The 144,179-nt window shown below is 43.6% G+C and overlaps 2 protein-coding genes across 2 annotated transcripts; one reads left to right on the forward strand and one right to left on the reverse strand.

Annotated features, from left to right (window-relative positions):
• The first annotated feature begins 2,142 nt into the window (after nt 1-2,142).
• LOC139389391 (hemicentin-1-like) lies at nt 2,143-87,448 on the forward strand. The gene is made up of 81 exons (XM_071136112.1): nt 2,143-2,416; nt 9,224-9,294; nt 9,631-9,789; nt 12,590-12,712; nt 26,295-26,466; nt 26,727-26,833; nt 26,945-27,065; nt 27,148-27,411; nt 27,511-27,655; nt 28,206-28,327; nt 28,597-28,869; nt 29,362-29,503; nt 29,823-29,950; nt 32,256-32,369; nt 32,512-32,670; nt 32,877-33,071; nt 34,146-34,241; nt 34,418-34,545; nt 34,637-34,781; nt 35,126-35,238; nt 35,783-35,942; nt 36,141-36,300; nt 37,928-38,055; nt 38,186-38,437; nt 41,662-41,745; nt 49,619-49,810; nt 50,429-50,559; nt 51,513-51,660; nt 51,832-51,958; nt 52,065-52,222; nt 52,378-52,656; nt 52,777-52,919; nt 53,031-53,181; nt 53,308-53,541; nt 53,656-53,769; nt 53,906-54,093; nt 54,413-54,509; nt 54,665-54,829; nt 54,961-55,074; nt 55,187-55,383; nt 55,536-55,617; nt 55,737-55,868; nt 56,013-56,156; nt 56,314-56,473; nt 56,572-56,696; nt 56,817-57,000; nt 57,117-57,214; nt 59,206-59,475; nt 59,625-59,818; nt 59,921-60,002; nt 60,107-60,243; nt 60,355-60,496; nt 62,785-62,929; nt 63,030-63,157; nt 63,361-63,517; nt 63,630-63,751; nt 63,849-64,013; nt 64,123-64,230; nt 64,373-64,507; nt 64,619-64,753; nt 64,880-65,149; nt 65,269-65,459; nt 65,544-65,757; nt 65,871-66,005; nt 66,125-66,315; nt 67,135-67,216; nt 77,000-77,170; nt 77,323-77,475; nt 77,685-77,822; nt 78,167-78,288; nt 78,415-78,655; nt 78,846-78,905; nt 79,031-79,150; nt 79,477-79,611; nt 79,766-79,885; nt 80,010-80,135; nt 80,267-80,395; nt 80,504-80,797; nt 80,923-81,042; nt 81,155-81,281; nt 85,611-87,448. The coding sequence occupies exons 1-81, from the start codon at nt 2,143-2,145 to the stop codon at nt 85,999-86,001; spliced, it is 12,648 nt and encodes a 4,215-aa protein (XP_070992213.1). The 3' UTR covers nt 86,002-87,448.
• A 10,227-nt stretch (nt 87,449-97,675) lies between these two features.
• On the reverse strand, nt 97,676-99,034 carry LOC139389490 (uncharacterized). The gene is made up of 2 exons (XM_071136319.1): nt 99,018-99,034; nt 97,676-98,840 (listed from the first exon to the last, which is right to left on the reverse strand). Exons 1-2 carry the CDS (start codon nt 99,032-99,034, stop codon nt 97,676-97,678), a joined length of 1,182 nt encoding a protein of 393 aa, XP_070992420.1.
• Between the last annotated feature and the right edge of the window lie 45,145 nt (nt 99,035-144,179).

A 144,179-nucleotide genomic window follows, 5' to 3' on the forward strand; every position in this document is an offset into this window, starting at 1 on the left:
GCCATTAGAACTGGAGTTACTACATGCCAAAGGAGGACCCAAGTGGGCCAAGCTTATACAGTAAGTCTAAATAGTGACCTGGTAGGTTTAGAAGGAGAACATTTCTTTATCATTGCAGTAAACATCTTTAATTCATTGTGTTCTGGCATTGGTGTTGCAGCAGCATCCCATAAAATGTATTTAATTCTCTTTGATATGCTTTTCTTGGGTAAGCAGAATTGTGGAATATGAGACTGAAATCATGATTCCTTTAGGCACAAAAGTGTGACTCTAAAATCTCTGTCAATTTCTTGACGAAGGTTAAACACTCAACCTGTCTCTGACACCAATGGTTCTTTTTTGGGGTCATTAAAATGTTTTCATTCTTGCAAACCCTTTCCTTCCTCTTGTATGGTTGCCTTCTCTCCTCGCCAAACGTCCGATATGCTACATCAATCTCTTGGCTTGCATGGCTTGACACTTCTTTGCGCTCAAATAAAACTCAGTAAGAAATCTTAAAATAGATAAATCCCTGAGAGCGACTGCCTCACCATGTGATGTAATCGAAGTATCCGTTCTTATCAGGATCTGTAATCCGACGAGAAAGGGATGCTTGGCTTCCTCAGCCTTTCCTCTGAAGAAGCATCTGGCATTTCTGTCTCATGTCAAGCCACTGACTCCATTTATGCAACAGCGGGATATATTTATATATACATATATTTTGGTGTCTTTTTTTCCAGAGACAACTAATCTCATGCTATTCTACACATGTTGCAATGAGGCTGAGAGAATTTGTTGCAGTTTTACAAATGATTTCCTATAATTCTATTTTTTTTACATGGCTTATGATGTGTTCATATCTTACCTGGGAAGGGGGGAGCAACCATAGAGATCCTAAAATTACTAGGCGGGCTATGTTATAAACCTTCACATTTCCAAATGGGGTGAAAATGGCAGCCATATTGGTCAGGGAGAAATCCAAACCAGTCTTTTTGGAATTAATGGCATTAGAGGCATAATCCTGATTTTTCTTAAGCAGGAAAATCAAACAAAGGCATGTGATGTATCAGAAATGGTGTAATTTAATGAATGTTAACCTACAATATTGTCCTATAATCCTAAATACAGTTTATACAGGTTTTGTACACATTTTCTGTATATATACCCTCTAAAATATATGTAAACATACCATAAATGTCTAAAACCATAAATGTTTCTTGGAAAGCTGAGAGTGCTATTATATGATACAATACCAGTGCTTGTTGCATTTACAACATTTTAAATCCTATCATCTACTGATTTCAGTCAGTGTATGGCTGTAGATTGATTGCATTGTTTGAATGGAATATTGGCATATTAGCAGTTAACTTGTCAAATTAAACGAATTATTCCTCTGGCTGGCTAATAAATAATAAACATACAGTGCAGATAAATTCTTCAAATTAATTATTTTACACACCATGGTTGACCAACTCCCTGATTATGTTATAATATTTGTGTATATATTTGTTTGGGGGGGTGGGGGCCACAGAGCCTGTGCCACCCCCTTTTTAGGGGATGCAAGGTGCGTGATATGCCAGCTAAACATAAACACTGCTGTTATAATAAAGCTCAAGCCATTTCGACAATGCTGAGTCGTGAAAACAATTCTTCTCCACTGTAAAATTGCTTAAAAGTTGAGCACAATTGCAACTCTAGCTTGGCATAAGGTTGACCGGATCCAGCCATGAGTACCCGGCCAGGAGAATGTGGACGGGGTTGGGCTGGAAGTGATAGCCGGGTCAAGTTACACAAAAAAAAATATGCTTGTTCCTACTCAGGACCCTTTTAACACCCATCCCTGCCACCGTTCCGAGCGCTCAGCATACACTACCATTTCTCCAGAGGAGCTGCTTTCTTCAATCCGTCCAAACTTTTGTGCATGGATGTTACTCGGGACGAAATAACGTGCTACACCATCTAGTCTAGATCTACATGTAGGCTATTTCAGTTGAGGCACAACATTTTTCAAAGATTTTTTAGTTTGGTTGTCTTTGGCAATAAATCGATTTCTATAGATACATTTTTGGTGGGGGATGCGCAAAAACGTCTTTTTTTAATGTGTTAATGTTTTAACTGGTTTGTTACGTTTATGAAATCAAACACAGATGCAGTAAATTGAGAATGACCGCTATTATGTTGAAGTGCCTTGTCTTGGCGCTCTTTATTTGCGGGCACAAAGTCCTGACCGACCCGCGAGTTGAGGGTGGCCAGGAGCACTTTGATTCCATGGACAGTGACAGCGCTTCAACCCTGGCATTTGTGTTCGATGTTACTGGCTCAATGTATGACGACCTCAAACAGGTGATAGATGGTGCCTCTCGGATTCTGGAAAAGACCCTCAACCGGAGGACAAGACCCATCAAAAACTTTGTCCTCGTGCCATTTCATGACCCAGGTAAAAAAAATAATAATAATGAAATGTTTCATAACCCTAATTATTTCTTACAAGAGTAAGATATTTAGCATTTTTTTTAAAGACAAATGAGAATAGGCCTACATTATTTACATTAAACAATTTACATTAAACAATAAGGCCTCAATCAGATCGAACATTAAAGGAACTGTCCAGTGTTTCCAGATTTCTATGAAATATGACATAATTACAATAGGAGTGATGGGCCAGCTCAACTTCTTCAGGAGGATGACATATGAGGAAATAGCAAGCATTTTTAACACTTCTGTTTGAGATACAAATTTAAGGTGGGTTTTTTAAAACAGTTTATTTATTTATTTATGCTTTGGCCACAAATGCAAGTATAGGCACCCCTCTTCCACTCAAACTCTATGGGAAAGCTGGAGCTTGAAAAAAAGAGAGTGCCCTAATGGGGGAGGGTGTTTGAGCCCAGATGAGAAGCATATGCTGTCTTCTGGTGTGTAATTACCCCAATCACCCCCATCCACCCCTCTGGAAAGCCTACCGGCCCCAGTAACCAACCCTGGGTGGAAGGGCTGGATGCTGAGAAGGGGATGGTGTGCTCGGCTTGCTATACTAACGCCACACATTTGATCTGTGTCTAATTTAGTGTGCCCTTGGGGACTTTGTAAGCCTCCTAAGATTGCAAAGAAACAGGGTGACAGTGTCTATGTTGTATGGGCTCTTATGACTGAAGTGGGGACAAAGCCTTAAAAAGCCTGACAAAAAAATGATAGTGGGAGAGAGAGGGATCAATAAATACTCCCCAGGTAGTCTGGCAGTCTGACATGTCCACGTATTATCAATGTCTAAAAGTTATATTTGGTAAGCAATGTGATGGCAAAGCTTGAAGCACACACACACACACACACAAAAAAACACACACACACACACACACACACACACAAAAACACCCACACTGCCCCTAACCCAATCTACGGGCCTCTCCCTCACAGAGTGAACTGTTCTATATGGCAAGCTATTCTATATGACAGACAATATATTCTCAGTGTGTTGATTAATGTTTACTGCTCCATCGACCAGCCCCTGAAGGATTCCAAATAAGTGTCAGATCTTAGTAGGCTGTTATTAGTCACGTTGGGGTCCACTGCAGTATGAGAGGGGCTCAGGTCACCCAACAGAGAGTGCCGACTTCAGCACTAAACACAACTAATGATTACTCCGTTATCATGGGCATTTTGAAGATGGCACAATACCACCACAGACATGCTATATTTAAGCAATAAGGCACAAGAGGGTGTGGTATATGGCCAATATACCAAGGCTAAGGTCTGTTCTTAAGCACGACAACGCGGTGTGCCTGGATACAGCTGTTAGCCGTGGTATAGCCATATACCACAAACCCCTGGGGTACCTTATTGCTATTATAAACTTAAATTCAGTTTTGGTCATAGCTGCGGTATACCATGGCTTTCAGCCAATCAGCATTCAGGGCTCAAACCGCCTAGTTTATAATATAGCATCTAGCATGTACTGTATGTGATACTTAATTGTCCACCAGTAATGATTTAGGGGACTAGACATTATTTCTGGCATAGGCCCTGAGATCCTCAAAAAGTTCTATAGCTGTACCATCAAGAGCATCTTGACTGGTTGCATCCCCGTTTGGTATGGCAAATGCATCGCACTTGACCGCAAAGCGCTACAGAGGCTGGTGCGGACAGCCCAATACAATCCTGGGCTCCCTGCCATCCAGGACCTTAAGGCTCGAAACATTTCCTAAACATTTCCTAAAACTCCAGCCACCAAAGCCATAGACTGTTCACTCTGCTACCATCTGGCAAATGGTACCTGAGCATTGCCTCAGACCAACAGGCTTTGAGACAGCTTCTACCCCCAAGCCATAAAACTGTTAAATAGCCAGTGCCTATAGTAAATTAATGGTACCCAAACTATCTGCAATGGTTCTATCTTGCACTGACCCTACGCAAATGTCATGTCGTGTGTATAGGTGGCAGGCAAGTCAGGCGCAGGAGAATCGAACTTGGTATCAATGCAGTAGTTTAATAACATAACAAAAACACAGCTCCAAAACCAGAGTACATAAAAGCAAAGTGGGTGCGAGGACCCATCGCGCACCAATACAACCTTCACGAACATGAAAAAACAAACCATCTCTGACAAGGGGAAACAGAGGGTTAAATACACAACAGGTAATGAAAAGGATTGGAACCAGGTGCGTATGGAGACAGACAAAACCAATGGAAAATGAAAAATGGATCAATGATGGCTAGAAGACCGGTGACGTCAACCGCCGAGCACCGCCCGAACAAGGAGAGGCATCAACTTCGCAGAAGTCGTGACAGTACCCCGCCCACGACTCGCGGCTCCAGCAGCGTGTCGACACCGGCCTCGGGGACGACCCAGAGGACGAGGCGCAGGGTGATCCGGATGGAGACGGTGGAACTCTCGCAGCAGGGAAGGATCTAACACGTCCTCCACCGGAACCCAGCATCTCTCCTCCGGACCGTACCCCTCCCAGTCCACAAGGTACTGAAGGCCCCTCGCCCGACGTCTCGAATCCAGGATGGATCGAACGGAGTATACCGGGACCCCCTCAATGTCCAGAGGGGGCGGAGGAACCTCCTGTACCTCAGCCTCCTGGAGTGGGCCAGCCACCACCGGCCTGAGGAGAGACACATGGAACGGAGGTGTTAATGCGGTAATTAGGGGGAAGCTGTAACCTGTAACATACCTTGTTCACTCTCCTCGGGACTTTAAACGAACCCACAAACCGCAGACCCAGCTTCCGGCAGAGCAGGCGGAGGGGCAGGTTTCGGGTCGAGAGCCAAACCCTGTCCCTCGGTGTGAACAACGGGGCCTCACTGTGGTGACGGTCTGCACCAACTTTCTGGCTCAGTACGGCTCGCTGAAGGTGGACGGCGTCCCATGTTTCCTCCGCACGCCGGAACCAGTCGTCCACCGCAGGAGCCTCGGTCTGACTCTGATGCCAAGGAGCCAGAACCGGCTGATAACCTAATACACATTGAAAGGGAGAAAGGTTAGTGGAGGAGTGGCGGAGCAAGTTCTGGGCCATCTCTGCCCGATCCTGGCAATAGGACCTCAGAACTCTCCACCTGCCCATTACTCTCGGGGTGAAAACCTTAGGTAAGGCTGACCGAGACCGAGACCCCAGACGTTCCATGAACGCCTTCCAGACCCTTGACGTGAACTGAGGACCCCGATCAGACAAAATATCCTCAGGCACCCCATAGTGCCGGAAGACATGTGTAAACAGGGCCTCTGCAGTTTGTAGGGCCGTAGTGAGACCGGGCAAAGGGAGGAGACAACAGGACTTAGGGAAACGATCCACAACGACCAGGATCGTGGTGTTACCCAGTGAAGGTGGAATATCGGTTCAGAAATCCACCGACAGGTGCGACCAAGGCCGTTGTGGAACAGGTAAGAGTTGTAACTTACCTCTGGGCAGGTGTCTAGGAGCCTTGCGCTGGGCGCACACTGAGCAGGAGGAAACATAAACCCTCACGTCCTTAAAGTGGGCCACCAGTACCTCCCACTAAAACAGTGCACCGTCCGACCAATCCCAGGATGACCAGAGGAGGGTAACGTGTGGGCCCAATAGAACAGCCGGTCGCGGACAGCAGACGGAAAGTACAGACGCCCAGCTGGACACTGAGGTGGAGCGGGCTCTGCACGTGACGCCCGCTCAATGTCCGTGTCCAGCTCCCACACTACCGGAGTCACCAAACAAGAGGCTGGGAGTATGGGAATGAGATCCAAGGTCCGCTACTCTGGCATACAGCCGAGACAGCTCGTCTGCCTTAACGTTCTGGGAGCCTGGTCTGTAAGAGAGGGTAAACACAAAACGGGTGAAAAACATGGCCCACCTTGCCTGGAGAGGATTCAGTCTCCTCGCCTCCCGGATGTACTCCAGATTGTGGTGGTCAGTCCAGATGAGAAAAAGATGTTTAGCCCCCTCAAGCCAATGTCTCCACGCCTTCAAAGCCCTAATGACAGCTAACAACTCCCGGTCCCCCACATCATAGTTTCGTTCCGCCGAGCTGAGCTCCTTAGAGAAGAAGGCACAGGGGCGGAGCTTCGGTGGCGTACCTGAGCACTGAGAGAGTACAGCTCCTATCCCAGCCTCGGACGCGTCCACCTCCACTATGAATGGCAAAGAGGGATCCGGATGAGCCAACACAGGAGCCGAGGTAAACAGAGCCTTCAGATGCCTAAAAGCCCCGTTCGCCTCAGCTGACCACTGCAAGCGCACCGGCCCCGGATAAAACCTCCGGGAGTAGTTGATAAACCCTAAGAATCGCTGCACCTCCTTCACTGTGGGTCACTCTCCATCTCTACTCCTGACGTGGAAATATGATGCCCTAGGAAGGAGACGGACTGTTGGAAGAACAGGCATTTTTCAGCCTTGACGTACAGGTCATGCTCCAACAGGCGTCCAAGCACTCGGCGCGTGTATCGGAGTATCAGAATGTCATCGATATACACCACTACACCCTGCCCATGCAGGTCTCTGAAAATCTAATCTACAAAGGATTGGAAAACTGATGGAGCATTCATCAACCCATACAGCATGACAAAGTACTCATAATGCCCCGAGGTGGTACTAAATGTCGTCTTCCACTCGTCTCCCTCCCGGATACGCACCAGGTTGTACGCACTCCTGAGATCCAGTTTAGTGAAGAAGCGCGCCAGAGCGCCCTGCTTGCTGCCTTGATTCCCAGAGGAACCAACCCGGCACCGACCAGCAGTGTAACCCCTGCGACCACATATAGTGCATGAGCGGAAACCCCCTCCGGTCTCCCTGCACACCGTCCCTCCCAGCTCCATGGGTATCGGAGAGGGGGTGCGGGAGGATGGAACAACCAGACCCAGATCTGGACGTCCGCGAGTAGCAGGCAGGTTGTCCAGCCGGATGGACAGGTCCACCAGCTGGTTGAAGGGGAGGGTGGTGTCTCTGCAGGCCAGCTCCCGACGGACATCCTCGCATAGACTACAGCGGTAATTGTCGATCAGGGCCCTGTTGCTCCATCCAGCACCGGCAGCCAGGGTCCTAAACTCCGGGGAAAACTCCTGGGCGCTCCTCGTGTCCCGCCTCAGATGGTAGAGGTGCTCACCTGCCGATCTGCCCTCGGGTGGATGGAAACGGCGGGTGAACTCCTCAAAATGTTCCATCGCCGTTTCTCCCTCTCCACACACGGAGCTGGCCCACTCCAGGGTGGACCGTAAACCCTGGCAGTTGGCAGCAATTCCGTCGTACCCCTGTGGCACGGATAGACGGATCCCACTGGGTTCAGGCGGGAAAGGGGTGCTCAGGATAGACCCCTGTTGTGCTGGTGGAGGCGCTGGAAAAACTGTCTCTCCCAGCGGTCCATATTCTGGACAACACGATCCATGGCGGCACTTAGATGGTAAAGCTTCTCCGTATGCTCCTGGACGCGCTCCTCCATCTCCATGGCCGGGGTACCTTCTCCTGCTTCTCCTGCTGACTTCATATATTGGTCAGAGTTTCTGTCACGTCGTGTGTAAGGATGGCAGGGTAGTCAGGCGCAGGATAATCGAACTTGGAGTAGTTTAATAACTTAACAAAAACACAGCTCCAAAGCCGTAGTACATAATAAAAGCAAAGTGGGTACGAGGACCCATCGCGCACCAATACAACCTTCACGAACATGAAAAAACAAACCATCTCTGACAAGGACATGAGGGGAAACAGAGGGTGAAATACACAACAGGTAATGAATGGGATTGGAACCAGGTGTGTAGGGAGACAAGACAAAACCAATGGAAAATTAAAAATGGATCAATGGTGGCTGGAAGACCGGTGACCGCCGAGCACCGCCCGAACAAGGAGAGGCATCGACTTCGGCAGAAGTCATGACAGCAAACCATATACACAATCACTCACACACACTACATTGATACTCCAACACAAACACACATACATACACATTACACACACACTCACACTCACACACACACTTTTACACTCATCATTTGCTGCTGCTACTCTGTTCTTTATTTTAATCGTATTATTATCTATCCTGATGCCTAGTTACTTTACCCTGCCTTCATGTACATATCTACCTCAAATACCTTAATATTATTATTATCTATCCTGATGCCTAGACACTTTACCCTGCCTTCATGTACATATCTACCTCAAATACCTTAATATTATTATTATCTATCCTGATGCCTAGACACTTTACCCTGCCTTCATGTACATATCTACCTCAAATACCTTAATATTATTATTTTCTATCCTGATGCCTAGACACTTTACCCTGCCTTCATGTACATATCTTCATCAAATACCTCATACCCAAGCACATTGATCTGGTACTGGTACTCCCTGTATATAGCTTCATTCTTGTGTATTTTATGTTATTCCTCGTGTTAGTATTTTATTTTTGTGCATTGTTTGGAAGAGCTCGTAAGCAAGCATTTCAAGGTAAAGTCTACACCAGTTGTATTTAGCGCATGTGACAAATGCCATTTTTATTGGATTTGAGCAGAATGAACTGCTGTTGAAATTATAAGTGTAGTACCTCCATTTAGCTATTATCTCCAGAAATCATGGATGACTGAGGACTTTAATTACTCTATGTGGCAACTACAACATTCTTTCCCCATTTTGATTATGTTCCAACAGCTAAAAAAAAAAAAAAAATAGGAAAGACCTATAGTTTTCATAGTAGATCATCAAGCACCCTATCATTTTTTCTGTGCAACAGAGTTCGCTTTTTAATTATATGTTAATAACATCCACATTATGCTTTCTCCTAGACATTGGCCCTGTGTCCATCACCACTGACCCAAAGAAGTTCCAGCAGGATCTGCAGGAGCTGTTTGTCCAAGTGTGTACCAGAACCAAAGCCTGATACAAATTTATAGCTATACCATCTCTGCCAGAACATCCGCCAGACTCCATATGATAGGCTTAACATACTTTATATCAATCTGTAGACCAGGAAGGATATAGAATATACAGGATATGTAGATATGCAGACTGCTTAGAATATGAAGCCAATAGTCTCTACAGTCAATACATTATAAGTTTCTAAACTAAATAGGATTATGGTTAGGCTACACAGCACAGGTCTTTAGACTATGCATAGTGATGCATTTCCTGTTCTTATTGAGGTCCTCAGTGATGGTGTTGGATCAATTGTCTGTGTGTTGTCTTCTCTCAGGGAGGTGGAGACTGTCCAGAGATGAGTATAGGAGCCATAAAGAAGGCCCTGGAGGTGTCTCTACCAGGCTCCTTTATCTACGTGTTCACTGATGCCAGAGCCAAAGACTACCGCCTCAAACGGGACGTACTGCAGCTGGTGCAGCTCCGACAATCACAGGTAATGATTGCACTCTAGAAAATGCTGAGTTGTTTGGTTGACACAACTGCTAGGTTGCAGGTGTTGGGTCACTTAGTTGGGTTGTTTTCTTTAACCTTTAAAAGTCTAGCCCCATAGAAATGCATTAAATAACACATTAATAAATGGCTGATGTAACGGCTGTTTTTGGTGGCGCAGCGTGGTAAGCGCAGCGTGGTAAGTGTTCATATTTTTTATAAAACAACTGAACAAAACGACAAACGAACAGTCCTGTAAGGTGACGAAAAACACTAAACAGAAAATAATCCCCCACAACTAAAATGGGGAAAACAGGCTACCTAAATATGATTCTCAATCAGAGACAATGAACGACACCTGCCTCTGATTGAGAACCATACCAGGCCAAACACATAAACACAACATAGAAAAAAGAACATAGACTACCCACCCCAACTCACACCCTGACCAAACTAACACAAAGACATAATAAAGGAACTAAGGTCAGAACGTGACAGCTGAAAAGACAGTAAAAAAAATAATTTAAAGAAATAAGGTTTTGAAGTGTCTGTCCTATATCTAGGAGAGATATTTTTGACACATATTTAACCCCTTATTTTTGTTATTCTTATTAAACAACATGCTAACTCTAAATCAGTCAGGAGCAAGCCAGGTAGCCTAAGAAGGAACGGAAGTGAATTATTTAGGCTACATTATTATTATTTCGAGGCTATAGCCTGCCATTTAAGAAATCAATTGTGAAGCATTTGTGACACGCTACAGGCTGGAAGCAACACTCAGCATGTCAGCAACACATCAACAACAGCACTTCAAAAACATGGCTATAAATGTTGTAATAAGGCTGTATAAAATTAAATTAATTACTTAGTATTAAATAATAATGAATCAGAAAATGCCTTATTAGACTATACAGTCATTCTACAGTGCCTTTGAATTCACTTTCAGATACACGAGTTTGGCCAGTCTTTGGTTTGAGGATCATGCGGTGAGCTATGCATGCCTAGTTTGTTAATTTAGCCTAGCAGATGCTCTTATATTCCCATGCCCTAATCACTGTCAACACAAATGTATTTTATAACAGCAATATCATGGGAAAAAAAATTATACATTACAAAAAAGTTACAATGGCGTATAGGCCTACAGTACCTGATGATACGCGGCTGCTGTGTTAAACAACAAATTGCTTTTTCTTGAATGAATTGATGATCAGATACTTCAGTTGTAACTGGTTCGGTTGCGCTACAGTTTTACAGTTGATAGACAACTTTATGTTTCAAACTTAGACTATCCTCTTTTTTAACAATAGCCTGCATAGAAATCTAAGTATCTGTGGTGCTGCAGCATACACTCATTCATTGTCATGCTCTGTTGTGATATTAAAACATATTTTACTTGTCTCCGGTCATGCAAAATGACAGAATTGCATGAAATGCGTTTATAAAATAAACATTTCCCTTGGATCGCTAATAACATGATAGATTCATGCAGTGTTTTTATTGTAATGATATCTTTTCACCCATACCCTTGTCCACGATGGTCTGCATATCCACAACCTTCTGGCTACTCTGCCATGTAATGTTTACAAAACGAAGAACAGTTTCTAAAAGTGGATATCTAACTCTCTGGGCTGGGTTTCCCCCAAAAAACATTGTAGCACTAAGATAGTCTTCCGTCCATTTAGTGTCAATGGAATTAAGATGATCTTAATGCTACGATGCTTTTGTGAAACCCTGGTTTGTCCTAGGAGTGAGGGTAAACGATAGGCATGTTCTCTGCTATTGTCACGTTCTGACCTTTATTTCCTTTGTTTTGTCATTATTTAGTATGGTCAGGGCGTGAGTTGGGGTGGGCAGTCTATGTTTGTTTTTCTATGATTTGGGTATTTCTATGTTTCGGCCTAGTATGGTTCTCAATCAGAGGCAGGTGTCATTAGTTGTCTCTGATTGAGAATCATACTTAGGTAGCCTGGATTTCACTGTGTGTTTGTGGGTGATTGTTCCTGTCTCTGTGTTTTGCACCAGATAGGGCTGTTTTGGGTTTTCACATTTCATTGTTTTGTAGTTTATTCATGTATAGTTTTCCTTTATTAAACAAACATGAATCATCACCACGCTGCGTTTTGGTCCGCCTCTACTTCACCCGAAGAAAACCGTTACAGCTATCTTTGTAAGTTTTCAAGGAGGGTCGGGTAAAATATATTTTACTGAATGTAGGGCCATCCATTTTTATTTCAGAGAGGTCAAATTTTCTCCAGGCACCCCTCATTATAAATAACGTACAGTCTCTTACAGAAGTGTACGTGTTCAATAAAAGCCTATATAAATCCCTTTGCTGGGGTGCAGTAAGGTGGCAGATCCTTATTATAATATTCTAGAAGAATGTGGAAAATGCCCCCCAACAATTATACATTTGCAGTATATACAATTAACATAATGAACAGGAATTACTTTTCCGATCACAAGGTGGCCAATAAGATATGTCAGGGCCTACGCCGCCAAGAATTCCTACAGATTATGTTAAAAAATTCCAAGCTAGCAGGTCAATCCCGCATGAAGGTAATAAATACCCAAATGATGGTTAAATTAACCCATGTTTGGGTAATCACACAGCCCAACTAGCTCAGTCAAAATAACCCAGGATGTGTTCCGTCCAATATTTACCCAGCACTGGGTTACCAAAAAACCCAAATTAAGTTGTTTTTCACCCAGCATTTTTTAGAGTGTGATGGCAATGTATGATAACAGTATTCTCATGAAAGTTCAGTAGTAATAACCATCCACCGCTGTCTTCTGTGTGCACCCAGGTTGTGTTTGTGCTGACTGGGGACTGTGGAGACCGCTCTCAGCCTGGGTATAGAGCCTATGAGGAGATCGCTGCCACAAGTTCTGGACAGATCTTCCACCTGGACAAGCAGCAGGTCAATGAGGTGAGTTTCAGAAGAGGAGAGTCATCAAACTCATTTATATACAGTACCCGTCAAAAGTTTGGACACACTTACACATTCAACATTCTACATTTTACGTTGTAGAATAATAGTGAAGACATAAACTATGAAACATATGAAACATATGTAGTAACCAAAAAAGTGTTAAACAAATCAAAATATATTTAAGATTGATTACAGCTTTGCACTCTCAACCAGCTTCACCTGGAATGCTTTTCCAACAGTCTTAAAGGAGTTCCCACTTATGCTGAGCACTTGTTGGCTGCTTTTCCTTCACTCTGCAATCCAACTCATCTCAAACCATCTCAATTGAGGTCAGGTGATTGTGGAGGTCAGGTCATCTGATTCAGCACTCCATCGCTCTCCTTCTTGGTCAAATAGCCCTTACACAGCCTGGAGGTGTGTTGGGTCATCGTCCTGTTGAAAAACAGATGATAGTCCCACAAAGCGCAAACCAGATGGGATGGCGTATCGCTGCAGTATGCTGTGGTAGCCATGCTGGTTAAGTGTGCCCTGTATTCTAAATAAATCACAGACAGTGTCACCAGCAAAGCACCCCCACACCATCACGCCTCCATGCTTCACAGTGGGAACCACATATACAGAGATCATCTATTCACCTACTATGCGTCTCACAAAGTCAAGGTGGTTGGTACCAAAAATCTCAAATTTGGACTCATCAGACCAAAGAACAGATTTCCACCGGTCTAATATCCATTGCTCGTGTTTCTTGGCCCAATCTAGTCTCTTCTTCTTATTGATGTCCTTTAGTAGTGGTTTCTTTGTAGCAATTCCACCATGAAGGCCTGATTCACGCAGCCTCCTCTGAACAGTTGATGTTAAGATGTGTTACTTGAACTCTGTAAAGCATTTATGTGGGCCGCAATTTCTGAGGCTGGTATCTCTAATGAACTTGTGCTCTGCAGCAGAGGTAACCCTGAGTCTTCCTTTCCTGTGGCGGTCCTCATGAGAGCCAGTTTCATCATAGCACTTGATGGTTTTTGCAACTGCACATGAAGAATCTTTCAAAGTTCTTGACAATTTCCGAATTGACTGACCTCATGTCTTATAGTAATGATGGACTGTCGTCTCTTTACTTATTTGAGCTGCTCTTGCCATAATATGGACTTGGTCTTTTACCAAATAGGACTACTGTGTTCCTGCCTTGTCACAACACAACTGATTGGCTCAAACACATTAAGAAGGAAAGAAATTCCACAAATGAACTTTTAATTGAAATGCATTCCAGGTGACTACCTCATGAAGCTAGTTGTTGAGAGAATGCCAAGAGTGTGCAAAGCTGTCATCAAGGCAAAGGGAGACTACTTTGAAGAATCTCAAATATAAAATATATTTTGATTTGTATAACACATTTTGGTTACCACATGATTCCATATGTGTTACTTCATAGTTTTGATGTCTTCACTATTATTCTACAATGTAGAAAATAGTAAAACATTTAAAACAGGGGTGTCAAAGTCAAATGGACGGAGGGCCAAATAAAAAAATCAGCTACAAGACGAGGGCCGGACTGTTCGAATGTTCATTGAAAAATTTTTAAATGACGCATATAGTCTAGTGAACCTAATTGAACCTACTGAAAACCTAACAAATATATTACAATATGATCAGATAAATAAAGCAATATTTTCTTATGGCTCTGTCAGTAATCTTTAATTTTCAACAGACACAAAAGACAAATTTCCTTTATATAAATATCCCCATAACATGAACATTAAATGAAAGAAACCGGTATTCAAGGCACCATCAGTAGACTATATTTTCTATTTTAGCAAAAGTGGGCTAAATTTACTTCAAAGAAAAAACAATAATAGCAATTTTCTATCATCCACTCAACTGAAATATTTTTAAAATATAATTGGATTGAAATACAAAAAAATAAAGTGCAAAAATCTATTAATCAAAAACAACACTTTGTTTAAGGAGAAGTAACATGCAGTGAAAACAAATATTAAATTTTAACTTTTAAACTTGAACTGAGTAAAAACTCTAAATATGTGATTGCACAGTAATGTTCACTTGTTTGAGGTTGAGGGTGATACTTGGTGGTGTCCCATCTTTTCCACAAGTTCATCAATGTTCGGGGTAAGGCTCTGAGCTGAAGAAATCCTCAGAATTGAGTGGAGGTGTTCAGCAGTAAGTCGACTTCTGTGTGATGTTTTGTTCAGGTTCATCAAAGAAAACAGTTGTTCACACAGGTATGTGCTGCCAAACATAGACAACGTTTGAGCAGCCTGGATGCGCAGCTGGGGCATTGTGCCGGGGAGGAAACGGGCGAACTCCGCAGCACCCACTGCCGCATATTTTGCCCTCAGTGCATCATTGCATTGGAGGTCAATCAACTCCATTTGGAGGTTTGGTGGTGAGCTTTCCACGTCAACAGCAAATGGGTTACCGAGCAGTTCCAACCTGCTTTTTTGTGCTTCAAAGTCAGCAAATCGGCGTCGAAAGTCAGCGGCAAGCATACCTATTTTATCAGCCAACTGTGTGCTCGGGAACGCACTGGTAGAGAGCTTCTCTTTCATGGTCTGGCAGCTGGGAAAGTGGCTCAAATTTTCTTTCCGCATCTGCGTCTCCCACAGAGTCAGTTTGGTTTTAAATGCCTTCACTGTACTGTACATATCAGAGATGACACGATCCCGACCCTGCAGCTGCAAGTTTATTGCATTCAGATGACTCGTAATGTCACACAGAAAAGCCATTTCACACAGAAACATTTCGTCTCGGAGTTGTGTTGTGTCTTTCCCTTTGCTGTCCAAGAACAGACAAATCTCCTCACGAAGCTCGAAACATCTTTGAAGCACCTTTCCCTGGCTTAGCCATCGCACCTCTGTGTGATAAGGCAAATCACCATGCTCCGTTTCTAACTCCGTCAGAAATGCCTTGAACTGGCGGTGGTTCAAACCTTTGGCTCTGATAAAGTTAACTGTGCGCGTGATGATGCTCATTACATGCTCCATTTTCAAGGCTTTACCGCACAACGCTTCCTGGTGTATGATACAATGATAAGCTGTCAGCTCACCTGTCGCGTTTTCCTCTTGCATCTTTTCCCGTATCTTCGCCACCAGTCCGCTCCTGTGTCCACACATCGCAGGTGCTCCGTCGGTTGTCAAACCCACGAGTTTTTCCCAAGGCAGCTCCATCTCATTTACACATCTTGACACCTCTTCATACAAATCATGCCCCGTAGTTGTGCCATGCATAGGACGTAAAGCCAAAAACTCCTCTGTCACGCTTAGGTTGGAGTCCACTCCGCGGATGAAAATTGACAACTGGGCAATGTCAGAAATGTCGGTGCTCTCATCCACAGCCAAGGAATATGCAATAAAATCTTTTCCCTTTTTCACAAGCTGCTCTTTTAGATTGATGGACAACTGGTCTACTCTCTCGGCAATGGTGTTTCTGCTCAGACTCACATTTAAAAAGAGTTGCCTTTTTTCTGGGCAAACTTCGTCACAAACTTTAATCATGCAGTTTTTGATGAAATCCCCCTCCGTAAATGGCCGGGCTGATTTAGCGATCTCTTCTGCCAAAATAAAACTGGCCTTGACAGCAGCCTGGCCTTGTGATTTGGCTTTTTTGAACAGAGCCTGTCGAGATTTGAGGCCTCGTTTTAATTCCTCTGCCTTTTGTAGCCTTTGTTCCATGTCCATATTCTTGTTTTTGTCCGCGTGTTTCGTTTCATAATGTCGTCTCAGATTATACTCTTTCAGTACCGCCACACTTTCTCCACACAGAAGACACACAGGTTTTCCAGCTACCTTCGTGAACATATACTCCGACTCCCACCTTGTTTGAAACCCCCGGTTCTCAGTATCCACCTTCCGTTTTGCCATTTTTGATGGGTATCTGAAAGTTAATTTTACTGTGATGCTGACGACTGCTGTGCCAATAAATATTGAAATGAAGCAGCCTACTGCTCGGTGCGTCACCTTTGCATTGTGGGAAATGTAGTATTGGTGCGTGTAAAAGATCTGCGGGCTGCCGGCTTGCTGCGGGCCGGTTCTAATAATAAATCAAGATCATCCCAGGGGCCGTAAAAAACCTTCTTGCGGGCCGGATGTGGCCCGCGGGCCTTGACTCTGACATATGTGATTTAAAACATCTTGAATGATTAGGTGTGTCTAAAATTTGGACTGGTACTGTATATTTTTTCAATCACACTCATGAGGGTGTGCTGAGTCAATGGTCAACCATAAGTGTGATTTTTCTGTAAGAATTGTAGGTTTTTAGTCTCTTCAGGACATCTGTTTAAAAAATACAGGCAGGTTCAAATGAACACATGGTGTATGGAGAATATTTTATATGTAAAAGCAGTCGAAAGAATAGCAATATGAACCCGATATCACTCATACATGTAATCATAGTGTATTGTATTGACACACATCAAATATTTTTACAGTGCATATTAATCGTACCAGGAACTATATAATAGTGGTGAGTGATGACTTTATCTCAGCATGTAACTGAACCACAAATCTTGGAAACCTAAGTCAACGGAGCTCAATAACTCACAGTCAAACTTAAAACAAGACAGAGTTTCCTTTGGGAGAGACACTGGTATCCTGTCATCAGAGGAGACTGGAAGGTGGCCCACTGAACCCCTGAACCCAGCTCTCTATGTGTGTTTTTATGTGTTTCTGCCTTTCTTTCAAATAATTTCGGCCTTTATGTATTCATCTGGTTCTAATAACACTTCATAACCTCCACAGTTCATTGAGGAATGTTTGAATGTCAGAACCACATAGCAGGGCATAGCTGTGCAACAGTATAATGGTTAATAATGAAGAGCTGTGGGACTACATTCACACCATCAACAGAAAAAAGTCCTCTCATCGTGGGCCCCAGCTGGCCAGAGTGTGGATAGTGCTAGACCAGGTTGGATTGCCTTTACATGTTTTAAAGTGACCACTCTCACCTTTCAAATGTTATGCTAATTGACAAGCTCTCCACTCATTTAGCAAGGATCAACAGAACTACAATCCTATATCAGATGTACAGTACTCCTGGGTGGCATGGTATCACTGAATTCATTTAAATCCTTTAATCCTTGGAAACTGCATACCTCAAATCTAACTAAAATCTCCCCTCTTAATATCAGTTTAATAAAGTGTGGCCAAATCAAATATACACAATCTTTTGTGGTCTCGGGCAGAGATGTGGAGAGAAAACAGACTGCTTATTTTACTCTCTAACACCAGGATATGGTCTGTCATGGCGTCCCTCTTTCTTTCCAACACAGCTGCCCTCTTTAGCTGGCTCCAAATCCATACACAACAGCTCATTGTGAAACCTTGTGTGTTACACTCCTTAAACTCTTAATACTTAACTTGTTGTAATCACGGGAGCAATCTGTCAGTAAGCCCTCGGGCAGAAAAAGAACACTAATGCGCTGTTTAAAACCTCTTAAGGATCTGCCCCTTTTTTTTCCATTTTTTTTGCCTATAATGACATACCCAAATCTAACTGCCTGTAGCTAAGGCCCTGAAGCAAGGATATGCATATTCCTGGTACCATTTGAAAGGAAACACGTTGAAGTTTGTGGAAATGTGGAAGGAATGTAGGAGAATAACACACAATAGATCTGGTTTAAAATGTCTATATCTTTTAAATATTTCACCTTTATTTAACCAGGTTGGCTAGTTGAGAACAAGTTCTCATTTGCAACTGCGACCTGGAATAGATAAAGCAAAGCAGTTCGACACACAACAACACAGAGTTACACATGGAATAAACAAACATACAATCAATAATACAGTAGAATAATCTATATACAGCATGTGCAAATGAGGTAGGATAAGAGAGGCAAGGCAATAAATAGGCCATGGTGGCAAAGCAATTACAATATAGCAATTAAACACTAGAATGGTAGGATGTGCAGAAGATGAATGTGCAAGTTGAGACACTGGGGTGCAAAGGAGCAAGATACATAAATACAGTATGGGGATGAGGTAGAGTGGATGAGTTATTTACAGATGAGCAATGTACAGGTGCAGTAATCTGTGAGCTGCTCTGACAGCTGGTGCTTAAAGCTAGTGAGGGAGGTAAGAGTCTCCAGCTTCAGAGATTTTTGCAGTTCTTTCCAGTCATTGGCAGCAGAGAACTGTAAGGTGAGGCGGCCAAAGGAAGAATTGGCTTTGGGGGTGACCAGTGAGATATACTTGCTGGAGCGCGTGCTACGGGTGGGTGCTGCTATGGTGACCAGTGAGCTGAGATAAGGCGGGGCTTTACCTAGCAGAGACTTGTAGATGACCTGGAGCCAGTGGGTTTGGCGACGAGTATGAAGCGAGGGCTAGCCAACGAGATCATACAGGTCGCAGTGGTGGTAGTATATGGGGCTTTGTTGACAAAACGGATGGCACTGTGATAGACTGCATCCAATTTGTTGAGTAGAGTGTTGGAGGCTATTTTGTAAATGACATCGCCGAAGTCGAGGATCGGTAGGATGGTCAGTTTTACGAGGGTATATTTGACAGCATGAGTGAAGGATGCTTTGTTGCGAAATAGGAAGCCGATTCTAGATTTAATTTTGGATTGGAGATGTTTAATGTGAGTCTGGAAGGACAGTTTACAGTCTAACCAGACACCTAGGTATTTGTAGTTGTCCACATGTTCTAAGTCAGAACCGTCCAGAGTAGTGATGCTGGACGGGCGGGCAGGTGCGGGCAGCGATTGGTTGAAGAGCATGCATTTAGTTTTACTTGCATTTAAGAGCAGTTGGAGGCCACGTAAGGAGAGTTGTATGGCATTGAAGCTCATCTGGAGGTTAGTTAACACAGTGTCCAACGAAGGGCCAGAGGTATACAGAATGGTGTTGTCTGCGTAGAGTTGGATCAAAGAATCACTAGCAGCGAGAGCGACATCATTGATGTATACAGAGAAAAGAGTCAGCCCGAGAATTGAACCCTGTGGCACCCCCATTGAGCCTGCCAGAGGTCCGGACAACAGGCCCCCCAATTTGACATACTGAACTCTATCGGAGAAGTAGTTGGTTAACCAAGCGAGGCAATCATTTGAGAAACCAAGGCTGTTGAGTCTGCCAATAAGAATGTTGTGATTGACAGAGTCGAAAGCCTTAGCCAGGTCAATGAATACGGCTGCACAGTAATGTCTCTTATCGATGGGGATTATGATATCGTTTAGGACCTTGAGCGTGGTTGAGGTGCATCCATGACCAGCTCTGAAACCAGATTGCGTAGTGGAGAAGGTACGGTGAGATTCGAAATGGTCGGTAATCTGTTTGTTAACGTGGCTTTCAAAGACCTTAGAAAGTCAGGGTAGAATAGATATAGGTCTGTAGCAGTTTGGGTCTAGAGTGTCTCCCCTTTGAAGAGGGAGATGACCGCGGCAGCTTTCCAAACTATGGGAATCTCAGACGATACGAAAGAGAGGTTGAACAGGCTAGTAATATGGGTTGCAATAATTTCGGCAGATCATTTTAGAAAGAGAGGGTCCAGATTGTCGAGCCCGGCTGATTTGTAGGGGTCCAGATTTTGCAGCTCTTTCAGAACATCAGCTATCTGGATTTGGGTGAAGGAGAAGTGGGGGAGGTTTGGGCGAGTTGCTGTGGGGAGCGCAGGGCTGTTGACCGGGGTAGGGGTAGCCAGGTGGAAAGCATGGCCAGGCGTAGAAAAATGCTTATTGTGGACTTATCGATAGTGACAGTGTTTCTTAGCCTCATTGCAGTGGGCAGCTGGGAGGAGGTGCTCTATTATCCATGGACTTTAGAGTGTCGCAGAACTTTTTTGAGTTTGTACTACAGGATGCAAATTTCTGTTTGAAAAAGCTAGCCTTAACTTTCCTAACTGCCTGTCTATATTTGTTCCTAACTTCCCTTATAAGTTCCCTAAAAGTTCCCTTCCCTAACAGCATATCACGGGGGCTATTCGATGCGAATGCACTAATGGTAAAAGATAATACAAAGGAAAAAACAACCGTTCTTTTGATTTTTTTTTGTACCATCATCTTTGAAGTGCAAGAGAAAGGCCATATTGTATTTTTCCAGCCCAGGTGCAATATACATTTTGCCCACTAGATGTCAGCAGTGTATGTGCAAAGTTTTAGACTGATTCAATGAACCATTGCATTTCTGTTCAAAATGTTGTATCAAGACTGCCCAAATATGCCTAATTTGTACATCAATAACTTTTTATGTTAAAAATTGTGCACTCTCCTCAAACAATAGCATGGTATTATTTCACTGTAATAGCTACTGTAAATTGAACAGTGCAGTTAGAAGAACAAGAATTTAATTTAATTTAATGTGTCTATGTCCTGGGAAATGTTCTTGTTGCTTACAACCTCATGCTAATCGCATTAGCCTACGTTAGCTCAACCATCCCGTGGAAGGGATCCCTATCCCGAAGAATTCAACTTGAATTCTGGTCGTAATGGTCATGGAGGCCATCCTCAATTTTCAGTGTGAGAGGGATGTGAGAGGGCTGAGAACCTGGCCAAGAGAAATCTTTCTGGGCTCTGGGAGGTTTCATCTATGCTCTAATCCGTGCGCATGGATGATGTCTGTTCTGTTGCGTGAGTCGACCATGAGCTCATGGGTTATTGCTGTCCATCTATAAACTACTCTAGGCTGTTTATGATCACCTTGTCAGCAGCCTGGCTAATGCATGTTCGTGTCTCTGTGTTTCAACTCCACACGCACTCCTCACTGAAGTGGCTGGACTTCCTTCCATAAAATAAGTAACATTGGCCCAATGGTTTCCTCATCAGGTGGGCCCAGTAGTGAGTTAATGGGACAGGGGTTTTTGTTAAAAGATCAATTAAATCCACTTAATCCGTATCCTCTGTCGTGTTCCTGATGTTAGTGAAAAAAGCCAGTCTCTGTAGTCTAGACCTGCTTTCAGAAACAGGAAGACAGATGTGGTAGACTCTTGCTTGTTGTCTGGGGGAGAGGCAAGGCAGGTGTTTTGAGGTTCCCATCCAATAGGAGAACGGGGGTCCATCTGGGACTGATTTGGCCTAATAGCCTGGTTCCTGGCACCCCGTCTTCTCTCTCACAGTGATGGTGGTAGCGGCTTAACCCCAGAGCCGGAGTTGGGAGACCCCTGTGTGCAAGGAGGGCTGTGGTCTATAGGTTCCCCAACCACTATGGGAGAAACATTCAAGCGGTCTGCTGGGTGGTTTCAAAGGGGCATGAGGAGGAGGAGGAATCCCTGTAGAAAACAACCTAGCTGGAAGATGAAAAGAACCGTGTATCTCCTCAGCCTTAGCGGACCTTCCTCCTTGCTCTAGTCCTAAAATAGCAGAGGTACTTCTTCCTGACACAACACCACGTGCCTGTTCAGTCGAGACACGGCAGATGAGGTTTCAAAGACCCGTCGATCCTCTGGATTCCCCATGAATCAGGCAGGGAGCGGCTGGTGCAGCAGCAGAACGCAGCATGTTCCTCGAGTCACACCTTGGCCAGACCAAACAACATCAGCTCTATCTGTGTCTCCCCTGTCCCCCATGTCCCACACTAACAAATAATGGTTCTAAATTGTACCAGATAGGGGATCTTTGGCTTGTAACCACAGCAAAACCCTTTTTGGTGCTATATAGAATGCTTTTTTGAAGGTTCAATAAAAAACCATGCTCATAAGGTTCTAAATGGAACCTGTATGGTGCTACAAAGAACCCTTTCTAAGGTTCTATAAACAACCATTAAAAAATGTTCTATGTAACACCAAAAAAAACATATCCACTATGGTTACAACCCTTTTCTCAATCAGAAAGGTTCTTTGTAGATCCTTTTTTTATTCCGGTCTGACAAATTATATTGATAAAATTTCATAGGTGTTATTATTGCGTTAATTGACAAGTTGAAACAAGTGCGCTATATCTGGAACAGCTGGGGGTTCCCTGATGAGAGAATTGAAAACCACTGACTGATTTAGTCAACTGTTCTCAATTGACTTAAGGCCATGCATTCGTTTTTCACAAGACACCATCACTGGCCATAGTCATATGTAATGCATAATGGCATAACACAACATATTAAATAAACTGGAATGTTCTCATGGTTGCACAAAAAGCGCTGTGTGTAAACCACACCCCCAAATATTAAAATGAGCTGCCTCCCATACATTTTAATTAGCACTAAAAGAGCTGTAAAGAACCTTTGATGACCTCAAAGGGTTATTTGAGTCATTAGATTTCCACAGAACCATCACCCATCCCAAAGAACCATTGAGGAACCCTAATGTTTTAGTTTGTAAGTCTTTGGGGAGATCTCCCTAGGTGCTTGAGATGAAATATACACCGGTTTGAGGCAGATGTACAGTAGGTCACTCTATAGCAGTTTCCTGCTCTGCTGGGGATGGCAGCACATGTGGCAGAAATTACAGCTGTTTCCAGTTGTAAACTCAGAGAGGAACTAGCTGCTGTCAGCACCCAGTGGGCCAGCTTGGCTCACTCCAATCTTCTCCATTATTCCTAAATATATTAAGATGTGTTGAATAAGCCCCATTTCTCAGAGGGGCCACTGAAGTAATGTTTTCTGTTTGTTTTATTATAGATACAATGCAACCATAATGTCTGTACTCACGAGACCATAGTTGCTTGTTAAGCACTTGAAAGATGGAAAAATGATGATCCGGTCAGAAAAAATCGATTCAGTTATACAACGGGTTCTTCTCTTCTTTTCCTGTAAAGGGGAAAGGACACATTCTTTTTTCTTCTGAATCCTAACCACCAGTATGATTTCACCTAGAGGGTTGAGTATATAATCAAACATTGAAATTCTACCTGTCAAATATTCTACAGTAATAGTCAAGGGGAAAAGTATTCTCAGTGATGATTACTCCTGAAATGTATTGTAATAAAGCCCCCCAGGCTTATTTTAGACTCAGCGGAAGCCAGGCATTGGTTAATCTGTTCTCTGAGAATAAGTAATTACCCTCATATCAGAGTGAAGCCTCCATAATCCCATCAACCCAAGACCAGACCAGTCCTCTCAGGCCATGTCTGCTATTTAAAACCCAACCAATATGTAGGGTTCGGGAGTAACAGAATACATGTAGCCTAATGGATGACAAAAAAAATCAGATTACATATACTTTTGAAAAAGTAGATACGTACTTCCAGAATTACTTTAAAATTCAGAAAGGATGTCTGCGGGAATTTGGCGAAAAAAATATTGGCCTCTGTTTTCTCAATGATATTCAAATTAGCTTTGAAAAAATGCCTGCTTTAAATTTGTTCTGACTGAGCGAGAGTGACCAGAAATCAGAGACCACTATGATGACACATAATGCATTTGATGGATCGCAGGAAAAGAGCAGGAATAGGCTTTTGTCAACTACAGTACAAGCAATGTCATCCAATGGTGCGAATGCAAACAGAGCAAAACGAGAGATTATATTGGACAAATTCAGGTAGGTCCCTCCCCGTTTCTTTCCGTCTGCTTCCATTTAAGAAACGTTTTGCAACAGAATCGGCTGCAAATTATCAAATCAAACTATATTCGTCACAATACACACACAATGCAGATGTTATTGCGGAGTAGCTAAATGCGGGTTGTTCCTAGCTCCAACAGTGCAATAGTATCTAACAATTCACAACAATACACACACATCTAAAAGTAATAGAATGGAATTAAGAAATATATAAATATTAGGACGCGCAATGTCGGAATCGAGATATCAAAGCGTACCACAAAAACGTAAACAATACATTTTTCACATGCAAATACCACTTTTGGGAGTGCTCAAAGCATCATCGTGAAGCAATGAGCCCAATCAGTCTATCATAAACAACAGAGTAGGCTAATTATTCCATAGTTTTGGGGTTATACTCAGGTAAAACAATTTGACTAATCTATATTTCCATATTTCTAAGTTCTATTTTTGAAGACAAGGGGTGTTATATTAATTGGAATGACTGAAAATATGACTGTCTTGTTGTTTTTTATGTAAAGATATGGCCTAATCATATTATTATCTGTAGTAGAAAGCAGTGAAGCCTGCAAAATCAATCCATTAAGTAAAATGCATTGTCCATTTATGGACAGCTATGTAAACTGCAACACTAAGGTAACCTGCCTAAATGACTACTGACCCGTAGCGCTCACGTCTGTAGCCATGAAGTGCTTTGAAAGGCTGGTCATGGCTCACATCAACACCATTATCCCAGAAACCCTAGACCCACTTCAATTTGCATACCGCCCTAACAGATCCACAGATGATGCAATCTCTATTGCACTCCACACTGGCCTTTCCCACCTGGATAAAAGAAACCTATGTGAGAATGCTATTCATTGACTACAGCTCAGCGTTCAACACCAGAGTGCTCTCAAAGCTCATCAATAAGCTAAGGACCCTGGGACTAAACACCTCCCTCTGCAACTGGATCCTGGACTTCCTGACAGGCCTCCCCCAGGTGTTAAGGGTAACAACACATCTGCCACGCTGATCCTCAACACAGGGGCCCCTCAGGGCTGCATGCTTAGTCCCCTCCTGTACTCTCTGTTCACTCATGACTGCACGGACAGTCACAACTCCTACACCATCATTAGGTTTGCTGATGACACAACAACACTCACCGACAATGACGAGACAGCCTATAGGGAGGAGGTCAGAGACCTGTCCGTGTGGTGCTAGGACAACAACCTCTCCCTCAACGAGTTGAGTTTTTACCAAAAAGTTATATTTTGGTTTCATGTGACCATATGACATTCTCCCAATCTTCTTCTGGATCATCCAAATGCTCTCTAGCAAACTTCAGACGGGCCTGGACATGTACTGGCTTAAGCAGGGGGACACTTCTGGCACTGCAGGATTTGAGTCCCTGGCGGCGTAGTGTGTTACTGAGAGTAGGCTTTGTTACTTTGGTCCCAGCTCTCTGCAGATCATTCACTAGGTGGTTCTGGGATTTTTGCTCACCGTTCTTGTGATCATTTTGACCCCACGGGGTGAGATCTTGCGTGGAGCCCCAGATAGAGGGAAATTATCAGTGGTCTTGTATGTCTTCCATTTCCTAATAATTGCTCCCACAGTTGATTTCTTCATACCAAGCTGCTTACCTATTGCAGATTCAGTCTTCCCAGCCTGGTGCAGGTCTACAATTTTGTTTCTGGTGTCCTTGGACAGCTCTTTGGTCTTGGCCATAGTGGAGTTTGGAGTGTGACTGTTTGAGGTTGTTCAAACAGGTGCCATTAATACAGGTAACGAGTGGAGGACAGAGGAGCCTCTTAAAGAAGAAGTTACAGGTCTGTGAGAGCCAGACATCTTGCTTGTTTGTAGGTGACCAAATACCTATTTTCCACCATAATTTGCAAATAAATGAATTAAAAATCCTACAATGTGATCTTCTGGATTTTTTTTCTCTCATTTTGTCTGTCATAGTTGAAGTGTACCTATGCTGAAAATTACAGGCCTCTCTCATCTTTTTAAGTGGGAGAACTTGCACAATTGGTGGCTGACTAAATACTTTTTTGCCCCACTGTATATAGTCTAGTCTAAGTCACAGACCTCCCCTGTCTAGTCTGTCCTCTAGCTGTGTGGGGTGTGCTGCTATCTTGCTGAGATTAAGTCTTCTCTTCTGCCAGGTCTTGAAGTGGGTGGAGGAGACAGTGCAGGCCCTGAAGGTTCACCTGCTCTCTTCCAATCATGACAGCGCTCAGGAGAACCAGTGGGAGGTGCCCTTTGACCCCAGCCTGAAGGAGGTCACTGTGTCACTTAGTGGGCCAGCCCCTCAGATCGAGCTCAGGGATCCCCTTGGTACATCATGCTTTCATTATGTATTTTCTCTGTATAGATAGCAAATAACTTGAGAATACTTGAGAATAATACTATATGTCCATCAGTGGAGAATGCTGAGGGGAGGATAGCTCATAATAATGGCTGGAAAGGAGCTTGTGGTTTCCACTCCAGCCATTACCATGAGCCTGTTCTCCCCATTAAGGTGCCACCAATCTCCTGTGATATCCATTTTGCTGAATACAATTTTGAAATTATATTGTTATGTCTCAATTGCTTAGGTCGCACTGTTAGAGTGGAGGAGGGCCTCACAGAGCTGCTGAATATTCCAAACTCTGCCCGTGTTGTCAACCTGAAGTTCCCCCGACCTGGAGCCTGGACTCTGAACGTACTGTATAGTAGATCCTCCTGATGTGATCATCCTGTATTGAGAATGAGATAACTGCTTTAGTCACCTCTGAGACAAAATACAACAACTGAATGTCCTGTCTATGTCCAGGTGGGCTGCGGTGGCCGCCACACTCTGAGAGTTACAGGGGTCAGTAATCTGGACTTCCGGGCTGGGTTCTCCAGTATACCAGTGTCTGAGTTCAACCATACCAGGGAGAGACCCATCAAAGGTAATGTGTGCATGCAATTTTATTTCTTTGTATGTATACGTGATTGCATTGAATAACGTTGGGCTCCCCTCCCCTTCCAAAGGAGTTCCAGCCCATGTGCTGTTGAAGTGTACAGGACTGAAGCCCCCAGGTCAGCTGAGTCACATGGAGTTAGTTTCAGGTTCAGGACGCTCCCTACGCACCCTCCCCGTGCCTCTGCCCTCTGACAGTGGCAGCCGAGGACTCTGGAGTGTCCCAAAATTTCGCACTCCTTCCCAAAGCTTCTTCCTCAAGGTGACAGGGAAGGATGATGAAGGATACCCCTTCCAGAGGTTGTCCAGTGTCTCCTACACAAACATCATCCCAGGTAAGAGATCCCTCTCCTCAGTGTCCTCCCTAGTGTCTCCAAGACAGACCTAGTCCTTTGTGTGACCTTTTCCCTCCTCTCTTTTTTGTCATGACAAAGATCCCCCAGCAGTGAGCATGCCCAAGGTGGTGAACGGCTTTTATATGCAGCCCACTATGATTGGCTGTTCGGTAGAGAGCGACGTTCCCTATAGGCTGAAGTTCACCAGGAGTGGCGTTGCTATTGGGGAGGAGAAGTTGTACCAGTGAGTCTCCGTCTGTTCTGTTTGTTGAACACACTATAACACACTGTAACACACTGTAACACTCTATAACACACTATAACACACTATGAACACACTATAACACACTAGCACACTATAACACACTATAACACTTGACTTGCCCTCCTTTTGGATGGAACAGCCATATGCATTCAATACCCGCTGTAAAACAGCTAATTAGGTCATGGGGTATGACACAGTGTACTGTTTGCAGTTACCAGCTCTGCAAGACATTATTGCCGATAGACTCGGTTGACTTTTATTGCTGCATCAATCAGGAGACGGGTATACACAGTGGATTTTGTGTACATTACGCATTCGATTGTGTCATCTTGGAAACTTAACAAAGTATTATTTTTTTCTCCCTCTGTTCTGACACTCTGTTTTGAATTACATACATGAAATAATGCCGACCTCTGACGAATGGTATTCGCTGTGTCTCTGTGCCAGAGAGGCTAATTTGTCAATGGTGTAAGACAGTATCATGTTCCCATCATCACTCATCTGCCAGCTAACTGTTCATGTGACTCAGGTTCTCTGGCAAAGCATTTTGGGAAATTCCACATGCCTCAGGTGAGGATGAGGGTCCGTACGAGTGCATCGCTCAGAGCAGCGCAGGACTCAGACGAGCGCTCACACAGCTGACCGTGAGAGGTATGTCAGAACACACACACACACACACACACACACACACACACAGTCACACACACAGTCACAGTCACAGTCACAGATCACTTACAGTACCGTAGCTAGTCAAAGCTTTCCAAAATACTTATCTTATTTATATATTGCTGATTTAAATACCACTTTGAAACAAAACATGTAATTCCAAATGTTTACATTGACAGTAAAATGAACTGTTTTGTCCCTGCTCATAGTGTGTTGTTTGTCTCACTGTGTTGACTGTGCTTCCCATGAGACAGAGCCTCCTCCGGTGCTGAAGGCCCCACTGAACGTGAGCTCTACAGTGGGGGCTGTGGCTGTGATGGCCTGCCAGGTGGAGGGCTCCATGCGCCACAACCTGACTTGGCAGCGGGCAAGTCTCACTATCTTGGCCCACTCCGGGAGGGTCAGGGTCCTGCCCAACTCCTTCCTGGAGATCAATGAGGTGCAGCCCCAGGATGCCGGCCAGTACCAGTGTGTGGCCACCAATGCCAAAGGAGACAGCCGAGTCACAGTGTGGCTGCTCGTCTCAGGTACTGTAGCTCACCGCACTCCAACCACACTGTACTGATCATCTGCTTAAACACTAAACACATCCTCTATACCTCCTCCAGGCCTCTGGCATCTGCTTTCCATTACTGCCTTAGTAGCATGACTGGCCCCATCTTATTGTATTGATACATTTTTTATCTATTTCTCCAGAAACGCTCCCAGTCAGAACATGTTTCAAATCAGCCCAATTGATGCAAGTCGAAAATTGCAGCTTCTATGATGGGCATGAACTCAGATGCTTGTAATGCGTTTGCAAAGGACAAACAAATTTGAAACGTGTCTCTGACTGTGATCCGCTGTGATCATGATGTCAGGCCCCCCTGGTCAATCACGCTCTGCCCCCAGACTAGCAGAGGTTTTTACCACTGCCTAGCCATGATCAGCTCTGCCTGTAATAAATTATTACTCATACAAACATGACTGGGACATGAGTCATCAGCTCTTTCCTATGGATCCTCTCTGTCTCTCTGCAGAGGCCCCTTCTGTGGTAGTCAGACCCCAGAGACAAGCCTTCTCCAGGGGGTCTGAGGTCCGCCTCGTCTGCACAGCAGCCGGCTCCCCCCCTCCGCAGCTCTTCTGGAGTCATGGAAACATGTTCCTCCCTAATCGGCCAAGGTAAAGGAACTCTTAGCCCACTCAACACCTACACGACAGCAGCTGCAGAGAGTTGTTTGATTCTATTTTAACAGTTTCCCATGAATATACAAATGTCACATCTCGTGTGCTTAATTTTACAGTTTCAGCTAACCACAAACTACATTATTCCCGATTTTTGGTAAATGTACGTGATCTGGCTGCCAAAAAATACATTTTCAAAAGAGATTGGATATACTTGGACATCAAGTGATGAATTTCACCAAGACACATGTATTTGTAATCATCTAAATCAATTAAAATGAATTCCCATGACTGATGTCTGTCTTACACAATACAGGATGAGTATATCCAACCACGGAGGTCTAACAATCAGAGATGCCCTCCCCGAGGATGCTGGGAACTACACCTGCCTGGCAACCAACGAGGCTGGAACTGCCACTCAGACTGTGTCTCTCAATTATGCAGGTGGGTAGAGATGTCATATCAGTTCCAGTCCTATTATAGGTTGAGTGAGATACCACTATAAAGGCTATGATGTGGGCTTTCCATTTAAAGACTAGTTCTTTACCACTTTCAAACCACGCATATACACTGCTCCAAAAAATAAAGGGAACACTTAAACAACACAATGTAACTCCAAGTCAATCACACTTCTGTGAAATCAAACTGTCCACTTAGGAAGCAACACTGATTGACAATAAATTTCACATGCTGTTGTGCAAATGGAATAGACAACAGGTGGAAATTATAGGCAATTAGCAAGACACCCCCCCATAAAGGAGTGGTTCTGCAGATGGTGACCACAGACCACTTCTCAGTTCCTATGCTTCCTGGCTGATGTTTTGGTCACTTTTGAATGCTGGCGGTGCTTTTACTCTAGTGGTAGCATGAGACGGAGTCTACAACCCACACAAGTGGCTCAGGTAGTGCAGCTCATCCAGGATGGCACATCAATGCGAGCTGTGGCAAGAAGGTTTGCTGTGTCTGTCAGCGTAGTGTCCAGAGCATGGAGGCGCTACCAGGAGACAGGCCAGTACATCAGGAGATGTGGAGGAGGCCGTAGGAGGGCAACAACCCAGCAGCAGGACCGCTACCTCCGCCTTTGTGCAAGGAGGAGCAGGAGGAGCACTGCCAGAGCCCTGCAAAATTACCTCCAGCAGGCCACAAATGTGCATGTGTCTGCTCAAACAGTCAGAAACAGACTCCATGAGGGTGGTATGAGGGCCTGACGTCCACAGGTGGGGGTTGTGCTTTACAGCCCAACACCGTGCAGGACGTTTGGCATTTGCCAGAGAACACCAAGATTGGCAAATTCGCCACTGGCGCCCTGTGCTCTTCACAGATGAAAGCAGGTTCACACTGAGCACATGTGACAGATGTGACAGAGTCTGGAGACGCCGTGGAGAACGTTCTGCTGCCTGCAACATCCTCCAGCATGACCGGTTTGGCGGTGGGTCAGTCATGGTGTGGGGTAGCATTTCTTTGGGGGGCCGCACAGCCCTCCATGTGCTCGCCAGAGGTAGCCTGATTGCCATTAGGTACCGAGATGAGATCCTCAGACCCCTTGTGAGACCATATGCTGGTGCAGTTGGCCCTGGGTTCCTCCTAATGCAAGACAATGCTAGACCTCATGTGGCTGGAGTGTGTCAGCAGTTCCTGCAAGAGGAAGGCATTGATGCTATGGACTGGCCCGCCCGTTCCCCAGACCTGAATCCAATTGAGCACATCTGGGACATCATGTCTCGCTCCATCCACCACAGACTGTCCAGGAGTTGGCCACCTCATCAGGAGCATGCCCAGGCGTTGTAGGGAGGTCATATAGGCACGTGGAGGCCACACACACTACTGAGCCTCATTTTGACTTGTTTTAAGGACATTACATCAAAGTTGGATCAGCCTGTAGTGTGGTTTTCCACTTTCATTTTGAGTGTTAGTCCAAATCCAGATCTCCATGGGTTGATAAATCTGATTTCCATTGATAATTTTTCGTGTGATTTTGTTGTCAGCACATTCAACTATGTAAAGAAAAAAGTATTTAATAAGAATATTTCATTCATTCAGATCTAGGATGTGTTATTTTAGTGTTCCCTTTATTTTTTTGAGCAGTGTATTTTCAGTTCAGAGTAGGGTCACTTTTGAATGGTTTCTGTGAGAACTTTTGTTGAGTGCTGTTTGAATGAATGTCTACCTGATCCATCATGTTTGGGCTATGTTGTCTAGCTGTGAGGAGAGCTTAGATTGACAGTGGCATTTTCCCCCGTCTTTCACAGTAGGTTATAACTTCCCAATGTTGGCAGGGTTGACAGTCCCCAGGATGTATTTTTAGCCTTGCTGTAATTGAGTGCTTGACAGAGGACACAGCACTGATGGATCATGGCAGCTTCTCCCTGGTGTGTGCTTGTATTATACTCACTTTTGTCTGGGAGTGTCATTTTGAACAACACTGATCTGTAAGACACCATGAAGCTGGCTCTGGCAGGATGCATCATCACATCCTTTCAACTGTCTCTCTCTCTGGGCTCCTGTAGAGCTTGTCCCTGTCACGTCTCTGCAGACGTACAAAGCGTGTGAAATGTCAGACAGCGATACTTCTATTTTTACCTCCTGTCTGGGCCGCTGCCCAATTGACAAAATTCAATTCACAATAATTTGCTATTCTGATCACGTATAGCATTGTGAGCATGTCTGCCGATTTGGTCGATAATAATACAAACGTTTTGATCATGTTTATTATTTAAGCTTTATCTTGGTTCACCCTTCCTCCACACAGAGGAACCCAGTATCTGGGTGGTGAAACAGGTTGTGATGGTGGCAGTTGGAGGTGATGCGACTCTGGAGTGCCGAGCCACCGGAGTTCCTCTTCCTCTGGTCAAATGGTCCAAAGGTAAAACACTGATCACTTGTGTTTTTTTTTGCCAATAGTACACTAGATAGGATTATATCTAATCACTTGTTTAATCTGTTATGATAAATTACATTCATTAGGTCGATATTTGTCTGTGTGTAATTTTCCTGTCATTTCTCAGGTGATCTAGAGGTGGGCTCAGTTCCTTTTGCTGAGCAGGACGTGCATCACGGGACGCTGCAGATCCGAGGAGTGCAGGCGATGGATGCTGGGGAGTACAGCTGTGTGGCCAGTAACCCTGCGGGAACCTCGTCTGCTACTGTTATCCTGGAGGTCGGAGGTGAGGGCAGCCATTTTAAGCTTACGGAATTAATGCCACTTTCAGATAACCAGTAATAATGGTAAGACATTGCATCCTTTATCTAAACCAAGCAGGTGTAATACAGAATATTTATGTATTTTGAACAGAGTAGTTCTATGTCCTTTTTATACACTGTATTTGATTATAGAGAACTTCCCGTTGATCTCCCACTCTTTCTTCCACAGCGGCCCCTCTATTCTCAGAAACCCCAGTTGACATGACAGTGGATGTGGGGGAGAATGTCACGCTGCCCTGTGTTGCCCGGGGTTTCCCCTTGCCTACAGTTACCTGGCGTCTAAAGGATGGTAGAGCGATCATCTCTGAAGCATACAGCAGCGGTGGCACGGTGCAACTAGAAACAGGGCATCTCCTGATCCAGGGTGAGTCTTATGTCCCTTTCCCACTATTCTTCTTTACACTATTACACTATCCCGCTATCCCAATAATGAGTTCCTTACCAAAACAGCAGGCACCAAAGAGACCACAGCCCTCCATTGGCACCAAGTGCGTGACTGGCATGGCTGACATTCTTTAGGTTCATAAACATAGAAGAGGTGGAGCACTTCAGGGCAGGATAAAGCTGGACCTGCTGAATGAATAGAGCGTCTCCCCTTTCTCCCTCAGCGAGGGGAACTGAGGCTCTTTGAGGGCCTTAGAGAATTGACAGAGACTTTTATGTCAAGATAGGGGTGAGTGAAGTTCAACGGTATAATGTGGATATAATATATTTTAGACCATACGTTGGTCAGAGAGGGAGGAAGTGAGGGAGAAACAGAGAGAAGAGAGAGAGAGAGTGGTTGGTATATCTATCCATAGCTCAGATCCTAAATGTTTTTAGGCTAGGTTCTTTTTTGTTGGGGAGGGAGAAAGTAGTATTTGCATGGCGAAGTGGACTTTCATCACTGGCCCCATCTGTGTCTATGTACTGATCTGATTTCCTTAAATGGCAGCAGATGTTTCTGTCTTTACCCGGTATTGTTTAAACAAAGAGAGTCCAGTGGTCTCTTTATTAATGTCTCAGATATGTAGGCTACATATTGTACAACTTCGTTTTCACCGTTTACTCTTCACATGAGTTGACATCAGCCATTTAGACACTTGCAAAGTAATCATGTTTTCATCTGTCATCATGTGGTCTAAGTAAAATATACTGTTTAGGACATGTTGTATAGGCAGCTGTACTACATTGTGTCTTATTGTATTGATACATTTTTTTTATGAATCCTAATGACATTATAAATAAACCAAGAGAATGCCTGTAGATGATTGAGACAGAGTTGATGAACTCTTAGAATGATTCTAGCTAGTATGCACTCTATTCTAAATTTCCCTTACTTGCACACGTAACCTGTCTCATACTGAGGTTTGCATGGAGAAGCCATCCTATAAGTGGAATCTGTATTTATTTGATCATGATAATAGTATTCTCAGAGTAACTATGCATCTGTCCACAGATTTCTGGTTGGATGATGAAGGCCTGTATGTCTGTGAGGCTAAGAATCAGTTCGGAACCATCAGGACTGAGGCCAGAGTCAGTGTCAGTGGACTGGGTATGAACTAGTGTTTGTGTTCAGTCTTACCTTTCTCTGCTGATAGATAACACCAGTATCCATTGCTGCCTCTCCCCATAATTGTTTCAGTTTGAGCCTACTTTATTTGATCAGCTGCTGCTTTGTATTTCGGTCTGTCTGCTCATGTAATGATATCCTCCCGTTTTGTCCAACAGAGCCCCCTCTTTTGGCACATGGTGCCCCAGTCATCACCACTGGGATTAGTCGGTCCCTGAGCATACCCTGCATGCTATTGGATGGAATACCCCTGCCAGAGAGACACTGGACCCACAATGGAAACCAAGTGAGGATGACCTGTCCTGAATAATCCTACATTACTACCTCTCAGAATGTGTGTTTATCATTGCCTAAAATTATCCATTGCTGTTCCCTAGCTGCAGCTGAGTGGCAGGAAGTTCCTGAGGAGCGATGGCAGCCTGTACATAGAGAGGGCACTCCCAGAGGATGCTGGGATCTATGTTTGCACTGCGGTGAACGTAGCCGGGTCGGTCAACACATCAGTCAGCCTGGAAGTCCATGGTGAGAGGAGATACGGTTTACAGAATGGTCAAAGGGCTATGGCAGATCCTCTATAGTCATGGACCATCTAATTAGCGTAGGAATGTGCTGACTATTAGTATGGGAATACAACATATTGAGCAACTTGTAACTTGAGCACCCTGCAGTGTTATAGTTGAGAGAGTGTTTCATATACTGCATGCTTTGATGACGTAATTTGGTCCATAGACAATAATGACAGACATCCAGATTAGGGTTCATCAACAAGTTGTAATGAAGATGATTTGAGCTAAATCCAGTGATAATTCTGCTCCCCTTGTTGTCCATGCTCAGTAGACAGCTGTACTTGTGACCTACTTTCCCAGTGCCCCCAGAGATCAGCGCTGGTCCATACCACTACATAGCCAACGAGGGCGTGGCCATCACCATGTCATGTGAGTCCAGCGGAGTTCCCAAGCCAACTGTTGTCTGGTCCAAGGTAGGATGCTATGCTTTCTGCTCTGAAGCTGTTTTTTCTTTAATGATGCTTTTGGCTCCATCATACGTGTGACAAATGGCCTTTGACAAATTGCAGAATTTAGCACAAGGGAATCTAGTGGGGATTGCAATCACAGCCCATCCATCTTAAGATGAATGGCCACTAACATCATGTAAATAACCTTTAAACTAATATAGCACTTGTGTATATATTATAAGGCTGCCTGTGTCAAGGAATGTTTATTCATAGCCTTGTTCCATACATTCTCAGATTAATACACTAGAGTCAAGTAAATGTATATTCTTGTCAGGTGAAAGTGAGTCTGCAAAAGCCATTTTCTGTTCAAAAAAGAAGGGGAAGTAGTACCCTGTGTGTGTGTGTGTGCGTGCGTGTGTGCGTGTCTGAGAGAGAGTTTAGTTTGGGAAGGGGGCTCGGCTCTGTAATTATAGCAAGCAAGCATCAGAAGTGAATTTGGGCATTGAACCTATGGCCTAGTTATGTGTCCTAGTGCTGTTGAGTGTGTATCTGCCTGCTCTTCCCTCAGGGAAGGGAGACCCTGCCCAGAGACAGGTCCTCCCCCCAGTCAGACCCTGATGGCTTCCTCCATATCCTCAACCCCACTGCAGAAGATGCAGGCATATATATTTGCACAGCCACCAGTGCAGTGGGCTACACCAGCCGTGAGATCAAGCTTAGTGTCAACAGTAAGGGCTGCACATTAACTTACAGCAAAGGCTGTCCAGTGCGTGGTGTCAATGGCTTCTCTCCAAAGTGTTTCATTGATAGAGGAAGTACTGTGTAAAAGAAAATCACAAGGCATTTGACATGTTTAGATTACAAAAAGTTGTATGCTTTAGAGCAGACCTGCCTCTGTAAAAATATAATGTTTCCATTTCCCTCAGCCAAGCCTAAGCTCGTAGGTGTGAGTGGTGAGGAGAACACGGTGAAAATGGCTGCTGAGGTGGGCTCTGAGGTCATCCTCCCTTGTGAGGTCCAGGGCAGTCCCTCTCCTCTGGTCACATGGAGCAGGAACGGCCAGCCAATCCCTCCAGTCACTGCTTGGTAAGAGGAAGACCCATGGTTACATAAGAATGTAGCAACAATGCAGTGAAATTGTAAATAGGCAATAAAAGGCAAGTTTCTCACCATACCAAGGCGATTACCTTACCTCTGACTTAACTGACCAACCTTTTACAAGGGACACTGATTGAATCCGGCTGCTATCTAAAGCAGCCGTTAACTGTTGGAGCGCATTTAGTGGTGCCTTTTGAAGCGGCAGAGGCAGCAGCCTGGTGCTGGGCTGTGTGTTGCGCGTGTGTAGTCATATGGAACAACTTCTCTGAGGAAGAACATATGGTTACACATGACTCTCTCATCCCTGAATCTGTGGTCACTCAGCACAGGCTTCACTGTCGGGTAGAGTCTGTCTATAGGGCACAGACTAGAGATGACAGTGAAACCCACTGGCCATGACCAGTCCCTATGTCTCTGGAGGAACTGTGTGACAGTGTTGAAAGCTGTGGTAGTGGTGGAAGGAGGATGCTTATGTGGGGCCAGGAAGGAGTGGGGGACAGGGACGGAGGAGAGGGGGAGGAGTGTGCTGACGGGAAGTAGGGGAGAAGACTGACAGAAGAAGAGAAAAAAGTACAGCCTGTTTGACGTTTGGCTCCCCTGTGGATCTTCTGCCATAAAAGAGCATGTCTTCTCCTTACTCTTTACCAGCCCTGGCTGTCTGATGAGAATAACACACCTCCACCAACAACGCCTTCAGCCCTCAGCACTGGAACGGACAGACGCATTCTCTCCATCCAGGAGTCTATCTGCCCCCCATCCTTTGGCACAGCCGGTGTGAGCAGGGAGAAACGGATTGTTTTGAACAACTCAGTCAGTGGGTGTTCTGAGTGTCTGCTGCCATAGCCCTCTTCTTCTCCACCACCTCCACCGCATGTCCCAGCGCTGCAAACAGAGAACGAGAGAGAGTGAGAGAGAGAAAGAGAGAGAGAGCTAGCACAGCTGGAGAGTAGAAGAGCGCTAGCTCACACTGGGTCAGTCGGGGAGGCTAGGGAGCTGCACTCAGACCTCTCTGATAAGCCCAATTTGTCCCAGTCAGCCTGTGTCAGCATGTATACACAGATGAGGCTGTATGTTGGGTCCATGTCTCCAGTTTGTGCTCAGCTCCCTGCTCTCTACTAAGGTGACTTAGAACTGCTTTACTTCTCAGTAGAGACTGACCGCTGCTGAGCCAGTCATTCAGTTTCTATGATGTATGCTACTGGTTGGGTTTGAAGCAGTAAGGGGGCAGAGTGTTTTAGCCACATGTGCAGTGTTGAAATATAGGGCTGTTTGTGGTTCCAGATCATTTCCAAACATGTTATTGATATAATTTTAGTTGCTTAGCAGAGAAACATATAAATCTCAGAGCATTGTTTACATTTGTGCATATTATCCATTTCTGCAGCTGGGTGGAGTTCTGCTGGGGATTTCAGTTCAGTTGAGAAGTTCAGTTACTATTATGCAATGTGAATTGTATTATAAAAGCCAGAACTACACGGGCATGTACAGCACACACACATGCACACACTCACACATATTCACAAAAACGTGAACAGGGTTGAGGATTTCCAGTGTGACTCCACTGTGAGTAACAGTGTTATACTCAGCCTGACCTCTGACCTCTCTCCATGTCCAGGTTCACCGTGCTACCTTCTGGCTCTCTGAAGATCACCGATGTCCGACTGATTGATAGTAAACTTTACACCTGCTCAGCAGAAAACCCAGCCGGCAACGTTTCGCTCAACTACAATTTACACATACAAGGTATCTCGTTATGGATTCTCACTTTGTAGATGCTATGTGAACTTGAGATCTGACAGCCTGTTTCACTTCACTGTTCAAGATGATGTCATGCATCTAATAGATATCATGAGACACAAACCTTGTTTCCTAGTTAAGCCCAAAATCCAGGCAGCTCCGCGCCTGCTGAAGGCGCTGATAGGCCAGACGGTGGTTCTGCCGTGTGTGGTTCAGGGGGAGCCCAGACCTGAAATCAGCTGGTTCCACAACGGACGTCCTGTCGGGGCGAGGGACTCTGCAGCCCTCAGAATCCACAGGGCCAGCCTCACTGACCAGGGCACCTACAGCTGTGTGGCCAAGAACACTGCTGGACAGGATACCATGGAGGTCAAACTGGAGGTGCTAGGTGAGAAATCGGATTCATCAATGATGCAGCTTCTCTCTCCTAATATACCATACATCTATTTATTTATCCATTCATCAGATCAGCCCAAGCACTCCGCGAACAATTTCCACAGACTGATACACAATAGTGTCATTGTCAATAGTGTTGAAAAAGGTTCACACAGAACTGACTGTAACAGTATACCTAAAATAGATATTTTCCCGTTTTACATTGAGGAAACACTGTCCCAGCTTAACCCAATGAGTCCCATCGTAACGCCGGCATGTTTTGGACTTCTAACCCCTTTTTAACATTGTGAGTTTGAGCTTCTGGGTTGTCCCATTGGATTTGTGATTAACAGAGGCTGAGCTAGAGCGGTGTTTGTGTGACAAGGGCGGATTCCGAAGGGGCCCGGGGCCGGGTCTTTTTTGAAAAACGTCTGTAGAGTCCAAATGGTTTGAGCTACAAACTATCTATGAAAAGCTGAGATGAACATGCACATGTTTTGCTATATGATGTTCACAAGCTACACAAGAGCCATTAGAAGGTAAGGGGTTCTTCTACATGGGAAATCACAGGACATAGCAGAGGTGGGACCAAGTCATTGTTTTACAAGTCACAAGTAAGTCTCAAGTCTTAGCACTCAAGTCCCAAGTCAAGACCCAAGTCAAGACTGTCAAGTCGCGAGTCAAGTCTCAAGTCCTAAACTTTGAGTTTTGAGTCCTAAACAAGTCACATTTGGTGAAGAGAGCATTATAATACCATTTCATATTTTTAACAAGAGTAATAGTTAGTATATTACATTTATGCAAATCATGAATGCTTTTAAAAATATCTCTATATTTATTACTTTCCAAATAAATGTTATATTTCCATGGAAGTACATGGGTAGCCATGAGAAAGACACCCCCCCCCAGTAGTGATCGACTATCGAGGATCGCTATGGGGTGCAATCGGGCGATGTAGACTTGTACACATTCGCCCAAATTTTACACAATCTCTGTGTGTGGTTACAGTAGGCTAATGTATGTCAATGGTTTTAGGAACAGCAGTAACATCAGGCAGGATTTAAGCTACCAACTGCCTAGCCAGGCTCATTGATTTAACGTTACGTTAGCCTACATGATACACTAGTAAAGTAATAAAATATATAGCTGTCGGCTATATTAGCCATGACTTACTATTCTTTGTGCAGCTTCAAATGTCGAACAAAGTTGGAAATTGTTGCTCCTCCGTCTGGAATTTTCTTCCCGCATGTTTTGCAAATTGAAATCTGTTTTTTGTTGATACAGTGTGGTCTTTAAATCTGAAAATGAAAATGATAAACATCTTTCCAAGGGCTCCATCTGAATTCACCCGCCGACGTTCCTCTGTACTGCCACGCACAACTTTTTATCAGCTGGCACAATTTGATTGGCTGCTGTCTGTTTCAAACTGTAATCCGTTAAATGAAGAATTGATGCTCTGCACACTTTTAAAAAGCATAATTTTTTATATTTGGGCTTGGGGAGGGTATCAAGTCAGGTCGAGTCAAAAGGCTCAAGTCCAAGTCAAGTCACGAGTCATTGGTGTAAAAGTCAAAGTCGAGTTGCAAGTCATCATGTTTGTGACTCGAGTCCAAGTCATGTGACTCTTGTCCTCACCTCTGGGACATAGTGTCCATAATGCTGTAACAAGCTCACTTAGTTGCTGACACAACCTCCAGACAGTTGTCATATTCATTTCCCCGTGACCAAAACCAATTCTGTACATACATTCATATACATTCATTTTTATCAGGTTTTTGCTTTGGCGGACCTTCATTTTTTAAATGTACATTTGTCAAAAAAACTCATGACTTCAACTGTTTATGTCAAATGGTAAAATACTTCATTGTGAGGCTGAATATAAGGGCTGGACAAGCAGATAAATGAAAAGAGCTGGGCTCTCGGGACTGATATGGTTAAAGACAGAATAGACAAGGACAGTTGTCTTTGGAGGTGCTTTCTCTGGAAGCAGCATCATATGGTCACAATGTAAGTGCAGCTCATGGGGATGTGCAGGGGTGTCATGCACCCCCAAAATCTGAGGGGGCACAAAGAACTTTATAGCTGGGTGGTGGTCTGGAGGGGGGCTAGGCACCCCGTTTGTAAATGTGAGAATTTACCTTTTTTTTTTTTAACCTTTTTCCTGCCATCTAGGCTTATTTTTCTAAGCATTCCTCTTGAGCTGTCTTGAGCAGTCTTCCTGACTGGTGGTTATTTTTTTAAATAAATTAAATATGCTTCTCTGCATCTTTGCTCAAATCTGTGTAAAATATTGAAAGGAATGTAAGTCTTATTCAGTACATTTAGTTACTGCTCGCTTTTCTAAAGTCTAACAACCTTGACAGTAGGCATGCCAGCTAAGATAGTTAGACAAGCTAACTAATCTAACTTGATTGATAGGCTGAAATAGCTTATTGTCAGCTAGTTGTGAAGTTGTCAGATGGGAACATATCTGGAATAGCTAAAGCCAACTTCATAAAATTGCTAGGTGGCTATAAGTACAGTATTATAGAGAGAAAAAAATAATATATATATTTTTATACAAGACAAATCTGAAGGGGCACGTGACCCTGTACCCCTGATGGGCATGACGCCTCTGGGGATGTGTGCAACTTACTCCTCAGCCTGAAATGTCCCACTTGCTCCAGCGAATTGCTATCTTTTCACTTGGATCTGACTGGTAAGATGCTTTAGGAGGGTTGTCACGTGTGCTAACAAGGCACAGGGCCAGGGTTCGAGCTTTGTGTGATCTGAATCCGAAGGAAGTGGTACTCGCTAAGCAAGCAGCGTGAGGTCCTTTAAACAAGCAGCCCTATAGAATGGAGTTTATTTGACAAGAGCATGGGTCAGTAGGTTAGTAGGTGTTGATTGAGGGGATATTTGACCTTAGAGGTCAGCTTAAGCTGAGGGAAGGATTAGAGGAAGTCAAAACTGGAGGTTAACGAGTGAGTAGGGGTCAAAGGAGACATGACTCACATTGTCAGGGTCAGTAGCACAACATCTTCACCCCACCGCCTGGATTAACCCTAGCACTCATGTCTTACCTAATACTACTCTAGCTGAACATTAACACTAAAATCAAGCCTATATCTTATAGAAATCTCAACCTAACCTTGACACATATTATTTACAGTAGCCTTTATAACCCATGACGCTAAATAAACCCTTTGTCTTATTCCCTGTGCTGTCCTAATGCTATATCCTTTATCCTTTACACAGAGGCCCCATCCTTCGCTGAGCCTGGAGATGCCATTATGGAGAAAGTGTCTAACAGCAAGGTCACCATCCCCTGCCCCGCCGAAGGTAGGATAAGATTTATTTATGTATGTTATCCGGGGTGATTTTCTATAGAGGGAAACACATCTGGTGTCAGAAAAAATACACAATTTACACAGCCTGACCAAAGTGAACAGATGTGGTGAATCTTTTTCTGGTAATGTTTGGATGGAACTGTTTTCTTTCATCATTCCCAGAGCTAGCTCCATATTAAATGTAGGACAAGGTGTGGATTTATCTAGCTACCTTCAAGGCATTGCTCTGCTTTCTACATAGAGCTTAATTTGTCTGTGGAAACAAATGTGTGTTTCAATACCCCTGATATCCCAATGGTGTGCTTTCATTCTATTGAATACTGTTTCTGTCTCTATTTTAACATCTTGGTGAAGGGGGAGGTAGCACGCAGCATGGCTGAGAAAGTGTGTGTGTGTGTTTGTTTGAGCATTCTTTCTTATGCGTGGGCCCATTGAACTTCTTGTTGACAGGGTATTTAAATAGGTGTTCAACTCAAATCAAATCAAATGTGATTTGTCACATGCAGGTGTAGACTAACAGTGAAATGCTTACTTACGGGCCCTTCCTAATGCGTAGTGAAATAAAGAGAAATAATATAAATATAATAATACGAGGAATAAAATACGAGTAATGATAACTTGGCTATATACACATGGCACCAGTATCGAGTTGTTTGTATGGTAACGGGCATGTTTGAGAAGGTGAGGAGTGGGCTAATACGGACATAGCAGCAGCTGGAACATCATTCTGCCTGAAGATGTGGCTCAGCGGGCCACATCTGCTTTCCTCTCTGCTCTGCGAGGGGGCCTGCTGGGAGAGGATTCCTAATTACAGACTGCTGCTGGCAGATAATAGACAGAGATATCTGGGGTACTCCTCTACTGAGTAGGCTGGCTCCACTGGCCCTCCTTGTAGAACTTAGACAGGCAGCTACACTGTTACCATTACAGAGTAACACCCCAAAGAACTCAAAACAACCCCAAACAATCCCCCAAAAAACAAACAACACCAAACATGAACCTGAAAGAACCTTAAAGTACCCAAAAGAACCCCAAAGTACCCTAAACAACCCAAAAGTACCCTAAACAACCCCAAACAGGTAACCCAAAGACAACCCAAACGTACCCAATACAACCCAAAACAACTAAAAAGAACCCAAAACAACTTCAAACAACCATAAACAAGTACCCAAAACAATCCAAAAGTACCGCAAAGCACCCCAAAAGTACCCAAAAGATCCCAAGGGTACTCAAAACAATTCCAACATATGCAAAACAACCCCAAACAACCCCAAACAGGAACTCCAAACAGCCCAAAAGTACACAAAACAGCAAAAACAACCACAAACAGGTACCCAAATCAACCCAAAAGTACACAAAACAACTCAAAACAACCACAAACAAGTACCCCAAATCATCCAAAAGAACTACAAACGGGCAGCCAAAACAACACTAAACCACCCAAATTATAAATTCAGGTTTATGTTTCAGACAGGTCAATAATGGCTTGCTTGATTGGGCTGGTTCACCTCTACAGGCTACAGGGACCCATTTGATTACACATTAGAGATAATCCAGGTCCCTCAAACATCATCAGTGACATTTCCTGTAAACTGTGACACAATCCTGGTCTCCTTCCTGCCATGAACGGAGTGGTCTACAGAGAACAATAGTAATCCCGGGGGGGGGGGGGGGGGGTGGATAAATGCCTGAAAATAAGGCCTGTGGTAAACACAGACTTAGGAGAGTTTCTACATTTTATTCTATGAGATAATCTTCATCAGCTAACATCACTGTTTGTGCATTTTGAAGCATGTATGTGATCAAAACAAGCACATAAAGGCTTCATAATTAAGAAAGTTGACTGACTGATATTCAGGGCTGGTTCCAGGCATAAGTGACATAAGCGGTCCCCGACCGAAAATGGAACTCATTCGTGGTCTCAACTTACTATTGCGAGTAAGAATAGTAGAATACACCAGGTACAATTTAGAAATGTGGTTGTGTATCAGACGTTTTCCCTTGTTATGTCAGTCACTGACAGTCATTGAATTAGCCATGTCAGCTAACAATTTTTGATTGGTAGTTAGTTGATTGAAGTAATCATGACCGAATACTGACCGGGCACGCAGGGCACGTGCCCAGAGGCCCCGACCTTCAGGGGCCCCTATTGATTTTGTTAGTCATTCTCACTTAGATATCATATTAACATGGCATACATCATTACAAAAATGTGTTTGATTGCAGGAAATTAGCTTCAAAACTGCAAAAAATGTCTCTCTACCCTATTGCAAAATGTATAGAATTGCAAAAAATGTGATGTAAAACTTTACAAAAATGATCTATGACCAATGGCACAAAAAAAATGATTGGGCGGATGGTGGGGGGGCCGGAACATAATTACAAATCATTTGTACACTGCAAATTGACCGCAAGAAGCCCAAAAATATATAATGTTTACCCGATATATAATCATTTCAAACATTGATCACGCTGTGTCTCGCTATTATGTGTGGGAGTACTTGGGAACAGATTTCTTAAATTAAAATCACATTGAGTTGAGTTGATTTCCTGTTTTTTTTTTTTTGAGACTTTTATGTCGCAACAATAAAAATTCCGCATACACATTTTGATTTATTTTTACTCAGAAAATGTTTGAGGGGGGAAATAAAACCCTGGGGAACCCTGTCATAGAACAATACATATAAAATCTTCTAAGCCTGTGTTAATCTCAGACCTTATTTTCGCAGTTTATCCCAAAACTCCATTTTTCCCCATCATTTCCCCCATAGGAATGGCTGAACGAACCAGATGTAACTCGTTTCTGGTTTTTGGGACTACAAGCTGGCAAGCTCTTTTGGCTCAAGTAACAGCTCTATCGACTCAGAAGAAGCTAGGCTATCATCCTGTGATAACACACCTTATCTATTTCGTACCCAGAGTAATACACAGAGCATTCAAACTACTGGAGAAAACCCCTCACAATGATCTCAAATTGTGTTTTTACACAACAAAATTCAACACAGACTACCCCTTGCTAATCTGGAGACTATCGGGTATGTTGTGGTGGACTGTCATTAAAATTGCTTCACGGGAACCTGGTACAATTAAGTTTGTAGTGTGGCTAGCAACTAGATGGCTCTGAATGCAATGTCATGCAGTCAAATCTGCTACTAACTACTTATGGACCTAACTAGTTTGCTCTAGTTGTATCCTGATGACATACATTTTGAGAAAACAAGTTATATTAACCAGCTAGAGAGCTAGCTAGCATTAGCAATTTTTGGTGGTCAATTCCGGATTTGAAAAATACTCCAACAGCCTCTGCATTTCAGGAATCACAATAGCAAGTACGCCTGGTGCATTCACTGTTATTTAGACATTTAATCAATTGAGCTACGTTTTCTATGAAAACTCTGTTTTGTCATAGGTCTCATTGGCTTTCATGTGCTTGAAACGTGAGCTTGTCCGAGGTGTTGGACTCAACGACGGTTGCTATCCATTGGAGATCTGTGATTGGTTGCCCAAAATTCTGGGACTTGATTTAGCGAAGGGTCAATTGACTGAACTGAAACTGAATTGACCCCAACCCTGTCCCTGAACCACACACACAAATATCCCTATCTGCACTCACTCACATACACATTTACCAGAGTAGGCAAATAATTATATCCACACGTTCATACACTACATGACCAAAAGTGTGTGACACCTGCTCGTCGAACATCTCATTCCAAAATCATCATCTTAAGGATTAGCCCCCTTTTCTTCAATTTTTGCCTAAAATGACATACTCAAATCTAATTGCCTGTAGCTCAGGACCTGAAGCAAGGATTTGCATAGTCTTGATACCATTTGAAAGGAAACACTTTGACGTTTGTGGAAATGTGAAAATAATGTAGGAGAATATAACACATTAGATCTGGTAAAATATAATACATAGAAAAAAACATGCGTTTAATTTTTTTTTATTGTACCATCGTCTTTGAAATGCAAGAGAAAGGCCATAATGAATTATTCTAGCCCAGGAACAATTTAGACTTTGGCCACTAGATGGCAGCAGTGTATGGGCAAAGTTTTAGACTGATTCAATGAACCATTGCATTTCTATTCAAAATGTTGTTTCAAGACTGCCCAAATGTGCCTAATTGGTTTATTCATACATTTTCAAGTTCATAATTGTGCGCTCTCCCCAAACAATAGCATGGTATTATTTCACTGTAATAGCTACTGCAAATTGGGCAGTGCAGTTAGATTAACAAAAATGTAAGCTTTCTGCCATATCAGATATGTCTATGTCCTGGGAATTTTGGGGGTTTCTTACAACCTGATGTTAATCACATTAGCCTATGTTAGCTCAACCGTCCCAAGGTCGGGACACCGATCTTGGGACGGTTGAGCTAACATAGGCTAATGTGAATTACAGAATTATGGAACGGTAGAATTATGGAGGACAGACATTTGACGTACTGACTTGTTGGAAAGGTGGCATCCTTTGACGGTGCCATGTTGAAAGTCACTGAGCTCCTCAGTAAGGCCATTCTACTGTCAATGTTTGTCTATGGATTTATACACCTGTCAGCAACGGGTGTGGCTGAAGTAGCCGAATCCACTAATTTGAAGTGGAGTCCACATACTTTTGTGTATATATAGTGCAGCTTGTTTTTGCCAATACTATTTCAGTCATACTGTACTTTGCTTTTGTTATTTCTGCTATACTGACGATATAGAATCCTGACCTGAACCCAATATATCACATACCAAACTGAAACTGAAACGTGAACCTGAACGGATCATTTGGGTGGTTTTGTGTTGTTTTGGCTACCAGTTTGTGGTTCTTTTGGGTACTTTGGGGGGTTATTTCTGAGACTTTTGGGTTGTTAGGTTACCTGTTTTGGGGTGGTTTGGGGTTATTTTTTGTTGTTTGTGTTTGTTTTGGGTACTTTTGGGTTGTTTTTGTTACTTTTGGGGTCACACTTTATTTGGATAGTCCGGATAGTCCATTTATAGATGCACTACAGATGGTTATACTATCAACAAACTATCTGATGTTAAGCAACTGCTTACAAAGGTTACGGTTAGATTTAGAATAAGGGTTAGGGTAAGGGTTAAGAGGGTTAGGCCTATGGTTAGGGTAAGTGTTAAGTTTAGGGTTAGGATGAGAGTTAAGGTTAAGGTTAGGGCTATGGTTAGGGTTAGGGTTAGTAGATAATTATTTGAAATGTTACTGATAGTCTGTAGATAGGACTATACAGATGGACAAACCAAGTGAAGTGTTACCCCTGTTTCTGAGTGGATTTGGGTTGCTTTTGGATAACTGTTTGTGGATATTTTGTGTACTTTTGTGTTGTTTTGGGTACTTTGGGGGGGTTGTTTTGGGTACTTGTTGGATGTTTTGGGGAGCTGTTTGTGGTTGTTTGAAGTTGTTTAGGGTACTTTGGGGTTATTTTAGGTACTTTTGGGTACCTGTTTGGAATTGTTTGGGGTGACTAGTAGGATCTGTTAAGGGTCCCTCGCAGAGATGGTCACAGCTCTAGGCAGCAGCACTAGGAGCCTGGCAACGGAAACTAGGAAACAATAGCTTGTTCATCACCCATTGTTTCATATAAATGTGTCTGTCTGCATGGATGTTGAACGGGAAGATGAAAGGACATTCTAACATCAGGAAATTATTATTTTTTTACCAACAGGAACACTTAATGCCCAATAATAGTGGAAGACAAGTACTTGTTTAAAAAACACATGGAAGAGACAATTGAATGAAATGTAGTGGACCCTGCAGATAAGTACAAGAAACAGGTTTTAATGAGATGTTTTTACTTTTACACAGAACATCTGTATGCATTTTCTCACAGCAATGAGATAATATAATTGAGTCACTGTTCTAAAGTGTAAACATGTGCTCTGCGTGGGACTGGGTGATAACATTACCTTTGGTTCCTCTCTGTGGTTCCTCTTTGTCCCCTGAGTTTAGTGTTTTTGGACGGGGGATGAAATATGTGTTTAGTTTCCAGTACAGCCTCCTCTCACTCTGGTGTTTGGATATGTTCTGTAAATAGAGATTGTACAGGGGTTTACTTCATTCTCTGCTCTTAATGCAAAAAGCTGTACTGGATGTCCACACACCTACAGTTGAAGTCGGAAGTTTACATACACCTTAGCCAAACACATTTAAACTCAGTTTTTCACAATTCCTGACATTTAATCAGTTAGGATCACCACTTTATCAGAATAATAGTAGAGAGAATTATTTAGTTCAGCTTTTATTTCTTTCATCACATTCCCAGTGGGTTAGAAGTTTACAAACATTCAATTAGTATTTGGTAGCATTGTCTTTAAATTGTTTCACTTGGGTCAAACGTTTCGGGTAGCCTTCCACAAGCTTCCCAGAATAAGTTGGGTGAATTTTGGCCTATTCTTCCTGACAGAGCTCTGGTTTGTAGGCCTCCTTGCTCGCAAAAACGCTTTTTCGGTTTTGCCCACAAATTTTCCATAGAAATTGAGGTCAGGGCTTTGTGATGGCCACTCCAATACCTTGACTTTGTTGTACTTAAACCATTTTGCCACAACTTTGGAAGTATGCTTGGGGTCATCGTCCATTTGGAAGACCCATTTGCGAGCAAGCTTTAACTTCTTGACTGATGTCTTGAGATGTTTCTTCAATATATCCACATAATTTTCCTCCATGATGCCATCTATTTTGTGAAGTGCACCAGTCCCTCCTGCAGCAAAGCACCCCCACAACATGATGCTGCTACCCCCGTGCTTTATGGTTGGGATGGTGTTCTTCGGCTTGTAAGCATCCCCCTTTATCCTCCAAACATAACGATGGTCATTATGGCCAAACAGTTCTATTTTTGTTTCATCAGACCAGAGGACATTTCTTCAAAAATTACGATCTTTGTCCCCATGTGCAGTTGCAAACCGTAGTCTGGCTTTTTTTATGGCGGTTTTGGAGCAGTGGCTTCTTACTTGCTGAGCGGCCTTTCAGGTTATGTCGATATAGGACTCGTTTTACTGTGGATATAGATACTTTTGTACCTGTTTTCTCCAGCATCTTCACACGGTCCTTTGCTGTTGTTCTGGGATTTATTTGCACTTTTCGCACCACAGTATGTTCATCTCTAGGAGACAGAACATCTGTAAACAATTTTTGGAAAAATGATTTGTGTCATGCACAATGCAAATGTCCTAACCGATTTGCCAAAACTATTGTTTGTTAACAAGACATTTGTGGAGTAGTTGAAAAATTAGTTTTAATGACTCCAACCTAAGTGTATGTAAACTTCTGACTTCCAACTGTATGTATGTCCTGTCCTTCTTATGTAAAAGATACCTCAGACTGGCTTATATGGGGTAATGGTGTGCCCACCAAACACCATTCAGTCCCCTGCTCCACCACTAACTCCATCCCAGACCCCTTTCTCTGCTCCCGGCCCTTTTCCCCATTGTAAAGCTCCAAACACATCTGTTTCAGTCACCGATACATCACATCAAGGCTTTGAACTACTGGCCCAACCCAGGATCCTCACCTATGATTTTGGTAGTAAATCATGACACCAGTACTTTAAATCAGGCATCTACCAATATATTGTGTTTGGCTTTTGTGTACTGCTTTCTAGCCTTGAAGTATCCTAGCCCACGGACCAATAGGCCTCTCAGTCTCAGTTACAATTTGGCAATGTTTCCCCTGCTGTCCTGCTGTCCAACAGATAAATATAGGGCCTGCTTTTTCCAGTCTGGGACTCTTGCCCATTCAGCCCTCCTGTGGGGGAGTACAGGGACAGAAGTAACTTTTGTTTCTGTCAGTTATGATTGATAAATCCCTCCTCAGACCTCCTTACAACACTACACACACCACCTCTCTGTTCTCTCTACACCCGCAGGCTCACCCTTTCCAAAGGTGCGCTGGTTCAAGAACGGTCTTGGGATATTCCCTGACCAATCAGAGTTCTCTATGGCAGAAGATGGCTCTCTTGTGATTGGCTCTGCATCTGCCAGTCACAGCGGGGACTTCAAGTGTGTGGCCAGCAATGATGCAGGCTCTGTTGAGCGGAAGACACGGCTGAAAGTGAATGGTGAGACCTCATAAACTCGATCTTTATACAGACCTGATGTCTGTTCAGATCACAATAAAATGTGACCGACCGCCTTGATTCGGTCTTACGTAGCAAAATTTTAAATTATGTTTTTTTACATTGGATAAAAGCAGAGACACAGAGCTACAAAATGGTATATCACACACTGCATTTGAGGAACAAGGGGAAAGTAATTATGCTTTGAAAGTGAATTAATAAACTTGTAACCTAACTTTTGAGAAAATGGCCTTTGAATGTTTTGGTGTGCTATATGGCAGACTAATCCGAACTCATCTCTCGGCATTTGCAGCCCACTCATTATCTCTACCAATCATGGCTAGCGGGAAGGTTGCCTCATTTTTTCTGTGGCTAAACCAACTAGGCTCGTAATTTAACAATCTTCTTTGTAGTTACAGATGGCATACACATATTTTATTAAGGGCACATGAAATTTCACATGTTCCAGAAGGCATTTCTGCCAAAAAATACATTTGTTGACGTTCAAATGGCTCTCCTGTGAAGTAGTGACCCGCGACATACACCTAGTTTACTGAAACTAGTCACAAATGTGTTAATAAGGTGACTTCCAGATGATGTCTGTCTCCTGTACTCCTCCAGTTCCCCCCGAGATACAGGATGATGGACAGCCCCTGAACCTGACTGTCACCCTGAAGCAGCCCCTCACTCTCGGCTGTGATGCCTTTGGTATCCCCTCCCCCACAATCACCTGGACTAAAGACGGACATAATGTGAGCCACCTACCAGTCATTCAAATAAGCTTCTTAAAAAACACTAAGAAGTAATGTATAGGTTGTATATTGTATGTTACCATCTCAGTTAACACTTCTCGGGAGAGAGAATATTATTGTAATGTTACCTGTAATGTTCCCCTAATGTTTGAGTGTCCAGTTTTTCGTGAGTTAGGGGAACATTATATCTATGTTAACTAAAACCTTCTGAGAACCTTTTTAGCATGTTTTAATTAATGTTCTAAATGCATTTTATTGCACATTGCAAGAACATTCATGAGTCCAGTTTCCTGAATGTTAGGACAATATTCCATCAGTGTCCCACCAAACATACATAGAACATGGTTTCAATGTTCTCAGAATATACAACATTCCTGTGTCCAGTTTTCTAAGGGTTAGGAGAATATTCCATCAACGTTACATCAAAAATACACAGAACATGGTTGCCATGTTCTCAGAATGTAAGATATTAATGTTCTACACACGTGCCCAAAAACAATCATTACACATCACATCTTGTTACTTTTGCAGAGCCAATCAAGGCCCATGTTCTGTGTATGTTTGGTGGGACTTTGATGGAATATTCTCAGAACCCACAGAAACTGGACACTTGAATGTTCTTGCAATGTGTCTAGAACATTAATATGTGAGAACATGGTAACCATGTTCTTGGTAAGTTCTATTTGACATTAAGGAAATGGTCTCTTCGAAACATTCCTTGCACATCACAGGAACATTCCTATGAAAATGTTAGTTAATTACCTAATGAGACTCATAAGGGAACATTTTCTAAAGTTGTGGGAATGTTTGTTGTTAGCTGGGATACGTCTACTGCTAACTGTCAATGACAATCATGTTATTTGTATCTAGCAACACAGTGACACCAAGTGGTAATTTAGTTTATCACAGTCCAATATTTATCATACAGTAACAAGCACTAATTATGTGTACAGGTGGTGGACTCCCTTGGAGTGTACCTTCAGAATGGGAAGAGACTTCTGAGAATCTACCGGGTCCAGGAAGAGCATGGTGGCCAGTTCACCTGCACAGCTAGTAACACAGCCGGGCAGGCCCGAAGGAACTACAACATTGTAGTACAAGGTGATCCTTCATAGTGCTTCAAATCCAGTTGTGGTCCTACCGCTCCCATTGATTTTACATTTTAAGTTTAAGGAAAGTAAACAAGCAGGCATTACAGGTCCAAGGCAGAGTTGTATGCTTTCTTAAGCCTAATTGTGTGTGTGTGTGTGTGTGTGTGTGTGTGTGTGTCAGCCCCACCAGTAATCTCGGGGACGTCCAGGGTACAAGACCTGTCAGTGGTTGCTGGACAGGAGGTGGAGGTCCAGTGTTGGGTTGGTGGGCGCCCAGCCCCCAAAGTAGAATGGAGCCGGGATGGAGAGTGAGTATTCCATTATAGTTGTATGAGTTTGATATCAGATTTTGTGTGGGGATTAATCAGTACACAATCAGGCTTTGGTGTATTGATCCCTATTCCTCCTCTCCAGGGTGCTGTCCAAGGATGGTGACCCCCATGTGGAGTTCCATGAGCAGGGCCAGGTGATGAAGGTGAAGACAGTCAGACTGAGGGACCAGGGCTTGTACCAGTGTCTGGCCAGTAACAGCGCTGGGACACAGATGCGCCAGTTCAGACTCATAGTGCTAGGTATCCCATCTCTCATGTCTCCTTCTCAATGAACTCACACATACAACGCAAACTTCCAAAAATCACATTAAAACTCTATGTTTATAAATGTTTGTCAATGAAGCAGATTTACTTTCTCTATCCTCACTCTCCCCTCCCTCCCCCTGTTTCTCTAGCTCCCCCCACCATCAGGGGCCCCAGTGAGACCTCAGAGGTGTCTGTGGTGTTGGGTTTCCCCACTGTTCTGCCTTGTGATGTAGAAGGTTCTCCCATGCCCAGTATCACCTGGCTGAAGGACAACCAGCCCATTGTGTCCAGTTCCCAGCTCACCTACACCCGGGGTGGGCAGGCGCTGCGGCTGGGGACAGCACATGGAGACAGTGCTGGTATCTACACCTGCCGAGCCTCAAACCCTGCAGGCACCACTCTCAAACACTACTCACTCAGTGTGCTTGGTAAGTGAACCAGACAGCGAGAGGGTTGATTCTAGTGTACAGAATAAAATGTAGTCTAACATCAACAAAATGAAATGTAAATGCAGGAGAGGATTTTGAATGTCTGTTTCATTTGATCAGTTCCACCCCAGATTGAAGGCAACGCTACATCTCTGAGTTTTGGCGGCCGAGATGAGAAAGTGCGTATCAATGGCTCATTAACCCTGTCCTGTCTGGCTAAAGGCTTCCCTGAACCCAAGACCCAGTGGTTCAAAGATGGACTGGTTGGTTTGTGTTTCTGTCTGTCTAGCTATTTCACATAATTTAATTTAGCGCAATAGATGTATATTTCTGCTAATATGAAAACGTGATGGTGTTGTACCTTCTGTTTCTAGTTGTTGACTAGGAACTCCCACACTGGTATTCGTGAGAGTGGTCAGTTCCTTCACATAGACAATGCCATACTCTCCCATGAGGGACAATACACCTGTGTGGTCACCAACACTGCAGGAGAGGACAAGAGAGACTTCTATGTCACCATTCATGGTGTGTCCACGCATGGAATTGACACTGTCTGCCCTTGGCAAGAGGCGTTCATTCACACTATGCAACCTAATCTCATAGTACTCTTGTGATACTAACTGAACATTATTTTTCTCTCTCTCTCTCCAGTTCCTCCCATCTTCCATCGGGTGAGTAACGGTGCAGCAGCCTGGGGTCTGAGAGGAGAGGATGAAGAAGAGGAGGGAGGGGACAGAGATGATGAGATAACTGAGAAGAGAGAGGTGGTCCTGGGGCATCCCATCAGCCTGTCCTGTGAGAGTAACGCCATCCCCCCGCCCCATCTTAGCTGGTATAGAGAGGGACACAAGCTCTCCACTGCTGACGGAGTAGTACTGCTTCCAGGTGAGAGGGGTCCATGCCCTCTAGGTCTAGGATAACAAACCGGTACAACGACCAGTATGGCATTACTGCAGCATCAGCTCCACTGTGATGCTGTGTTATGTTGTTGTTCTCTAGGTGGGCAGGTGCTCCAGATCCCTCGGGTCCAGCAGGAGGATGCTGGAAAATATACATGTCAGGCAGTGAACGAAGCAGGAGAGGACCGCATGCACTTTGACCTGGATGTGCTGGGTAGGCATGCTTTCTTACTACTTCCTGTCATTATATCAACTCATTGTTCAGTGATAGCCTAACAACTATTAAATGTATGAAAAGGCCAAGGAGTCATTTGCTAATGTTTCTCTATGTTGACGTCCTGTTTGCCCAGTTCCCCCAGTGATAACTGGCCAGTTGGATGAGTTCATGCAGGAGATAGGAGCGATAGTGAACAGCACAGTGGCTCTCCACTGTGACGTAACGGGTCATCCAGCACCAGCAATCTCCTGGCTGAGGGACGGCACGCCACTGCACTCCGGACAACACCACAGCATCAGTAAGGACGGGAGACAACTACAGGTCAGATTCCCATTATGACATGGTTGGAACAAAGCAATGCACTGCATATTACAGTGTCAGAACTTCACTTGGTTGAATGTCAACGCCTCCCTGTCCCCCCCACCCCTCCTCTGCTGGTGTCACTAATATATTATAATGCAATACAGGGACCTCTGTCACGGGATAGTTTGTGGCCTTTTGTGTCTTTATGTGCTGTACTGTGTGTTTTTATTGATTTGATGTTTATGTTTGTAGCACTTTTGAGTTTTTGAAAATATCTAAACAGGTTTTTTTTGTAAAGAGGTGTAGGTCAATAGTGTTATGTTATTCTGTCTTTCAGGTCCTCAGTGTGCAGGTATCAGACATGGCTGGTTACCTTTGTGTGGCTGAAAACAAGGTTGGAGCAGTGGAAAAGCTCTTCAGTCTAACAGTGCAAGGTCAGATGGAATATAAATGTCCTTCAAATACCACATTGAGAGGATTCTTTCAATTCACACAGGAAGGACAGGGGTACTTTCTGGTTTCCTGTGAATGTGTGTGTGTTATTGTGAATGTATGTGACATGTGATAGTTGATTCCTGTTCCTCTCCAGTTCCCCCAAGGATGGTGGCTGGCAGGGAGGAGGAGGAGGTGAGTGTGATCCAGGGACACATGGTGTCCCTGCTGTGTGACGTCCAGGCGTACCCTCCTCCAGAGATAACATGGACCAGAGATGGACAGATCCTCCAGTTCAGCATGGGAATCCACATCCTGCCAGGTCAGAGCTAGCTCCTAAACACATTGCCCAGAGCCCATAGCACGCTTCATAACTCCCAGTGTACTCAAATGTCTGATGAAATCACTGTACAAAAACGATGCATTGTAATCTATGTATTGTCTGTACTGTAGGAGGTCAGATGCTGCAGCTGCCCCGGGCCAGACTAGAGGATGCGGGACAGTACGTGTGCACTGCCACCAACTCAGCAGGCCAGGACCAGAAGAGCATCCTACTTAGTGTTTATGGTGAGAAACACTACGCTAGTATTGTGCTGCCCTCATCAGTGTCACACTTCACCTGCTACAATATCTGGATTAGGATTTACAGTTACTATTTTATTCCTGCTGTGGTTTACAGTCCTGCCCACGTTGAAGCCCCGCCTTGACTCTGAGTCAGAGTTCGTGACCCCTCAGATGGGCTCGTCAGTCACTCTGCGCTGTGAGGCTCGGGGGATCCCAGAGCCTGAGGTCACATGGTACAGGAACGGGCTACAGCTGGCAGCTGGGAATGGACTGAAGGTGGACCAGCAGACACTGGAGATCATGGGAGTGCAGGTAAACACACTGTCATCACCTTCTGTTTGTGCAACTCTAACTGTCTCAAGCATTAGCACTGATAACTGAGGGCAGGAGATTAACCCTGTTTTAAGTATCAAGGTGAAACACTGTTGTTCTGTTTCACACTATCTATGGTTCATGGTCCATAGATGGCTGATGGTGGAATCTACACCTGCAAGGTGTCCAATGTGGCTGGACAGGTGGACAGGACCTTCCGCTTGACTGTCCATGGTGAGACTTGCCTCCCATGTTCCCTCCAATTAGATATGTTTCTTACATGTGGTAATACTGGCATATCAGATGTCACAGTATAATGAATCTCATTCTCTCTATGATGTTCCTCTCCTCAGTTCCCCCTGTCCTGGAGGGGCCTCTTCATGAGTCTCTCACTCAAAACCTGGGCTCCCATGTCACCTTGTTGTGTGAAGCTACAGGGGTCCCAGTACCTAGCATCACCTGGCTGAAGGATGGCACCCCTATTGGTAAGAGGGTGAAGTTTCATAAATGAACTGTGAAAATTCAGTTTTGACAAGATCACATTTTGACACTTGTATTAATGCTACTGAATGAATGAGACCTCCAGCTGCTGGTGTAGGCTGACCTCGGTGTGTTTTCTTCCTACCCAGAGAGCAGTCTGCAGTGGCAGTGGTCGGTACGAGGCAACAGACTGGAGCTGGGTCCTCTCACCCTCTCTCACGCTGGGACCTACACCTGTGTGGCCAAGAACAGGGAGGGAGAGACTCAGAAGGATTACACTCTCACAGTGCAAGGTAGGCTACAGGCTATCCACTACACAATCTCCAACCTTTGAAAATTAGATTAAACCCAAGAGAATCACATTTTGTAAGAGAATCACAACCTTCTGCATGGCCTCTGTTCCACTTTGAGTCAGTGCTGTGAGACATATTGCTGACCTTTTTGTTTCAGTGTCGCCCACGATCCTGGACTCTGGCCACTCGTCTGACCTGAGTGCCCCAGTGGGCGATGATCTGACTCTGGAGTGCAGAGTGACAGGGACACCTGCACCCCACCTCAGCTGGCTGAAGAACGGCGCCACTCTGGAAGATTCAGACCCCCAAAAAATAGAGTGAGTCCGTCTTGCTTACAGTGCAGACTCCAGCCTAGGTCTGTGTACCAGTGTTGTGCTCTTAGTAATCACTGATATGTTTGTCTCCTGAATTACAGCATAGCCCCTGATGGGAGCACTCTAACCCTGCTAAGGCTCAGGCCTGAGGACTCTGGGACGTACACCTGTCTGGCTGTCAGCCCTGCTGGCCAGGAGAACAAGATCTACACCCTCTTTGTACTGGGTCTGTTGTCTTGTGTATATATATACCTGTTGATCAAAAATATGTCCTAAGTTAATTGGTACTGATCTTTCCAGAAGTTTTTTAGATTCTAGGTAACAATGATTTTGTAATGCCCCTCAGTACCCCCCTCTATCCTGGGCGAGACTAGCGCCCCCAGAGAGGTGCAGACCACCCAGGACAGTGTGGTGACACTGGAGTGCCAGGCAGCGGGAAACCCTCCACCTCAGATCAGCTGGCTGAGAAATGGACGCCCCCTGCTCCTGTCTCCCCGTACCCGCCTTCTCTCAGCAGACGCTGTACTTAGGTAAGTGTCTACACATGTCAAATGTCAAGTTTAGTTCCTCTCTCATAAAAATGCCTTAATGAAGGATAATGTTTTAGAAAGTGTGTTGGAGCTGTGTATATGCCCTGTGTGTGTAGGATTTCTCCAGTGCAGCTGGCAGACTCTGGGATCTATACATGTGTGGCACGCAGTCGCGCTGGCCTCGCCGAGCTCAACTTTGACGTACAGGTTCAAGGTACTAACTCCCCATCTCCTGTTGATGCGTACACTACTGATCTGAAGGAGCTGTATCTGTGTGTACTGATATCTGTGTTAGAGGTCGACCGATTATGATTTTTCAACACCAATACCGATACCGATTATTGGAGGAAAAAAAAAAGGCCGATACCGATTAATCAGACATTTTATTTTATTGATTTGTAATAATGACAATTACAACAATACTGAATGAACACTTATTTTAACTTAATATAATACATCAATAAAATCAATTTAGCCTCAAATAAATAATGAAACATGTTCAATTTGGTTTAAATAATGCAAAAACAAAGTGTTGGAGAAGAAAGTAAAAGTGCAATATGTGCCATGTAAAAAAGCTAACGTTTAAGTTCCTTGCTCAGAACATGAGAACATATGAAAGCTGGTGGTTCCTTTTAACATGAGTCTTCAAAATTCCCAGGTAAGAAGTTTTAGGTTGTAGTTATTATAGGAATTATAGGACTATTTCTCTCTATACCATTTGTATTTCATATACCTTTGACTATTGGATGTTCTTATAGGCACTTTAGTATTGCCAGTGTAACAGTATAGCTTCCGTCCCTCTCCTTGCCCCTACCTGGGCTCGAACCAGGAACACGACAACAGCCATCCTCGAAGTATCGTTTCCCATCGCTCCACAAAAGCCGCGGCCCTTGCAGAGCAAGGGGAACAACTACTCCAAGTCTCAGCGCGAGTGACGTTTGAAACGCTATTAGCGCGCACTCCGCTAACTAACTAGCCATTTCACATCGGTTACACCAGCCTAAACTCGGGAGTTGATAGGCTTGAAGTCATAAACAGCTCAATGCTTGAAGCACAGCGAAGAGCTGCTGGCAAACGCACGAAAGTGCTGTTTGAATGAATGCTTACGAGCCTGCTGCTGCCTACCATCGCTCAGTCAGACTGCTCTATCAAATATCAAATCATAGACTTAATTATAACATAATAACACACAGAAATATGAGCCTTTGGTCATTAATATGGTCGAATCCAGAAACTATAATTTCGAAAACAAAACATTTATTTTTTCTGTGAAATACGGAACCGTTCCATATTTTATCTAACGGATGGCATCCCTAAGTCTAAATATTGCTGTTACATTGTACAACCTTCAATGTTATGTCATAATTATGTACAATTCTGGCAAATTAATTACGGTCTTTGTTAGGAATAAATGGATTTCACACAGTTCGCAACGAGCCAGGCGGCCCAAACTGCTGCATATACCCTGACTGCTTGCTCGGAATGCAAGAGAAGTGACACAATTTCCCTAATTATAAGAAATTCATGTTAGCAGGAAATATTAACTTAATATGCAGGTTTAAAAATATATACTTGTGTAGTGATTTTAAAGAAAGGCATTGATGTTTATGGTTAGGTTTGGTGCAACGACAGTGCTAAATCACCCGTTTGGCAAAGTAGGCTGTGATTCAATGAGAAACTAACAGGCACCGTATCGATTATATGCAACGCAGGACACGCTAGATAAACTAGTAATTTCATCAACCATGTGTAGTTAACTAGTGATTATGTTAAGATTGATTGTTCTTTATATGATAAGTTTAATGCTAGCTAGCAACTTACCTTGGCTTCTTGCTGCCCTCGCGTAACAGGTAGTCAGCCTTCCACGCAGGCTCCTCATGGAGTGCAATGTCAGGCAGGCGGTTAGAGCATTGGACTAGTAACCGGAAGGTTGCAAAAACGAATCCCCGAGCTGACAAGGTAAAAATGTGTTGTTCTGCCCCTGAACAAGGCAGTTTACCCACCATTCCTAGGCCGTCATTGAAAATAAGAATGTGTTTGTAACTGACTTGCCGAGTTAAATAAAGGTGTAAAAACAAAATCGGTCAAATCGGTGTCCAAAAATACAGATTTTCGATTGTTATGAAAACTTGAAATCGGCCCTAATTAATCGGCCATTCCGATTAATCGGTCAACCTCTAATCTGTGTTTCTGTCTCTGTGTCAGTGCCTCCAGGTGTGGAGCCTGTAGAGTCAGTCACAGTGGTGCGGGGGTCCTTGGTGACACTGACCTGTGAGGCGCGGGGTGTCCCTCCTCCCTCCCTGACCTGGCTGAAGGACGGCCAGCCCCTGTCCCTGCACCGTAACCTGCTGTTGGACGGCCAGGAGACACGGCTGCAGCTGCCTGATGTGGGGCTCTCTGACAGAGGCCTCTACAGCTGTGTCGCCAGCAACCAGGCTGGCAGCAGCACCAAGAGCTTCAACCTCACTGTGTTGGGTGAGCAGACAGAATAAACATTCTCCATTCACCCAAACATAACCTACAAACAGATAAAAAGTTAAAACTCCACTGAAGCAATAGGAAAGGGATGTCATGTTTAGTATTTATTTTGTGTTTTAACAATGGCGTCGTTTTGTCCGATACAGTTCCTCCAAAGATTTCCATCTCCAGTTCTCCAGAAGAGTTGATGGTAGCTGTGAACACTGCTCTGGAGCTGGAGTGTACTGCCGAGGGCATCCCTCCTCCTACCCTCAGCTGGCTCAAGGATGGGCACCCCTTACAGGGAGATAGTGAGATAGTGCAGGAGGATGGACACTTTCTTAGGATTACCCAAGTGCAGGTGAGTCACAAACCCAATGACACAGCATTTAGTTGCCATTCAGACCTTATTGCTGAATTATGATAAACACCAGATAATAACCAGTGATATCTCGGTTGTTAGGTAGAGGATGCAGGTCTTTATACCTGTCTGGCTACCAGCCCAGCGGGCGAGGATGGAAAGAACCATTGGGTCCGGGTTCAAGGTCACACATGCGTTTACTAGCCATACTTGTTGGTCCTGCCAAAAGATGACAAGGTACTTGTAAGTCTGATTCTGATTATCAACGGTTGTGTCTCCCTGTTCCAGTTCCGCCAACTCTTCTTGGCTCTGATGATGTCAGATTGTTGTCAGTCCCAGCCAAAGGACACCTGACTATGGAGTGCCAGGCTGACCTTGGCCCTGCACCTGACATAGAATGGTACAAGGACGACGTGAGACTACAGGTCAGACTGGACGTCAGGGTGGCAGGAATCACAATACATGGTGTTATATCATCTTATTGATTCTGTCTCTCTCTCTGTCTCCCTATCTCTCCCTTTCTCTCCTGGTTCCAGCTGGGGGGTCGCATCCAGAGGCTTGCCGGGGGTCAGTACCTGGAGATCCAGAACGTTAGGCCTCAGGACAGTGGCCAGTACAGCTGCGTGGTCACCAACATGGCCGGAAGCACCAGCCTTTTCTTCACTGTGGAGATCCTCTGTGAGTTGATGAGATGATGAGTTAAACAGGATTGGGATCATGCATTAAGTGAATTTAATTTACATTTGTCATGACTTCCGCCGAGGTCGGTCACATTCCTTGTACGGGCGGCGTTCGAGGACCATCTTTCCTTTTCCATTGGTTTTGTCTTTATTTTCTACACACCTGGTTTTCATTATCCAATTACTCGTTCATGTATTTAACCCTCTGTTTCCCCCATGTTTGTTGTGCGTGATTATTTCTATGTTCAGTTTGGTTAAGATGGCTGGTTTTTCGACAGGTGCTGTGTTCACCCGTGCGTTATATTTACCGTTGGTATTTTGGTCAAGTGTATTTGTTTACCTTGTGCCTTTATTTTTTGAGTGAAGTACGTTGCTCTCCTGCGCCTGACTTCCTGCACCAGCTACACTCACCTTCTGACAACATTGAACAAAAATATATACGCAACATACAACAATTCAAGGATTTTACTGAGTTACAGTTCATAGGGAAATCAGTCAATTTAGAAAAATTTATCAGGCCCTAATCTATGGATTTCACATGACTGGGGACAGATACTTAAAAAAATGTTTAGGGGCATGGATCAGAAAACCAGTCCGTATCTGGTGTGATCACTATTTGCCTCATGCAGTGTGACACATCTCCAGGATGTTGATTGTGGCCTGTGGAATGTTGTCCCACTTCATTTCAATGGCTGTGTGAAGTTGCTGGATATTGGCGGGAACTGGAACACACTGTTTTACATGTCGATCCAGTGCATCCCAAAAATGCTCAATGGGTGACATGTTTGGTGAGTTTGCAGGCTATGGAGGAACTGGGACATTTTCAGCTTTCATAAATTGTGTACAGATCCTTGCGACATGAGGGGATGGCGTCGGATGAATGGCACAACAATGGGCCTCAGGACCTCGTCACAGTATCTCTGCGCATTTAAATTTCCATCGATAAAATGCAAATGTGTTCATTGTTCGTAGCTTATGCCTGCCCATACCATAACCCCACCGGCACCATGGGGCACTCTGTTCACAACGTTGACATCAGCAAACCTTACACGTGGTCAGTGGTTGTGAGTCCGGATGGACATACGGCTTATGGTAGAGTAATGAACATTAAATTCTCTGTCAACAGCTCTGGTGGACATTACTGCAGTCAGCATGCCAATTGCACGCTCTCTCAAACCTTGACACATCTGTGGCATTGTGTTGTGTGACAAAAGTGCACGTTTTAGAATGGCCTTTTATTGTCCCTAGCACAAGGTGCACCTGTGTAATGATCATGCTGTTTAATCATCTTCTTGATATGCCACACCTGTCAAGTGGATGGATTATCTTGGCGATGGAGAAATGCTCACTAACAGGGATGTAAACATATTTTTTGTGCATATAGAACATTTCTGGAATCTTTTATGTCAGCTCATGAAACATAGGAACACAACTTTACATTTTGCGTTTATATTTTTGTTCAGTATAATTAATATATATAGATATGTGTATATGTATATACAGTGTATGCAATCTCCGTAGACAAACATTGGCAGTAGAATGGTCTTAATGAAGAGCTCAGTGACTTTTAACGTGGCACCATCATAGGATGCCACTTTTCAACAAATCAGTTTCCAACTATTTTTGCCCTGCTAGAGCTGCCCCAATCAACTGTAAGTGCTGTTACTGTGAAGTGAAAATGTCTTGGAGCAACAATGATTCAACTGCGACGTGGTAGGCCACACAAGCTCACTCTTGGCATTCTCTCAACCAGCTTCGCCTGGAATGCTTTTCCAACAGTCTTGAAGGAGTTCCCACATATGTTGAGCACTTGTTGGCTGCTTTTCCTTCACTCTGCGGTCCAAATCATCCCAAACCATCTCAATTGTGGAGGCCAGGTCATCTGATGCAGCTCTCCATCACTCTACTTCTTGGTCAAATAGCCCTTACACAGCCTGGAGGTGTGTTGGGTCAATGTCCTGTCGAAAAACAAATGATAGTCCCACTAAGCGCAAACCAAATGGGTTGGGATGGCGTATCGCTGCAGAATGCTGTGGTAGCCTTGCTGGTTAAGTGTGCCTTGAATTCTAAATAAATCACAGACAGTGTTGCCAGCAAAGCACCCTCACACTGTCACACCTCCTCCTCCATGCTTCAGGGTGGGAACCACACATGCAGAGATACTCCGTTCACCTACTCTGCGTCTCACAAAGACATGCCGGTTGGAACCAAAAATCTCAAATTTGGACTCATCCGATTAAACCTTAATCCATTTGAACGTGTGTTTTCTTTTCTTTTTTTCCTCAGTGCCACCAGTCATCAGAGAGAGCAGCTCTGAGGTCACTGCACATATCAGGCAGGATGCAGTCCTGCCCTGTGAAGTAGAGGGGGAAACCTCACCTAGGGTCATGTGGAGGAAAAATGGCATCCCTATAGATCCTGACAATAACAAGTAAGGGCTTACTTAACTTAGGCTATAGAGGTTGTTGGGATACTGTCTTTATACAGATGGGTAGATAGTCCAGTTCGCTGATTGATTGCGTGTGTCCCAGGTACACCATGCTGTCTGAAGGCTCTCTGCGTGTAAAGGCTGTTCAGCTAAGTGACGCTGGCCGCTACTACTGCACCATGTCCAATCAGGCCGGATCAGATCATAGTGGGATGGACTTACGTGTGTTAGGTAAATACAACTCAGAGAATTACAGAATCACACCATAACACGGTATATTTACGTTTTTACATGAACATTTAGGACATTTAGTAGACATTATCCAGAGTGATTTTCAGCCACTGCATTACAGTCAGCGCCTTACAGTCAAATGTGTTTGTATGCCATACATATCTGTATGTCATTCCTTATGACTCCATGTTGTGTCCCTGTAGTGGGTCCCTCGATCAGTCCTGGTCCTTTCAATGTGACGGTGACCACAGGGATGAGAGCCGTACTGAGCTGTGAGACTACAGGTATACCAGCCCCTAAAGTCACCTGGAAGAGGAACGGCACTCCACTAGACCCCAACCAGCAGCCTGGCACATACAAGTAAATGAAGCAGAATGACCTCTCCTGTGTGAATTATAACACAATGGACATAAATCCAAATGGATTCATTCTGAAGTATTGCCTTTGACTTTTTTAAACATTTTTTTTTAAGGTTACTCTCCTCTGGATCTCTGACAATTTCCTCTCCATCCAATCAGGATGAGGGATACTTTGAATGCACAGCAGCCAATGAGGTTGGAGAGGAGCGCCAGGTCATTGAGGTCATCCTACAAGGTATTGTTGCTTTGAGGTCCTACTCAGACGTTTGCAGACTGCCCTTTCATCTCACATACAGCAGAACAGACTGAGATTTCTCCTCTCTGTCTCTCAGTCGCTCCAACCATTGAAGATGACATTACAACAGTCACTGCTATCAAAATGGCCCCTGTGGTGCTGCCATGCCATGCACAGGGCATCCCAGAGCCCACTGTCAGCTGGACCAAGAGTGGAGCCAAGCTGGGATCCCGGGGAGGAAGTTACCGAGTCCTGCCCACAGGTAGGTACACTTGCTGCTCAGAGGGTAACATGGTGCTGTTGCCATCAGGGATCCTGTCATGTTAGTACTTTGGTGTTCATTGTTGTGTTACTGTACTGTTTGGATCCAGGAGTTCTGGAGATCACAGCTGCTACCCCCAGTCATGCAGGGAGGTACACCTGCTCTGCCCGGAACCCTGCAGGAGTGACCCACAAACACATCACTCTCACAGTGCAAGGTGGGTCCTCAGGTGGATTGTTGTTAAGGTTATAAAGTAATTGTTAATGTTTTTGCCTTGTAACTCTCTTATGTCTTCATTTTACAGTTGAATAATCTGTGTGTAATAAACCATGTTAATGGGTTTGCCCTCTCCCACTCAGAGCCCCCTGAGATCAGGCCTATGACAGAGGAAGTACAAGTAGTGTTGCATCATGGGACGGTTCTGCCTTGCGAGGTGCAGGGTTTCCCCCGACCCTCCATCACCTGGCAACGAGAGGGTGTTCCCATAACAGCTGGTGAGAGTGCTCTTTGGACACTTGATCAGAAATCAAGCCATTATATAACACAATAGTCATTTATAGTCTGCTGTTTCTCAATTGGGATGTCTTCGTTCCATGGCTCTTCAGGTCACAAACTGGCTCTCCTCTCAAACGGAGCTCTGAAGTTCTCTCGAGTCACTCTGGGTGATGCGGGCACCTACCAGTGTCTGGCACAGAACGAAGCTGGCACAGCAATAGGAAGGACACGTCTAGTACTGCAAGGTAACACACTACATTTCTACAGAGCACAGACATGTTGTTCAAACAGCATGGAGGCACTTGTTGATACTTAGATGAATGTGTGGGCCTCAATAGTGAAAGGTACTATGTGTCTTTGTGTTGCTCCAGTTCCCCCAGTGCTGAGAGTTCCTCATGAGGAGTACACAGCAGTCCTGGGCCAGCCAGTGAGCCTGGAGTGTTTGGCAGACGGACAGCCCCAGCCGGAGGTGTCCTGGCAAAGGGAGCGCCGGCCCCTCACAGAGGGGGCACACATACAGCTCTTTGCCAATGGCACCCTGAGGATCGCAGCCACACAACGCAGTGATGCTGGACTGTATACCTGCTCAGCCAAAAACCTCGCTGGCAGGGCCAGCCATGACATGAGGCTTGTCATAATGAGTGAGTGTGATATGAGGTCAATATGACATTTAGGTTTAACCTGACATTAGGAATAACCGTGTCTCATGGTACAGAGTTACTGCTCTGCCAGTAATAAATTGACTCTGTCTTTCTTCTAGTCCCGCCCATGATTCCTGTTGGTCAGCCGGAGTTGTCCGTCATCCAGGGCTTCCAGGCCTTGTTACCCTGTGCGGCTCAGGGTTCACCAAAGCCCAGGGTGTCATGGAAGAAGGATGGTAACATCGTTCCCAGCCTGCCTGGCAAATTCACCGTGCTGCGGTCAGGAGAGCTGATCATTGAGAGGGCAGAGGTCAGAGACACATTTCTGTTTTACATTGCATTATAATGAAGGTGGTTCAGGTGAAGGTCCTGATCAACATTTTCACCCTTGTAGCTAGATGATGGTGGTGTGTTCACCTGTGTGGCCACCAACACAGCAGGCACTGTGAGACAGGACACCCGCCTGTCCGTCAACATGAGACCCGCCTTCAAGGAGTTACCTGCTGACGTGACCATGAACAAAGGTCAAAGTCTCAGCTTGTCTTGCCATGCCCAGGGCATCCCTACCCCTGTCATCTCCTGGACCGCTAACAACAGCCCCTATCCAGGTACACCACTGCCCCATGTTCTCTTATGATCGATATGATGTAGTCATAGGTACTGTATATAGTAATAGTAATAATCATATTGATTACTCCAAACATGTCTCTCTCTCGCTCAGTTTCCAGTGTGGACGAGGCAGGCAGAAGCTCCTTGGTAATAGAGAATGTGACCTTGAGGGATGCAGGAACCTATGTGTGCCTAGCAGAGAACAGTGTGGGCACCATCAGAGCACTCTCATTTGTCCGCATCAGAGGTGAGTACTTTCAACATCTCATGACCTTAAGACTGTTTCTGTTTGTATTAGTATTGTTTTATATTCCTTTGTAGGGGCACAGTGTTCGTAATGGATGTGTTATGGTCATGTCTCCTTAGAACCACCGGTGTTGAAGGGAGAGGCCCACACCTCTCAGACTGTGGCCCAGAGTGGCACTGCCATGCTGGACTGTCCTGTCCATGGAGACCCCAGTCCGGTCCTCCGCTGGGTCCATGACGGCAGACCCCTTCTCCGCTCCCTTCGCCTGCAATCCCTCCATAATGGCTCCTTGGCCATCTACAGCATCACGGTAAACACAACCCTGGACCTGTCCCACCTGTCCAATCAGTCTCCCTCAGAAATCTATTTATCCAGTGTTAGTTTAATTTGAGAGTTCATATCTTGAGAGTAAAAAATGTCTATAAAAACAAAAAGAGTAGGCTTACACAAGAAATGAGAGCGGGAGGATGGACCACTGACTGCAGTCAATCTGCACTCCATTTGCAGTCCTGAGTCATGGAACATTGTGTGACCTAACATCAGCGTGCCAGTCTGGCCTAAGTCAGATTTGAGTGAGCTCATTCTAAAAAGCCAACAGTATTATCTAGAGAGGGAGAGAGAGGGAGCTCAGAAATGGATGTTCCCAGGCTCTCTCACTGTTGTGTTCTGTGTCTATAATTATGTTAACTTTTTTAACTCTGTAATTGATGCTGTAATTGTACGCCCTGCGGCTTAAACTTTCTGAAAGACAAATGGTTCCCCTTCCTACAGAGTGCTCTAATGTGATACTTCCTCTCTCTGGTGTCATAATGACACTTATTGCAAACAAGCTAATGGAAAAATCTTAAATTCCCGTTAAGAAAATGTCAGCTTTTAAATGCCTCAATAAGGGATGAAAGTTCCATTAAATATCTGAAATAACATAAAAATCATAAAATCACTCCGTGGAATGTAAGGCAAATATGTTTAATTAGAAATGTCACTAAATGACATTATGTAATTTGGAAGAGTGAAAGGATGAGGGTCCTGAACAGCATATCAATCCTCATATTTCAGAAGAACAATGATAACTTGCTTGTGTTAAAAGTGTTTATGCCCTAACATGTATATCTGTCCCCATCTGTGTCAGAGAGAAGATGCAGGGGAGTACCAGTGTGTGGCTGAGAGTGAGGCTGGGGTCGCTGAGAGGACCATTTCTCTCAAAGTACAGAGTGAGTGATGTGGAGCATGAACACAGTCACACAACCTCCATTTCCAAATGCTGGCCTTCATTCAAACAATCCGGAATCAACATACACCTAAGCGGCCCAGGGTACCAAGCTCCCCTTCAGAGTCTGGAGTTTAGGTCACCTGCAGAAAAAAAGGCTGATATGGAGGATGTAATTCTGGGAGAAGTGGAGTAAAGTCCCCCTAATTAGCCATCCAGACTGAATGGTGGAACATGAATGATTGAAATAATCTATATTTGAGTCGCCTATAATATCTGGTGCAGAGAAGGACATTCTGTGTATGTAACCATAACCTCTGTCGCTAACATGGCTTTTCAAGAGAATCAGCAATCTGCAGATAATATAATTTTAATGCCAACTCTTGATATATGTCCCAAACAAAAGCCGCCTTCGAGATAGAAACTCAGTATCCTTAACCCAGGTATTAAAAAACAATGTACCATGAAACATTTTCAAAACGTTAATCAGGCTTAAATCCTCTGGGACCCTCGTTCCAAGCCTAGAGGAATATTGGGAGGTCATCTGAATATTTGAAGAACATTTATTGAATGACTAATCTTGATTTTTTTTCTGTTTCTCTGAGAAATCTCTGAAGAAATCTTCTCCTATTTCTGCCTTTAGTGTCCCTGGATATTCCATATTCAGGAAGGACAGGGGAGAGGGCAGAAGGGGTGGATTGCTTTTGTACATGAAAGATAACTTTAAATGCAATCGTATCATATGGAAACATGTCAATGACCTTGAATGTATGGGGCTGAATGTCTTCCTCTCCTAAAATATGTCTCTCACTTTTATTGGATTATATCGACCACCAACATCTGATATTTTTTTTTTGATCATCTAAATGCCATGCTTAAAGAATGTGATCATATTAAGGAGATCATCTTCATGGGCGATTTCAATATAAACTGGAAAAACAAAACTTGCAGGAAAAAAACTCTATTTCAAACTGACTCAAACAATACAAGGTCCAACCAGAGTAAGACAGTCATCTCAGACTCAAATGGATTTGGTGTTTACTAACAGACCTGACCAAATTACTAAGTCCACTAACTTACTAACTGGCATATCTGACCACAATGTTACATTGGTGGATAGAAAGATCACTAAAAATAGATTTAAGAACCATGTTAATGTGCAACAGTATGATAAAAATATCCCGAAAAGTGAGCAGAGTAACTACGATGCAGCTATAAGTCAAATTGACTGGGCTGATATGTTAAGCAATCCCGAGTCTGGATACAGAACATTTCTGTCAGCCATTGATAAAGTGGATACCTCTTTTACTAGGAAATTTCACGTTAAGCCAAGGAAAGCCTCTCTACCATGGCTCAACGAGGACCTCTGGAGGCAGATGAGAGAGCGGGATCTTTCCTTGAAAAAAGCACTGAAGTCTGGTCAGAATTATGGAAGACATATATTTACAGCACTGAGAAATAAGATGATAAGGATTATAAAAAAAGCTAAAGCAAAGTTCTTTCTTAGTGATCAATGAAGCAAAAATAAATGGAAAAGTGATTTGGGAAAATTTCAACAAACTAACAGGGAGAGGACCTGAAAAAAACCATCCTAAATTAAAGGTTAATGGGATTCTAATTCAAGACTCCGATTTCATATCCACTACCTTTAACAATGTTTTTGTTGACTTTGTCAGGGAACTGGCTCAAAGATTTTCAAACAAGACCACAGTTCTCACTCCCATAGATAATAATAAACCAATATTCAGAATTCCTGAAATCTCAGCATCCGCAGTGGACAGTATTATTAGCTTTTCAGGAGCTCTTGAACAAAATATGTATTTGGTCTAGACAATGTATTCCTGAAGAGACACAAATATTATCTGATTGCCCCTATTGTACATCTAGTTAATCTGTCCATCAAATATGGGTTCTTCCCCAATGCTTGGAAGTCTGCTGCAGTGATACCTGTTTAAAATCTGGTGACCAAACACTGGTGGAACATTACCGTCCTATAAGCATTCTTCCAGTGCTATCAAAAGTAGCTGAAAGATGGGTGGCTGAACATCTGACTGATCACCTCATTCGGGGCAACTCCATACATCAAATGAAATTTGGATTCAGAACTAGCCATTCTACCGAAACAGCCAATTACTATACAGTCGTATGAAAAAGTTTGGGCACCCCTGACAATTTCCATGATTTCCATGTATAAATTATTGGGTGTTTGGATCAGCAATTTCATTTTGATCTATCAAATAACTGATGGACACAGTAATATTTCAGTAGTGAAATGAGGTTTATTGGATTAACAGAAAATGTGCAATATGCATCAAAACAAAATTAGACAGGTGCATCAATTTGGGCACCCCAATAGAAAAATCACATCAATATTTAGTAGAGCCTCCTTCTGCTAAAAATAACACCCTCTAGACGCTTCCCATAGCCTCTAATCAGTGTCTGGATTCTGGATGAAGGTATTTTGGACCATTCCTCCTTTCAAAACATCTCCAGTTCAATTAGGTTTGATGGTTGCCGAGCATGGACAGCCCGCTTCAAATCATCCCACAGATTCTCAATGATATTCAGGTCTGGGGACTGGGATGGCCATTCCAGAACATTGTACTTGTTCCTCTGCATAAATGTCCGGGTAGATTTTGAGCAGTGTTTTGGGTCGTTGTCTTGTTGAAAGAATCTGCTGATATTGAGTGGAATCCATGCGACCCTCAACTTTAACAAGATTCCCAGTACCAGCCACACAGCCCCACAGCATGATGGAACCCCCACCAAATTTTACTGTGGGTAGCAAGTGTTTTTCTTGGAACGCTGTGTTCTTTTGCTGCCATGCATAACATCCCTTGTTATGACCAAATAACTCAATCTTTGTTTCATCAGTCCACAGCACCTTATTCCAAAATGAAGCTGGCTTGTCCAAATGTGCGTTTGCATACCTCAAGCGACTCTGTGGCGTGTGTGCAGAAAAGGCTTCTTCCGCATCACTCTCCCATACAGCTTCTCCTTGTGCAAAGTGCACTGAATTGTTGAACGATGCACAGTGACACCATCTGCAGCAAGATGATGTTGTAGGTCTTTGGAGGTGGTCTGTGGGCATTCTCACCATCCTTCGCCTTTGCCTATCCGATATTTTACTTGGCCTGCCACTTCTGGCCTTAACAAGAACTGTGCTTATGGTCTTCCATTTCCTCACTATGTTCCTCGCAGTGGACACTACTTGTCAACTTCCGGCGCCGACAGAGATGGCCGCCTCGCTTCGCGTTCCTAGGAAACTATGCAGTTTTTTGTTTTTTTCGTGTTATTTCTTACATTAGTACCCCAGGTCATCTTAGGTTTCAGTACATACAGTCGAGAAGAACTACTGAATATAAGATCAGCGTCAACTCACCATCATTACGACCAAGAATATGTTTTTCGCGACGCGGATCCTGTGTTCTGCCTTACAAACAGGACAACGGAGCGGATCCCATGCAGCGACCCAAAAAAACGACTCCGAAAAAGAGGGAAACGAGGCGGTCTTCTGGTCAGACTACGGAGACGGGCACACCGTGCACCACTCCCTAGCATTCTTCTTGCCAATGTCCAGTCTCTTGACAACAAGGTTGATGAAATCCGAGCAAGGGTAGCATTCCAGAGGGACATCAGAGACTGTAACGTTCTTTGCTTCACAGAAACGTGGCTCACTGGAGAGACGCTATCCGAGGCGGTGCAGCCAACGGGTTTCTCCACGCATCGCGCAGACAGAAACAAACATCTTTCTGGTAAGAAGAGGGGCGGGGGCGTATGCCTTATGGTTAACGTGACGTGGTGTGATGAAAGAAACATACAGGAACTCAAATCCTTCTGTTCACCTGATTTAGAATTCCTCACAATCAAATGTAGACCGCATTATCTACCAAGAGAATTCTCTTCGATTATAATCACAGCCGTATATATTCCCCCCCAAGCAGACACATCGATGGCTCTGAATGAACTTTATTTGACTCTTTGCAAACTGGAAACCATTTATCCGGAGGCTGCATTCATTGTAGCTGGGGATTTTAACAAGGCTAATCTGAAAACAAGACTCCCTAAATTTTATCAGCATATCGATTGCGCAACCAGGGGTGGAAAGACCTTGGATCATTGTTACTCTAACTTCCGCGACGCATATAAGGCCCTGCCCCGCCCCCCTTTCGGAAAAGCTGACCATGACTCCATTTTGTTGATCCCTGCCTACAGACAGAAACTAAAACAAGAGGCTCCCACGCTGAGGTCTGTCCAACGCTGGTCCGACCAAGCTGACTCCACACTCCAAGACTGCTTCCATCACGTGGACTGGGACATGCTTCGTATTGCGTCAGACAACAACATTGACGAATACGCTGATTCGGTGTGCGAGTTCATTAGAACGTGCGTTGAAGATGTCGTTCCCATAGCAACGATTAAAACATTCCCTAACCAGAAACCGTGGATTGATGGCAGCATTCGTGTGAAACTGAAAGCGCGAACCACTGCTTTTAATCAGGGCAAGGTGTCTGGTAACATGACCGAATACAAACAGTGCAGCTATTCCCTCCGCAAGGCTATCAAACAAGCTAAGCGTCAGTACAGAGACAAAGTAGAATCTCAATTCAACGGCTCAGACACAAGAGGCATGTGGCAGGGTCTACAGTCAATCACGGACTACAGGAAGAAATCCAGCCCAGTCACAGACCAGGATGGCCTCCCAGGCAGACTAAATAACTTTTTTGCCCGCTTTGAGGACAATACAGTGCCACTGACACGGCCTGCAATGAAAACATGCGGTCTCTCCTTCACTGCAGCCGAGGTGAGTAAGACATTTAAACGTGTTAACCCTCGCAAGGCTGCAGGCCCAGACGGCATCCCCAGCCGCGCCCTCAGAGCATGCGCAGACCAGCTGGCCGGTGTGTTTTACGGACATATTCAATCAATCCCTATACCAGTCTGCTGTTCCCACATGCTTCAAGAGGGCCACCATTGTTCCTGTTCCCAAGAAAGCTAAGGTAACTGAGCTAAACGACTACCGCCCCGTAGCACTCACTTCCGTCATCATGAAGTGCTTTGAGAAACTAGTCAAGGACCATATCACCTCCACCCTACCTGACACCCTAGACCCACTCCAATTTGCTTACCGCCCAAATAGGTCCACAGACGATGCAATCTCAACCACACTGCACACTGCCCTAACCCATCTGGACAAGAGGAATACCTATGTGAGAATGCTGTTCATTGACTACAGCTCGGCATTCAACACCATAGTACCCTCCAAGCTCGTCATCAAGCTCGAGACCCTGGGTCTCGACCCCGCCCATTGCAACTGGGTACTGGACTTCCTGACGGGCCGCCCTCAGGTGGTGAGGGTAGGCAACAACATCTCCTCCCCGCTGATCCTCAACACTGGGGCCCCACAAGGGTGCGTTCTGAGCCCTCTCCTGTACTCCCTGTTCACCCACGACTGCGTGGCCACGCACGCCTCCAACTCAATCATCAAGTTTGCGGACGACACAACAGTGGTAGGCTTGATTACCAACAACGACGAGACGGCCTACAGGGAGGAGGTGAGGGCCCTCCTAGTGTGGTGTCAGGAAAATAACCTCACACTCAACGTCAACAAAACTAAGGAGATGATTGTGGACTTCAGGAAACAGCAGAGGGAACACCCCCCTATCCACATCGATGGAACAGTAGTGGAGAGGGTAGCAAGTTTTAAGTTCCTCGGCATACACATCACAGACAAACTGAATTGGTCCACTCACACAGACAGCATTGTGAAGAAGGCGCAGCAGCGCCTCTTCAACCTCAGGAGGCTGAAGAAATTTGGCTTGTCACCAAAAGCACTCACAAACTTCTACAGATGCACAATCGAGAGCATCCTGGCGGGCTGTATCACCGCCTGGTACGGCAACTGCTCTGCCCTCAACCGTAAGGCTCTCCAGAGGGTAGTGAGGTCTGCACAACGCATCACCGGGGGCAAACTGCCTGCCCTCCAGGACACCTACACCACCCGATGTCACAGGAAGGCCATAAAGATCATCAAGGACATCAACCACCCGAGCCACTGCCTGTTCACCCCGCTATCATCCAGAAGGCGAGGTCAGTACAGGTGCATCAAAGCTGGGACCGAGAGACTGAAAAACAGCTTCTATCTCAAGGCCATCAGACTGTTAACCTGTTGCGTCGACCAAACCCGGATCCGGGATTCTATTTACAGACCTAAGCTCATTACCATAACGCAACGTTAACTATTCATGAAAATCGCAAATGAAATGAAATAAATATGCCATCTCTCAAGCTTAGCCTTTTGTAAACAACACTGTCATCTCAGATTTTCAAAATATGCTTCTCAACCATAGGAAAACAATCATTTGTGTAAAAGTGGCTAGCTAGCGTAGCATTTAGCGTTAGCATTAGCGTTAGCATCCAGCACGCAAGATTTCAACAAAAACATAAAAGCCTTCAAATAAAATAATTTACCTTTGAAGAACTTCGGATGTTTTCAATGAGGAGACTCTCAGTTAGATAGCAGATGCTCAGTTTTTCCCAAAAAGATTCTTTGTGTATTAGAAATAGCTCCGTTTTGCACATCACATTTGGCTACCAAAAAAAAAACGAAAATTCAGTCCTCAAAACGCGAACTTTTTTCCAAATTAACTCCATAATATTGACTGAAAACATAAACGTTAACGTTAACGAAAACATAAACATAAACGTTGTTTAGAATCAATCCTCAAGGTGTTTTTCACATATCTCTTCAATGATATATCGTTCGTGGAAGCATGGTTTCTCCCCTCAATCAAATGGAAAAGTACAAGCAACTGGCGTTTGCGCACCGAATTCCACGCAGGACACCAGGCGGACACTTGGAAAATGTAGTCTCTTACGGTCAATCTTCCAATGATATGCCTACAAATACGTCACAATGCTGTAAACACCTTGGGAAAACGACAGAAAGTGTAGGCTCATTCCTTGCGCAATCACAGCCATATAAGGAGACAATGGAAAACAGAGCTTCAGAGATTCTGCTCATTTCCTGCTTGACGCATCATCTTGGTTTCGCCTGTAGAATGAGTTCTGGGGCACTTACAGACAATATCTTTGCAGTGTTTTCTTTCAAAAACTGTCAAGAATATGCATAGTCGAGCATCTTTTCGTGACAAAATATCGCGCTTAAAACGGGAACGTTTTTTATCCAAAAATGAAATAGCGCCCCTAGAGATCCAACAGGTTAAACAGCCACCACTAACATTGAGTGGCTGCTGCCAACACACTGACACAACTCCAGCCACTTTAATAATGGGAATTGATGGGAAATGATGTAAATATATCACTAGCCACTTTAAACAATGCTACCTTATATAATGTTACTTACCCTACATTATTCATCTCATATGCATACGTATATACTGTACTCTATACCATCGACTGTATTCTTATGTAATACATGTATCACTAGCCACTTTAACTATGCCACTTTGTTTACATACTCATCTCATATGTATATACTGTACTCGATACCATCTACTGTATCTTGCCTATGCTGCTCTGTACCATCACTCATTCATATATCCTTATGTACATATTCTTTATCCCCTTACACTGTGTACAAGACAGTAGTTTTGGAATTGTTAGTTAGATTACTTGTTGGTTATTACTGCATTGTCGGAACTAGAAGCACAAGCATTTCGCTACACTCGCATTAACATCTGCTAACCATGTGTATGTGACAAATAAAATTTTATTTGATTTGACAGCTTAAATCTCAGCGATAGCTTTTTGTAGCCTTCCTCTAAACCATAATGTTGAACAATCTTTGTGTTCAGGTCATTTGAGAGTTGTTTTGAGGCCCCCCATGTTGCCACTCTTCAGAGGAGAGTCAAAGAGAACAACAACTTGCAATTGGCCACCTTAAATACTTTTTCTCATGATTGGATGCACCTGTCTATGACGTTCAAGGCTTAATGAGCTCACCAAACCAATTGTGTGTTCCAATGAATCAGTGCTAAGTAGTTACAGGTATTCAAATCAACAGAATGACAAGGGTGCCCACATTTTTGAATAGCCTATTTTTCACATCTGATTTAATTTCATACAACTTAATATTGCTACACTAAAAATCTTTGTCTGGACAATACCCCAGTACTCGAAAGTATTCGAAAATGAATGGCATGCCACTGTGATCATTTTCTGTGACAGAGTAAATTATTATGCAGCCTCAGAGGGGTGCCCAAACGTTTTCATACGACTGTATTCTGGAGTGCATTAAATCTAAACTGGACATAGGTGGTGAAGTCAGCGCAGTCTTTTTGGATCTTAAAAAAGGCCTTTGATACTGTGGATCATGAGGTCCTTATATTCAAACAATCCTCCCTTAATGTGTCCACTGAAGTTATGAGTTGGATGTATTCCTATCTGACAAACAGAAGTCAAAGGGTTTGTTTGGGGGACACTCAGTCGGACTGTCTTTACTATAACATTGGGGTCCCACAAGGGTCAATATTAGGCCCCCTTCTGTTTACCATCTATATAAATGATCTCACTTGCTTGCCCACAAGTTAACTTGCAGATGTATGCAGACAATAAAGTTATGTATGTACACTCAAAAACTAGAAAACTAGTTTAACAAGTTAACTGACACTACGGTAGATGTTTCTAAATGGATTACAAATTGTTGCCTGCATTTAAATAATCGACAAGACTGTATGTACTTCTCTAAGAAATCCATTGATTCTTCCCAACGAGCTGTTCTTGTTAATGGGGAGAATCTGAAAGTTGTGTCAAACTTCAGGTATCTCGGCATCATTTTGGACTCCAACTTGACATTTAAGAAACATGTGAAAAAGATGGTTAACGCGGTCAAGTTTGGATTGTCCAACTTTAGATTTATAAGACCTTCCCTTCCTCTGGAGGCCGCCAAACTATATATGCCCTGATCTTCTCACATCTGAGTTGTTGCCTCACATGCTGGTCATAAGCAGGGGCTACTATTCTGAAACCAATTGAATTACTCTACAAACACTTAAGATTTTTGATGACAAACCAAACAGTTACCACCATTGTCATATAATTTACAAACATAATTTATTTAGTCTGGATAGCTTTAAGCAGTATGTAGATGCAAGCCTTGTCTTTAAGATCCTGCATGTTCTTGTCCCTCCAGCCCTATACTGGCATACAGTATAATGCTCAAGGAAAGCACCTCCAGAGTAACAAGGGCAGTAAGATGGGATTGTGTCCCTTTTCGACACAGTAAAATCGGTCAATCAGTCTTCTCTGTTAGAGCTACAATATACTGGAATGCAATGCCCATGGACTTGAGGAGCTGCACTGATTATTGTATTTTTTAATTTTTATTGAAAACATAACTCTGAACAGGTTTGGATAGATTTGAGCTATCTGTGGTTCTTCATATGTAAGACGACAGTTGATGGTGTCGTTGTTGTTAGAGTTATATATTATTGGATGTAATGTATTTGTATTTTGTATTGTTTTAGTCAGTATTTGTATAGTGGCTGTGCAAAGGCCCTTATCTTTACACAGGCCCAAATTAGCTTTTGGCTAACCCCGGCACATTTACATGGATGTTGCATTATTGTAATATTCATGTTGATTAATGTTGATTTTCCCATATAAATAAATAAATAAAATAAATCTAATATTCCTACAATTAGATCCTCTCTATCCATTATATCAAAGGAATAAGAAAACACACAATAGTAATTATGGATTGTTTATTTAATTCTCTATATGGATGATCTCCGTCTCCCTCCCTACTCTCCCTCTCCTGCCACAGTCAATGGAGGTTATTCTAACTGGGAGAATTGGGGCCCATGCAGCACTACCTGTGGTCGAGGGAATCAGGAGCGAATCAGGTTATGCAACAATCCAGAGCTGGCCAATGGGGGGAAATCATGTGACGCTCCCAGTAGGGACTCCAGGAGATGTCAGATTGGACTCTGTCCAGGTACGGGTGTTTGAACTGTTCTCCTGTCACTCCAAACGTACGCAGCTGAATTTAACAATTAAATAATGTGTGTACATAGAAGGTATAGTACTACAGCTACTCTTAAATAATGTATAACTTAATACTTATGTCTCTGTCTCTGTTGACTGAAGGGGAGGCCCCTCGTAAGGCCAGGGGGAGTCTGATAGGGGTGGTGAATGATAGGGAGTTTGGGGTGTCGTTCCTGGAGGCTAACATCACAGATAACCCAGAAGACGGCACCAGCACCCTGCAGGCCCACCTGGACAACATCCCTCCTAGTGTGGGTGAGTATGGGAGTGTGAGAGATATCTTACCAGTAGGAGCCTCTCAGAAGCAGATCTAAATGCAATAATCAAGCACTTGCTGTAAAGTTATTTCCCATAATCAAGCACATAGATCCCTCAGCCACTGATCATTGCTGTATCTTGACCTATCACACTTTGCTCAGAGGTATTTCCATAGAGGCTGTGGTCTAACTACTGATGTTTTGCAGGTCCATTGCTACGGGTGTTGGTGTCTGTGTTTGCTCCCATCTACTGGACCACAGTACTGCAGACTGGAGCAGCCAGGAACGGCTACTCCCTGACCCAGGGCCTGTTCAAACAGGAGTCACAGCTGGAGTTTGACACAGGTCAGCACTGAAGAACAGATACAATAACATCCTGTAAATTAACCTGAACTAAGGTTTACTCTACTGTAAATGTAGTCCTATAACAGTGGTTGTCTCTCGTAAGCGGAATTGTCCCTTTAAATCTGTACATTATAAGAGAACCAGCAGAGGGCATAGTTCTCCATGACTGTAGTTTTTATAAATTATTACTAGGATCTGGTTTCAATGACGGACTCCTTTGGCAACTTCAATAAGAACCCCAGAAAATATGGGGTGGGTCCTCTTCAGACAGATAACTCTCCCAAGTGACTGTTTTATAATGTATCCCAGATGTATTTGAATGTTGTGTTTGTGTTTGTAACCAGGAGAGATCCTTCAGTTGACCCATGTAGCCAGAGGTCTGGACTCAGAGGGGGCTCTCCTAATAGACATTGTCATCAACGGCTTTGTCCCTCTGATATTATCAACCTCCCATCTCAATCTGCAGGTGTGTATTGATTAACACGGTCATCCTAAGGCCAGCTGAAGTCCCTGACTGTGACAAACCATAAAAGTCTTAATTAAATCTCAACATAATCTATCTCTAATATGATGATTCCTTTGTGTCATGCAGGAGTTTGATGAGTCATACGTGCAAACGGGACCAGGGCAGCTGTACTCATGGTCGTCCCAGGCCCACCAGAGAGCAGACGGTCCCATGGTGCTGCGCTGTAACCACTCCATCATCTACGAGGGCCGAGAGGAGCGTCAGGGGCCACTGCTGCAGCTCATCAAGGTGTCCCAGATGGATGGCATCTACAGCATGTTCACTCTCAGTCTGGACTTCCAGATCACAGCCTCCCTACTCCTACCTGGTCAGTGGAAATATAAAACAGATTACCACAAAGCAGGCTAACACAATACAGACAGTCAGTCAAACACTTGAATTTTAACTGGATGTACTGGAGCAAACACATTCATTTTTAAGATGTAATTTTCATTGTTTAAAGTTGTGATACAGTAGCATCATCTGCTCATGGATTGAATGTGCTCCTCTGTCTTTAGATGGGGATGGAAAAACATGCCCGGAAGGTTTTGTCCTGGATACAGCCTCTTACTGTACAGGTATGTTTTGTATACCTTTTCCTTCTTCAATTTCTTTGTTGGATCGACCAATGTTATTTTGTAGTTTGCAATTCAATTAACTCATTAATGCATATTACCTTTATTAACTGTATCTGAATGCTTAGATGAGGATGAATGTGCTGCCGAGTCGCCTTGCTCACATTCCTGCAACAATGTGATGGGTGGCTTCTCCTGTGCCTGTCCCTCTGGCTTCACCATCTCCCCAGAAACCAACACATGTCAAGGTCAGCCACAGGAAACACTAACTGAATGCTGCATACTTTATCACACCGTTATACAGTATCTCCTAATTAGATTACGTTACAGTAAGTGATCGGTCTGTAAAGGGATCTGGTATCATGGTGATTTGTATGCTATATTTAGAAGGTAATCTATTTAGAAATTTATCAAAAAAAGAATGTTGGGGGGATAAAATGTAAATAGAATCAGTTAGCTAGCACACACACTATTTGGTTCCAGGGTGATATTATCACTGTGAAAGTATACATCCTACTGCTGTATTGCAGACAGTGTTATTGTGTTTGACCTCACATGTGGTATCTCTCTACAGATATTGATGAATGTGCCCAGGGCTCCCACATGTGCCACTACAACCAGCAGTGTGTGAACACGGTTGGCACATACCGCTGCCAGGCTAAATGTGTCCCAGGCTTCAAGCCCAGCGCCATGGGATCCAGCTGTGAAGGCAAGTCTATTCACAACAAATACACTTTTTTGGGGAGGGGGGATTATTTTTCAGTCATCCACTGAATAGAATACATTCTAGTCTCCATCTTATAATAGGGTCCTGACAATAAGGCATATTAGTAACAGAGTTTGACCTGTGGTGTGAGTTTCAGATGTGGATGAGTGCCAGGAGTCGTCTCTCTCCCCGTGTCAGCAGCAGTGTCTGAACACCCTGGGCTCCTTCCGCTGTGTCTGCAACCCTGGCTACCAGCTGTCTGGCCAGCGCTGTCTGGGTCAGTGGACCCTGTGACTCACTGATGATATTATCAACAGAATCAAATCTTTCATACCAGTATCATATGGAAGCAGCGCGTTAAATTGTGGAATCTCTAACCTTTTGTGTTTGTTTGTATACAGACATCAACGAGTGCAGCAGGAATGTGTGCCCAGCTCACCAGCAGTGCCGCAACACAGAGGGAGGCTACCAGTGTTTCGACAGCTGCCCAGCTGGCATGAGAATGGGAGAGAATGGAGCATGCATGGGTATGATGCCATTTATACCTCACCCATCTTTTACTTTGAATGTTGTTGCACGCAGGTACAGGTTTGTGGTGTGAGAATGCTGATCCTACCATTACAGTATGCCCTGTGTTTACCAACATTGTGATTCACAGATGTGGACGAATGCCAGGATGGAAGCCACTTGTGCCGTTACAGCCAGATGTGTCAGAACACCATTGGGGGGTACGGCTGTGTCTGCCCCAGAGGTTATCAGTCCCAGGGGGTGGGCCGTCCATGCCTGGGTAAGACACTTCATCTTGGCATAGACATGTATTACTACACTAATCAATATGCTACTGTCCAATAAAATCTTGTTCTAAGAAGTGTCTGAGTCTTGTTTTGCCTTTCAGACATTGATGAGTGCCTACAGATGCCAAGCCCCTGTGCCCACCAGTGCCGTAATATGCCAGGCAGCTTCCGGTGCCTCTGCCCACCAGGCACTGTGTTAACGGGGGATGGGCGCTCTTGTGCTGGTCTAGAGAGAGGACAGGTCTTCTCCAATGGTAGCCGTGTCAGGGCAAGACTGCGCCCACAGCTGGTGTCATCGCTGGGTAGGCCCATTCTCTCTCGGCATCATGGGGTATCTCGCATCACCAGACAGAGCTGCCCCATAGGCTATACCAACAGAGATGGCACATGTGTCGGTGAGTCGTCTCCCTCTCCCCCCCCCCCCCCCTTTCTAATTTGATTTGAATGTCTGTAAGCAAAAGCAAGGGAGTTGAGTCTGGTACGTCTTGCTCACCTCATTGTGTCATCGGTTTCTGTACAGATGTGGATGAGTGCTTGCTGAGGAACCCATGCCAACATGAGTGCCGGAACACAATAGGGGGTTTCCAGTGCCTCTGTCCTACAGGGTACCAGCTGTTACCCAACGGCAGGAGCTGCACAGGTATGGAGAAAACGAACAATACACATGAACACTACATAAACCACCCACCACGACTAGGTTTACATTGCCAAGAACACATACAGATACTGAGTTTCCTTTCTGATGCTTGCAGACATTGATGAGTGTGCAGTACAAGGCATCCAGTGTGGACACAACCAGATGTGCTTCAACACTCGTGGAGGATATCAGTGTTTGGACACGCCCTGCCCTGCATCCTATCAGAAAGGAGGAAGCCCAGGGTATGGAGCTTCAATAAAACACCACTGTGTGTTTGCAATATGTGGTTAGACAGATCGTTTCATGAGTATTTTTGTAATCAAAACAAATCAAATTGTATTAGTCACATGCACCTAATACAAAAGGTGTAGGTAGACCTTACAGTGAAATGCTTACTTACCAGCCCCTAACCAACAATGCAGTACAAATAAGAATAAGAAATAAAAGTAACAGGTAAATAAAAGAGGCAGTAAAATAACAATAGCGAGAATATACACAGGGGGGGTACCGGTACAGAGTCAATGTGCGGGGACACCGGTTACTCAAGGTAATATGTACATGTACAGTGCCTTGCGAAAGTATTCGGCCCCCTTGAACTTTGCGACCTTTTGCCACATTTCAGGCTTCAAACATAAAGATATAAAACTGTATTTTTTTGTGAAGAATCAACAACAAGTGGGACACAATCATGAAGTGGAACGACATTTATTGGATATTTCAAACTTTTTTAACAAATCAAAAACTGAAAAATTGGGCGTGCAAAATTATTCAGCCCCTTTACTTTCAGTGCAGCCAACTCTCTCCAGAAGTTCAGTGAGGATCTCTGAATGATCCAATGTTGCCCTAAATGACTAATGATGATAAATACAATCCACCTGTGTGTAATCAAGTCTCTGTATAAATGCACCTGCACTGTGATAGTCTCAGAGGTCCGTTAAAAGCGCAGAGAGCATCATGAAGAACAAGGAACACACCAGGCAGGTCCGAGATACTGTTGTGAAGAAGTTTAAAGCCGGATTTGGATACAAAAAGATTTCCCAAGCTTTAAACATCCCAAGGAGCACTGTGCAAGCGATAATATTGAAATGGAAGGAGTATCAGACCACTGCAAATCTACCAAGACCTGGCCGTCCCTCTAAACTTTCAGCTCATACAAGGAGAAGACTGATCAGAGATGCAGCCAAGAGGCCCATGATCACTCTGGATGAACTGCAGAGATCTACAGCTGAGGTGGGAGACTCTGTCCATAGGACAACAATCAGTCGTATATTGCACAAATCTGGCCTTTATGGAAGAGTGGCAAGATGAAAGCCATTTCTTAAAGATATCCATAAAAAGTGTTGTTTCAAGTTTGCCACAAGCCACCTGGGAGACACACCAAACATGTGGAAGAAGGTGCTCTGGTCAGATGAAACCAAAATTGAACTTTTTGGCAACAATGCAAAACGTTATGTTTGGCGTAAAAGCAACACAGCTGAACACACCATCCCCACTGTCAAACATGGTGGTGGCAGCATCATGGTTTGGGCCTGCTTTTCTTCAGCAGGGACAGGGAAGATGGTTAAAATTGATGGGAAGATGGATGGAGCCAAATACAGGACCATTCTGGAAGAAAACCTGATGGAGTCTGCAAAAGACCTGAGACTGGGACGGAGATTTGTCTTCCAACAAGACAATGATCCAAAACATAAAGCAAAATCTACAATGGAATGGTTCAAAAATAAACATTCCCAGGTGTTAGAATGGCCAAGTCAAAGTCCAGACCTGAATCCAATCGAGAATCTGTGGAAAGAACTGAAAACTGCTGTTCACAAATGCTCTCCATCCAACCTCACTGAGCTTGAGCTGTTTTGCAAGGAGGAATGGGAAAAAATTTCAGTCTCTCGATGTGCAAAACTGATAGAGACATACCCCAAGCGACTTACAGCTGTAATCACAGGAAAAGGTGGCGCTACAAAGTATTAACTTAAGGGGGCTGAATAATTTTGCACGCCCAATTTTTCAGTTTTTGATTTGTTAAAAAAGTTTGAAATATCCAATAAATGTCGTTCCACTTCATGATTGTGTCCCACTTGTTGATTCTTCACAAAAAAATACTGTTTTATATCTTTATGTTTGAAGCCTGAAATGTGGCAAAAGGTCGCAAAGTTCAAGGGGGCCGAATACTTTCGCAAGGCACTGTAGGTAGAGTTATTAAAGTGTCTATGCATAAATGATAACAGAGTAGCAGCAGTGTAAAAGGGGGGGGGGGGGGGGGGGGCAATGCAAATAATCCGGGGTAGCCATTTGATTAGATGTTCAAGAGTCTTATGGCTTGGGGGTAGAAGCTGTTTAGAAGCCTCTTGGACCTAGACTTGGCGCTCCGGTACCGCTTGCCATGCGGTAGCAGAGAGAACAGTCTATGACTAGGGTGGCTGGAGTCTTTGACCATTTTTAGGGCCTTCCTATGACATCGCCTGGTAGAGAAGTCCTGGATTGCAAGAAGCTTGGCCCCAGTGATGTAGTGCCTTGCGGCACTGTAGTGCCTTGTGGTCGGAGGGCGAGCAGTTGACATACCAGGTAGTGATGCAACCCGTCAGGATGCTCTTGATGGTGCAGCTGCAGAACCTTTTGAGGATCTGAGGACCCATGCCAAATGTTTTCATTCTTTCTCCTGAGGGGGAATAGGTTTTGTTGTGCCCTCTTCATAACTGCCTTGGTGTGCTTGGAACATGTTAGTTTGTTGGTGATGTGGACACCAAGAATCTTGAAGCTCTCAACCTGCTCCATTACAGCCCCGTCGATGAGAAGGGGGTGTGTGCTCGGTCCTCTTTTTCCTGTAGTCCACAATCATCTCTTTTGTCTTGATCATGTTGAGGGAGAGCTTGTTGTCCTGGCACCACATGGCCAGGTCTCTGACCATCTCCCTATAGACTGTCTCGTCGTTGTCGTGATCAGGCCTACCACTGTTGTGTCATCGGCAAACTTAATGATGGTGTTGGAGTGGTGCCTGGCCGTGCAGTCATGAATGAACAGGGAGTACAGGAGGAGACTGAGCATGCACCACTGAGGGTCCCCTGTGTTGAGGATCAACGTGGCGGATGTGTTGTTACCGACCCTTACCACCTGGCGGCGGCCCGTCAGGAAGTCCAAGATCCAGTTGCAGAGGGAGGTGTTTAGGCTCAGGGTCCGTAGCTTATTGTTGAGCTTTGAGGCCACTATGGTGTTGAACGCTGAGCTGTAGCCAAAGAATAGCATTCTCACATAGGTGGTCTTTTTGTCCAGGTGAGAAAGGGCAGTGTGGAGTGCAATAGTGATTGCATCATCTGTGGATCTGTTAGGGAGTTATGCCAATTGAAGTGGGTCTAGGGTTTCTGGGATGATAGAGTTGATGTGAGCCATGACCAGCCTTTCAAAGCACTTCATGGTTAAGATGTGAGTGCTATGGGTCGGTAGTCATTTAGACAGGTTACCTTAGTGTTCTTGGGCACAGGGACTATAGTGGTCTACTTGAAACATGTTGGTATTACAGACTCGGACAAGGAGAGGTTAAAAATGTCAGTGAAGACACTTGCCAGTTGGTCAGCGCATGCTCGCAGTACACGTCCTGGTAGCGCATGCTCGCAGTACACGTCCTGGTAATCTGTCTGGCCCTGCGGCCTTGTGAATGCTGACCTGTTTAAAGGTCTTTTCTCACATTGGCTGCGGAGTGTTGATCACACAGTCTTCCAGGACAGCTGGTGATCACATGCATGTTTCAGTTAAATGCCTCGAAGTGAGCATAGAAGTAGTTTAGCTTGTCGGGTAGGCTTGTGTTACTGGGTATCTCTCAGCTGTACTTCCCTTTGTAGTCTGTAATGGTTTGCAAGCCCTGCCACATCCAACGAGTGTCAGTGCCGGTGTAGTACTATTCGATCTTAGACCTGTATTGATGCTTTGCCTGTTTGATGGTTCGTCGGAGGGCATAGCGGGATTTCTTATAAGCTTCCGGGTTAGAGTCCCGCTCCTTGAAAGCGGTAACTCTAGCCTTTAGCTCAGTACGGATATTGGCTGTTATCCATGGCTTCTGGTTGGGGTATGTACGTACAGTCACAGTGGGGATGACGTCATCGATACCCTTATTGATGAAGCCAATGACTGATGTGGTGTACTCCTCAATGCCATCGGACGTGTCCCAGGAACATATTCCAGTCTGTTCTAGCAAAACAGTCCTGTAGCTTAGTATCTGCTTCATCTGACCCATTTTTTATGGATCAAGTCACTGGTGCTTCCTGCTTTAATGTTTGCTTGTAAGCAGGAATCAGGAGAATATAATTATGGTCAGATTTGCCAGATGGAGGGCGAGGGAGAGCTGTGTATGTGTCTGTGTGTGGACTAAAGGTGGTCATGTTGTACTTACCTTAGTTACCTTATCACACCACCATAAAGTAATTGTTGTGCGGTTATGTATGTCGTAAGTCACGATCATTGGTCCCTCTAAACAATCACATGGTTGTGTTGTACATTAGATATAGTATGTTACTGACCTTTGGAGCCTGACGGTATCAGTACCTCTGAAAGTGTAACAGTTGACTCTTCTCTCTCCATGGCAGGACGTGCTACAGACCCTGCTCTCGGGACTGTGGCTCTGGGGGTTCCCCTCTGCTACTGCAGTACAAGCTGTTGACCCTCCCCCTGGGCATCCCAGCCAATCACAACGTCGTGCGCCTGTCTGCCTTCTCGGAGGGGGGGTTATTGCAGGAGATAACATCCTTCACCATTCTGGAGCAGGGCAATGAGGGGGGTCCAGGGGTGGGGGCAGGGGGCCAGATGTTTGGCATCAGGGACGAGGCAGGCAGGGGCATCATCTTCACCCTGCGGCCCCTGCAGAGGTCAGGCCTGGTGCGTCTCGGGGTGCAGGCCACCACCCTCTCCACACAGGGCCGCATCACATACCAGAGCATCTTCATCATCTACATCTCCATCTCTAGATACCCCTACTGAGATGAGCCCCCCTAGCTGGAGGCTGGAACTGACTGTGTGTGCCCCTGAGAGGCCACTGACCCCTCCTTCACCAACCTCTGTAGAATCAGGCCCACAGCCTGGAGGCCTGTGAGACAGAGCGTGCTAACCAAGCCAAGAAAGCACTAATAATGAGACAAGGTAAACAGTATTAACACTAAGGATTTCATGGATATTTGGACCCTCTGATACAGTAAGTAAACTGGATTGAAATGGATCTTAAACTGTGGGGGCACAATTTTGACAAAATCTTTTCTTGTAAAGAAATGGACCTTTTATAAGATTTGTTGGAATCATTACAATGAACACTCCAAATATGGTCCTGTAGCATTAGAATGGCGTGTAGTTATTTATATTTTGATAATGCTACAGGTGTGGCAATATTATTTTATCCCAAGTGCTTTTCTATAATTTTTGAAGTCATTGTTGTCACTTGAACCAGCTATAAGGTGCTATTCTGAAGGTACTTGACAGCTTTGTTGAATCAGTAAGGCAAATGGTGTTTGGATTGCAAGAACAAATCGATAAGAAAAGATTGCTTCACCTGGCCTGGACTATTAAAAACTATGGGGGGGTAGGAAGTAGCAAAGACATTGTGCTGAACTAGAACTGTTCATTTGTAAACCAAAAGAATACTCAATTAGTATTATACATGAAACACACCCCAAAATCAAAGAGAATTTGAAAGTGGAGAACCACATTCAGTGGGTGTTTGCAGGGGCGGACTGCGACAAGCAATCAGATCTGGCATTTCTAACACACTGGCCAATCTCTAAAGCCCTCACACCGGCCCCCAGTATTAGCCAGATAAGTCATTTTGCACACACAAAAAAACAAGTTAGACCAGCCCACTGGGCTAAAAATGGACCAGCCCATCTGGCATTTACCTAAAATGACAATGGCCAGTTCACCCATGTCACTAAGTTCACATCCACTCCTCTATGAGATGAAGGGAGCATAAATGTCCTGTTATACATGCAGCTATGTGATACATTCACCATAACACTGTTATTCCATTGCTCACCCTCTTAGACCATGAATGTATTTTGCAAAAAGGAACATTCATAACTTATATACAGGGATTAAGATATTCTTAACCCGATTTCTGATATCAACCCAAAGTTTTGAACTGTTGTAAATGTAGCCGACACAAAAAAACGTATTGCTCAGAGTGGAAAAAATGGAATCTGTTCCAGATGAATGCACATATAACGACGGTACAACCTGATGCAGAGTGTCTTGAACATTTCCTCTCTGTGTGGCCCACAAGTTATATAAATATCTCACTGTGGTATGGAATTACAAACATGACAAGAAGAACTGATGATGCACTACCAAATTTAGAAATTGCACCTTGTGCATTCTACTATGTCAACTTTCAAGAGTAAGTTTAAAGCCAGGCTGAGTTACTAACAAAAAAAAAAGAAAACGTTTGGTTGTCGGTTCTGTTCCCTGAACTGGTTCCAAGTCCTGTCTTTAACCTTACAAGCTATTTCATGAAATATGTTACCTAATAATTTTGTAGCCATTAGTTCAGTGGCTCGTTGACAAATTTTATAGAAATTATGCAATTGGTGATTTTGGACCATTGCTGATGGCCTCGACAACCCTCAGCAGCCAATAACCAATACAGTACATATTTCAGTAGGACCTATACTACAATAAACTATTTTGTCCCTGAAACCTAAGAATTGAATACTTCACTAGCTACAGTACCAGTCAAAAGTTTGGACATACCTACTAATTCAAGGGTTTTTCTTTATTTATACTATTTTCTACATTGTAGAATAATAATGAAGACATCAAAACTATGAAACAACCCACATGGAATCATGTAGTAACCAAAAAAAGTGTTAATCAAATCAAAATATATTTGAGATTTTAGATACTTCAAAGTACCCACCCTTTGCCTTGATGACAGCTTTGAAAACTCTTGGCATTCTCTCAAGCAGCTTCATGAGGAATGCTTTTCCAACAGTCTTAGCACTTGTTGGCTGCTTTTCTTTCACTCTGCGATCCAACTCATCCCAAACCATCTCAATTGGGTTGAGCTCGGGTGATTGTGGAGGCCAGGTCATCTGATGCAGCACTCCATCACTCTCCTTCTTGGTAAAATAGCACTTACATAGCCTGGAGGTGTGTTGGGTCATTGTCCTGTTGAAAAACAAATGATAGTGGGACTAAGTGAATTCTAAAATTCAAGGCACAAAAATCACTAGACAGTGTCACCAGCAAAGCACCCCCACACCATCACACCTCCTCCTCCATTCTTCACGGTGGATCCACACATGTGTAGATCATCCGTTTACCTACTCTGCATCTCACAAAGACAAGGCGGTTGGAACCAAAAATCTCAAATTTGGACTTATCAGACCAAAGGACGGATTTCCACCGGTCTATTGTTTCCATTCCCAAGCAAGTCTCTTCTTATTATTGATGTCCTTTAGTAGTGGTTTCTTTGCAGCAATTCGACCACGACCTCCTCTGAACAATTGTGTCTGTTACTTCAACTCTGTGAAGCATTTTATTTGGGCTGCAGTTACATCTAATGAACTTATCCTCGACAGCAGAAGTAACGATGGGTCTTTCTTTCCTGTGGCTGTCCTCATGAGGGCCAGTTTCATCATAGCGCTTGATGTTTTCTGTATTCCTCTCGTATCTTGTCACAAGACAACTGATTGGCTCAAACGGATTTATAGGGAAAGAAATTCCACAAATGAACTGTTAATTGAAATGCATTCCAGGTGACTACCTCATGAAGCTGGTTGGAGAACTTTAAAGAATCTCCAATAAAAAAATATATTTAATTTGTTTAACACCTTTGTTTACTACATGATTCCATATGTGTTATTTCATAGTTTTGATGTCTTCACTATTATCTTACCATTTTAAAAAATATATAATAATTAAACCTTGAATGAGTAGGTGTGTCCAAACTTTCAACTGGTACTGTTTGTAAGTTGAGGCCCTCATCATCAGGCGGTTTGTTATAATGTTATGATGGAATGCAGTGTATATATGACAGGATTTAAGACGGATTTTATATTTAACAATATGGCATAATATTAGCATTATAATCACCATAAACCAGCAAACGATCCCTTTAGGAATATTATAGATATATTGTTTGGCACATTTTAGAAAAATGTGGCTAATATTTTACAAAGATTATATATTTTGGAAACTGGGCTAAATTGGTTTTGTTATCTGCATAATTTTAATAAATGTTTTTTTTGTATTATCATTAAACATATTCCACCTATTACAGTTTTGTTCTGATTGCTTAGGCACTCTCTTTGAAACGATAGGCTATTTTTGCAAAACTCTACACACTAACCACAAAACCTTACACCAAACCAGCAAAACATTGTACATCTCTTGCAAAAGCAAACAATTCTTACAAAACTCTTCAAACTCTTTAAAAAAAAAATGTTTTTGCGTCAATACAGTACACACAAACCATCATTTGAATAAGCACACTAAGCACCAATTACCCACTGATTGTATAAATGAAAAATACTTGTGACCTTTTCTTTTTTTGTGTGCAGGGCAAAGCAGTTTGCAATAACGTTTTGTCATACATGTAGTAAACACACATACACACAGGTATCCAAAAGTATGGATGTGCATTCCGTACATAACACACTATTACTTGAGGGGGGGGGGGGGTATATCTCACCTTCTATGTGGGTCTGGCCATAAGATCACATGCGATGTTGTCTTGACCTAGGCAGCGTGGAAAGTATCGCCTGGAGTGCCTTTTCCAGGCCTGGCATGACCCCTGATCGATGTCTCCACAAGCCTCCTCCATTACCTGTAGAAGGGGTATGCGGTGTTGGGGATGGCGATGATACACCTTCCAACGCCATGCAGAGAAGAATTCTTCAATAGGATTCAAGAACGGAGATTATGGTGGGAGATTGAGTGCAATGAAAAGAGGGTGACCAGTGAACCAATTGCGGACCACAGCAGCCCGGTGGAAACTAACATTGTCCCAGATGATAACGTACCTGGCTGCTGTGGCTCCTGGTCATTAGGGATTGGTCTGTTGTGGAGGGTGTCCAGAAATGTGATAATCTGTGCAGTGTTGTATGGGGCTAGGATTGCATGATGGTGAAGGACGCCGTTTTGACTAATAGCCTTTGTTATGTTGCCACCACATTGTCACGGGACGTTGATAATGGCACGGTGTCCGATGATATTCCTGCCGCGGCTCCTTGTTTTTGCTAGGTTGAAACTTGCCTCGTCCACAAATATTAGCTCATGATGTACTGCATCTGCTTCTAGCTCCATGACTCTCTGAAAGAGACAAGACAAAACAATGTAGCACAGTATGAAAAGACAGGGATCAGTCAATATGATGTAGTACCATACACTTCCAGTACCAATGATAGGATAGTATAGCTCACATTATTCATATCGACGTTGTTTTACACAGTCTGAGTTTCTTTCGAACGGGACTCTGTACATCTGCTTCATCCTAATTCTAATGCGTTTCAGTAGATGAGACAGAGAGACTCACTCTGTTGACGTTTTGGAATATGGTGTTATCTGCCATTATGTGGTCCTGCAGTTCTGAGTCTGCAATGACTATATTTACAATGTGGGTCTCCTGCTCTGGGGTGAACAGTCAACCAGTATCTGTTGGAAGAGGTTCTTGCAGTTCTGTAAAAACATTTGAATGGTTTTAGTGATAGATCCTTCTCATGAAAGTTCAGTACATATTACTGTACCAGTAAGACCACAGCACTTAGTTACTTACCGGTTCTCATTTCGAAATATTCGGATGATACCTGCAACAGTAGATTTGGTTGAACCTGTTGCCCAGCCTCCCTCATGCTCATCCTATGGTTGACAACATGGTCAACCACAGTCTCTGATTTAATCAGTTGTTTTCCTGACTCCCCTTCCTCTTCCCCATCCTACTTCACCTATTTCTCCTCCTCCTCCTACTTCTTCACCTTCTCATACCTCTTACGCTCTGTCCAATATTGGCCTCCATTGTTGTCCTAACCAAATGTTTACTGTGGCCTATTTATAGTGCTCAAGTTCTGATTTGTAAGTGAACTCATTATCTAAAAGAGTTCACTTGTCAATGTGGAAAGGCAATTGGTGAAAGTGTAGCAATGTAGAGACCAATGTTTACAGTTTTGCTAGAAGTGTGTTATTAAATTGCAAACTGATGTTGAGTTTAAGCATTTACAAAAAAAACTGTACTGAAAGAGTACGGTCAGTGTCAGACTAATCCAATCAAAAACATTGCAACTGTTTGGCTGCTATATTGGCAAACATGTACCCTGTTTAAATCAGCAATAGCTGGTTTTCATTCAATATGGTTCAGTACATTTATCTATATGTGGCCCGATTCAGACTTATTAGGAAATGTACATCTTTCCTACGCATGCCTTTCCTACACACTTCTCAGTTGTTATTCAGACTTACCTTATGCAGGTGTTTAACAGGCTTTGCAGGCGTGGCTCCCTGGGCTGAATACATTTTATTCAACTGCTGAAAACCCTCCCACTTGCTAGTCAACAGTTTTTCTCATGGAGTTATTCAATTGAGTTTCCACTACATTTATCTAAAGCCATCCCTTTAAATTGGCATACCGTTAATAACAAAATTCTCAACAGACTCAGAGTATATGGAGAGCATGGTTCAGAATATTAGGGATCAATTTAAGAAAGCCATGTAAATACTAGGGCCGGGACAATACCAGTATCGTGATACTTGTTCATATCATGGCAAGGAAACAAAACATTAAGTGGATTTTACTTCTTTAGGGAAAACAGACCTAATTTTGGAACAAACGTCATTATGTTGTCATCCAGAATCACATTTATTTATTTTCCAAGCTATAGCACACGTGATTTTACATCCAGCAGGTTTTTAAAGGGCCAAAGAGTTTGGTCTGCTTCCTGTTTTCATTTTTGTCATGGAAAAAAAAATCACTGCGATACTGGTATCATCCTGGCCCAAGTAAATATAAGCATATTCATATCCTTTTCAGCACCAATTGGTAGACTTAAAAATACTCTGAATTGTAAACTCAGCAAAAAAAAAAAAAGTCCTCTCACTGTCAACTGTGTTTATTTTCAGCAAACGTAACATCTGTAAATATTTGTATGAACATAACAAGATTCATCAACTGAGACATAAACTGAACAAGTTCCAGACATGTGACTAACAGAAATGGAATAATGTGTCCCTGATCAAAGGGGAGGGGGGTGTCAAAATCAAAAGTAACAGTCAGTATCTGGTGTGGCCACCAGCTGCATTAAGTACTGCAGTGCATCTCCTGCTCATGGACTGCACTAGATTTGCTAGTTCTTGCTGTGAGATGTAACCCCACTCTTCCACCAAGGCACCTGCAAGTTCCCGGACATTTCTAGGGGAATGGCCCTAGCCCTCACCCTCCAACTCAACAGGTCCCAGATGTGCTCAATGGGATTGAGATCTGGGCTCTTCGCTGGCCATGGCAGAACACTGACATTCCTGTCTTGCAGGAAATCATGCACAGAACGAGCAGTATGGCTGGTGGCATTATCATGCTGGGAGGGTCAAGTCAGGATGAGCCTGCAGGAAGGGTACCACATGAGGGAGGAGGATGTCTTCCCTGTAATGCACAGCGTTGAGATTGCCTGCAATGACAACATGCTCAGTCCGATGATGCTGTGTCACACCGCCCCAGACCATAACGGACCCTCCACCTCCACACCGCCCCAGACCATAACGGACCCTCCACCACCACCCCGCTCCAGAGTACAGGCCTCTGTGTAATGCTCATTCCTTCGACGATAAACGCAAATCCGACCCCTGGTGAGACAAAACCGCGACTCGTCAGTGAAGAGCACTTTTTGCCAGTCCTGTCTGGTCCAGCGACAGTGGGTTTGTACCCATAGGCGACGTTGTTGCCGGTGATGTCTGGTGAGGACCTGCCTTACAACAGGCCTGCAAGCCCTCAGTCCAGCCTCTCTCAGCCTATTGCAGACAGTCGCTCTGCATTTTCACTGGCCACTGATGGAGGGATTGTGCGTTCCTGGTGTAACTCAGGCAGTTGTTGCCATCCTGTACCTGTCCCGCAGGTGTGAATTACCGATTGGGGTGGTTAATTTCTTTACTATCAAATGAGGAGAGTCAAACTTATCACACAAGTCAGAGTTATACTTCAACTAAATCTTTAATCACTTATTAATAAGGGAGCAGGTCAATACAACGCACATATATAAAGGGGGCGTACACACACACACACACTCAGACACTCAGCAGCTCTAATGGCATAGACAGGGTTGTGAAGCACAAAGAGAGAAAAGGCATACAGTGAGAGATGGAGAGGGACTGTGCTGGGTGATGTGATAAGGCCATTTAAGGCCCGTCTGCTAATCTGGTGGTTCAAGGGCAGGTGGTCCATCCCAGTATTCTATAAAAATCAATTGAGTGCTCTACGATAATTATGGCTGGTCATGGCTGGTTGACGATTCACGCTCAGGTGATTCGTTGAGAGCCACGAGACAAAAGTACAAAGGTCTTTTATAGCCAAGATACACCCCTTCCAACCTACATGACAAACAACATATACTGCATATTGAATGAGTCACAAGGTTAAGATTTGTATGAAAGATACCTATAATACATAGCAGACAGTATCTGCTGTGTCAACAGTTTTCATTGTGTAGAGACCAGTGTCTGGCCCTGTATAGTAAATCTCCTGTCTGTGTTATCTCCCAGAGGCCCATCCTCAGTACAACACACACACACAAAATATAGAATACTCTTGTTGAATAAAACAACCATTTGATGCAATAAAATATTATAACATAATCTTGCAATTTTTCCACCATACATTTCTGTGCAGGTGTTGTTACACGTGGTCTGCCACTGCGAGGACGATCGGCTGTCCGTCCTGTCTCCTTGTAGCGCTGTCTTAGGCATCTCACAGTAAGGACATTGCAATTTATTGCCCTGGCCACGACTGCCATAACTGTGACCTTAATTGCCTACCGTCTGTAAACTGTTAGTGTCTTAACCTCTCTGGCCAAAAGCCAGTGAAAATGCAGAGCGCCAAATTCAAATAAATGACTATACATAATCAAACTTTCATGAAATCACACATGTAAGATACACGTGTTGTGAATCCAGCCAACATGTCAGATTTCAAAAAGGCTTTTCGGTGAAAGCAAACGACGCTATTATCTGAGGGTAGCACCTCCGTAAACAAAGAGAGAAAACATATTTCAACCCTGCAGGCGCGACACAAAACGCAGAAATAAAAATATAAATCATGCCTTACCTTTGACGAGCTTCTTTTGTTGGCACTCCAATATGTCCCATAAACATCACAAATGGTCCTTTTGTTCGATTAATTCCGTTGATATATATATAAATTTTTCATTTATTTGGCGGGTAACGCGACTACAAAATATCTACAAAAATTACCTGTAAACTTTGCCAAAACATTTCAAACTACTTTAGGTCTTTTTTAAAGTAAATAAATTGATAAAATTGAAGAAGGGATGATCTGTGTTCAATACAGGAAGAAAACAAACTGACGCTACCTTTCTGGTCTCGCGCCTCTAACAGTATACTTGAAGTGACCCTCGTTTTGAACAGGGCTACTTCTTCATTAAACAAAGGAAAAACCTCAATCAATTTCTAAAGACTGGTGACATCCAGTGGAAGCGGTAGGAACTGCAAGAAGGTCCCTTAGAAATCTGGATTCCCAATGAAATCCCATTGAAAAGAGTGAGAAAAAAAATCTGAATGGTTTTTCCTCTGGGTTTCGCCTGCTACATAAGTTCTGTTATACTCACAGACATGATTCAAACAGTTTTAGAAACTTCAGAGTGTTTTCTATCCAAATCTACTAATAATATGCATATCTTATCTTCTGGGGATGAGTAGCAGGCAGTTGAATTTGGGCATACATGTCATCCGGACGTGAAAATACTGCCCCCTGTCACCAAGAAGTTAACGACCGTTCCACAGGTGCATGTTCATTAATTGTTTATGGTTCATTGAACAAGCATGTGAAACAGTGTTTAAACCCTTTACAATGAAGATCTGTGAAGTTATTTGGATTTTTACAGATTATCTTTGAAAAACAAGTCCTGAAAAAGGGACGTTTCTTTTTTTGCTGAGTTTATATTATTTAGGGTTAGGAAAGTATTTAATGAATAATAAAAAAAATTACTTTAAGCACCAAATATATTGTGGAATAAAAAATACAATGGTTTGATTCATCCTGAAAGTTGCCATATTCAATTGTTCAATCCACTAAATATTGGAAGGTGAGAAAAGTGTACAATAGGGGTTGAACAGTAGTCCTATAAATCTACCCTAATAATCCTCATTAATCATGGAACTGTGATGACAATGGTCCAGTCGTCAAGAACCGTGCACCAGGCTCCAGGTTTAAACTGCTATGTATGGTATGTGTTGCATAATGATTCAAAGAGACTACATGTCCTAAATTATTGCACAAATTAGCCATATGATAGCTGTTAATATGTTAGCCATATGATCCACTATTGCTAGCGAACTTCAGGAACAATCACACAAATGTGACAGAGGAAAGAAAGGTAAACGATGTAATGGAATGAACATTTTAAGGAAAGACTAAAGTGACAGACATAAATGTATGTGGGTATAACTGACGTTGGCTACTGATAGTGGCTAATATTTAGCACAATACAAATTATAAAAAGTAGTCTGGGCATGTAATTAAAACATTCTAGAAATCATAAATCAACTTGGTAGGTTTGGCGCTATACTATCATTTGCGCATGGCTACAGAAGCCTATAGCTTGGGTCTCCAAATATAATACCTGCAAGTTATAAGGCCAGCATTTCATAAACTCCAATGTGGAAAAATTATGTTGATATGCTTCAATTTGCTGCCCTATGACTGGTTTCACATTGGTCTCCAGCGATCATAAGGTAAAATAGATTGTAATTTATATTTACAATCCCCTTATCCAAATGGCTTCAAGTTACCTAACTCTCATCAATAGCTCTTATCAATTTGTAAACTACAGTGCATGGAGAATGGTGTTATTTCTATCGGGAAAATGAAAGTAATGTTGTTCCAATTGGAACCGTCAGGTTTCGCAACCTTATTCATTGTGCATAAAGGTGGTGGAATTATGAGGGAATTAAGTCAAGGTCAGAATATGGCGTATCTGTACAATCACCTTAATTTCTTTGATTTCCACCCCTAAAAAATATTGGGTGAATAGCATGCCTTTCTCATGTTTAAGGTCAGAATACTCATAGCGAGAAAAGTGCATAAAAAGGGAATTACGAACATTTATGCATGCTTAACTTGTCAGAATTGCACACAAAGAGCTTTGAGTCACCATCATTAAGAGTTCACCTCCAAGTCAGTCATTGTGAGTCATCCCAGGTTTCAAAATCTCTAAAGTAGAATTAAGTCAGAGTCAGAATGTCAATTAAAACTTTATTATTGAATAAAAAAAATGTATAAACACTCGTTTTTAATTTGCTAGTATATATTGTTTTTCCTTAAGGTCCCAGTATTAAAAAGATAATTAGAATTTTCCACAAAACAAAATAGACATGCCCATTGGGCTAAAAATGGACCAGCCCATCTGGTATTTACCACAAAATTATTGGCCAAATTGTAATATGTTAGCCATATGTTCCACTATTGCTAGCGAACCACAGGAACAATCACACAAATGTGACAGAGGAAAGAAAGGTAAAAGATGTAATGGAATGAGGCAATATGTATGGAAACTAACACTAAAGTGACATGCATGTATAACTGATGGTGAATACACATTAGAAGTTTTTGTTTGCTGGTAAATCCTTTTTTTCCTTGTGGCCAGTCCACCTCCGGGTGTTTGTGAAAAAGGAAGAAAGGAATCAGATGAACATATTTAAGTTTTTTCCAATTAAAAAAAAAATCACTTAACAAATAATGATACACTCACAAACAGTAATAGTACACACAAATGTCGAATGGAAATTAATGTTATTAATGCTACTAATTATTCAGTACATTATTGATAATTGCTGAATAATTGGTTGAAAACTTTACATCCTTTAATATAACGCCACCTTTTTATACACAAGGGGAGGTCCATGGGACAAGTTAAAAACAGGTTTGTCAAATAAATGACAAACAGTTAACCAAAGTGTCAAAACTGAGAATATAAGCCATTTTTGTCTGATATTTACTACCCTAACATATGGAATTGTTTTAAGATAGTAATTACATGGACCATATAGCTGTTTTATTTTAGGACCCCTGGAGGTATAAGAAACAAATATGTATTTATTTGTATTTTTATGAAGCATTGAATTTGGCCTTAATGCTATTAACTCATAGCAGCGCAATGAATAACACACTAAAAGCTAAATAAATCAGAAGGAAGTATGGTTTGTAGTGTCTGAAATGCAATCAGGTAGGTATTGGGAAGCTTGGGAAAACATCAGGGACGATCATAATGCAATAATTGTCCATTCACTCCTATTCATTTCATCACGCAGTCATTTTCTGCCAAGTTGGGATGTGGCTGACCTTACTGTCTAACGAGTCGTCAAGGCTTGGCTAGAGCAAAACAGACTATTATTCATATGAAATAGGCCAAGAAACAAAAAATGACAAAAGAATGTCAAAATCAGATTTGCATCATCAAAGCAACAGTCCAGATTTCCTTAAAGTGTTGTCAACATTTTGAACTAGCTCCTTTTCATATTCCCACAGCTTTTTGTCCACAAGCAGCTGATCTTTAGTGAGGCTCCCTTGCAGGGGAACTCTGACGTGTACTAGCCGACACACATCAGGTGGTACCCAGAAGGTCTCCCCTAAAGTCTTCAGCACAGAGTGAACAGATGTTTGTACTACATGTCTAGGGTTGACAATCAGTTTGGTAGGGTTGATAACAGCTTCTCTCGAGGGTTCTCTGTAAATATGCTCCAGGATATTGATCCCTGGAATTTCCCTCCATTGTGGCAGTTTAAACTTGCCACTGTCTTCGTAATGGTTTTTGGGGAATATGTGGTTCTCGATGACAAAGACTCCTACTCTGGGGTGCTGGTATTGAAGGTCCTCCAGCAGTAGATGCAAATTGGCATGTTGGTAAGGCATCACGATCTCATCAATGTCATGAAGAAGTACATACTTTGACTGGTACATGTATCTATAGATGCATTCATTCAGAGTGGTCAGCTGCCCATAGTAGTGGAGATCTCCTTTGTGCTCCTCAAACCTCCAGCCTTTGGATGGGTTGAGGAACTGATCAATTGGCCATTCTACTATTTCCAGTATACCCTCTTCCCTGTAGTGAACTAACACTGGTTCCAAGTCCTGACCACAGCTGGTGTTATAGATAACCACTCTCTGCACCCCAAGGAGTTTGTACATCTCCATAGTTTGAACAAACTGCAGGACATTGTTGTAGCCCCCGAAAAGGTTGGAGATGCACACTGTAAAGTTGTATGGAAATATCTTCTCCTCTCTCAGTTCTTTGTTTTGTATGGACAGGAAGTGCTGGTTTTGGTTGGCTTTGATATCTGAATGTATTGATATAGTGACATGTGTCACATTATACATAGATGGACTCTGGCACAGCACATCTGTGGTCACAAATGGGAATCCAAAATGGTCACTGTGCATCTCCACCTGTGCCACTGAGGCAGGAAAGCAGCCATGTCCACCACAGAAAAAACAATGAAGTGGCTGGAGATCACCTCTTCTGATTATACTAATGATACGGATTGCTCCATCCACTCTGTGGTCTTTGTAGGCAGACACCATTAAATGCTTAGTGTCTTTAATCTGAGTTATTGTTTGATCACTTATGAGAATTTGCCAATGTGTTTTTGCAGGGTATTTGTCTGTATTCAATTTGATATATATGGACCATGTCCAATATAAACATATCACTGCAAAGAATATTAGAAGACCAAACTTAAATTTCAGCATAGTGTAGGCTATGTCCATCAAAATCCAGCTCTGTGATTCCAGACCAGACCTATTGGGGGGAGACATCGTTTATTGTTTAGAGCTCAAGTTCTCTTTTTTAAATACAGTAGCTAACCAATGCAACTTTGTTCTTGTTTTTGTTTTTTTGCGGACTCGGATGTGAATATTTTAATAATGCAACATCCACATTAAAAAATATAATTTTCCAAATTAGGCTTTTTTTCCGTTGGGATGCGCATCAACAGAATGTTTTCACTCTAGTGCACAAATAATACGAGCGCTTTATTTCCAGATAAAGTTAACTATGAGGAAACACTGGTAATTATAATAACATATTTTAAACGTAATACGGTAGTTCTTAGCTACATATGCTTTTTATCAGCGTAGCCTAACATAAATTCGACTAATCAATGTATTTACAATTCTCTTGATCAAATTAATCAAAACAATCAAACATACAATGTGCCATTTAATAATAATTGTGCAAGCTACATACATACCTTATTCATTGATGTTTCTTAGCAGGTGACAAACGCTTTCATAATTCAACGTCTCCACATGGTGGACTCTGAGCTAGTGATGGGTCGTTCTCGAATGAACGGCTCTTTTTCAATGGATCAAGAACCGAATCGCATCTGTGAAAGAGGCGTTAAATTAGCTCCCTGATTTGCATAGGCTACTGCTTGAATAATCTTCCTTTTTTTGAAGGCGATCTAATAATTATGTCTGGTTAAAATGTATTTGAACTCACATATCACGATCTGACATAATGGTAGTAAACTTTTTAGGCTTTACATTCGAGATGTGCTATTTTTTCTGGTTTTATTATATTTTAAGCACTCGTCACCAGTGGATCCAGATGACCAGGGCTGACCGTCGTTATCGCACATACATCATCATTTACACGGCTTTTCCATGTAGCCTACCTTAAATAATCATTAAAATAACTGGTGACAAGAAGTAGGCATACTACTGGCTTGATGCTGAAAAAGCTTATTGCCTCTAATTGGCAGCTGTAGTGTCGCAGGTAAGGGAGAAGGGCGATTAAAGGGGGTGGGATGTGTGAGGAAAACTGCACGTGAACGGAAGGAGCACAGCTGCGTCTTGACAAAGTGGCATATCCCCGGCGCCACGTGAATGAGAAAATGGCCAACAAGCTGACACACAGCGCGACCACTCTGGAGGGACTCCAGCCTCCCAAGTGCTCATTGCATTGCTATCGGCTAGATACTGAACAAAAAGCCACTTGGGCGCCATATTAACAACTATTTTAGGGGAATGGAGCCAAAAGTCTGGCTCATCAAAAAGACTCAGAATGCCCATCACTACTCAGGGCCGGCCATAGCAACTAAGACATAAGCGATCGTTTTCAACTAACTGTTGAGAGTTAGAAAAGTAGATTCTTATTTCCAGCAGTAATATTCTTATGACATTGACAGCAGTAAGATTTAAGTTTGATTTCTGAAAAGAGTTTAATAGGTTCCTAACCTTAACCACTAACCTTATGTTAGCCATCTAGCTAATGTTAGAGTTAGCTACCTAGCCCCCTAGCTAATGTTAGCCACAACAAATTGGCATTCGTAACATAACATACTGTACATTTGTAACATTGTACAAATTGCAATTCGTAACATATATGAATTGCAATTTGAAGCATATTTTTGTCTTGTTTTGTCAGTCACTGGCAGTTACTCAATTAGCCTATGTCAGCTAACATTTTTTAGATTGGTAAATTAGTCTAACCAGTTATTAAAACTCACAGTAAATATGGTCCAATAACCGACCGGGGCTCGCAAGGCATGTGCCCAGGGGCCCTGACCTCCATGGGGCCCCCATTGATGTTAGTCACTCTCACTCAGATATCATATTAACATGGCATGTCATGGTCAAATGTGTCGAATTGCAGGATTTTTTTTTCTCTCAGCTGTCAAGAGGGTGGCCACAAATTATTATTTTTGTAGCTTAGGGCCCCCAAAAGGCTATGGCTGGGTCTGGGTGAACTAACCTGTTTATGGAATGGAATGATATGTTCTATCTATGGTATTGAACTCATTGCATGATAACTTAAGAAGAGATAATACACAACTGATACACTCATTAAATCCCTCCCCTCACAGCACTACCCATCTTGGTTTGAATAAATGACAGAGCAACTTCCAAGATGGCGTAGCAGTCAAGCGTCTTTGTCTTCATCTTGTCGTGTAGGTTCCTATATATCTTTTTATATCTTTTTTTCTTTGCATATATTTCTTTATATTTTTTTTAACCTCAACTTCAACACACTCTCCTGCAACCCGCCTCACCCAAGGTTGTATGGATGTTCTATTTTCTTTACTTTAGAACCGGAACCCCCAACAGAAGCTAGCCAGCTAACTAGTGTGGGTCCCAAAGACCCTCCCCATTATTGATTAAGGGGACCTTAAGATTCATATGTTTTGCTGCAGGCCTTATAATAAGATACTGTTGCTGTGTGTCTAAAACCTCTGCCACTATACGTTGCACAAGCTATCTATATTAGTCTTTGTGGTTAAGCCCTGGCTGTTGAGAGAGTGTGCTTGCAGGTTAGGTCTGAGGCAGACTAAAACCATAAACACTGTCTGGTGTTGACATTTTGATCAATGCTAATAAATTCATAGAAGCTACTGTACTAGGCTGCCTTATAAGGTAACCTCAGCTTATTGATACACACATACATTGACGTAGGTGATCATACCACTAGGGAGTGATCACATGTATAAAATCAGCTGTGCCCTTAGGTGGAGTGCGGAACTTACTTGGAAACATGTGTGCTGTGTTCCCGTTGTCAACTTCTGTCTGCAATTGCATTTATAAATTAATTATTGATTTACTTAACGATATTGTCTGATTGCTGATTTCACCAATAAGCAAATGATTGACAAGGAACAAGGAACGAACCCCGACACTAGCTACTAGCTAGTAGTCAGCTATCCACTGCTAGCGGTCATCAGCTAACCTTTAGCCCGGACAACTCCTGCCAGTCTGCACAGCCCAATTCAATCCAGAGCATATCAGACTTATTTTTCTCCATATCTCCGGATTCCTACGGCAAGCTCTGAACCTTTTCACCTAGATCAATGCAGCTAGCTAGCTGCTATCCGAGTGGCTACTCCTGGCTAACGTCTCTGTCCCGAAGCAAGCACCAATAAGCCTGGAGCTAGCCTATGCTAGGCCCATCTCTCGGCTAGCTGAAGAGGTCCATCATCCACTTCTTGGGCTACAATACCTATTTTGCCAATTGGCCTGGACCCCTTTTACTGCCGTTACGGAGCCCCGCCGATCCATCACGACTGGACTACCACGACCGGACGTAATCCTTCCGAAGGTGTTTTTCAACAGGCTTCTCCGTCGCGACGTCCCCTGAATGCCCATCTGCTAGCCGCGGCCCGCTAGCTGTCTAGAGCACATCGGACTGTTAGCTGAAGAGGATCATCAGCCAATTTCTTGGGCTACTATACCTATTTTGCCAATTGGCCTGGACCCTGTTACTACATGGAGCCCTGCAGATCCATCATGACTGGTCTGCCGACATAAAGGCACGAGGGGGCTACAACAGTCTCTTCCGTCGCGACGTCCCTCTAAGGCCCTTCTGCTAGCCTGCTAGCCCCGACCTGCTAGCTGTCTGAATCGCCATGTCTCCAGCCCGCCTAGCTACTCACTGGACTCTATGATCACTCGTCTACGCATGCCTCTCCCTAATGTCAATATGCCTTGTCCATTGCTGTTTTGGTTAGTGATTATTGTCTTATTCACTGTAGAGCCTCCAGCCCTGCTCAATATGCCTTATCTAATCCTTTTGTTCCACCTCCCACACATGCGGTGACCTCACCTGGTTTAAATGGTGTCTCTAGAGACAATACCTCTCTCATCGTCACTCAATGCCTAGATTTACCTCCACTTCACATCCTACCATACCTTTGTCTGTACATTATGCCTTGAATCTATTCTACTGCCCCCAGAAACCTGCTCCTTTTACTCTCTGTTCCGAACGTATTAGACGACCAGTTCTTATAGCCTTTAGCCGTATCCTTATCCTACTCCTCCTCTGTTCCTCTTGTGATGTAGAGGTTAATCCAGGCCCTGCAGTGCCTAGCTTCACTCCCATTCCCCAGGTGCTCTCATTTGTTGATTTCTGTAACCGTAAAAGCCTTGGTTTCATGCATGTTAATATTAGAAGCCTCCTCTCTAAGTTTGTTTTATTCACTGCTTTAGCACACTCTGCCAACCCGGATGTCCTAGCCTTGTCTGAATCCTGGCTTTGGAAGGCTAACAAAAACCCTGAAATGTCCTTCCCTAACTATAACATTATCCGACAAGATAGAACTGCCAAAGGGGGCGGAGTTGCAATCTAATGCAGAGATAGCCTGCAGTGTTCTGTCATACTATCCAGGTCTGTGCCCAAACCATTCGAGCTTCTACTTTTAAAAATCCACCTTTCCAGAAACAAGTCTCTCACCGTTGCCGCTTGTTATAGACCCCCTTCAGCCCCCAGGTGTGCCCTGAACACCATATGTGAATTGATTGCCCCCCATCTCTCTTCAGAGTTCATACTGTTAGGTGATCTAAACTGGGATATGCTCAACACCTCGGCTGTCCTGCAATCTAAACTTGATGCCCTCAATCTCACACAAATTATCAGTGAACCTACCAGGTACAACCCCAAATCCGTAAACACGGGCACCCTCATAGATCTCATCCTAAACACCTGCACTCCAAATACACCTCTGCTGTTTTCAACCAGGATCTCAGCGATCACTGCCTCATTGCCTGCGTGCGTAATGGGTCTGCAGTCAAACGACCACCCCTCATCACTATTCTAAAACACTTCAGTGAGCAGGCCTTTCTAATCGACCTGGCCCGGGTATCCTGGAAGGGTATTGACCTCTTTCCGTCAGTAGAGGATGCCTGTTTTTTCTTTAAAAGTGCTTTCCTCACCATCTTAAATAAGCATGCCCAATTTAAAAAAAAATGGAACCAGGAACAGATATAGCCCCTGGTTCACTCAAGACCTGACTGCCCTTGACCAGCACAAAAATATCCTGTGGTGTACTGCATTCGCATCGAATAGCCCCCACGATAGGCAACTTTTCAGGGAAGTTAGCAACAAATATACACAAGCAGTTAGGAAAGCTAAGGCTAGTTTTTTCAAACAGAAATTTGCATCCTGTAGCACAAACTCCAAAACGTTCTGGGACACTGTAAATTCCATGGAGAATAAGAGCACCTCCTTCCAGCTGCCCACTGCACTGAGGCTAGGAAACACTGTCACCGCCGATTTAATCCACGATAATTGTGAATTTCAATAAACATTTTTCTACGGCTGGCCATGCTTTCCACCTGGCTACCCCTACCACGGTCAACAGCCCTGCACCAGCCCTGCACCCCCACAGCAACTTGCCCAAGCCTTCCCATTTCTCCTTCACCCAAATCCAGATAGCTGATGTTCTGAAAAATCTGGACCCCTACAAATCATTCGGGCTAGACAACCTGGACCCTCTCTTTCTAAAATTATCCGCCAAAATTGTTGCAACCCCTATTACTAGCCTGTTCAACCTTTCTTTCGTATTGTCTGAGATCTCCAAAGATTGGAAAGCTGCCGCAGTCATCCCCCTCTTCAAAGGGGGAGACACTCTAGACCCAAACTGCTACAGACCTATATCTATTCTGCCCTGCCTTTCTAAGGTCTTCGAAATCCAAGTTAACAAACAGATCACCGACCATTTCGAATCCCACCGTACCTTCTCTGCTATGCAATCTGATTCCCTAGCTGGTCATGGGTGCACCTCAGCCACGCCCAAGGTCCTAAACAATATCATAACTGCCATCGATAAGAGACAATACTGTGCAGCTGTATTCATCGACCTGGACAAGGCTTTCGACTCTGTCAATCAACACATCCTTATCGACAGACTCAACAGCCTTGGTTTCTCAAATGACTGCCTCGCCTGGTTCACCAACTACTTCTCAGACAGAGTTCAGTGTGTCAAATCGGAGGGCCTGTTGTCCGGACCTCTGACAGTCTCTATGGGGGTGCCACAGGGTTCAATTCTCGGGCCAACTATTTTCTCTGTATATATCAATGATGTTGCTCTTGCTGCTGGTGATTCTTTGATCCACCTCTACGCAGACGACACCATTCTGTACACTTCTGGCCCTTCTTTGGACACTGTGTTAACTAACCTCCAGACAAGATTAAACTGCTCATTTAGTAAAAATAAATGCATGCTCTTCAACCGATCGCTGCCGCACCTGCCCGCCCGTCCAGCATCACTACTCTTGACGGTTCTGACTTAGAATATTTGGACAACTTCAAATACCTAGATGTCTGGTTAGACTGTAAACTCTCCTTCCAGACTCACATTAAGCATCTCCAATCCAAAATTAAATCTAGAATCAACTTCCTTTTTTGCAACAAAGCATCCTTCACTCATGCTGCCAAACATATCCTCGTAACTGATCCTTGACTTTGGCGATGTAATTTACAAAATAGCCTCCAACACTCTACTCAGCAAATTGGAGGCAGTCTATCACAGTACCATCTGTTTTGTCACCAATGCCCCATATACTACCCACCACTGCGACCTGTATGCTCTCGTTGGCTGGCCCTCGCTTCATATTCGTTGCCAAACCCACTGGCTCCAGGTCATCTATAAGTCTTTGCTGGGTAAAGCCCCGCCTTATCTCAGCTTACTGGTCACCATAGCAGCACCCACCCGTAGCATGCGCTCCAGCAGGTATATTTCACTGGTCACCCCCAAAGCCAATTCCCCCTTTGCCGCCTCTCCTTCCAGTTCTCTGCTGCCAATGACTGGAACAAATTTCAATAATCACTGAAGCTGGAGACTCATATCTCCCTCACTAACTTTAAGCACCAGCTGTCAGAGCAGCTCACAGATCACTGCACCTGTACATAGCCCATCTGTAAATAGCCCATCCAACTACCTCATCCCCATACTGTTATTTTTTCTTTTTTTTGCTCCTTTGCAACCCAGTATCTCAACTTGTACATTCATCTTCTGCAGATCTATCACTCCAGTGTTTAATTGCTAAATTGTAATTATTTCCCTACTATGGCCTATTTATTGCCTTACCTCCCTTATTTACTTACTAATTTGCACACACAGTTTATTCCATGTGTAACTCTGTGTTGTTGTTTGTGTCGCTTTGCTTTATCTTGGCCAGGTCGCAGTTTTAAATGAGAACATGTGCTCAACTAGCCTACCTGGTTAAATAAAGGTGTGAAGAATAATACAAATAAGAGTGATAGAGCTCCTTCCAACCACCTTTTTTTAAAGTGAAAAGCCTCTCTGCAATGATGAATGAGTTGTTATCATCCCTTCAGTATACAGGCCATACTAAGCCTGACTCATGGCTCACATCCCATTGTACTTTCCAGTACAATCTGTCAAAGCAGGACTGAATAGAAACTCTAAAAAAAGATTCTGCATAGCTTGCATTTGTCACAGGGTTAATAGTGGACTTTGCACTGATCTTGCTTGAGAATAAGCCTAGAGCACAGAATGAGCCATTGGCAATTTCATTTTTTCAACACAACCTGCAAGTAAAATACAACTGGTGCTCTCTTATCTGTATGTGCCCTGACAATATAGTCGTGAATATTTACCCTATTCAAACTTTGCTATTGGTAGCTCTTGAAAGAGACAGGTGGAAAGGGTGAGAAGCAGGTGAAAGGGAGTTTAAAGTACACTGGTGATTATGAAGGGTGTGTAAGCCAGCCATGACACAACCCTGTCACCCACAAAGGTCTTTGCTGAGATCTGGAAACACTATCACCATTGAACTGAAGAACACACACACTGACTGTAGTATTTCTATGATGAGATCCCCGAGCACTGTCAGAATGACCTAAGCAATTACCTTGGACCTGCTCATTCAAAGACTTTCATCTGTAAAACCTGAATGAAAGCAGATTTGTATTAGATGTAGGATCAGCTTACCCTCCCCAAATTCTAGAGGGAAAACACAAAACTGACATCAATGTTGAGGGGGAAATTCACCCTACTGTACTCATTGGTCCCCCGTTTCATCTGACTGTTTGAACTTTGTACCCCGATTACCCTACAGGCGTTAAAAGGTGAACCCACCATCCACAGTGGAGTCCTAAAACTCATTCTCCTAGAATCATGTTTTTTGTTTCTTAGCCTTTTCGAAGTGTTTGATATGTGAATCAGGAGAGTTCATAACAGGGAGAAATTATGTGTTATTGTGTTGTGTGAACAAAACATAGTGAAGGGAGGAGTTGAGGAGCTGTTTGGATCACGGGAATTCTGTAATGCCACTCAACCAGGCCCAACTGCGTGCCAACTGTTGCTCTCTACACTCTAATGCAATTTTAACATAAGAAAATGAACACCCCCAAACATTGCCTGTTGTGTTGTTTTTGATGAACATACAATACCTATTGCACTATCCCTGGAACAACTTAACATTTTCTCAAATCTTCACACACAATTTTAAAAGCTCACAACCAACATCTAACTTTTGTGTCCCAATTCAAACTTTGCACACAAGCTGTCAAAAACACAGACTACATGATTGTTTGTTATACACTGGATGGATTAATTCAAACACTGCTACCAAAATGTTTAGAATAGGTTCAGACAAATAATTTGGAACTTTGTAAAATCACAGCACTGACTATCCAGATAACCCTTTCAGGAACACCCTGCAGAGAGAAATTCAAAACAGTACTGTAATAAATACCTCTTACATTAGTGGATAAGGGAATACTACTGTAAATGCTGTTTTGGTCAAAAACCTCACCTTTGAAATGTCACACTGACAAAACATGTAAGGAAGAGTTCATGCACAGTAAAATACTGCAATTTCCAAAAGCTTTATTTCCATGTGCAGGAAATGTACAGGTTACTCAGCTTCAGCATCAGCGTTCATCATCTCGTCTCAGGTCTGGGTCAGGTCTTATGTTTGCTCTTGCCAAGCAGCATGGGAAAAATGCCCTTGTGTGACTTGGAAAACCCTGGATAGACTCCACAGACACATCACCACAGGCGTCCACCATTGCCTCCAGGAGGTTTTGCTGTGCGTAGGGGTTGCGGTCATACACTCTCCACTGCCATGCTGAGAAAAAATCCTCAATCGGATTCAGAAATGGGGAATATGCTGGCAAAAAATGAACGGTGAACCTGGGGTGGGGTCATTGAACCAGGTGCGAACCAGAGCAGCCCGATGGAAATTCACTGTATCCCAAATGACAACATATTGGGCTTGCTCTGGTTGCCCTGGCTCCCCTTCCTGTTGAAGAATTATTGTGCAGCTGATCTAGAAATCGAAGGAGTTGTGTCGTGTTGTATGGACCCACTTTGACATGGCGGTGGAGGACGCCACAATTGCTGATGGCTGCACATAGGGTGACGTTGCCTCTCCTCTGGCCAGGAACTTGTATGATGGCACGGTGACCAATGATTTTGCGCCCCCTTTTGCGCCTTTTTGTTAGGTTGTGGGTCAGCCATGGCATCCAGCTCAAAGATTCTCTAAATACGTTTTCTTTAAAGAAGAAAAAAAAGGTTATTTTGAACAATCCACTCAATGGTGGAAATACTGACGCTGTCAATTCCTTGGAAGACTACCTGGTCTTCAACTGTTTGGGTTTGAATTTCCCTCAAACGGATGGCATTACTGGCAATCACCATATTCACCAGGACAGTCTCCTGCTCAGCTGTGAGAAGTCTCTGCCTACCTCCAATAGAGGAGGTAGCCTCTCAGTTCTGCAAAAATTAAATTTGTCCATTACTGACCTATGGTCTTCCATTACTGTGTTAAAAACTACACTGAGAACAAAGCGGAGATTCAGTCTATACACACTACAACATTACATGTATCACAGTAACAACAAGGCAAATTTCCTGTTTATTTAACCGGTTAGGCAAGTTGAGAACAAGTTTACAACTGTGATCTGGCCAATATAAAGCAAAGCAGTGTGACAAAAACAACAACATAGAGTTACACATTAACAAACTTACAGTCGATTGTTGTGAGTCTGGAAGGAGAGTTTACAGTCTAACCTGACACCTAGGTATTTGTAGTTGTCCACATATTCTAAGTCAGAACCGTCCAGAGAAGTGATGCTAGTTGGGCAGGCAGGTGCGGGCAACAATCGGTTGAAGAGCGTGCATTTAGTTTTACTAGCATTTAAAAGCAGTTGGAGGCCACGGAAGGAGTGTTGTATGGCATTGAAGCTCGTTTGGAGGTTTGTTAACATTGTGTCCAAGGAAGGGCCAGAAGTATACACAATGGTGTCGTCTGCATAGAGGTGAATCAGAGAATCACCAGCAGCAAGAGCGACATCATTGATATACACAGAGAAAAGAGTCGGCCTGAGAATTGAATTCTGTGGCACCCCGATAGACTGTCAGAGGTCCGGACAACAGGCCCTCCGATTTGACACACTGAACTCTGTCTGAGAAGTAGTTGGTGAACCAGGCGAGGCAGTCATTTGAGAAACCAAGGCTGTTGAGTCTGCCGGTGGGATTTGAAATGGTCGGTGATCTCCCTTCTGCCCAGCGTCGTTAGAGTCTCCCGTCTGCCCAGCACCGCTAGAGTCTCCCGTCTGCCCAGCGCCGCTAGAGTCTCCCGTCTGCCCAGCGCCGCTAGAGTCTCCCGTCTGCCCAGCGCCGCTAGAGTCTCCCGTCTGTCCAGAGCCGCATGAGCCGCCAGTCAGCGTGGAGCCGCCAGAGCCGCCAGTCAGCGTGGAGCCGCCAGTCAGCCAGGATCCGCCAGAGCCGCCATTCAGCCAGGATCCGCCAGAGCCGCCAGTCAGCCAGGATCCGCCAGAGCCGCCACTCAGCCAGGATCCGCCAGAGCCGCCACTCAGCCAGGATCCGCCAGAGCCGCCACTCAGCCAGGATCCGCCAGAGCCGCCAGTCAGCCAGGATCCGCCAGAGCCGCCATTCAGCCAGGATCCGCCAGAGCCGCCAGTCATCCAGGAGCTGCCAGAGCCGTCAGTCAGCCAGAAGCCGCCAGAGCCGTCAACCACCCTGAGCTACCTCTCAGTCCTGAGCTACCCCTCAGTCCTGAGCTACTCCTCAGGCCTGAGCTACCCCTCAGTCCTGAGCTACCCCTCGGTCATGAGCTACCTCTCAGTCATGAGCTACCTCAGTCCCGAGCTGCCCCTCAGTCCGGAGCTGCCACTCAGTTTAGTGGGGCCCTTTGTTAGGGTTCCTAGGCCAAGGTCGGCGGCGAGGGTCGCCACTCAAAGGACGCTAAGGAGGTGGACAAAGACTATGGTGGAGTGGGGTCCACGTCCAGCGCCAGAGCCGCCACTGTGGACAGATGCCCACCCAGACCCTCTTCTATAGGTTCAGGGATTCTGCACCTTGGGAGGGGGGTACTGTCACGTTCTGACCCTAGTTATTGTGTTAATTGTTTAAGTTGGTCAGGACGTGAGTTGGGTGGCCATTCTATGTTTTGTGTGTCTAGGTTGTTTTTCTGTGTTCGGCCTAGTATGGTTCTCAATCAGAGGCAGGTGTCGTTAGTTGTCTCTGATTGAGAATCATACTTAGATAGCCTGGGTTTCACTGTTGTTTTGTGGGTGATTGTTTCTGTGTCTGTTTGTTTCACCACACAGGACTGTTTCGGTTTTCACATTTCTTGTTTTGTATTTTTGTAGTGTTCTCGGTTATTGTCTATATTAAAAGATGTTTAACACTAACCACGCTGCATTTTGGTCCTCCTCTCCTTCAGCGGAAGAAAACCGTTACACCGGGCAAGATGAACAAGGCATCGGCAGGTCACGATCAATAAGCACATCAACCTTAATGCCATCAGAGGATGGATTGTTTAAAGTAAGACCGGAATGGAGCCCAAGCCTCATTAAACAGTTTGGGGTTCCCACGTGAATTTAATTTTTTCTAGTTTCAGAGAGCACAACACATCTCTCACCCAATATTTAAGATGGGGGAGCTGCCCTCTTCCAGTTCTGTATTATTAGCCGTCTAGCTAAAAGAGTTGTTTAAGCAACAGTGTCCGACTGGATTCTTGACAGGGGGGTACCTATGGGCAGTACTCCAAAAAGGTCTGTAAGGGGAGACGGATCTATAACAGTGTCATATATATCAGAGAAACATTTAAATATTAATTCCCAGAAACCTGACAGTTTATGACAGCCCCAAAACATATACAACAGTGTGGCTGGTTCCATTTTTACATCTGACACAGGTAGGATCAAAATCAGAGAATATTCTTCCAAGTTTGGCCCCAGACCAGTGGATACGGTGAACCACCTTGAATTGAATGAGGCTGTGTCTAGTGCTAAAAGAGGATGCACCCTGTGCAGCACAGATTCCCAGGTGTCTTCCCCAAGTTCCTCCCCCAAATCCTTTTCCCATCGAGTCTTTAAAGACACCAAAGAAGGGTTCTGTAAGTCATGAAGGATTGCATATACATCTGAAATTGCGCCCCTAGGAAGCTTGTTCAGCTCCAAGATGCATCTCTATAGCTGTATTCGCAGGCCTATGGGGAAATTCAGGTGTGTTAGCTCTGACAAAGTTCCTAGTCTGGAGATAGCGGAAAAAGTGGGATTGGGGGAGGTTGAACTTTTGCTGTAGCTGAGCAAAAGAGGCAAATGTATCATCAAAGAATAATTGGGCTAGTGAGGAGAGGCCTAGTGAGTGCCAGATGGCAAAAGCCCCATCATTCAAAGATGGAGGAAATAAAATGTTATGATTAATTGGGCCTGATAGAGAAAAGCCTTGGAGGCTAAAGGCTAAACGGAACTGATTCCAAATTTTAAGAGATTGCTTTACAATTGGGTCGACACACCTTTTGCCTAGGGACACTGGCAGAGACGAGCACAACACAGAAGAAAGTGCAGCAGGTTTGCACGATTCATACTCCATCTGGACCCAGAGTGGTCTAGGGCCAGTAGGATCAGTCTGCAGCCAGAACAGAAGGGCTCTGAAATTTGCAGCCCTATAGTATGTCTGAAAATTTGGTAGAGGGCCAGTAGCCTTGGAGGCTAAAGGCTAAACGGAACTGATTCCAAATTTTAAGAGATTGCTTTACAATTGGGTCGACACACCTTTTGCCTAGGGACACTGGCAGAGACGAGCACAACACAGAAGAAAGTGCAGCAGGTTTACACGATTCATACTCCATCTGGACCCAGAGTGGTCTAGGGCCAGTAGGATCAGTCTGCAGCCAGAACAGAAGGGCTCTGAAATTTGCAGCCCAACAGTATGTCTGAAAATTTGGTAGAGCTTTTTGTTAAAAATCGCGCAACATTTCAAAGTCCTGCTACTCATGCCAGGAATATAGTATATGCATATGATAAGTATGTGTGTATAGAAAACACTCTGAAGTCTCTAAAACTGGTTAAATCGAGTCTGTGGCTATAACAGAACGTGTTTAGGAGTAAAAATCCCTGGTAAAACTGTTTACCAAAAACACAAAAATAATATTAATCCGCCATTCAATGAATTGTTTAAGGCGACAGAAAATATATGCCAATCCCCTGTAAACGCCTACAGCTTCCACACGATGTCGCCATTGCTGTCAATTTCTGCCTCATTTATCCTTGGTCACGTCACGAATAGGCCCTTCCTGACTTGAGGCGCACCACAGGATGTTGTGAAAATGAAAACATGGCCGATGATTTCCAGACTTGCTGCTATCGAATACAGATCGCCCCGTGATCAATTTTATAGATTATTAACGTTTATTAATACCTAAAGTTGGTTTAGAAAAGTAGTTTCAAGTGATTTGTAAAGGTTTATAGGCAACTTTTGTAATTTTAAAAAGTGACGTTGCGTCTTGTAAAGGGGCATTTTCCAGGAAATGACTGGCCTTCAGCAAATGACATTTTGGGTATACAATGACGGATTTAATCGGGAAAAAGACCCAATTGTGATGTTTATGGGACATATAGGAGTGCCAACAAAGAAGCTCGTCAAAGATAATGAATGTTTTATATTTTATTTCTGCGTTTTGTGTAGCGCCGGCAATCGCAAAATCTGTTGTTTAGGTGACGTTCTGGTATTTTGGGGGGGTGCATGCTATCAGATAATAGCTTCTCATGCTTTCGCCGAAAAGCATTTTACAAATCTGACTTGGTGGCTAGATTCACAACGAGTGTAGTTTTAATTCAGTACCTTTCATGTGTGTTTTAATAAAGTTTGAGATTTATTGAGTACTATACTATAGTACTATAGGTGGCGCTCTGAAATTTCCGCTGAGGTGTTCCTGTGCAGGGATCACCTCGGTAAGAGGTTTTAACTCCCAAGTAGGTGAATTGATCCCGGACAATCCTAAACTGAGAACTTGTAAAATAGCACTTTAAAGCAGCCTTATTTACAGGAAAAAGCTCACTCTTGCCTAGATTCAGCTTGTACCCTGAAATTGATCCAAACCTTTTAAGAACAGATACGACACGTGGCAACGAGGTATCAGGGTTAGAGATAAACAAAAGGAGGTCGTCAGCATATAGCGAGACTTTCTGCTCTAAGCCCGTCCTGATTATTCCTTGAATGGCATCATTAGAGCATAGTGCAATGGCGAGAGGCTCGATTGCCAAAGCAAACAACAAGGGGGAGAGTGGACAACCCTGTCTGGATCCGCGGTGCAAGGGAAAATAGTCAGAGGACAAGTTGTTAGTCCGTACCTAAGTAATGGGGGAAAAATAAATAATCTTTATCCACGCAATGAATTTGGGGCCAAAGCCAAATCTATAAAGGGCAGCTGTTAGGTAATCCCACTCAACGCGGTCAAACGCTTTTTCCGCATCAAGTGAGACCACCACCTCCGGGTCCTCCGATGCTGGGGAGTACAGTATATTCATAAGGCGCCTAATATTGAAAAACAAATGCCTATTACTCACAAAGCCAGTCTGGTCAGAGTGTATTACTTGCAGCGAGCCTTCAATACGGATGGCTAAAATCTTGGCTAGGATTTTGTAATCACAGTTTAAAAGTGAGATTGGGCGATAGGATCCACATTCCAGGGGGTCTTTGTTTTTTTTTAATAGTAATGAAATTGAAGCCTGATAAAGACTAGGCGGTAGCTTTGAGGTATTAAGGCACTCTGCAAATAGTCGAGACAAGAATGGGCAAAGCAGACCAGAAAACTTCCTGTAAAATTCGGTTGGAAAACCGTCCGGACCCGGTGATTTACCACTTTTCATTGCGGATACTGCTGTTGCAATCTCCTCAGGTGTAAATTCTTCTTCTAGACAGTCATGGGAGTCTGTATCAATTGAAGGCATATTCAAGCCATTAAAGAAGGAATCAATCAGCAAAGGGTCTTGAGGGGATTCAGAGGTGTATAGTGCAGAGTAAAATTGTTTGAATTGATCATTGATCTCTTTATGTATAACTGTGGTGGCACCAGACGGGGTCCTTATTTGTGGGATTAAACGTGAGGCCTCATATTTACGGATCTGATGTTCAAGGAGTTTACTGGCCTTGTTGCCTTGCTCATACACTCTGTACCAAGCTCGCAAGAGTAACTGTTCAGCTTGCCTGGTAGAAAACTCATCAATCAAATTCAGATTGGAGTAGTTGGCGCTCTTTATGCTGATCAGAGGAAGGATCCGTAGCATACTTCTCATCCAATGTGGCTATGGACTCGTTCAGGTCCTGAAGTTGCTGAGAGCGAACTCTGTTTTGGTTGGCTGTATAAGAAATAATTTGGCCACGTAGGTATGCTTTGAGAGACTCCCATATGGTAGAGCAGGACATAAAGTGGGGCAAAAAAGTATTTTGTCAGCCACCAATTGTGCAAGTTCTCCCACTTAAAAAGATGAGAGAGGCCTGTAATGTACACTTCAACTATGACAGACAAAATGAGAAGAAAAAAATCCAGAAAATCATATTGTAGGATTTTTAATGAATTTATTTGCAAATGATGGTGGAAAATAAGTATTTGGTCATCTACAAACAAGCAAGATTTCTGGCTCTCACAGACCTGTAACTTCTTCTTTAAGAGGCTCCTCTGTCCTCCACTCGTTACCTGTATTAATGGCACCTGTTTGAACTTGTTATCAGTATAAAAGACACCTGTCCACAACCTCAAACAAATGATCAATCAGGGGCTTTTCATCTAAGGCAAGAGAAACGAAATCCGAGGTGCGAGGCATTTCCGCTGACTCTGGGACCGATACAAGTCTCAGGTTATTGCGGCGTGAGAATCCCTTAAAACTCACACAGCTCTCCTTCACCTTTTTCAAATCCGCAGCAAGGCGTTTCACGTCAGCCTCCAGGGATGTAGTTAAGTCGGAGACATTGGTAGCGGAGGTCTCCAGTGCTGCAATCGTTGTAGTGTGCGATGCAGTTGTTGTTTTGAGTGATGTGATTGCTGGCACCGTCTCGTTCCGCAGGATGGTTAGATCTGCTTTTAAAGTATCAGAAACCTCCTGTATTCGGGCCTCAATCGTAGCAACCACCTCTGTTTTCATTTCAACTATCTCAGAGCGTAGTAGTTTGATGGCCTCGAGAATGTTCATTTCAGCGCCGCCAGGCCAAGCCGCACCCCCGGGTAAAGTGTGAGTCCCCGGACCCTCAGACTCAGGAGAGGGCGGTGATGAAAGTTGGTCTTGTGGGGCGGGTTTTCTCAAAGTCATGCTTTTAGACTTATGTTTCGTCGACATGCTGACATTCGAAAGCAAAGTAGTCCTGGTTTATACGGAAAGGGATCACCAAACTAATATTTGAAAATAAGTACGGTTCTGCTGCAAAATTCCCATAAACTTTAAGAATACCACGGGAGCAAACGGAAAACACATCAGTCGCACATGGCGTCCCTCCAATCATTTCTAACTGACTGAGTATATTGGTTCCTGATTTCCCTGAAAAGTTGCATATCGCGAGGGCGATGCAGAATACCACAGCATGTTTTTGCGCTGGTCAAAGGCAGTCAAAGTCTGGGGTAAACCAAGGGCTATATCTGTTCTCAGTTCTACATTCTTTGAATGGGGCATGCTTATTTATGATGGCGAGGAAAGCACTTTTAACCAGGCATCCACTACTGATGGGATGAGGTCAATATACTTCCGGGATACCCGGGCCCAGTTGATTAGAAAGGCCTGCTCGCTGAAGTGTTTTAGGGAGCGTTTGACAGTGATGAGGGGTAGTAGTTTGACCGCGGACCTATCACGCACGCAGGCAATGAGCCAGTGATCAGTGAGATCCTGGTTGAAGACAGCAGAGGTGTATTTAGAGGGCAAGTTGGTCAGGATGATATCTAAGAGGGTGCCCATGGTTACGGATTTAGGGTTGTACCTGGTAGGTTCCTTAATAATTTGTGTGAGATTGAGGCTCAATCAAGTAGAAGCTTGAATTGTTTGGGCACAGACCTGGATAGTATGACAGAACTCTGCAGGCTATCTCTGCAGTAGATTGCAACTCCGCCCCCTTTGGCAGTTCTATCTTGTCGGAAAATTTTATAGTTAGGGAAGGAAATTTCAGGATGTTTGTTGACCTTCCTAAGCAATGATTCAGACACAGCTAGGATATCCGGGTTGGCGGAGTGTGCTAAAGCAGTGAATAAAACAAACTTAGGGAGGAGGCTTCTAATGTTAACACGCATGAAACCAAGGCTTTTACGGTTACAGAAGTCAACAAATGAGAGTGCCTGGGGAATGGGAGTGGTGCTGGGGGCTGCAGGGCCTGGGTTAACCTCTACATCACCAGAAGAACAGAGGAGGAGTATGATAAGGGTACGGCTAAAGGCTATAAGAACTGGTCGTCTAGTGTGTTCGGAACAAAGAGTAAAAGGAGCAGATTTCTGGGCGCGGAAGAATGATTTCAAAGCATAATGTTCAGACAAGGGTTTGGTAGGATGTGAGTACAGTGGATGTAAACCTAGCCATTGAGTGACAAGGATAGAGGTTTTGTTTCTAGAGGCACCAGTTAAGCCAGGTGAGATCACCACATGTGTGGGGGTGGAACAAAATGTCTTTCTAAGGCATATTGGGCAGGGCTAGGGGCTCTACAGTGAAAAAAAGACAATAATCACTAACCAAAACAGCAATAGACAAGGCACATTGACATTAGGGAGAGGCATGTGTAGCCAAGTGATCATAGAGTAGCACTAGATGATTCAGGGAGCCAATTCCGTAGTCGCTGCTATGCTAGGCGAGCTGGAGACACAGCGATTCAGACAGCTAGTTGGCCGGGGATAGCAGATGGGCATCCAGTGACGTCGCAACGGAAGTGCCTTTTGAAACCACCTCGGACGGTTACGTCGGCAGACCAGTCGTGATGGATCGACGGGGCTACATTTCAGCAGTAAAGGGTCCAGGCCAATTGGCAAAAGAGGTACTGTAGCCCAAGAATAGGCTGGTGGACCTTTTTGGCTAGCCGGGAGATGGGCCTAGCTCCAGGCTAGCTCCAGGCTAACTGGTGCTTGCTTTGGGACAGAGATGTTAACCAGGAGTATCCACTTGGATAGCAGCTAGCTAGCTGCGATGATCCGGTGTAAAGGTTCAGAGCTTGCGGTAGGAATCCGGAGATGTGGTAGAGAAAAAGCAGTCCTTTATTCTCGGGGTTGATATCACGCTGTGCAGACAGGCAGGAATTGACCGGGTTGAGGTTGGCTGATGTCCGAGTTAATGGTGAGGACCGCTAGCAGTGGCTAACTGACTACTAGCTAGTTAGTAGCTAGTTAGCTGGCTAGCTGCTGAAGGGGGGTTCAATAGCAGATCCGTACCACATTGGGCGAGGCGGGTTGCAGGAGAGTATATTCAGTCCGTAGATGGAAAGTGAGATTAATATATATACACAAAATATATATGAAGAAACCGATATATACACGGGACAAGACAAAAACACACGTTCAACTGCTACGCCATCTTGGATATACGCTGCCTGGGAAGAGCAAACATAATGTGTGACGTTGATGAGATATTATGGCCTGACCCAGACCTGAGACGAGAACGCTGATGCTGATGCTGAAGCTGAGTAACCTGTACATTTGCTGCATTTTTGAGAAATTGCGTATTTTACTGTGCATGGACTCTTCCTTACATGTTTTGTCAGTGTGACATTTCAAAGGTCAGTTTTTTGACCAAAACAGCATTTACAGTATTATTGCCTTATCCACTATTGTAAGAGGTATTTATTACAGTACTGTTTTGAATTTCTCTCGCCAGGGTATCCTGAAAGGGTTATGGATGGTCAGTGCTGTGATTTTACAAAGTTCCAAATGATTTCTCTGAACCTATTCTAAACATTTTGGCAGCAGTGTTTTGAATGAATCCCTCCAGTGTGTAACAAACAATTATGTAGTCTGTGTTTGACAGCTTGTGTTTCAATTGGGACCCAGAAGTTAGATGTTTGTACCGTTGGTTGTGAGTTTTTAAAATTGTGTGTGATGATTTGAGAAAATGGTAAATTGTTCCAGGAATTATGTCTAAGCAATTGAGAAATTGTAAAAGCAAAATAGTTCACCAGTAGATGGCGAGCTTTCTCTGTGTAATACATGGCAATGACACTCATCAACATGCTGAAATAACAGATCATACTAACATACAGTGGCGATTTTAGCATGTAAATCTTGGTGGGACAAAAAAAACAAGTGGGATGCATGCCAGCAAAGCAACAACACAACACTAAACAATACATTGATTGCACTATCACAGTGACAAACGGTGCCCACAAACTGTTAGGGCCTACATAAAGCTGTCCCAACAGCAGAGCCCCAGTGACTCCCAACACCTTACCACTGCTACAGTTCATTCAGCCTCAGTGAAGTAAGCCTTTAAAAAAAACATTGCTGATATGGCTGACTTGCTTAAACCACTGTGGTTTCTACTGACAATTGAGATAAGCATAAGGGGACGACATGCGAATAAGAGGCAATTTGTCACGATACCCGGCCAAAAACAAAGAACCAGAAAGCATAGACTTTCCCACCCGAGTCACACCCTGACCAAACAAACATAGAGAATAAAAGGATAAATACGGTCAGGGCGTGACACAATCCGTAATTTCGATTAAGACATTAATGAGTGAGAGACGACGGACGTAGTTAATATAAATTTTGTCATCAAAGAGAAATTTACAATCCAGATTTGTTGTGTAATGTTTATGTCCAACGGCCGAGGAGCACCGAGACGTTTTATCTCTAATTTCTCTTCACATGACAGGATTGAAAAGGATTTGATTCTCGACTTGATTTATGGTGACGACTGCTAGCTTGCTAGCTAAGCATTTTGAAAGCATGATGTTGCCATGATCAGTCCAATCAGTTTTACCTCATGTCTATCAATATGTTAAATGTGCAAACACAGGGAAAAGAACTCTGGACCACCTATACTCCACACACAGAGATGCATACAAAGCTCTCCCTCGCCCTCCATTTGTCAAATCTGACCATAATTCTATCCTCCTGATTACTGCTTACAAGCAGAAATTAAAGCAGGACGCAGCAGTGACTAGATCAATAAAAGCACCAGCTGTACCGGAAGACTGAGTGATCACGCTCTCTGCAGCCGATGTGAGTAAGACCTTTAGACAGGTCAACATTCACAAGGTCGCAGGGCCAGACGGATTACCAGGATGTGTACTGCGAGCATGCGCTGATCAACTAGCAAGTGTCTTCACTGACATTTTCAACCTCTCCCTGACCGAGTCTGTAATACCAACATGTTTTAAGCAGACCACCATAGTCCCTGTGCCCAAGTACACTAAGGTAACCTGCCTAAATGACTACTGACCCATTGCACTCACGTCTGTAGCCATGAAGTGCTTTGAAAAGCTGGTTATGGCTCACATCAACATCATCATCCCAGAAACCCTAGACCCACTTTCCCTTTCCACAGAGAGTTCTACATGGAACCCAAAAGGGTTTTTATCTGGAACCAAAAAGGCTCCTCCTTTTAGATTTTGAGGAAGTGACACTACCATGCTCCAAGGTAGTTGAGAGAGAACACACATATTGTACACAAGTAAAGTGAAGGTAGAATTATAAGACAAAATTCATTGTATAGAATTTGCATACCGCCCCAACAGATCCACAGATGATGCAGTCTCTATTGCACTCCACACTGCCCTTTCCCACCTGGACAAAAGGAACACTTATGTGAGAATGCTGTTTATTGACTACAGCTAGGCGTTCAACACCATAGTGCCCTCAAAGCTCATCAATAAGCTACGGACCCTGGGACTAAACACCTCCCCTCTGCATCTGGATCCTAGACTTCCTGACGGGCCGCCGCTAGGTGGTAAGGGTAGGTGACAACACATCCACCACGCTGATCCTCAACACAGGGGACCCTCAGTGGTGCATGCTCAGTCTCCTCCAGTACTCCCTGTTCACTCATGACTGCACGGCCAGGCACGACTCCAACACCGTCATTAAATTTGCTGATGACACAACAGTGGTAGTTCTGATCACCGACAACAACGAGACAGCCTATAGAAAGGTCAGAGACCTAGCCGTGTGGTGCCAGGACAACAACCTCTCCCTCAATGTAACCAAGACAAAGGAGATGATTGTGGACTACAGGAAAAAGAGGACCGAGCACGCCCCCATTCTCATCGACGGCACTGCAGTGGAGCAGGTTGACAGCTTCAAGTTCCTTGGTGTCCACATCACCAACAAACTAACATGGTGACAAAACCTTCTCACCCTCAGAAGACTGAAAAGATTTGGCATTGGTCCTCAGATCCTCAAAAGGTTCTACAGCTGCACCGTCAAGAGCATCCTGACTTGTTGCATCACTGCCTGGTATGGCAACTGCTCGCCCTCCGACCGCAAGGCACTACAGAGGGTAGTACCAACGGCCCAGTACATCACTGAGGACAAGCTTCCTGCCATCCAGGACTTATATACCAGGCTCTGTCAGAGGAAGGCCCCAAAAATTGTCAAAGACGCCAGCCTAGTAATAGATTGTTCTCTCTGCTACCACATGGCAAGGGGTACCAGAGCACCAAGTCTAGGTCCAAGAGGCTTCTAAACAGCTTCTACCCCAAGCCATAACATAACACTCCTGAACATCTAGTCAAATGGCTACCCAGACTATTCACACTCCCCTCTCCACACCACTGCCACTCTCTGTTGCCATCTATGCATAGTCACTTTAATTATGTATACCTACATGTACATACTACCTCAACTAACCGGTGCCCCTGCACATTGACTCTGTACCGGCACCCCCCAGTATATATTGTTATTTTTTACTGCTCCTCTTTAATTACTTGTTACTTTTATTTCTAATTCTTATCCACATTTTTGGAAATTGCTCCTGTTAGGGACTCATAAGTAAGCATTTCACTGTAAGGTCTACCTGTTGTATTCGGCGCATGTGACGAATACAATTTGATTTGATTTGAAATATAAGCACCCAACAAATTATTTATCATAGTGTGCTAAGTTGACCCTGTAAGAAGGTGTTGTGTCTGCAGAAACAGTCATGTATGCTCTTTTACATCATATTGTAGGTTACAGCAAGGATAAGCCGATTTCACGATATGCCTTGCTAATATTGATAGTAAACAATATTGATTTCATACACTCTTAAAAAAAAGGTGCTATCTAGAACCTAAATGGATTATTTGGCTGTGCCCATAGGATAACCCTTTGAAGAACCTGTTTTGATTCCAGGTAGAAAGAACCCTTTTGGTTCCTGGTAGAACCATTTTGGGTTCCATGCAGAACCCTTTCCACAGAGGGTTCTTCATGGAACCCAAAAGGGTTTTATCTGGAACCAAAAAGGCTCCTCCTTTTAGATTTTGAGGAAGTGACACTACCATGCTCCAAGGTAGTTGAGAGAGAATACACATATTGTACACAAGTAAAGTGAATGTAGAATTATAAGAGAAAATTCATTTGTTGATGAAATAGTTGTTTTAGCATTGATGACTACATTGATTCGTTGTCTCCGGGTTCCCAGTCTTATTAACATGGCAAGTGAGGCTATTCTATGGGAACCGTGTTGATACTTGAAGAAAAAGTGCCCTCTTGTGTTTGATTTTGGTCATCGTTGTTGAGCACTCGTCCTACTTTTCTATGCTGTAGCGCGGGCTGGGGGCTAAATGAACTGTTATATATCCCATGTGATAAGCAAACATTCAAGCCTCATTTCTTCCACCTTCTGTTTCTGGACAAACATTCATGAAGCCCTACAGTATGTCCATAAAACTCTATGTAATTTGCCTAAAAGACATGTGCAACAATATGTAGTCTGAACCACTGGTGATAGTGGAAGAGCAATATCATTAGGACTAAAACACCTACTTCTGAATGAAACAAGGTATCACACAAATCAAGTAAAAGTGCCATCAAAGGGAAATGAACTGCATCTCTATTGGGTTGAATGAAAGAAATGTGAGCATCTTTTAAAGTCTTGATGTTCTCAAATGTCTACTAACACATGCACTCAGGAGCAGTCTCGGGGTATTTTTCCACATTGCTATAAAAGTGGAGTATTTGTGGAAGTGAAGCAGCATGGGTGTGTTCCTGCTGAGGATGGCTTCTAGCCTCAACTCCCCTACAGCTTTTAACAGTCAGGATGTCAGGACAAACTATGGGCTCCAGTCTAATGAGCACAACTTTTCAACCAATTAGTGTGTGTAAGCTATGGAGCTCTGACCCCAACCATAGGCATTACAACTTTATGCTTTCCAGGAACAGATGGGTTCGGGAGCTAAATTAGGCTACTAGGTCTAGTATTTTACTGTATTCCAGATACTGGTAGTAAATAATGTCCTAAACATAAACTGATAATGTATAATAAAAGTACAGTATGCCTGTTTGCTGTTTAATCACTTCATAGGGTCATAGGGTCACAATATCATAATGTTATGACTATAACTACTGTTTCCTGAAGGGGGAGACGAAGTACAACATACTATGGGGAGTCACACTCTCCTGACTTCAGTTTAAGGATCTACAATCACGTTTGTCAAGAACCAAGGCAGAAACGCGGAACGGAGGGTCCGAGGCCACTGGTGCGCCAGACCATCCAACAGGGCAATCAGGTCCCTCATCAAGAAAAAGCCCCTCACTCTGGGGGTTACCAACTCCAGGAACTGAAAATAGGATACTCCTCATTTTCTTGTAATGCGTAAGATCTACATGGACCCTGACTAAAATGCCTCCACTCCAGAGAGAGAGGGTCCCACCTGGATAAAATATCTGCACCTGAGTTGAGGCAACGGTGGACATGCGCCGCCCAAAGCAAAAACGTGCTTACTGCTCCCCAGCAATAAGTAGCGAGCCAAGGTTAGGAGGGAGAGAGACAGAGTCTCTCCCCATCTGTTGATGCACGCCACCAACTCAGCCCATGGGAGCCCCTTGACAATAGGGACACCTGAAGCGAGATGCATCCGGGTGAGTGGCTAGCACTCAGCGCCGGAAGGGCCATATCAACAATAGCCCCACAGGAATGACTTCCATCACAGAAGCCATCATCCCCAGTAGGCATAGGCACTGTTGAAAAACACACTGTGACCCAGCTAAGATTTGGCTGAACAGAGCCGGAATCCGGACACCCTCCGTGGGAATAGAAAAGCATGATATGAGAGTGAACCGAGCTCCAGACCCAGAAACGCAATGAGCTGAGATGGAGTCAGACAGCTCTTTTTCTGGTTTCTTATGAAGCCTAGAGACTGAATACGGGTCAGTAGCATGGATGTGCGTATCACTGCTTGCCCCCTCGAGACCGCCTCCACCAGCCAATCGCTGTAATAGCTGGTGGCTCATGAGCATTCTGAGTTTGTAAACGCTAAGGTGCTTGCTGAGAGCACGTAGGTCTAGAATGGGAAGCAAAGTCCTGTACCTTTTCATAACCAGGAATACCGGCTGTACCAGCAGTCCCAGATCTTTGACATAGGAACCACTAGGATTGCCTTCTTCTGGATACGAGAGGATATTTCCTCCCTCCAAACTGGCACTGGGGCCTCGGGAACTGTCGATGTGATGACCCTGCAGAAGCGTGGGGGACACACAACAAATTACAGCCTGTACTCCAGCGTCACTTTTTACATGATCCAGAGCAACACTGCACAGCCGCGCCATTGGTTGCAGCAGACAACAAGACTCCTGTTAAGTGCCATCTGAAGGGGCGGGACTGGTGGACTGGTAGAGATTGGTTCTTCTTCCAATTCCACAACTCTTGACAACCTTGTGTCTGAATACACTTTTAATAGAACTCACATACAGAGAGACTCACTTACTCATCCCATCGCGCCGGCTGGCGCATTGGGCAGCAACAAAGGCACTCCATTTCTGTCTGTCTCTGGCCATCTTCTCCACCGTGCCCCAGCTCTGCTGATGTTGTTGAAGCTCGGTCTTGATGGTTCTCCGCCATGTTGTGTTGGGCCTTTTCGTCTGCCCTCTGGAGTCCAGTGGACAGCTATTCTTGGGATAGAGTTTGTACTCTTTCTCGGGAAGCGTCCAATCCAGCTCCAGCAGCGTCTCTTGAGTATGGCATTTGCCTTGCAGATGTTGGTGTGTGTGGGATAAAAGAGCCAGGTCATCGTATTCCTCTTGCCTGATCTTCTGTTGTTCGCTGCATGACCCAGTCTATTGCCAGGTTGAAGAGTAAAGCTGACAAACTCCAGACTTCACATCAAAGCTCATGTTGCTCATTCCCATAGTGCATGGCAATCAAATCAAATCAAATTGTATTTGTCACATGCGCCGAATACAACAAGTGTAGATCTTACCGTGAAATGCTTACTTACAAGCCCAATGCAGTTAAAGAAATAGAGATAAGAAAATATTAACTAAATAAACAAAAGTAAATGTTTTTATAAAAAGTAACACAATAAAATAACAATAACTAGGCTATATACAGTGGGTACCGAGTCAAGGTGAGGGAATACAGGTTAGTCGAGGTAATTTGCAGATGTAGGTAGGGGTAAAGTGACTATGCATAGATAATAAACAGCCAGCGACTAGCAGCAGTGTAAAAACAAAGGGGGGGGGGGGTCAATGTAAATAGTCTGGGTGGTCATATGATTAATTGTTCAGCAGTCTTATGGCTTGGGGGTAGGAGCCTTTTGGACCTAGACTTGGCGCTCCGGTACCTCTTGCCGTGCGATAGCAGAGAGAACAGTCTATGACTTGGGTGCCTGAAGTCTTTGACAATTTTTTGGCTGGTACCCCATCTGACAGCGCCTAGTATATAGGTCCTGGATGGCAGGAAGCTTGGCCCCAGTGATGTACTGGGCCATATGCACTACCTTCTGTAGTGCCTAATGGTCGGATGCCAAGCAGTTGCCATACCAGGCGGTGATGCAACCGGTCAGGATGCTCTCGATGGTGCAGCTGTAGAACTTTTAGAGGATCTGGAGACCCATGCCAAATCTTTTCAGTCTCCTGAGGGGGGAAAGGTGTTCTCGTGCCCTCTTCACAACTGTCTTGGTGTGTTTGGACCATAATAGTTTGTTGGTGATGTGGACACCAAGGAGCTTGAAACTCTAGACCCGCTCCACTACATCCCCGTCAATGTGAATGGGGGTGTGTTTGGCCCACCTTTTCCTGTAGTCCACAATCAGCTCCTTTGTTTTGCTCACGTTGTTGCTGTACAAATGTTTTATGATGTTAACAACATGGGTGGGGATTCAATAAATTCTTAAGATCTTCCGTGGGCTTTTGCGGTGAATGCTGTCAAAAGCCTTCTGAAAGTCAATAAAGTTTACGTTCTTTGATGTTCTTGAGGGTTTGCGTTGTTCTGTAAAGGGAGTAGTACACAGCGTTGTACGAGATCTTCAGTTTCTTGGAAATTTCTCGCATTGAATAGTCTTCATTTCTCAGAACAAGAATAGACTGACAAGTTTCAGAAGAAAGTGCTTTGTTTCTGGCCATTTTGAGCCTGTAATCTAACCCACAAATGCTAATGCTACAGATGCTCAACTAGTCTAAAGAAGGCCAGTTGTATTGCTTCTTTAATTAGCACAACAGTTTTCAGCTGTGCTAACATAATTGCAAAAGGGGTTTCTAATGATCAATTAGCCTTTTAAAATGATAAACTTGGATTAGCTAACACAAGGGAACACAGGAGTGATGGTTGCTGATAATGGACCTCTGTATGCCTATGTAGCTGCCGTTTCCAGCTACAATAGTCATTTAGAACATTAACAATGTCTACACTGTATTTCGGATCAATTTGATGTTATTTTAATGGACCAAAAATGTGCTTTTCTTTCAAAAACAAGGACATTTCTAATTGACCCAAAAACCTTTGAATGGTAGCGTACCTGTATGATGACCCTTTTGGTCCAATCTAAAGGTATCTTGCCCTTCATCCAGGTGTCAGTGAAGAGTGGAAGAAGGATGTTTGCAGCTAATATTGGATCGATTTTGAACAGCTCTGCATTGAGGTTATCAGTACCTGGAGCTTTCCCATTCTTTAGTGACTTGAGGGTAGTGATTATTTCTTATTTGGGTGGTGGGTCGGTGTTTATGTATAGATCTTCCCGGAGCAGCTTCAGGTGTGTTAATTGGATACACAAGTGTTCTGTCCATCTTGCTTCCTGTTCATTTTCTGTAGTCAAGAGATTGCCTTGCTTGCTTTTGAATTGAGTATTTGACTTGAATTTTCTGCCACAGATTAGGTTAGTGATTTTATATACTGTTCCTTGCTGGTTGCTTGCTGCTGCTTTTTCAGGAGCACTTGCTATATCCTCCAGTTAAGCCCTTTTGTCTCTTTTACTAGCCTTTTGACTTGTGTGTTGCTTTTTCTGTACTGCTTCTCCAATTTCTGTTTTAGCCTTTGTGATTTGGCATCTGTTTTCTTTTTCAGGTCCCTTCTTTCCTCTGTCATTTCCCATGTTTCTGGGGTGATTGGTGGACTAGTCAGCTACAGGCAAGAATCAGCAATGAATCCCAGTAATGAGCCACCTATGTGGCCACCCCTTGTGGACAGTGACCCAACTTGTCACTCTTACCCTGTGAACACCATGAAACGCCAAGTAACAGAGGTCATTGTAATCTGTCTGGCTTTGTGAATGTTGACCTGTTTAAAGGTTTTGTTTACATCGGCTACCGAGAGCATTATCACACATCCAGAACAGCTGGTCCTCTCTCGTGCATGCTTCGGGGTTGCTTGCCTCGAAGCGAGAATAAAAGGCATTTAGCTGGTAGGCTCGCGTCACTGGGCAGCTCTCGTCTGGGTTTCCCTTTGTAGTCTGTAATAGTTTTCAATCCCTGCCACATCTTACGAGTGTCAGAGTAGGTGTAATAGGATTCAATCTTAATCCTGTATTGATGCATGGCTTGTTTGATGGTTCGTCTGAGGGCATAGCGGAATTTCCTATAAGCTTCCGGATTAGTCTCCCGCTCCTTCAAAGTGGCAGCTCTATTCTTTAACTCGATGCGGATGTTGCCTGTAATCCATGGCTTCTGGTTGGGAAATGTACGTACAGTCACTGTGGGGATGCTGTCATTGATGCACTTATTGATGAAGCCGATGACTATTCCTCAATACCATCGGATGACATATTTCGGTCTGTGCTAGCAAAACAGTCCTGTAGTGTAGCATCCGCGTCATCTGACCACTTCCGTATTGAGCGAGTCACTGGTACTTCCTGCTTTAGTTTTTGCTTGTAAGCAGGAATCAGGAGGATAGAATTATGGTCAGATTTGCCAAAAGGGGGTCGGGGGAGAGCTTTGTATGCATCTCTGTGTGTGGAGTAAAGGTGGTCTAGGTTTTTTTCCCCCTGGTTGCACATGTGACATTCTGGTTAAAATTTTGGTAAAACTGATTTAAGTTTGCGTGCATTAATGTCCTCGGCCACTAGGAGTGCCGCTTCTGGGTGAGCATTTTCTTCTTTGCTTATGGCCTTATGGAGTTGGTTGAGAGGTGTCTTAGTGCCAGCTTCACTTTGTGGTGGTAAATAGATGGCTATGAATAATACAGATGAGAACTCTCTTGGTAGATATTGCGGTTGACAGCTTATCATAAGGTACTCTACCTCAGGAGAGCAAAAAAGACACACACCCCCACCCCTCGTCTTACCAGAGGTAGCGTCTCTATTCTGCCGGGGCATGGAACATCTCACCAGCTCTATATTGTCTGTTTCTTCGTTCAGCCACGCCTCGGTGAAACATAGGATGTTGCAGTTTTTAATTTCCTGTTGGTAGGATAATCTTAATATTAGGTGATCAATTTTATTTTCTAACGATTGCACGTTAGCAAGAAGAATGGAAGGCATTGGGAGTTTACTCGCTCGCCTCCGGATTCTCAGAAAGATCCCCGATCCCTTTTCTTCGCGTAAAAGGTGTGGATCTGGGCCTGTTCCAGTGAAAGCAGGATATCCTTCTCGTCAGACTTGTTAAAGGAAAAAGTTTCTTCCAGTCCGCGGTGAGTATTCGCTTTTCTGTCTAGAAGTTATTTTCGGTCATAAGAGATGGTAGCAGCAACATTATGTACAAAATAAGTTTAAAAATAAGTTACACAAAATGCAAAAAAATTACAAAATTGCACAATTGGTTGGGAGATGGTAAAACGTCAACCATGGTTTTCGGCACCATCTTGTCATCTGTTATCCCACCCAATCCATCTCCGTTTCCTGCACCTCAGACCCAGCCAAGGTACCGGCATCTGGGAAAAGGAAGTCGCCATCAGTAATTCCAAGATTCTTCAAGAATGTTACACATCTTTTCATGAAGTTTGTTAGCAGTACGTGGCAATGCGCACAATATATGGTTTGAGCAGATGGGGCTCCAAGCTGAGAGGGCTCCAAGCTGAGACAAACTACACAAAGATTGGGACTATCTTCCATAGAAATGATATAACCACATGACTGAGGGCATCGTCGTCTAGGTCATTTTCTTAGCCATCTTACTCATTGAACCAAAAAAATTAAGAATAACTAATTGTTTATGATTAGAACACTTATGAGATCAAGCACATGATTTCAGCACATGATGTCCAAGGGGTGAGCACGCTCTACCATTAGGGGACAGTTTAGTTGCCGCAATGTGAGACGTTTTCCAATTGTTTGTTTTAGTAGCGCGAATTGTTCCTGTTCACACAGAAGTGAAGTGCGGAATAATTGAAGGAATGAATCCCGGCCTAATCAGCTGTTGAAGGTGGGGCTTCCAGCGAGGTGTGGATTTCATTGTCCTGTGTGATTGTAGATCCTTCAACTGAAGTGGCGAGAGTGCGACTCCCTGTAGTATGCTGTACCGAAGTTGACTGACTGAAAGGGAACTTATTATTGACTAGGAGAAAGAACGCCATCCCATCTGGTTTATTCTTAGTGGGACTATCATTTGTTTTTCAACAGGACTATGACCCAACACACCTCCAGGCTGTGTAAGGGCTATTTGACCAAGAAGGAGAGTGATAGAGTGCTGCATCAGATGACCTGGTCTCCACAATCACCCAAACTCAACCCAATTGACATGGTTTGGGTTGAGTTGGACTGCAGAGTGAAGGAAAAACAGCCATCAAGTGCTCAGCATATGTGAGAACTCCTTCAAGACTGTTGGAAAAGCATTCCTAATGAAGCTGGTTGAGAGAATGCCAAGAGTGTGCAAAGCTGTCACCAAGGCAAAGGGTGGCTACTTTGAAGAATCTCAAATATAAAATATATTTTGATTTTTTTAACACTTTTTTGGTTACTACATGATTTCATATGCACTATTTCATAGTTTGATGTCTTCACTATTATTCTACAATGTAGAAAATAGTAAAAATAAAGAAGAACCCTTGAATGAGTAGGTGTGCACAAACTTTTGACTGGTACTGTACATTCTGTCATTGGAAACGTCAAAAATAGCAGCATGAGTAATGTCATCTGCTTCAGACCATCATAATACCGCATCAGTCTTTGGCCTTCATTGTATGGGCAGATTGAGTAATACTCTCTCAACCATGATGACATTATGTGCTAGAGGACTTCAGTGGAGGGGAGGCACTTTAGCCACAGAATGAGCAACCCTTTAGATAGATCGCCTGTAACGGTTTTCTTGAGTTGAAGGAAAGGCGGACCAAAACGCAGCGTGGTTGTTATTCATGGTTCTTTAATAAAGAAACTATACATGAATAGACTAACAAAACAAGAAATGTGAAAAACCAAAACAGCCCTATCTGGTGCAAACATAGAGACAGGAACAATCACCCACAAAACCCAACACCAAACAGGCTACCTAAATATGGTTCCCAATCAGAGACAATGACTAACACCTGCCTCTGATTGAGAACCATATCAGGCCAAACATAGAAATAGACAAACTAGACATGTAACATAGAATGCCCACTCAGATCACACCCTGACCAAAGTAAACTATGGTCAGGGTGTGACATCGCCCAGCAGTACTGTTACAAAACACATTGAGGATACTGTATGTAATGCAGTTAGGGGATGACCACTATACAGTATACATTCTAGGGGTGTGGCATCTGCTTTAGAAAACTGGGTAATGCAATGTTGTTTGCCGTGATTCTCGACATTAATGTCAATGGTGTGCAAGTGGAAATCTTAAGTCATTTCCAATGTTCTTCCGTATTCAATTAATCAGTCAACAGCTTAGCCACTTCATAATTCCTGTCCAACCCCTTAAAGTACAATATGCTCTGAGACTCTAACGAGGGTGAATAAATACAAAGCTGTTGGAAACATGTTTTTAGAACCATTAACAAGATTTGTTTGCAAGTTTTTTGTCAACGTTACGCCAGTGGAGTATACCCCCAGGAGAAAGGTGACATCACCAGCGGAAAGACTCGAGCAGGCTCTCCCATGGATCATTGTTGACAAGCAGGGTCCTGGAGAAAGAGGGAAACCATCTCGGCGAGAGGACGTTCACATCCGAGAGAGACTCATGCATTTTCAACGGGAAGATGTAAGACACTGAACCGGATTTAACATAATTAAAAATTACCACAATCTGTTAAGACTTTGGGTTGTTACGGTTGACATTACAATAGGTAAAATATATCCCCTATTTTCCCCCAATGCTGAACAAGTGTGAGTAGCCAAAAGCGTGTGTTCTTTACGAATACACTAAGTAGCGTCACGTTAATAACATATATATTAGCTAAGGATTAATGACACATTGACAATGGGGCGATAGAAGGGCATATCAAGGGGAGGATTCATGATATGCAAGCATGACCGATATAGTTTTCACTTGTAATTAACCGATGTGTATAAGCGACGAAAGAGGCACCCTTATTATTTTTGGTTCCACCAGGTCTTGTTTGTGACTACGTCACGCATTTTCATATCTGAGCAAGGGGCCCATCCTGCGGACAGGCTCATCCCCTCAAACCCCAGAGGCAAGAGACAGTCCTCTGACATGTGAGTGTCATCAAGAGAAGTAAGGTAATAGCAAAGATGAAACGGGAGGGCGGTGACATACCATTCTGGCAGGAAACTCACTTATCCACACCTGAACACGAGAAACTCAAGAAAATGGGATATAGGAACACCTTTTTTTCTTCTTACAAAATGGGTAGAAGGGGAGTTGCAATCTTGATCCCAAATTCTGTTAATTTTGAGTTTATGTCAGAAATAAAAGACAAGGAGGGTAAATTTATACTTGTTAAATGTAAACTGGATAACAAGGAAGTTACATGATTTAATGCATACCAGGGAGTGACATGCACCCCCAGGGAGTGACATGGTCTTCTACGGGAAGGTGTTTGATTTAATTGCCACAGAAACCACTGGCACTCTTATCTGTGGAGGGGACTTTAACACAATTCTAAACTCAAAATTGGACAGCACAAACCAAAATAGGAAAATGAGCCTAGTTGCCAAAAAGATCAATATGAAACTGCAGGATCTAGGACTGCTCGATGTATGGCGTGACACCCACAAGACCGATAAGGAATATACTTTTTACTCAGCCCGCCACACTGAATACTCCAGGTTAGACTACTTTTTTATGTACAGTGCAGATAGACACTGGCTTAAGGATTGTAGGATCGGGCAGAGCGACTTATCAGATCATAATGGAGTTTACCTTACTCTGCACCTTGATAGCAAACCAAAAAAAACTACATAGAGACTTAATACAAGCATGCTGAATGATCCAGCATTCAAGGAATCAATAACGTCAGAATTGAACATCTATCTGGAGAATAATGATAATGGGGAAGTATCTCCTGCTATATTGTGGGATGCAGCTAAGGCGGTTATTAGAGGGAAGATCATAGCCACATCATCTCTCAAGAAAAAGATTAAAGCACAGAAACTGCTGAAATTACAGGAAACCCTAAGAAACTTAGAACGATCTCATAGTCAACACAAAGACCCTCTTATATTATGAGAGATTCAAAAGGTAAAACAGGAAATTGACCAGAGTTATAGAGAAGAAGTAGAGAAAAAGCTTAGGTTCCTGAAACAACAATATTATGAAGCAGGCTCAAAGGCAACCAAATTACTAGCATGGAGACTCATGAAACAACAAGCACAGAATACCATTTTCAAAATAAAAGACACCAAAACAAAAAAGATCACATGCAAATGAGATGAAATACAGAATGCGTTTGAATCATATTACAAAGCTCTGTACAAGCAACCAGAGAAGGCAGATGCACAGACAATGGAGCACTTTTTGAACTCACTCGATCTCCCCTCAATTGGGACAGAGCAAAATGATAGACTAACTTCAGAAATATCCACCGAAGAAATGTATAAAGCAATATCTCAGCAAAAACCCAACAAGTCTCCAGGCACTGCTGGCTTCCCTTCAGAATAGTTCAAGACCTTCAGAGAACAATTAGCACCTCTACTTAAGGCCTGTTTTAACTGGACTCTGAGGGAGGGGGGTCTCCCACCGTCATGGAGAGAGGCCATCATATCAGTAATACCAAAAGATGGTAAAGATAAGACAGAATGCAGTTCATATAGACCTATCGCAATTCTTAACACAGATTATAAACTACAGTGCCTTGCGAAAGTATTCGGCCCCCTTGAACTTTGCGACCTTTTGCCACATTTCAGGCTTCAAACATAAAGATATAAAACTGTATTTTTTTGTGAAGAATCAACAACAAGTGGGACACAATCATGAAGTGGAACGACATTTATTGGATATTTCAAACTTTTTCAACAAATCAAAAACTGAAAAATTGGGCGTGCAAAATTATTCAGCCCCTTTACTTTCAGTGCAGCAAACTCTCTCCAGAAGTTCAGTGAGGATCTCTGAATGATCCAATGTTGACCTAAATGACTAATGATGATAAATACAATCCACCTGTGTGTAATCAAGTCTCTGTATAAATGCACCTGCACTGTGATAGTCTCAGAGGTCCGTTAAAAGCGCAGAGAGCATCATGAAGAACAAGAAACACACCAGGCAGGTCCGAGATACTGTTGTGAAGAAGTTTAAAGCCGGATTTGGATACAAAAAGAATTCCCAAGCTTTAAACATCCCAAGGAGCACTGTGCAAGCGATAATATTGAAATGGAAGGAGTATCAGACCACTGCAAATCTACCAAGACCTGGCCGTCCCTCTAAACTTTCAGCTCATACAAGGAGAAGACTGATCAGAGATGCAGCCAAGAGGCCCATGATCACTCTGGATGAACTGCAGAGATCTACAGCTGAGGTGGGAGACTCTGTCCATAGGACAACAATCAGTCGTATATTGCACAAATCTGGCCTTTATGGAAGAGTGGCAAGAAGAAAGCCATTTCTTAAAGATATCCATAAAAAGTGTTGTTTCAAGTTTGCCACAAGCCACCTGGGAGACACACCAAACATGTGGAAGAAGGTGCTCTGGTCAGATGAAACCAAAATTGAACTTTTTGGCAACAATGCAAAACGTTATGTTTGGCATAAAAGCAACACAGCTGAACACACCATCCCCACTGTCAAACATGGTGGTGGCAGCATCATGGTTTGGGCCTGCTTTTCTTCAGCAGGGACAGGGAAGATGGTTAAAATTGATGGGAAGATGGATGGAGCCAAATACAGGACCATTCTGGAAGAAAACCTGATGGAGTCTGCAAAAGACCTGAGACTGGGACGGAGATTTGTCTTCCAACAAGACAATGATCCAAAACATAAAGCAAAATCTACAATGGAATGGTTCAAAAATAAACATATCCAGGTGTTAGAATGGCCAAGTCAAAGTCCAGACCTGAATCCAATCGAGAATCTGTGGAAAGAACTGAAAACTGCTGTTCACAAATGCTCTCCATCCAACCTCACTGAGCTCGAGCTGTTTTGCAAGCAGGAATGGGAAAAAATGTCAGTCTCTCGATGTGCAAAACTGATAGAGACATACCCCAAGCGACTTACAGCTGTAATCGCAGCAAAAGGTGGCGCTACAAAGTATTAACTTAAGGGGGCTGAATAATTTTGCACGCCCAATTTTTCAGTTTTTGATTTGTTAAAAAAGTTTGAAATATCCAATAAATGTCGTTCCACTTCATGATTGTGTCCCACTTGTTGTTGATTCTTCACAAAAAAATACAGTTTTATATCTTTATGTTTGAAGCCTGAAATGTGGCAAAAGGTCGCAAAGTTCAAGGGGGCCGAATACTTTCGCAAGGCACTGTATATGTATCAATAATAGCCAAAAGAATGGATAACATAATCCCAGAATTGATTGATGGAGATCAAACTGGTTTCATACAAAATAGGCAGACACAGGACAATATAAGGAGAACACTACATGTCATGGACCACATTACTCAGAATAAGACAAGTGCAATATTAATCAGCCTAGATGCAGAAAAAGCATTTGATTCAGTTTGATGGGATTACCTATTCCAAGTTATGGAAAGACTTGGTTTCAACAAAGAAGTGATACAGTGCATCAAAACATTATATTCATGTCCAACCGCTAGAATAAAGATAAATGGACATTTGACACGAACGATAAAATTAGAGCGAGGGGAAAGACAAGGCTGTAATCTTTCACCCACACTCTTCTCCTTGTACCTAGAACCATTAGGACAGGCAATAAGACAGGACACAACATTAGAGGGAATAACAATAAGATATGCATGTATGCTGATGACGTTCTGTTATTCCTTAGAGACCCAAGCTCAAGTGTACCTAGATTGATGGATGTTTTACAAACATTTGGAACATATTCAGGGTATGTGCTTAACGTACACAAGACCCAAGCTCTAGTATATAATTACACCCCACAGGAAGAGCTGAAGAGCAGGTAGAACTTCACCTGGACCTCTTCATCCATTAAATATCTGGGAGTATATCTACCAAAAGATACACCCAAACTTTATTACATGAATTACGATCACATTAACAAGAAAATATATGATGACCTGGACAGGTGGAATTCACTTCCCTTAGATCTTAGTAGTAGAATTGAAACAATCAAAATTAACATCCTGCCAAGGTTACTGTATTTGTTCCAATCACTGCCCATAGAAATCCCGCCTAAACAGTTTAGGGAATGGGATAAACGGATATCAAGATTAATCTGGAACAGTAAGAGACCAAGAACTAGATATACAACATTACAGTTACCAAAAAACTGTGGGGGTATGGCCTTACCAAACCTAAAAGATTATTATGTGTCAGCCCAATTGAGACCCCTGGTGTGTTGGTGCAATTCAGAATCCAAATCCAAATGGAAAGACATTGAGACTACTCTGACAGAGATACCCATACAGTCAGTACTGGGAAATAAGGAGATGGTAAAATAAATATACAATAGACAAAATCAGTGGATTAATTTCTCTCTGAAAACATGGTTTAGGGTAGTTAAGCAAAATAATTTAGACATAGCGCCACCAACTCAAGGTCATGGAGAGAATTATGTTGGAAGAATGTTATATGTTTCTTCATAACACCTAAACTGAAATCAAAACAGACGGGCTCACTACACCCTTGTTGGAGAGAATGCGGTCAATTGAGGGCGGACCACTCTCATATCTTTTGGACTTGCCCCGCAATCGAAACTTCCTGGGGAGAAATAAGATCTAACATTGGAAAAATAATGGGATTTGACATAGAACAAACATTCATTTCTTTGTACATGGGTGAAATACCTGATAACTTACACAATAGAGAAAAGTACCTCTTGAATGTTCTACTGGCAGCCAGTAAAAAGGCTATCACTAGGAAATGGCTAAAAAATACCCTCCCACAGTGACACAATGGATAGACATTGTAGAAGAAATACACCACATGTATGACCTTTGCTCTAAGAACTCAACAGGAGAGAGGTCAAGAATACTGGGAAAAATGGGTTTCGTACTTGGAAAAGGACTAATTCAAAGATGTCAATGTAACTAATATGATGATATGATGATGAAGGTATGAAGTGCACTGTAATTGCCAGATCTTTTTAATTGTTTAATTTTTTATTTGACCTTATTTGTACTTTCTTTGTGTTCCTACAATAAAAACAAAGTAATTTTTTTTTTTTTAACGTTTTTTCTAAAAAATATTTCAAATTTGCTATGGTATTTGTGTGATACATTAAATATAAATGATTGTGTAACATAGCCTATTGTCTTCTCATTCATCCTTGTTAATAATAATCTAACAAGCTAACTTTGGGAAAAACTTTGGATAAAAACAGTAGAGCTGCAACAGATAAGCTTTCATTGGAAGTCTCAATCAAACATACCCCCTGTGTAGTACTGGTAAATATTTTTCATTTTAGTTTCCTTGGGACAATGTTCCCTTCCAACATGAGAGTTACTTATTAATGAGTTTCAGCATCTACCTTTTATTGGCCTATATTACCACTTCATCTGTCTGCGTTTATTGAATATGTAGCCGATGACATCATATTCCACTGTTGAGAGGGGCCCCCCAACTTGGCTTAAAAACCACCCACCATGTTCCCACCAACCCCCCACCTCAGTCATCTACCCACCCATATCCATGTAAGAGAGCATCACTTTCCAGCCTGCTACCCGTCTCACCCTTTACCTGTCTGCAGGGACAAGACTTCCCAGATGCTGAGCAATAACTGCTGGCTGGCGCAGAGAGGTGAAGTACTGGAAATGAATGATTCAACTTTTTGGCCCAATACAACCATCATCAACTTACAACACTCACCTTACAAGGATTTAAAGGTGTGGGTGACCAGAAGTGGTGATGTCAAAGAGTAGGGGCCGAGTCAATATTTCCTGAGCTGTACATCCAAAAACGATTCATGTTGGATCACACTCAGGGATCTTTTCTCTTTCTTTTGCACAGAATACCCAGATGAAAGCATCTTCCTTGGATTTAGGCTGGTCTCAGAGCAGGGCTATGAGCACATGGACTTAGAAGAGCTCTTGTGTGGGCTAGACGCTGACTTCATTCCCCCCAAAGCTAACCACACGAGCCCCATCCATCTTGTCCCCCTTCCCTTCTCTTCCCTCCAATCCAGCCAGAGCTGCTTCCTAACATTACAACCAGGGACTGCAGTTGGGAGAAAAAGATACTCACATCAAACCCATACAATATTCAGTAAGAAATTACAAACGTATACAATACTAGTCAAGAGTTTGGACACACCTACTCATGTAAGTGTTTTTCTTTATTTTTAAAAATGTCTACATTGTAAACTCAACAAAAAAAGAAATGTCCTCACTGTCAACTGCATTTATTTTCAGCAAACATAACATCTGTAAATATTTGTATGAACATAACATTTTACTTCTGAGACATAAACTGAACAACTTCCACTGACTAACAGAAATGGAATAATGTGTTCCTGAACAAAGGGGGGGGGGGGTCAAATGTAACAGTAACAGTGGCCACCAGCTGCATTAAGTACTGCAGTGCATCTCCTCCTCATGGACTGCACCAGATTTGCCAGTTCCTGCTGTGAGATGTTACCCCACTCTTCCACCAAGGCACCTGCAAAAAATGTGTGGGGGGAATGGCCCTAGCCCTCACCCTCCGCTCTAACAGGTCCCAGACGTGCTCAATGGGATTGAGATCTGGGCTCTTCGCTGGCCATGGCAGAACACTGACATTCCTGTCTTGCGAGAAATCGCGCACAGAACGAGCAGTATGGCTGGTGGCATTGTCCTGCTGGAGGGTCATGTCAGGATGAGTCTGCAGGAAGGGTACCACATGAGGGAGGAAGATGTTTTCCCTGTAACGCACAGCGTTGAGATTGCCTGCAATGACAACAAGCTCAGTCCGATGATGCTGTGACACACCGCCCCAGACCTTGACGAACCCTCCACCTCCAAATCGATCCCGCTCCAGGGTACAGGCCTCGGTGTAACACTCATTCCTTCGACGATAAACGCTACTCTGACCATCACCCCTGGTGAGGCAAAACAGCGACTCCTCAGTAAAGAGCACTTTTTGCCAGTCCTGTCTGTTTCAGCAACGGTGGGTTTGTGCCCATAGGCAACGTTGTTGCCGGTGATGTCTGGTGAGGACCTGCTTACAACAGGCCTACAAGCCCTCAGTCCAGCCTCTCTTAGCCTATTGCGGACAGTCTGAGCACTGATGAATGGATTGTGAATTCCTGGTGTAACTCTCGCAGTTGTTTTTGCCATCCTGTACCTGTCCCGTAGGCATGAATTTTGAATGTACAGGTGTTGTTACACGTGGTCTGCCACTGCGAGTACAATCAGCTGTCCGTCTTGTTTCCCTGTTGCACTGTCTTAGGTGTCTCACAGTACGGACATTTCAATTTATTGCCCTGGCCACATCAGCAGTCCTCATGCCTCCTTGCAGCAAGGCAAGTTCACGCAGGAGCCTCAGAAATTGTAGCCCAAGTAAATGCTTCACAGATTTCAAGTAACAGACAAATCTCAACATCAACTGTTCAGAGGAGACTGAGTGAAGCAGGCCTTCGTGGTCGAATTGCTGCAAAGAAACCACTACTAATGGACACCAATAAGAAGAAGAGAGTTGCTTGGGCCAAGAAATACAAGCAATGGACATTAGACCGGTGGAAATCTGTCCTTTGGTCTGATTTTGTGTCCAAATTAGTGAGACGCAGAGCACGTAGCAAACCTATACAAGCTACTGAGGAATCCACGCCAGCCTACTTTTTATTTATCTTCCACCCCAATAGCTGGACTCCCGACAGTCGACTGGCCGGTGCTCAGCATGGATCCATCCCCGAATGGGTCTCACCCTTCCCTGGAGAACGAAGCTGTTCTCGAACCAACCAACCAGCCATGTAGATACGTCACTCGCCGTGGAAGTCGAAGAAAGCTTCCTCTGGGACCGGGGGTCTCTTTGAAGATGTTAAGCCCGGAACTGACACAGACCAGAACCGGCTTTGCTGCCCTGGATCCAGAGGTTCCGGCGCCTTCTTCCCATTCGACATTGGATCCGGAGGTACCTGCATCTTCGTCCTCTGTTCTGTCTTCCTCTCTGGTAGTTTCTACCTCAGGTTCAGATCCTCAGAGTTCCCACCTTTATCAGACCGCCTGAGAGACCGGCCCATTCAACATCACCAGCTGTCATCATCGGCAGGTCTATGGTGAGAAACATCATGGTTCCCAATGCAAAAACCCTGTGCTACCCAGGAGCACTGTCACGTCCTGACCTTAGTATTATTTGTTTTATTTATTATTTTGTTAGGTCAGGGTGTGACATAGGTGATGTATGTGTTTTCTCTTGTCTAGGGGTTTTGTATGTCTCTGGGTGTTCACTAGTCTAGGTGTTATGTATATCTATGGTTGCCTAGATTGGTTCTCAATTAGAGGCAGCTGTTTATTGTTGTCTCTGATTGGGAACCATATTTAGGCAGTCATATTCCTTGGGTATTTTGTGGGCTATTGTCTATGTGTTAGTTGCCTCTGCTTGCACTTATCATATATAGCTTCACGATCGTTTTGTAAGTTTATTTATGTGTTCTTCATTTCATTAAATAAGAAGATGTATTCATCTCACGCTGCGCCTTGGTCTCCTCCATTCAACGAACGTGACAAGCACAAGCACAGGACATCACAAGGCTGCTTCCGACTGTTCTACGGCAAATGCCAGGGGCTGACACTGGCGTAGTCCATGTGGGGTCAAACGACATTAGCAGGGCTAGCTCGGAACATCTGAAAATTGATTTGTTTAGCACTGATTTTAGCATTAAAAGACTCCAAAAATGGCCAATCATTTCAGATCCAGTACGATAGTTGGGCAGCGGGTGTGAAAGATTCTGCAGACTACTGACATCTGTCTAAAAGATTACAGTAGTTCTGCTGGAATCACTTTTATAGATAACTTTGACACCTTCTGGAAACAGAAAATACTCTGGTTCATAATTTGGATGGACTCCATCATTCCTGTAGAGTGAGTGTAACATTCATATGAAACTTTTGGGGAACTTTGCGGGAATCTTGGAGGGTTCGGGTTCACGTATTTTGGCCTGGTGGGAGATCTGTCAACGTGCCCTTGAGCAGGACATTGACCATGGATGCTTCTGTGTGTCGCTCTGAATGGGAGTCTATTGGATGACTGGTATGATGTAGTTGTTGAGCGGCTTCACTGCAAGTATGTTGTATGTTTCGGATATTCAATAAAAAGTTTTAAAAAATAAAACATTCATAGGAAACTCTGAAACTCACTTAGATAATACCTTTAATGATACAGTGGTAGCAATACATGATTATAACATCTACCGAAAAGACAGTAATGCCAGCAGGGGCGGTGTTGCGGTCTACATTCAGAACCACATTCCTGTAAAGCTTAGAGACAATCTAATGTTAAATACTGTTGAAGCGATATCGCTCCAGGTTCATCTGCCTCACCCATTCTGGTGGGAATGTCACGCCTGCTCCCGCTCTTCCCTTCCCCTGGCGCTTGAGGGCGCCAGATTACCCTGCATCACACGCTCCTGCCACCCATCACTCACACCTGCCCTCCCTCGTTACTCGCATCAGCGTTATTGGACTCACCTGGACTCACGTATCACATGTTCTTTTCCTCGCCTATATTTGTCTGTTCCCTTGCTCTGTTCCCCGCTGCTGCATTGATTGTTTCTTGTCTTAGGCACAGACACTGTGTCGTTATATGTCCGTCATTTATTAAATGTTTACTACCTGTACCTACTTCGTCCCTCCAGCGTCATTCCGCGTGACAGGGAAGTTGCTATAGACCACCATTGCTATAGACCACCCTAGGAACTGCAATCTGGGAGGACTTTGCCTTATAATAAAAGTAACAGTCATTGAAAATCGTGGTAGGCTGAATTGTTTTTTTGGGGGGTGGTTTCGCGCTCTGCAATTTCACCGGATGTTGGCCAGGTGGGACGCTACCATCCCACCTGCCCATAAGAAGTTAATGGAAGCCTCTCAAACATAATCCAGGTAGAATCAGGAATTCCCCAGGGTAGCTGTTTAGGACCCTTACTTTTTTCAATCTTTACTAATGACATGCCACTGGCTTTGAGTGTGTCTATGTATGCAGATGACTCAATACTACAGTATACACATCAGCTACTACAGCAACTGAAATGACTGCAACACTTAACAAAGAGCTGCAATTAGTTTCGGAACAGGTATGAAGGAATAAGTTAGTCCTCAATATTTCCAAAACTAAAAGAATTGTATTTTATTTGATTTTACCAAGCAAGTCAATTAAGAACAAATTCTTATTTACAATGACGGCCTAGGAAAAGTTTACTGCCTTGTTCAGGGGCAGAACGACAGATTTTTAAATTGTCAGATTCTATCCACCAACCTTTCGGGTTAGCCCCTAGGCCCTAGTTTTGTTGCACCTGGACTACTGTTCAGTAGTGTGGTCAGGTGCCACAAAGAGGGACTTAACCTGTCTAGCGGAACCCCTCGCCAACAGCCAATTAACTTATAGCTGCATCCCTTGTTCTCAATTTCCGCCTGAAGACATACCCTAATCTAACGGCATGTAGCTCAGTCCCAGAGGCAAGGATATGCATATTCTTGGTATCATTTGAATGGAAACATTCTGAAGTTTGTGGAAATGTTAATTGAATATAGGAGACTATAACACAGTAGATCTGGTGGAAGAAAAGAGAAAGAAAGAGCATATGTTTTCTGTTTATTGTTGTAGCATCATCTTTCACATGTACTAGAATAGCCACACAGTCAGATAGGATGCTGGAGATAATTTTTATGGATAACACAAGAGGGCACCTGTAGGTGTGCAAAGCTTCAGACTGATAACTTCAGGAATGGGTGAGCTACATGAAATTTAGCATGAAGTCAACCAGGTGTCCCACACAAGTTGCCCAAATGTACCCAAGTGGCCGAATTGGTGAAATGACCTATAACTATATACGTGTACAACACTGCAAATAACTATATACAACATATCAAAAAGCAATTCTAACACACACAAAAAATATTAAAATGTTTTTAAAAAATAATAGAAAAAAAACATTAAACATTGCTGCCTGTGCCATGTCCCATATCAGTCTCTTTCTGATGTAAAGCAGAGGCAAACTGAACAAGTGGTGCAGGTGATGGGGGACTTTATGCGACACAGAACACAACGACGCCTCCATGCTGTGCCCTTTTGGCCCTGAGGCACAGTCATGCCTGCAGTATTGAACTGTGGCATATGAACACCACTGGCGGCAGAAGTAGAGGGGGCAGAGGTAGAGCGGGCAGCTTGGCACCGGGGGCTCCCAGTCGGAGTCGCTATCACTGTGAAAGAAAACATTAAAAAAAATATTTGTATTGTATGAGCCTTTTATCATTGCGTAAAATAAACAGATATGTATTGTATAGAGCAGAGGGAACATTCACTAAGGTGAAGTGCTGTTCCATTCAACTCCGGCCATTGTCGTGGGCCTGCCCTCCCTCCAACAGCACCCAATGGCTATTTCATATGGAAATGGAGAGGAGTAGCAGGCGCAGTGGCCATGTGTGTGTTTGCTGTTCTACTCCATTCCATTTGAATAAAAAATGGAATATATATATATATATATATATATATATATCTGACATGGAATACATTTATTAAAAGAATGAACACTGAACAAACTAACAAAACGAACCGTGACGCTATATGGATAGTGCAGACAGGCAACTAAACATAGAATAAGAACCCACAAACACAAAAGGGAAAATGGCCACCTAAATATAATCCCCAATCAGAGACAACGATAAACAGCTACCTCTGATTGGGTACCATATCAGGCCACCATAGACATATAAATACCTAGACCTACAAAAACCTCTAGATATACAAAAACCCTAGACAATACAAAACTAGCATACCCACCCTCGTCACACCCTGACCTAACCAAAATATAAAGAAAACAGAGATATTAAAGGTCAGAGCGTGACAATCATGGTATCTACATGGTCATAATTACATGTTCATGGCCTAACTACCTCCTATAACTACATCTCCTATAAAGTTCTAGAACATTTATAATCCCCAGTTCACAAGGCAGTTGAACTCAACGTTTGTTCAGCATGAGTAGAACCATTCTCTGTGTAATGATCAACCTATAGAGGGTCAGAGTTTACTGGGTCATCTAATACATTTCTCTCCTAAATGGAAACAAGTTAGAAGCCATAACCAGAAGGTGACACACACATTCCATGTTGTACACTGAGAACACTGCCTGATCACTTAGGCCCACTGAGCCTTTAACAGATGGAAGAGTTCTGGCTCTAAACCACGCTTTACCCATGACAGAAATAGCTATGTATGTATGTATGTATGTATGTATGTGTGTATGTATGTGTGTATGTATGTGTGTATGTATGTGTGTATGTGTGTGTGTATGTGTGTGTGTGTGAAGCCTTGCCACTGTCCTGACCCTCACACTCCTCCTAGGGACCATGCAGTGGGTGGCTTGGAGACATTGAATGAACAACTGCTCACACTAACAGCCAAACTGTATATTATGAACCCACAGAACAAGGTAGTAACTGGCATGAATCTCCGGTTTAATGCACACTGTCAGTTGTACAGTATAGCACTCTAGCTCCAGAACAGCCGGACATTATCTACCACTATGCAGAGCCATACAACAGGATATCAACTGACCAACAGGACTAGATACAGTAAGCTATAACCACACAACACATGTGACCTATAACTGCAACAGTACTTAGCTGTCTCAAATTAGAAAGAATTGCATTTTACTGCTTAACTACTGTTTCAATGTACAATGGCACATCAAAAAAGGAGTCTAATACCACAACTAAAAGTTGGCCAATGTCTTAATACAGCAGCGAGTGCACTCTTTTACCCCAATGTCGACTGGATAGTCCTCCATTACAGGAATATGTGTCGGTTTGTCAGCGATTTGGAGCTAAAGCTTTGCGAGAAATCAATGCATTCTAGGAAATCTGATTACAACTCTTCTCCTTCTTTTGCAACAACTTGGAGAAGAGTAAGTGCCAGCATACCACAGTAAAATAATGTTTGTCTTGGC

This window comes from Oncorhynchus clarkii, chromosome 30 (assembly GCF_045791955.1).
Source record: "Oncorhynchus clarkii lewisi isolate Uvic-CL-2024 chromosome 30, UVic_Ocla_1.0, whole genome shotgun sequence".
NCBI lineage: Eukaryota > Metazoa > Chordata > Actinopteri > Salmoniformes > Salmonidae > Oncorhynchus > Oncorhynchus clarkii.

Excerpts from the sequence above, each read along its gene's own strand:
- LOC139389391 (XM_071136112.1), top strand. The coding sequence starts at position 2,143 with ATGACCGCTATTATGTTGAAGTGCCTTGTCTTGGCGCTCTTTATTTGC. Across the intron at positions 35,239-35,782 it reads CAACTGTTGTCTGGTCCAAG|GGAAGGGAGACCCTGCCCAG; the intron begins GTAGGATGCTAT and ends CTCTTCCCTCAG. Across the intron at positions 55,869-56,012 it reads GAAGGATGGCACCCCTATTG|AGAGCAGTCTGCAGTGGCAG; the intron begins GTAAGAGGGTGA and ends CTTCCTACCCAG.